At 44.5% G+C, this 104,681-nt stretch overlaps 1 protein-coding gene across 1 annotated transcript; it reads left to right on the forward strand.

The window, feature by feature from the left end:
• Window positions 1-29,055: 29,055 nt before the first annotated feature.
• VAT1 (vesicle amine transport 1) lies at window positions 29,056-99,122 on the forward strand. The gene is made up of 6 exons (XM_077252039.1): window positions 29,056-29,569; window positions 73,674-73,881; window positions 81,850-82,020; window positions 82,410-82,499; window positions 89,191-89,432; window positions 94,725-99,122. The coding sequence occupies exons 1-6, from the start codon at window positions 29,144-29,146 to the stop codon at window positions 94,824-94,826; spliced, it is 1,239 nt and encodes a 412-aa protein (XP_077108154.1). The 5' UTR covers window positions 29,056-29,143; the 3' UTR covers window positions 94,827-99,122.
• The last annotated feature ends 5,559 nt before the right edge of the window (window positions 99,123-104,681 follow it).

The following is a 104,681-nucleotide window of genomic DNA, read 5'->3' on the forward strand; positions in this document are numbered from 1 at the left end:
CTTACACGGTGAGCTATAACTTCAGTATGATTTCAATATCCCTTAACAGGTTGGTGAGACCACAAGGAAAATCAGGCACAATGTTACACACTCTGTTTTCTGTGGCACAAAATCACAGAGATGACACACACGCAGGACTGTCACTCAAGCACTAATGTCAATATTAATCTCCCACCTAATTTTTTTTTTTTTTTTTCTCAGGGAGACTTTAGAAACCAAATAATATTAAAAAAAAAAAAAAAAAAAAAAAAGGCTTTCTATGGCCCACAATTAGAGAGAGAGAGGTGGCACACCCAGGAGTCAAGACTGGCGCACAAGCTGAAAGGGCAATATTACTCTCCCACTGTTTTTTTAAGTTTTTTTTTTATTTCAGGGAGACTTTAGAAACCAAATAATATTAAAAAAAAAAAAAAAAAAAAAAAATAGGCTTTCTATAGCCCACTGAATGAGAGAGAGAGGTGGCACACCCAGGAGTCAAGACTGGCACACAAGCTGAAAGGGCAATATTACTCTCCCACTGTTTTTTTATTTATTTTTTTTTTTTTTTCAGGGAGACTTTAGAAACCAAATAATAAGAAAAAAAATAAATAAATAAATAGGCTTTCTATAGCCCACTGAATGAGAGATAGCACACACAGCAGTGGCACACAAGCCCTGACTGAGGCCAATATTTTTCTCCCACTGATTGATGTAGTGTTTTTGTGTTGAGGTAGATTTTAGAACACAAATCAAGGAAAAAAAAAAAATGCTTTCTATGGCCCACTGAATGAGAGAGAGGTGGCACACCCAGGAGTCAAGACTGGCACACAAGCTGAAAGGGCAATATTACTCTCCCACTGTTTTTTTATGTATTTTTTGTTTTTTAAGGGAGACTTTAGAAACCCAATAATATTTAAAAAAAAAAATAAATAGGCTTTCTATGGCCCACTGAATGAGAGGGAGAGAGGTGGCACACCCAGGAGTCAAGCCTGGCACACAAGCTGAAAGGGCAATATTACTCTCCCACTGTTTTTTTATGTATTTTTTGTTTTTTAAGGGAGACTTTAGAAACCCAATAATATTTAAAAAAATAAATAAATAGGCTTTCTATGGCCCACTGAATGAGAGGGAGAGAGGTGGCACACCCAGGAGTCAAGACTGGCACACAAGCTGAAAGGGCAATATTACTCTCCCACTGTTTTTTTATGTTTTTTTTTTTTTTTCAGGGAGACTTTAGAAACCAAATAATATTAAAAAAAACAAAAAAAAAAATAGCCTTTCTATGGCCCACTGAATGAGAGAGAGAGGTGGCACACCCAGGAGTCAAGACTGGCACACAAGCTGAAAGGGCAATATTACTCTCCCACTGTTTTTTTATGTATTTTTTGTTTTTTAAGGGAGACTTTAGAAACCCAATAATATTTAAAAAAATAAATAAATAGGCTTTCTATGGCCCACTGAATGAGAGGGAGAGAGGTGGCACACCCAGGAGTCAAGACTGGCACACAAGCTGAAAGGGCAATATTACTCTCCCACTGTTTTTTTATGTTTTGTTTTTTTTTCAGGGAGACTTTAGAAACCAAATAATAAGAAAAAAAATAAATAAATAAATAGGCTTTCTATAGCCCACTGAATGAGAGATAGCACACACAGCAGTGGCACACAAGCCCTGACTGAGGCCAATATTTTTCTCCCACTGATTGATGTAGTGTTTTTGTGTTGAGGTAGATTTTAGAACACAAATCAAGGAAAAAAAAAAAAAATGCTTTCTATGGCCCACTGAATGAGAGAGAGGTGGCACACCCAGGAGTCAAGACTGGCACACAAGCTGAAAGGGCAATATTACTCTCCCACTGTTTTTTGTATGTATTTTTTGTTTTTTAAGGGAGACTTTAGAAACCCAATAATATTTAAAAAAAAATAAATAAATAGGCTTTCTATGGCCCACTGAATGAGAGGGAGAGAGGTGGCACACCCAGGAGTCAAGCCTGGCACACAAGCTGAAAGGGCAATATTACTCTCCCACTGTTTTTTTATGTATTTTTTGTTTTTTAAGGGAGACTTTAGAAACCCAATAATATTTAAAAAAATAAATAAATAGGCTTTCTATGGCCCACTGAATGAGAGGGAGAGAGGTGGCACACCCAGGAGTCAAGACTGGCACACAAGCTGAAAGGGCAATATTACTCTCCCACTGTTTTTTTATGTTTTTTTTTTTCTTTTCAGGGAGACTTTAGAAACCAAATAATATTAAAAAAAACAAAAAAAAAATAGCCTTTCTATGGCCCACTGAATGAGAGAGAGAGGTGGCACACCCAGGAGTCAAGACTGGCACACAAGCTGAAAGGGCAATATTACTCTCCCACTGTTTTTTTAGGTATTTTTTTTTTTTCAGGGAGACTTTAGAAACCAAATAATATTAAAAAAAAAAAAAAAAAAAATAGGCTTTCTATAGCCCACTGAATGAGAGATAGCACACACAGCAGTGGCACACAAGCCCTGACTGAGGCCAATATTTTTCTCCCACTGATTGATGTAGTGTTTTTGTGTTGAGGTAGAATTTAGAACACAAATCACGGAAAAAATAAATAGGCTTTCTATGGCCCACTCAGTGAGAGATGGCACACACAGGGATGGCACTGTAGCAGAAATGCCAATCTTAATCTCCCACAAAAAAAACAAAAAAAAAACAGGGACTGTCCTACAATTACTATCTCCCTGCAGTAATCTAAGCCAGGTATGGCAGGCAGCAATAGGAGTGGACTGATGCACAAATTAAATAAAAAGTGTGGACAAACAAAAAAGATAGCTGTGCAGAAAGGAAGGAACAAGAGGATATGTGCTTTGAAAAAAGCAGTTGGTTTCCACAGTGGCGTACACACAGCAATACAGCTATCACGGAGCCTTCTAGGGCAGCCCAATGAGCTACAGCGCTGAGGGGAAAAAAAAAAAATAGCTTCCACAGTCCCTGCACACCGAAGGTGGTGTTGGACAGTGGAAATCCCTGCAGCACAAGCGGTTTGGTGGTTAGTGGACCCTGCCTAACGCTCTCCCTGCTTCTGACGAAGCGGCAGCAACCTGTCCCTAAGCTCAGATCAGCAGCAGTAAGATGGCGGTCGGCGGGAACGCCCCTTTATAGCCCCTGTGACGCCGCAGACAGCAAGCCAATCACTGCAATGCCCTTCTCTAAGATGGTGGGGACCAGGATCTATGTCATCACGCTGCCCACACTCTGCGTTCACCTTCATTGGCTGAGAAATGGCGCTTTTCGCGTCATTGAAACGCGACTTTGGCGCGAAAGTCGCGTACCGCATGGCCGACAAGCACAGGGGTCGGATCGGGTTTCATGAGACGCCGACTTAGCCAAAAGTCGGCGACTTTTGAAAATGATCGACCCGTTTCGCTCAACCCTACTCCTGACCATAGCCCTTCCACTTAACCAAGTACTGAAGCTTTCGTCTCGAAACACGAGAATCCAAGATCCTCTCCACCACATACTCCAATTCTCCCTCGACCAAGACCGGAGCAGGAGGATCAACAGAAGGAACCACAGGCACCACATATCTCCGCAACAATGACCTATGGAACACATTGTGAATGGCAAATGATGCTGGGAGGTCAAAACGAAATGACACAGGGTTGAGGATCTCCAAAATCTTATAAGGACCGATGAAACGAGGCTTGAACTTAGGAGAGGAAGCCTTCATCGGAACATAACGAGAAGACAACCATACCAAATCCCCCACACGAAGTCGGGGACCCACACAGCGCCGGCGGTTAGCAAAGCGCTGAGCCTTCTCTTGTGACAACGTCAAATTGTCCACCACGTGGTTCCAAATCCGCTGCAATCTATCCACCACAGAATCCACCCCAGGACAGTCAGAAGGCTCAACCTGACCTGAGGAAAAACGAGGATGAAAACCAGAATTGCAAAAAAAAGGCGAAACCAAAGTAGCAGAACTAGCCCGATTATTGAGGGCGAACTCAGCCAATGGCAAAAAAGTCACCCAATCATCCTGATCAGCAGAAACAAAACATCTCAGATAAGTCTCCAAGGTCTGATTAGTTCGTTCAGTTTGGCCATTCGTCTGAGGATGGAAGGCTGATGAAAAAGATAATTCAATGCCCATCTTAGCACAAAAGGACCGCCAAAATCTGGACACAGACTGGGATCCTCTGTCAGACACAATATTCTCAGGAATACCATGCAAACGAACCACATTCTGAAAAAACAGTGGAGCCAAATCGGAAGAGGAAGGCAGCTTAGGCAAGGGCACCAAATGGACCATTTTAGAAAAACGATCACAAACCACCCAGATAACAGACATCTTCTGAGAGACTGGAAGATCCAAAATAAAATCCATCCTTCTTGGCCACAAAAAAGAACCCCGCACCCAAAGGGGACGAGGACGGGCGAATATGCCCCTTCTCCAAAGACTCCTTGATATAACTCCGCATAGCGGCATGTTCTGGTACAGACAAATTAAAAAGTCGTCCCTTAGGGAACTTACTACCAGGAATCAAATTTATGGCACAATCACAATCCCTATGAGGGGGTAGGGCACTGGACTTGGGCTCATCAAATACATCCTGGTAGTCCGACAAAAATTCAGGGACTTCAGAAGGAGTAGAGGAAGCAATTGACACCAAAGGAGCATCACCATGAATTCCCTGGCAACCCCAACTTGACACAGACATTGCTTTCCAATCCAGGACTGGATTATGAGCCTGCAGCCATGGCAGACCTAACATGACAACATCATGCAAATTATGTAACACAAGAAAGCGAATCACCTCCTGATGTGCAGGAGTCATGCACATGGTCACTTGAGCCCAGTACTGAGGTTTATTCTTGGCCAATGGTGTGGCATCAATTCCCTTTAGTGGAATAGGGAATTGCAAAGGCTCCAAGATAAAACCACAGCGCCTGGCAAAAGACAAATCCATCAAATTCAGGGCAGCACCTGAATCCACAAAAGCCATAACTGAGTAGGATGACAGAGAGCAAATCAAAGTAACAGACAAAATGAATTTAGGCTGTACAGTACCAATGGTGACAGACTTAGCGAAGTTTTTTGTGCGCTTAGAACAATCTGAGATAACATGAGCAGAATCACCACAGTAAAAGCACAACCCATTCTGACGTCTGTGATTTTGCCGTTCAATTCTGGTCAGAATCCTGTCACATTGCATAGACTCAGGCTTCTGCTCAGAAAATACCGCCAGATGGTGCACTGGTTTGCGCTCCCGCAAACGCCGATCAATCTGAATGGCCAAAGACTGACTCATTCAGACCCGCAGGCGTGGGGAACCCCACCATAACATCCTTAATGGCTTCAGAAAGACCCTTTCTGAAAATCGCTGCCAGGGCACACTCATTCCATTGAGTGAGCACAGACCATTTCCTAAACTTCTGACAATAAACCTCTGCTTCATCCAAACCCTGGGAGAGAGCCAGCAAAACCTTTTCTGCTTGGTCTACCAGATTAGGTTCCTCATAAAGCACTCCAAGCGCCAGAAAAAACGCATCCACATTTTGCAATGCAGGATCTCCTGGCGCCAGAGAGAATGCCCACTCTTGAGGGTCACCACGCAACAAAGAAATAATAATTTTAACTTGCTGAACCGGATCACCAGAGGAACGAGGTCTCAGAGAAAGGAATAATTTGCAATTATTTTTAAAGTTCAAAAACCTAGATCTGTCTCCGGAGAACAGCTCAGGAATAGGTACCTTAGGCTCTGACATAGGACTGTGAACTACATAATCCTGAATGCCTTGTACCCTAGCAGTGAGATGATCCACACTAGAAGACAGACTCTGAAGGTCCATAGCTGCAGATGAATTCTGAACCACCCAGAGATTAAGGGGAGGAGAGAGGCTAGACACACTGCAGAGGAAAATAAAAAAATGAACTCAGGATTTCTCTTATCCCTCTTTTGCGATGCATTAACTCTTTACTGGCCTGCTGTACTGTTATGATCCGGTGGTAGGATCACCAAACTGACCTGATAGGTAAACCTGAATAGTAGGACTAGCTCCGGGAATGTGGGAACTATACCGACCGCAATCCTGAACCTATCCACACACACTAAAGGCAGCCGTGGAGCGTTACCTAAAAACCTAGACGCCTCTTCACAGCCTAAGAAACTGGCTACCCCTAGAGAGAAAGCAAAGCCTCACTTGCCTCAGAGAAATAACCCCAAAGTTTAGACAGCCCCCCACAAATAATGACGGTGAGTTAAGGGGAAAATACAAACGTAGGAATGAAAAACAGGTTTAAGCAAATGAGGCCCGCTAACACTAAATAGACAGAAGAAAGCAAGGGATCTGTGCGGTCGGTACAAAAACTATCAAAAACTATCCACGCAGAAAGTACAAGAACCCCCACACCGACTCACGATGTGAGGGGCGCACTCTGCACCCCAGAGCTTACCAGCAAGCGAAAAATTACATATAAGCAAGCTGGACTGAACACATCATATACTGAGAAACATATTCAAGGAAACAATGAGCAAAAAGAACTAGCAAGACTTAGCTTCTCAGAAAGAGACAGGTCACTGTTGTGGATTCTGTTTGTGGGCTCCCTCTGGTGGTTACTGCTGGTACTGGGTGACTTTGGTGGGTTGCGGCCTTTTGGTTTCCACCTGTCCATCAGAGGCTGGGTGTTTCCTATTTTACCTGGCCTTTCTGTCATTCCCTTGCCGGCTATCAATGTATTCAGATGTGCTCTGTTTGGTTCCTGCCTACCTGCTCCCAGATCTTTCAGGATAAGCTAAGTGCTGATTTTCAGTTGTTGTTTTTTTTGTCCAGCTTGCTTATTATGTCTCTATGCTAGCTGGTAGCTCTAGTGGACTGAGGTTCTCCCCATGTGCCATGAGTTGGCACATGGGTTCTTGTAATCTCAGGATGGTTTTTTGATTAGGGTTTTTTGCTGACCGCTCAGACCCCTTTTGTATCGTTCTGCTTTCTAGTTTACAGCGGGCCTCAATTTGCTGAACCTATATATATCATCTCTATGTGTGTGCCTTCCTCTCATTTCACCGTCAATACATGTGGGGGGCAACTATACCTTTTGGGGTTCATTCCTCTGGAGGCAAGTGAGGTCTTTATTTTCTCTGCAGTACTAGTCAGCTCTTAGGCTGGTGTGTGGCGTCTAGAACCAACGTAGGCACGCTCCCTGGCTATCTCTAGTTGCGTTTGTCAGGCGTAGGGCAGCGGTCAGCCCAGGTTCCATCACCCTAGAGCTCGTCCGATATTTTGTATTACTTTGCTTGTCCCTTGCTATCCCTAGCCATTGGGATTCATGACAGTATAGCCGGCCCACAAAGTGTTAATTGTTTGGGCTGAAGCAGGAGAAAAAGAAGTGTTTAAGGGAAATTTTTTTTTTTTTTTTTTTCCCCTTCAGAGTTTTGCTGCCTAGCCCTTAATTGCTGTCTAGCTGCTTCTTACCTCCTCTTAACCCTTGAATGGCTCTGATATTAGCTGTTTAACATGGATGTCCAGAGTTTGGCTTCCAGCCTGAGTAATCTCGCGGCAAAAGTTCAAAACATACAGGATTTTGTTGTTCACACTCCCATGTCTGAACCTAGAATTCCTATTCCAGAGTTCTTTTCTGGAGATAGATCTACCTTCCTGAATTTCAGGAACAATTGTAAATTGTTTCTTTCTTTAAAATCTCGCTCCTCTGGAGACCCTGCTCAACAGGTCAAGATTGTAATATCTTTCCTGCGAGGCGACCCTCAGAATTGGGCATTTGCATTGGCACCAGGGGATCCTGCATTGCTCAATGTGGATGCTTTTTTCTGGCATTGGGATTGCTCTATGAGGAACCCAACCTGGAGATTCACGCTGAAAAGGCTTTATTAGCCCTCTCTCAGGGGTATGATGAAGCGGAAATATATTGTCAAAAATTTCGGAAATGGTCGGTGCTTACTCAGTGGAATGAGTGCGCCCTGGCTGCAAACTTCAGAAATGGTCTTTCCGAGGCCATTAAGGATATTATGGTGGGGTTCCCTACGCCTACAGGTCTGAATGAGTCGATGGCTATGGCCATTCAGATTGATCGGCGTTTACGGGAGCGCAAACCCGTGCACCAGTTGGCGGTGTCTTTTGAACAGGCACCTGAGACTATGCAATGTGATAGAATTCAGTCCAGAAGTGAACGGCAAAATTATAGGCGGAAAAATGGATTGTGTTTTTATTGCGGTGATTCAGCTCATGTTATATCAGCATGCTCTAAACGCACAAAAAGGGTTGATAAATCTTTTGCCATTGGTACTCTGCAGCCTAAGTTAATTTTGTCTGTGACTCTGATTTTTTCACTGTCTTCCATTTCCGTCGATGCCTATGTGGATTCGGGCGCTGCCCTGAGTCTTATGGATTGGTCATTTGCTAAACGCTGCGGTTTTAGTCTGGAACCTCTGGAAGTTCCTATTCCTCTGAAGGGAATTGACTCTACACCATTGGCTATGAATAAACCGCAGTATTGGACACAAGTGACCATGCGCATGACTCCCGTTCATCAGGAGGTGATTCGCTTCCTTGTACTGTATAATTTACATGATGTACTAGTGCTTGGTCTGCCATGGTTACAAACTCATAATCCTGTCCTGGACTGGAAAACAATGTCTGTGTTAAGCTGGGGATGTCAGGGGGTTCATGATTATGCACCTCCGATTTCAATCGCTTCATCTACTCCTTCTGAGATCCCTGCATTTTTGTCTGACTATAGGGATGTTTTTGAGGAGCCTAAGCTCAATTCGCTCCCTCCGCATAGAGATTGTGACTGTGCTATAGAATTGATTCCTGGCAGTAAGTTCCCTAAGGGTCGTTTATTTAATCTGTCACTGCCAGAGCATACTGCTATGCGGAATTATATTAAGGAGTCCTTGGAAAAGGGACATATTCGTCCATCTTCATCCCCTCTGGGAGCAGGTTTTTTTTTCGTGGCAAAAAAAGATGGTTCCCTGAGGCCTTGTATAGATTATCGCCTTCTGAATAAGATTACAGTCAAGTATCAGTATCCATTGCCATTATTGACTGATTTGTTTGCTCGCATTAAGGGGGCTAGGTGGTTCACTAAGATAGATCTTCGCGGTGCGTATAATCTGGTGCGGATAAAACAGGGTGATGAGTGGAAAACCGCATTTAATACGCCTGAGGGCCATTTTGAGTATTTGGTAATGCCTTTTGGACTCTCCAATGCTCCGTCAGTCTTTCAGTCCTTTATGCACAATATTTTCCGTGAATATCTGGATAAGTTTATGATTGTGTATTTGGATGATATTTTGGTGTTTTCTGATGACTGGGAGTCTCATGTTCTACAGGTCAGGAAGGTGTTTCAGGTTCTGCGGGCCAATTCTCTGTGAAGGGCTCAAAGTGTCTCTTCGGAGTCCAGAAGATTTCTTTTTTGGGGTACATTTTTTCTCCTTCTACTATTGAGATGGATCCCGTCAAGGTTCAGGCGATTTGTGACTGGACACAACCTACATCTGTTAAGAGCCTTCAGAAGTTCTTGGGGTTTGCTAATTTTTATCGTCGGTTCATTGCTAATTTTTCCAGTATTGTTAAACCTTTGACTGATTTGACTAAAAAGGGTGCTGATGTTGCTGATTGGTCTCCTGCGGCCGTGGAGGCCTTTCAGGAACTTAAGCGCCTGTTTTCTTCTGCTCCTGTGTTGTGTCAACCAGATGTTTCACTTCCTTTTCAGGTTGAGGTTGATGCTTCCGAGATTGGAGCGGGGGCGGTTTTGTCACAGAGAAGTTCTAATGGCTCGGTGATGAAGCCATGTGCATTCTTCTCTAGAAAATTCTCGCCCGCCGAGCGCAATTATGATGTGGGTAATCGGGAGCTTTTGGCCATGAAGTGGGCATTTGAGGAGTGGCGTCATTGGCTTGAGGGTGCTAAACATCGTGTGGTGGTCTTGACTGATCACAAGAATCTCATTTACCTTGAGTCTGCCAGGCGTTTGAATCCTAGACAGGCTCGTTGGTCGTTGTTTTTTTCTCGTTTCAATTTCGTGGTTTCATACCTGCCAGGTTCAAAGAATGTGAAGGCAGATGCTCTTTCCAGGAGTTTTGTGCCTGACTCTCCTGGAGACTCTGGGCCTACTGGTATCCTTAGGGATGGGGTAATATTGTCCGCCGTATCCCCAGACTTGCGACGTGCATTGCAGGAGTTTCAGGTGGATAAACCGGATCGTTGTCCACCAGAAAGACTGTTTGTTCCGGATGATTGGACCAGTAGAGTCATCTCCGAGGTCCATTCTTCTGTGTTGGCTGGTCATCCTGGAATATTTGGTACTAGAGACTTGGTGGCCAGGTCTTTTTGGTGGCCTTCCTTGTCTAGGGATGTGCGTACCTTTGTGCAGTCTTGTGAAGTGTGTGCTCGAGCTAAGCCTTGCTGTTCTCGGGCCAGTGGGTTGTTGTTATCCTTGCCCATCCCGAAGAGGCCTTGGACGCACATTTCCATGGATTTTATTTCTGATCTCCCGGTTTCACAGAAAATGTCCGTTATCTGGGTTGTGTGTGACCGCTTTTCTAAGATGGTTCATTTGGTGCCCTTGCCTAAGTTGCCTTCCTCCTCTGAGTTGGTCCCTTTATTTTTTCAGAACGTGGTTCGTTTGCATGGGATTCCGGAGAATATCGTTTCTGACAGGGGATCCCAGTTTGTGTCTAGATTTTGGCGGACGTTTTGTGCCAAGATGGGCATTGATTTGTCTTTCTCGTCTGCATTCCATCCTCAGACGAATGGCCAGACGGAGCGAACTAATCAGACCTTGGAAACTTATTTGAGGTGTTTTGTTTCTGCTGATCAAGATGACTGGGTTGCTTTTTTGCCACTGGCCGAATTTGCTCTTAATAATCGGGCTAGTTCTGCCATGTTGGTCTCTCCTTTTTTTTGTAATTCGGGGTTTCATCCTCGTTTTTCCTCTGGTCAGGTGGAGTCTTCGGATTGTCCTGGAGTGGACGTGGTGGTGGACAGGCTGCATCAGATTTGGAACCAGGTGGTGGACAATTTGAAGTTATCTCAGGAGAAGACTCAGCAGTTTGCTAATCGCCGTCGCCGCGTGGGTCCCCGACTTCTTGTTGGGGATTTGGTGTGGTTGTCTTCTCGTTTTGTCCCTATGAAGGTCTCTTCTCCTAAGTTTAAGCCTCGGTTCATCGGTCCTTATAGGATCTCGGAGATTCTTAACCCTGTATCTTTTCGTTTGGATCTCCCAGCATCGTTTGCTATTCATAATGTGTTCCATCGGTCGTTGTTGCGGAGGTATGAGGTGCCCGTTGTTCCTTCGGTTGAGCCTCCTGCTCCGGTGCTGGTGGAGGGAGAATTGGAGTATGTTGTTGAGAAGATCTTGGATTCTCGGGTTTCCAGACACAAACTCCAGTATTTGGTTAAGTGGAAGGGTTATGGTCAGGAGGATAATTCCTGGGTGGTCGCCTCCGATGTTCATGCGACTGATTTGGTCCGCGCCTTCCATAGAGCTCACCCTGATCGCCCTGGGGGTTCTCGTGAGGGTTCGGTGACCCCTCCTCAAGGGGGGGGTACTGTTGTGGATTCTGTTTGTGGGCTCCCTCTGGTGGTTACTGCTGGTACTGGGTGACTTTGGTGGGTTGCGGCCTTTTGGTTTCCACCTGTCCATCAGAGGCTGGGTGTTTCCTATTTTACCTGGCCTTTCTGTCATTCCCTTGCCGGCTATCAATGTATTCAGATGTGCTCTGTTTGGTTCCTGCCTACCTGCTCCCAGATCTTTCAGGATAAGCTAAGTGCTGATTTTCAGTTGTTGTTTTTTTTGTCCAGCTTGCTTATTATGTCTCTATGCTAGCTGGTAGCTCTAGTGGACTGAGGTTCTCCCCATGTGCCATGAGTTGGCACATGGGTTCTTGTAATCTCAGGATGGTTTTTTGATTAGGGTTTTTTGCTGACCGCTCAGACCCCTTTTGTATCGTTCTGCTTTCTAGTTTACAGCGGGCCTCAATTTGCTGAACCTATATATATCATCTCTATGTGTGTGCCTTCCTCTCATTTCACCGTCAATACATGTGGGGGGCAACTATACCTTTTGGGGTTCATTCCTCTGGAGGCAAGTGAGGTCTTTATTTTCTCTGCAGTACTAGTCAGCTCTTAGGCTGGTGCGTGGCGTCTAGAACCAACGTAGGCACGCTCCCTGGCTATCTCTAGTTGCGTTTGTCAGGCGTAGGGCAGCGGTCAGCCCAGGTTCCATCACCCTAGAGCTCGTCCGATATTTTGTATTACTTTGCTTGTCCCTTGCTATCCCTAGCCATTGGGATTCATGACAGGTCACCAGGGAGATCCAGGAGAGGTCAGAACCAGTACTGAATACAACAACAGCAGGCAACAAGTAAAGGTCCAGGTGGAGTTAAATAGGAACCAGCATAGCAGGAAATGAGGCAGCTGAGCCCAGCTCCAGACCCACAGTATCGCTAAAGGCCACCAGAGGGAGCCCAGACGGAATTCACAACAGTATATAGCACAGCCCATGTAGTATATTGCCCAGCCCATGTAGTATATTGCCCAGCCACGTAGTATATTTCCCAGCCCATGTAGTGTATTGCCCAGCCACGTATATTGCCCAGCGCATGTAGTATATTGCCCAGCCACATAGTATATAGCACAGCCCATGTAATATATTGCCCAGCCACGTAGTATATTGCCCAGCCCATGTAGTATATTGCCCAGCCACATAGTATATAGCACAGCCCATGTAGTATATTGCCCAGCCACGTAGTATATAGCACAGCCCATGTAGTATATTGCCCAGCCACATAGTATATTGCCCACCCACGTAGTATATTGCACAGCCCACGTAGTATATAGCACAGCCCATGTAGTATATTGCCCAGCCCATGTAGTATATTGCCCAGCCACGTAGTATATTGCCCAGCCCATGTAGTATATTGCCCAGCCACGTAGTATATAGCACAGCCCACGTAGTATATTGCCCAGCCCATGTAGTATATTGCCCAGCCACGTAGTATATTGCCCAGCCCATGTAGTATATTGCCCAGCCCACGTAGTATATAGCAATGTGGGCATCATATCCCTGTTAAAAAAAAAGAAATAAAATAAAAAATAGTTATATACTCACCTTCCGGAGCCCCCGGATCCAAGCGAAGCGGTTACCGACGCTGCTCGTGTACTCCGGTCTCAAGAGTGCATGGCGGTCTCGCGAGATGATGACGTAGCGGTCTCGCGAGACCGCTACGTCTTCATCTCGCGAGATCGCAGCATGGACCGGTTACCGGAGCGTCGCGAGCGGGAAAGGCCTGTTGTCGATCCGGGGTTCGACGGACGGTGAGTATATAACGATTTTTTATTTGTTTAATTATTTTTAATATTAGATCGTTTTTCCTATTCATGCTGCATAGGCAGCATGAATAGTAAAAAGTTGGTCACACAGGGTTAATAGCAGCGGTAACGGAGTGCATTACACCACGGCATAACGTGGTCCGTTACCGCTGCGATTAACCCTGTGTGAGGGCAGACTGGAGGGGAGTATGGAGCGGGCACTGACTGCGGGGAGGAAGGAGCGGCCATTTTTCCGCCGGACTGTGCCCGTCGCTGATTGGTCGTGGCTATTTTGCCTGTCATGGCTGCCGCGACCAATCAGCGAATGAATAACCATGACAGAAAGAAGTGACAGAAAAAAGACTGGCACATCCAAACTAGTGTGAATAGGTGCATATCAGGAGCAGCTACCTCCATATATAATATACAAAAAAAGGTTGCACTCTATCGTGCCAAAGCATGTCTAATATGAAATATATGAAATTTGAATAGCAAAATGGCTTTTGAACATTAGAAAAATATTTAAGAGACGCTTTGCACAGAATTTGATTTACGGTAATCAAATAGTGTGAGCCCATCAACCATCGTCAAGGTGGTCTCATTAAACTGATGGGTACCTGACCTCCCTGTCCAAATGTGAACACTTACCGAAGGCTAATGTCTGTATGCTTGGGTGAATATGGACACCTCTCTCAGCAAAGCCTACATATGGGTTGGCCGGAACCAAGTGTGACTAGATGTAATTAAAAACCAGATGGTGAGGGGAGGAGTGCTCAGTCAGTAAGCTAACATAGAAATGACAGAAAAAAGACTGGCACATCCAAACTAGTGTGAATAGGTGCATACCAGGAGCAGCTACCTCCATATATAATATACAAAAAAAGGTTGCACTCTATCGTGCCAAAGCATGTCTAATATGAAATTTATTTTTTTTTGTACATGACAGAAAGAAGGAAAGACAGAAAGACAGACAGAAGGACAGAAAGACGGAAGTGACCCTTAGACAATTATATAGTAGACTAGATGTTTCCAGCCAGCTAACGCTCGGCACGCTCATTGCTATCTAATTAACGCTGCTGGTGATTAAACTAAAGTAAATAATGACAACATTCAATAGCGCTTACGCAGGTGGTAAATTAACTTAAAATGAAGTTAATAACAATAGTGTGGTGATGTGTTGGGGGCGGGATTATGTGTTGTGATGTGGTGGGGGGCGGGATTATGTGTGGTAATGGGGTGGGGGGGAGGGATTATGTGTGGTAATGGGGTGGGGGCGGGATTATGTGTAGTGATGTGTTGGGGGGGAGGGATTATGTGTGGTAATGTGGTGGGGGCGGGATTATGTGTGGTAATATGGTGGGGGGCCTGGATTATGTGTGGTGATGTGGTGGGGGGTGGGATTATATGTGGTAATGTGGTGGGGGGCGGGATTATGTGTGGTAATGTGGTGGGGGGCGGGATTATCTGTAGTAATGTGGTGGGGGGCGGGATTATGTGTGGTAATGTGGTGGGGGGGTGGTATTATCAGTAGTAATGTGGTGGGGGGCAGGATTATGTGTGGTAATGTGGTGGGGGGTTGGATTATGTGTGGTAATGTGGTGGGGGGCGGGATTATGTGTGGTAATGTGGTGGGGGTGGGATTATCTGTGGTAATGTGGTGGGGGGCGGGATTATGTGTGGTAATGTGGTGGGGGGTGGGATTATCTGTAGTAATGTGGTGGGGGGCGGGATTATGTGTGGTAATGTGGGGGGCGGGATTATGTGTGGTAATGCGATAGTGCAACGAACCAATAGGCAACCTTGGCATAACAATCTCACAAAAAAACTTCGACAAGCATCCAGGGTTGCAGAGCGACATTGGAAGAAAACACGCCTGCCAGACGACTTCACTGCTTTCAAATAAGCTACATTTGACTTCAAATTAGCCCTCACCTACGCTAAACAGACCTATTTCACTAACCTTGTATCTTCACTATCCTACAACCCAAAACAACTGTTCAGCACATTTAATTCCCTCCTCCGCCCACCACTGACACCTCCAACTCCCCTCATCTCCTCCGAGGACTTTGCCACCTACTTCAAAAACAAGATCGACCAAACAAGGCAAACCCTAACTGTTCCACCACCCCAACCACTCCATATACCAGACCTCTGCCCTTCCCTAATAACCTCCCTCTCCAACATCACTGAAGGAGAGCTTACTCGCCTCTTTTCCAAATCACACCTCACCACCTGTGCACTTGACCCCATCCCCTCCCACTTGCTCCCCAATCTCACTAACATGCTCATTCCAACCCTAACCCATCTCTCCAACCTATCGCTATCTTCTGGTACCTTCCCCTCTGCCTTCAAACATGCCACCATCACACCCATCCTCAAAAAAACTAACCTTGACCCAACTGCTATGCCCAGCTACCGCCCCATATCACTGCTCCCGTTTGCTTCAAAACTCCTTGAGTAGCATGTCCATGCTCAAATTTCCTCCCACCTCTCATCTAACTCTCTCCTTGACAACCTCCAATCTGGCTTCCGCCTTACTCACAGCCAAAGCTAACAGACAGTTCTCCATCCTCCTCCTTCTTGACCTGTCCTCTGCTTTCGACACAGTCGATCACTGCCTACTGCTACAGATTCTTTCTTCCCTTGGCATCAAAGACCTTGCCCTGTCCTGGATTGCCTCATACCTTTCCGACCACACATTTAGCGTTTCCCACTCCCACACTACCTCTTCATCCCACCCTCTCTCTGTTGGAGTCCCTCAAGGCTCTGTCCTAGGGCCCCTACTTTTTTCCATCTATACCCTTGGCCTAGGGCAACTCATAAAGTCCCATGGCTTCCAGTACCACCTGTATGCGGACGACACTCAGATCTACCTCTCTGGCTCAGATGTCGCCTCTCTTCTGTCCAGAATCCCGGAGTTTCTGTCAGTCATATCCTCCTTCTTCACCTCTCGCTTCCTAAAACTCAATGTAGACAAAACTGAACTCATCATCTTTCCCCCATCTCACGTATCCGCCCTACCTGATCTATCTATCATGGTAAACGGCATCACGTTCTCTCCCGCACCTGAAATCCGCTGCCTCGGGGTAACTCTCGACTCTGCCTTGTCCTTCAAACCGCACGTTGAAACTCTTGCCACCTCCTGTCGCCTCCAACTCAAAAATATTATGTGTGGTAATGTGGTGGGGGCGGGATTGTGTGGTGATGTGTTGGGGGGCAGGATTATGTGTGGTGATGTGTTAAAGGGGCAGGATTATGTGTGGTGATGTGGTGGGGGGCGGGATTATGTGTGGTGATGTGGTGGGGGGCGGGATTTGTGGGGGGCGGGATTGTGTGTAGTGATGTGGTGCGGATTGTGTGTGGTACTGTGGTGGGGGGCAGGATTATGTGTGGTGATGTGGTGGGGGGCGGAGCTACTGTGCAGGGGGCAGGATTAGGGAGTAATCACGATGCCTCATATATATAGATTATTATTATTTATTTATATAGCACCATTGATTCCATGGTGCTGTACATGAGAAGGGGTTACATACAAATTACAGATATCACTTACAGTAAACAAACTAACAATTACAGACTGATACAGAGGGGCGAGGGCCCTGCCCTTGTGGGCTTACATTCTACAGGATGGTGGGGAAGGAGACAGTAGGTTGGGGGGTTGCAGTAGCTCCAATGGTGTTGGTGAGGAGGCAGCAGGGTCAGTGCAGGCTGTAGGCTTTCCTGAAGAGGTGGGTTTTCAGGTTCCGACTGAAGGATCCGAGTGTGGTTGATAGTCGGACGTGTTGGGGCACGACTCTCCAGAAATTTATGGACAGTTGACAACACCAAGGGGCCGATTCACCATTGCTTTTTGTGCATTTCTGCCTAGTTTTGTGTGTTTTGTTTGTATGTTTTTTTATTTGGGCCGTATTCATCTTTTGATCTGCATCTTTTTTAGGGTATGTGCACACATTGCAGATTTGCCTCTAGAATTTTCTGTGCGGATTCTGCATCTCTTGGCAGAAAATGCAGGTGCAGATTTGATATGTTTTTCTTGCAGATTTTGTGCGGTTTTCCTGCGAATTCTGTGCAGATTTCATGCGTTTTTACCCCTGCCGATTTCTATAATGAAATGGGTGTAGAAACGCTGCAGATCTGCACAAAGAAGTGACATGATCCTTTTTTGAATCTGCTGCGTTTTCCGTGCAGATTTTTCCGCACCATTAGCACAGCATTTTTTTGCCATTGATTTACATTGTACTGTAAATCACTTGCAGATCTGCAGCGTTTCTGTGAGGAAAAAAAAGCTGCAGTTCTGCAGGAAACTGCAACGTGTGCACATAGCCTAAAAGCAACTTTTTATTTTTTCGGCTGATTCATCACTTGTGACTTTTTGAAAAGTTGCACAATTTTTGTACAACTGTACTCCACTTACCCCCTGGAATAATTTTATGTACACTGAATTTTATAGCAAAACTTTTGCAAAACGTTCTACTTTTTGTGCTAAAAAGTCACAAAACAGGTGAAAGGCAAAAAATAAAGATGATTTTTTACTTAATTTGAAAATTTTTGCAAGGCAACAAATACAAGCTAAAAAAGAACAGTGCCTAAATGTGATCCATGGGAAGGAGGCATGGAAATAATACACTGTTGTTTTGTATTTAAAAGTATTTTATGAACAGTACTATAATGCTATCCACAGGCAAAAGAGGCAAATGACCCCAGAGGCCTTCAATACATGGGTATTGTCACTGTGCTAAAGGGGTATTCCCATCTCAAAGATCCTATCCCAATATACACTCACCGGCCACTTTATTAGGTACACCTGTCCAACTTCTTGTTAACACTTAATTTCTAATCAGCCAATCACATGGCGGCAACTCAGTGCATTTAGGCATGTAGACATGGTCAAGACAATCTCCTGCAGTTCAAACCGAGCATCAGTATGGGGAAGAAAGGTGATTTGAGTGCCTTTGAACGTGGCATGGTTGTTGGTGCCAGAAGGGCTGGTCTGAGTATTTCAGAAACTGCTGATCTACTGGGATTTTCACGCACAACCATCTCTAGGGTTTACAGAGAATGGTCCGAAAAAGAAAAAAAATCCAGTGAGCGGCAGTTCTGTGGGCGGAAATGCCTTGTTGATGCCAGAGGTCAGAGGAGAATGGGCAGACTGGTTCGAGCTGATAGAAAGGCAACAGTGACTCAAATCGCCACCCGTTACAACCAAGGTAGGCCTAAGAGCATCTCTGAACGCACAGTGCGTCGAACTTTGAGGCAGATGGGCTACAGCAGCAGAAGACCACACCGGGTACCACTCCTTTCAGCTAAGAACAGGAAACTGAGGCTACAATTTGTACAAGCTCATCGAAATTGGACAGTAGAAGATTGGAAAAACGTTGCTTGGTCTGATGAGTCTCGATTTCTGCTGCGACATTCGGATGGTAGGGTCAGAATTTGGCGTAAACAACATGAAAGCATGGATCCATCCTGCCTTGTATGGAGCATCTTTGGGATGTGCAGCCGACAAATCTGCGGCAACTGTGTGATGCCATCATGTCAATATGGACCAAAATCTCTGAGGAATGCTTCCAGCACCTTGTTGAATCTATGCCACGAAGAATTGAGGCAGTTCTGAAGGCAAAAGGGGGTCCAACCCGTTACTAGCATGGTGTACCTAATAAAGTGGCCGGTGAGTGTATATTGGGTGTAATAATAATCATAATATTAACAAATACCTCCAATTAGAAATGTAGTATAGTTCGTCTGATTAGTTTTCTCACTTTCCCTATGTATGGCATTGCAGCAGCTTAGATATCCATGGATACAAAAGGGAAAAGAGGAGGGCACCACCAAAACAAAAATAAAAAATGAAGAAAAATGGAATCTTCTACAACATGCTATTGCATAACATGAACAAAGGACTGAGAAAAAGACACATGCTGAGAAATAGGGATCACCCACTGCAAAAACAAATCTTTATTTGATAATCACACATACAAACACAGGACAATATTAAAAACGTTTAAAAACACAAACATGGTTGATTAACATGTCATGCCTACAATTAGGCCGGTGTCACACTAGGCGTATGAAAATACGGTCCATTTTTTACGGCCGTAATACGCAGAAATGTTCCCAAAATAGTGATCCATATGTCATCCGTAGGCAGGGTGTGGCAGCGTATTTTGCGCATGTCATCCTCCGTATGTAATCCGTATGGCATCCGTACTGCGATATTTTCTCGCAGGCTTGCAAAACCAACATACAATGGATCCATGGGCTCAAATATTCGTTAAAACATATATACAGTGAGACATACTGTATATATATATATATATATATATATATATATATATATATATATATATATATGTATATATATATATATATACTGTATTTATATTTAATTCAGCGCTAGATAGCAGAAAAGCAGGTAATTCAATTGCCGGCTTTTCCTATGTCCTTCACAAACCCGACATGATATGAGACATGGTTTACATACAGTAAACCATCTCATATCCCTTCTTTTATTACATATTCCTCTTTACTAATGTAAGAAGTGTCTTGGTGTCAAATTTGGGGGCTCTAGCTATTAAATTAAAGGGCTAAATCGTGGAAAAAACTGGCATGGGCTCCCGTGCAATTTTCCCTGCCAGAACGGGGAAAGCCAGTGACTGAGGGCAGATATTAATAGCCTAGAGAGGGACCATGGTTATTGCCCCCCCCCCCTAAAAACATCTGCCCCCAGCCACCCCAGAAAAGGCACATCTGTAAGATGTGCTGCTGAGAACAATGATTTTGTTCCGGCAAAAACAATCTGAATATGCAGCATTTTACTTGTTTAGTAAAATACACCCCATTGTCCTCCATATATTATAATGTGCACCACAGTCCTCCATATAGTATAATACACTCCCTATAGTCCTCCATATATTAAAATACACTGCTCAGTCCTCCACAGAGCATAATACACTCCTCATAGTCCTCCATATAGTATAATGCACCGCTATAGTCATCCATGTAGTACAATTCACTTCCCATAATATAATGCACCCCATAGTTCTTCATATAGTATAACATATTCCCCATAGTCCTCGATACAGTATAATGCAGCCCACATACAGTATAATGCAGCCACCACCCTACAGAGTATAATGCAGCCACCCCAGAGTATAATGTAACCCCCCATAGAATATAATGCAGCCCCCCCATAGAGTATGATGAAATCACCCCTCATAGAATATAAATGTAATACAGCCCCCCATAGAATTTAATGTAGCCCCGAATAGAATAGAATACAGCCCACCTCCCCATAGAATATAATGCAGCCCCATCAGAGTATGATGCAATCATCCCTCATAAAATCTAATACAGCCCCCCATAGAATATAATACAGCCCACCTCCCCATAATATATAATGTAGCCCCCCATAGAATATAATGCAGCCCCCCATAGTATATAAGACAGCCTCCCCCATAGAATATAATATACCCCCATAGTATATAACACAGCCTCCCCTACAGAATATAATATACCCCCGCAATAGTATATAACACACCCACATAGTATATAACACGGCCTCCCCATAGAATATAATATACCCCCTATAGTATATAGCAAAGCCCGCATAATATAGCACAGCCCGCGTAGTAGTATACAGCACAGCCCACACAGTGGTATATACAGCACAGCCCACACAGTGCTATATACAGCACAGCCCACACAGTGGTATATACAGCACAGCCCACACAGTGCTATATACAGCACAACCCACACAGTGCTATATACAGCACAGCCCACACAGTGCTATATACAGCACAGCCCACACAGTGCTATATACAGCACAGCCCACACAGTGCTATATACAACACAACTGTTATGATCTGGTGGCCTTGGAGCCGCATCACACTTTCTCTGGAGTTGGTGGAACCTGTACTGACCGCAATCCTGAACTAACACCGCAACTAGAAGTAGCCGTGGGGTGTGCCTAACACTTCCTAGACACCTCGACACAGCCGGAGGACTAAATACCCCTATAGATGGAAATGGGAATGCTATCTTGCCTCAGAGCAGACCCCCAAAGGATAGGCAGCCCCCCACGAATAATGACTGTGAGTAGGAGAAGAATAGACACACGCAGGTAGAAAACAGGATTTAGCAAAAGAGGTCACTCTAGCTAAATAGGAAAGGATAGGACAGATAACTAGGCGGTCAGTATTAAAACCCTTCCAAAAATATCCACAGCAGATAATACAAAAAGTTCCACAATCTAACTAAAGACATGGAATGTATATCTGCCACTCCAGAGAATCCAGCAAGACTGAGAAAATACTGACACAATCTAAGCTGGACAAGAAAACACAAAGAATAGCACTGAATTGTGAAGCACACAACATGTGTGCCACAGGGAAAAAGAACCAGACACTTATCTTTGCTGATTTGGCAGAAAGGCAGGAGGAACCAGGCAGAGGTCCTACACCTCCCAACAACAATTGACAACTGGCAAGGACTAATGAATCCTGCATGCCTAAATACCCCAGTCAGATCTGCAATCAGCAGATACACCTGACCAGGACTGCAACTCAGGGGCAACTGCATTACCACCTACAACCACCGGAGGGAGCCCAAAAGCAGAATTCACAACACACAGCCCACACAGTGCTATATACAGCACAGCCCACACAGTGCTATATACAGCACAGCCCACACAGTGCTTTATACAGCACAGCCCACACAGTGCTATATATAGCACAGCCCACACAGTGCTATATACAGCACAGCCCACACAGTGCTATATACAACACAGCCCACACAGTGCTATATACAGCACAGCTCACACAGTGCTATATACAGAACAGCCCACACAGTGCTATATACAGCACAGCCCACACAGTGCTATATACAGCACAGCCCACACAGGGATATATACAGCACAGCCCACACAGGGGTATATACAGCACAGCCCACACAGGGGTATATACAGCACAGCCCACACAGGGGTATATACAGCCCAGCCCACACAGGGGTATATACAGCACAGCCCACACAGTGGTATATACAGCACAGCACACACAGGGATATATAGAGCACAGCCCACACAGGGGTATATACAGCACAGCCCACATAGGGGTATATACAGCACAGCCCACACAGGGGTATATACAGCACAGCCCACACAGGGATATATAGAGCACAGCCCACACAGGGGTATATACAGCACAGCCCACACAGTGGTATATACAGCACAGCCCACACAGGGATATATAGAGCACAGCCCACACAGGGATATATAGAGCACAGCCCACACAGGGATATATACAGCACAGCCCACATCTCATCTCTCCCCCAGCAACCCCCCCCCCCCCCGATAATGGCCCCACAGTCCAGTTAAAAAACAACAACACACTCCTCACCTTTCCTTTTGCCCGCGCTGCTCCCTGCTCCTGTCTCGAAGGCTGCAGTCTGCCCAGGACACAGCAGGTGCGCAATGATATGACGTCATCGCGCACCCGCAGTGTACTGTCAGAGGCAGAGCGGGGAATGATGGGAGAGGGAGCATCAGGAGACGCTCTCTCCTCCATCATTGCATTGAACTATACCGGCGTCATAGACGCCGGTATAGTTAAATGCGGCGGCGGCACTGGCGGGGGGAGGGGGAGGAACAGTGCAGCGGCCCACTACTGGCACCGGCCCTTCTGGCATTTGCCAGAAGTGCCCGATGGCCAGTCCGGCCCTGCTTGTGGATGTTCTAGATGTTATTTCTTCCTCTCTGTCCCCCAGATGGTGTGGATAGGACAAACCCGTATGACTGATGGCCTGAGACTTGTTTATAGGGACCCTAGAGACGCCCCAACCCCCACAAGTTGCCACTGTGTCTTCTTAGGTGTTAAGGTCGGGCAGCCAACTTGGAATTGACTGTCCTGCCGGTCTCTGAAGTAAAGAGTAGAGTCAATTACTCCCTCGGTGTTCCGGCCACCGGCTACGCACCTCAGAAGGAGGCAGCCTATTTCAGGGCAGAACTCCTCCTGGTGGTTTCTCCTTGTGCTATGACTTCGTTTCTCACTCTCTACAATACACTTCTCTTCGTGGCCGCTCTTAGGATGCTGCCGCACGTGGGGCAGGCGCAGCTCCGTGTCTTTCTGTTCTAGCTAGGCCTCTGTCAGGATCCCACCCCTGACAGGGACCCTCTGTCTGCAGCTCCGATGTTCCTCCTTTCCCCCTGTCTGCCTGACAGGTGTTGCCTGGGCAAAGCCCAGTCAGCTTCTCTCTAACTTTCTATCCAGCCCACCAGTTTTACCCTTCTGTGAGGAGTGCCCTAATAGATAGGAGCATGGCTCCCCCTGGTGGTCTGGAGTGTGAAGTGTGGTGTATGGTTTGTGATACCTGGTAGGAAGATCTCCTTTATTGCCATCAGGCGTAATATCACTCCCCCTGGTGGAAGAATGACATTACTGCAACGACCAGGACTCTGGGGCGCTGCACGTGCAATGCGAGAAACTTGCACGAGTCTCTCGCCTCAATACCCGACATCTCTCCCGACCATCAATAAGTCGGTGCCACCATACACGAGACTGTCAGCCCAACATGTCGATATTGGCGTGACCAGCCAATGTTAGTATAATGTGAATGGGGGTCTTTAGGTATCTGACAGAGAGAGGGACACAATTGTGGTGTGCCAATAAAGGTTTTTTTCAATCAGAAAGCTAACATTAATGTTTTGGATAGCTATCTATACTAACGATCAACAGATTGCTTCTTCAAGTTCCCTAGTGGTAAAAAAAAAAGTGAAATTAGTTGTACTTTTTTTTCTTATAAAAAAAATATTTTTTTCTAAAGTACGTCACTTTAAAAATACATATTTAAAAACACACCACTGCAATCACAATGTCCCCATTAAAAATCACATCACAGAGTTCATGCCGCAAATGAAACACACAAAAAATAAATGGCAGACTTGCTGTATTTTACATTCCTCCACCAAAAAATAATAAAAGCTAATCAATAAATTATATGTAGTTATATATGGAGGCTTTTTTAAGTGAAATTTGGAGCAGAATCTACTCCAAAATCCCAAGGGAAACCCACTTCAAATACTATGTGAATAATCTTCCCTATTAATTTTCATGAGAAAACATGCCTAGGCCACGTGCTTCTTTTCCACATTTCTTCTTGTGTATAAAAGCAGTGAAGTGTTACCACTTGAACAAACTTTATGTCACATCTGCAAAAAGCATGTAAAAAAGCACACCAAAAACACACAAAGAAAACTTAATTTTTAAGTGTTTTTTTTTTACATGGATTTTTCAGCCAAAAAAATTCACTTCTCTTGTGAACAGACCATTAAGGCAATGTGCATACGCTGCGGATTTTGCTGCAGATCCGCAGCGGATTTGACGTTGCGGATCTGCAGCTGTTTTCCATGCGTTATACAATACTATGTAAACCTATGGAAAACAAAATCCGCAGTGCACATGCTGCGGAATAAACCGCACGAAAACGCTGCGTTGTTTATTCCGAAGCATGTCAATTTTACACCTGCTCCATAATAGAAATCTGCAGGTGTAAAAACGCAGGTGGAATCTGCACAAAAACTGTGGAAAAACCGCAGTAAATCCTGCGGATTTGCCAAAATCAGTGTGGAAAAATCTGCACACCATTCCGCAATGTGTGCACATACCCTAAGAATCAAACTAGTGGGATCCCAAGAGGTTAATCTAAGGCCTGCTAGACATCATCATTTGCTCCTTGGTTATTGTTTGGCACTAGTGCATGGCATTTGTGGTAGTAAAAGCTAGCACTTCTGGGAGCTCTTGGCACTAGCTGAAACCTTTAGACCTTTTTGACCACTACTCATGGAAACTCTTTGGCTGGCACTTATTGGGGCAGAGTAGCTGGTATTTGTAGGGACCATAGATGATATGGAAGCCTTCCTCTTTGGGTGGCACAATGGAACAGCCTTAGGCTGCTGTCACACTATCAGTATTTGGTCAGTATTTTACCTCAGTATTTGTAGCCAAAACCAGGAGTGGGTGATAAATACAGAAGTGGTGCATATGTTTCTATTATACTTTTCCTCTGATTGTTCCACTCCTGGTTTTGGCTTACACATACTGAGGTAAAATTCTGACCAAATACTGATAGTGTGACAGCAGCCTAAAGGCCCCGTCTCACATAGCGAGATCGCTAGCGAGATCGCTGCTGAGTCACAAGTTTTGTGACGCAACAGCGACCTCCATAGCGATCTCGCTATGTGTGACACGTACCAGCGATCAGGCCCCTGCTGCGAGATCGCTGGTCGTGTCGGAATGGCCTGGACCTTTTTTTGGTCGTTGAGGCCCCGCTGACATTGCTGAATCGGTGTGTGTGACACCGATCCAGCGATGTCTTCACTGGTAACCAGGGTAAACATCGGGTTACTAAGCGCAAGGCCGCGCTTAGTAACCCGATGTTTACCCTGGTTACCAGCGTAAATGTAAAAAAAAACAAACAGTACATACTCGCCTTCTGATGTCCGTCAGGTCCCTTGCCGTCTGCTTCCTGCTCTCACTGACTGCCGGCCGTACAGTGAGAAGTGAGAGCACAGCAGTGACGTCACCGCTGCGCTCTCAGTGTACGGCGGCTCAGTCAGAGCAGGAAGCAGACGGCAAGGGACCTGGACACCGAAAGGCGAGTATGTAGTGTTTGTTTTTTTTGGTAACCAGGGTAAACATCGGGTTACTAAGCGCGGCCCTGCGCTTAGTAACCCGATGTTTACCCTGGTTACCGGGTGCTGCAGGGGGACTTCGGCATCGTTGATGACAGTTTCAACGATGCCGAAGTCGTTCCCCTGATCGTTGGTCGCTGGGGAGAGCGGTCTGTGTGACAGCTCCCCAGCGACCACACAGCGACTTACCAACGATCACGGCCAGGTCGTATCGCTGGTCGTGATCGTTGGTAAATCGCTTAGTGAGACGGGGCCTTAAGGGTATGTGTCCACGGTCAGTAAACGCTGCGTGTTTGACGCTGCAGCGTCAAACATGCAGCGTCCAGATGTTCCAGCATAGTGGAGGGGATTTTTTGAAATCCCGTGTCCACTATGCGTGGAAACCCGCACGCGGCGGGCCTGCGTCTTTTCAGATCACAGCATGTCCGTACACCTTGCGGGGACGCAGCGTCCCCGCAAGGCATAACACAGGGCCCTATGGGAGGGGGGCGATGATCCCGGATGTGTACAGTTAACACATCCGGCATCATCGCGTCCCAGAAGAGGGCGGGGCTTAGCGCCGAGCGGCTTCGCCGCTCCGGCGATACCGCCGGCCATCCTGAACGTGGACACGCAGCCTTAGGCTACTTTCACACTAGTCCGTCGGTACAGGCCGTCGCAAACCGTCGGCCTGACGGACAGTGTGCTAATTAATCACAACGTGGGCAGCGGATGCAGTCTTACGACACATCCGCTGCCCAGTGTGATGAGCGGGGAGGAGGGGGCGGAGTTTGGCGGACTCGATGCACAAAAAAAGTTACATGGAACTTTTTTTTTACCGACGGTCCGCCAAAACACGACGGATGCGACGTGTGGCCATACGTTGCAATGCGTCGCTAATGTAAGTCTATGGGGAAAAAACGCATCCTGCAGACAACTTTGCAGGATGGGTTTTTTCTCCTAAACGACGCATTGCGACGTATGCAAAACGACGCTAGTGTGAAAGTAGCCTTAGGCTACTTTCACACTAGCGTCGGGCTCGGCCCGTCGCAGTGCGTCGGGCCGAGGTTACCGACGCTAGCGTTGTATACGCCGCACAACGGGGGCAGCGGATGCATTTTTCCAGCGCATCCGCTGCCCCATTGTGAGGTGCGGGGAGGTGGGGGCGGAGTTCCGGCCGCGCATGCGCGGTCGGAAAAAGCGGACCGTCGGCAGCAAAAAACGTTACATGTAGCGTTTTTTTGTGCCGACGGTCCGCCAAAGCACAACGCATCCGTCGCACGACGGATGCGACGTGTGGCAATCCGTCGCAATGCGTCGCGTAATGTTAGTCAATGGAGAAAAAACGCATCCTGCAAGCACTTTTGCAGGATGCGTTTTTTCTGGAAAACAACGCATTGTGACGGACTGCAGTTAACGCTAGTGTGAAAGTAGCCTTAGGCTTTGGTGTTTTCGAGGCAGTCAAAAAGTACGAGTTTTACTAGCAGAAACCCGCCTCAGGAAACTCTACTATTTGGGAAGGGTTTGTTTAGGTCCTTTTATCTTCACCAATTGCTTTTTGAAGAGGATCTGAAGAATTTTTTTTACATTTTTACTCTGAAGTGTTTTCTGAAGCCTTCTGACTTGGCATGTCACGTTTGGAGCAGATTCCGGGGAATTTTTCAAAGCCACTACAGGAAAAAAAATGCTCCTCATAGGAACAGTAATAGGCCATGGTCACAAATTCAGTATTTGGTCAGTATTTTACCTCAGTATTTGGTCAGTTTTTTACCTCAGTATCTGTAAGCCAAAACCAGGAGTGGGTGATAAATACAGAAGTGGTGCATATGTTTCTATTAGGCTGGCGTCACACTGGCATATTGCATCTGATGCGAGAGCATCGGATGCGATATGCTAATGACACTCGGCTCCTGCTCGCAGCAGAGCAGGAGCCGAGTGTCATGCGTCTGTGCTCCGATTCTCTCGCACAGGGAGGATCGGAGCACAGCTGCGGAGGAGGCGGAGAAATGAATTTCTCCATCTCCTCCATTGCTGGGGTCCGCTTATAACGGACAGCACTCGGATGATATCCAAGTGATGTGCGCTGTCTCACTCGCACCCATAGGCTTATATGGGTGCGAGTGAGCCGAGAGTTTTCCTCGGTCCGAGACAATCGCAGCATGCTGCGATTGTCTCGGACCGAGGAAAACGGCCGACAAAAAGTCGGCTGGTGGGAGCTGCCCCATAGCTGAACATTGGTCCGAGTGCAATGCGATTTTTTATTGCATTGCACTCAGCCGTTTAAAACGCCAGTGTGACGCCGGCCTTATACTTTTTTTCTGATTGTTCCTCTCCTGGTTTTGGCTTACAAATACTGAGGTATAAACTTACCAAATACTGAGGTAAAATACTGACCAAATACTGAGGTAAAATACTGATCAAATACTGAATGTGTGAATGTGGCCTATTACTGTTCCCATGAGGAACTTTTTTTTAAATTAAATAAAATGAAATAGGAAAAGTCTATTGAGATTTTTGGAGCCATTCTTGATGCGCTTATTTGAAACAAATATGCTGAAAAAAAATCCTGAAAACCTCTCTGTGTCAACATTGCCTTATGTGATCCCTGTGTCTATATTTACTATGGAGGAAAGGTGTGGGAACGCAAGAAAGGTAAATGGCCTCATGCCAGTCTGCCGGCCACGGATTGGTGACCTCAGCACAAGGCGGGGGTGTAACTACAACAGGTGCAGGGGTTGGAATCGCACTCGGACCCTGGAACCTTGGGGGCCCTAAAAGTCCCTTTGGCCTATAGAAAAAGACTATTGCTATTAAAGATGTAAAATATTTGGGGCCCCGTTGGAGCTTTCCCATTGGGGCCCATGAGTTTCAAGTTCAGCCACTGGCACAAGCCATAATAGCAAATGAAAAACATATTTTATCATTGTGCAGGGCAGAAAACAAGGGACGCAGCTGCCCATAGCAATCTATCACATCACGGCTTTCATTTGTCAACTTGCCTTAGACAGATGAGAGCTGCAATTGGATTGGTTGCTCTGGGTAACTGCAGCGCTCTTGTACCCTGTCTCTTTAACCGGGCGGTATAAAGCGCGGTGAGCCGGGCCCCTCCTCTCCTCAGCTGAGAGCCGGACACTCCCCGCCGCTGGAGCATTGTGCTGTGCCTGTCTCCGGGATAACACTGCGAGCCACCGACCATGTCTGCGGGAGAAGAAGCTGCCCCTGCCCAGCCCCAGAAGCCTGAGGAGAACCCGGCGGCCGAGGAGCAGGTCCAGGAGGCTCCAGCTGCTGAGGCTCCAGCTGCTGAGGCTCCGGAGGAGAAGCCGGCGGAGGAGGAGGCGGCAGCGGCCCCGGCAGAGCCCCCGCAGCCCGAAGTCACCTACAAGTCCCTGGTCCTGTCCGCACACGGCGGCTATGATAAAGTGAAGCTGCAGACCAAGAAGGGGCAGCCCAAGCCCAAGGCCGGGGAGCTGCTCCTCAGGGTCAGGGCCTGCGGACTGAACTTTTCCGACCTCCTGGCCAGACAAGGGGTGTGCGACCGCCTGCCATCTATGCCGCTGTCCCTGGGCATGGAGTGCGCGGGCACCGTGGAGGAGCTGGGAGAGGGGGTGACTGACCGGCAGGTGAGTTACACGAGCTGCTGCTGCTACTAGCATCTCGCTTCCATATGCTAATGAGGCGGGCTGTGATTGGCACCGGTAGGAGCTGGCACAGCACCGGCAGACATGTGGCTCCTAGGTGAAGCCTCCCTGGTACATGAGTGTGCCCTGCTGTCTGATCACTCCTGGCCAGGACCAGTGCCCATCCACTGTGCCACCATTGTTTGGGGTGATACATTTGTCTTTAACCCTTAACTTGCTGTCTGGAGATGGGTGTGGCCATGGCTGGCTCCTCTGCTCTCAGTGCAGCTGTTTTACGTTTTCTTATTTCCAAGCCATTAAATTAAAATTATTGCCTTCTGCTCCCGGATGATCATTAAGTTCCCTCTTAACCCTCCACTTGCTGATGCTGCATGGGTGTGACCCTTTAAAAGTGGCTGTAGGGTGTGGCTCATGTAGTGGGGTAATAAGGTGTTATTATGCCTCGTTGGGTGAACTGGTCAAAATCTTCACATTAGATCGTGCCAAGCCTTGAGTTAACCCTTCACTTTCTGACTGGGTCCATTCTGTGTATGACTCCTTAACAGCTGTTATGGGGCTATTAAAATATTGGGTGAGTGTCCTTCTTGGAAGGATGGTAATGGGTCCTTCTGTAGACTATAGATGAGTGATTGTCTTATACACAGCTATTGGCTATTTATTTTTGCCTGTGTGGGCCTTTGTCTTCCAGCAGAGGACGCTCTTGTAAGTTGTCTATGGCTAATTGGCCATAAATGCATTGTCCAATTGCCTGTTGGTGAGTGTGAAGTGGCTCGGTGATTGGGGCTGGAAGAGCTTGTACATGGGGCTGACGAGGCTCACTTTATGGCTGCTCTCCCCTCCGAGCTGCGCTTTGTCTGAGGACCACACCCTGGACTCTGCATTGTCCTGGCCATGTAGGATGAGTTTGGTCGGGATGATCTTGGCCTGGTTTACATCACTTTATACCTGTCTCCAGATCAGAAACCCCCCAGATCTTGCTGTGGTGCCAGTCGCATCATTCTTGAGATGCCTTACAGCAGCTGTAAACTGTCAATCCTGTGAACTTTCTTCAGTCTGTGCCGCTTTCAGTAATTTGGTAGGAATACCCTGCAGCATTCTAGGAAACTGTGATCCTACAAGGCAAGATACTACGATCAAGCAAATAAATGGGGAGTCCTCAATTTGGGACCCACTTATTAATCTAGGTTTCACCTGGGTTTTTGATGGTCATCATGTTGCCTTGGTTAGTCAGTTTTGTGAACCAGGCTGTCTGGTACTGAATGCCTGTTTCATCTTGCCCCAATCAGATGCAGTACATTAGTTTATGGGAGCTTTTTTGGCCACTTAAAACTAGTGTCTGCAAAGTGGTGTAGTTACCAATTATATTTAAAGGGGTCACTAACCTGGGTTTAATTAGTTTTCATCGTTATCAACCCCATTGTGTTCTTTACATATTGTCGTATGCTCTTGGACATAGCCCCCCTGCTCTGAGCAAGGGTCATAGTTGGTCTTCTGTCCTTATTAATTAGGTAGACCCTATAATGTCCACACCCAGCTGATCGGATTATTTTAGGGCTGTCTCACTCACCCACTCACTCACCCACTCACCCACCCACTCTATTTTGTGGCTTGCAAGACTGACCCTACAATGTTGAAGGCTGTAGTTGACACCCAGGAGCCACAGGTTGCAGATCACTGTTCTTACTTGACATCTGGCAATAGTGCATGGCACTTGGATATGAGGATATCGGATATGGGATTATCATCCCCATGTAAGAACTTGAAATCTCTAATTTTTGCAATGATGCTGTGGTCACTGTTCTATACTAGATCCCTGCTGCCACACCCAGCTGGGCTGTGTAATATGGACCCTAGTGTAAAAGCCTGATGTGAAATCACCGGAGGTACATAAATGGGTTATGCCAGTCTCCCAAGACATGAAATAAGCCGCTTTGTAGCCAATTGCTGCCAACAATACAATGCCTGTGTGCTGGCAGTGTTAATAACCTCATTCTCTGCATTGGGCACTACTAGGGTTTATTAATCTGTCAATACTTTACTAATTATTTAATTAGTCACTAATAGTCACTTTAACTGTTTTAATCCATAACGTAAATAGATGAATATCCACTTATTATTCTCGTGTCTTTTTTAGAATATAAAATAGATTATGGGTCTCTGAATGAGAGAATTACAAAAAATGAAAGGGCTCCCCCATGTAAAAAGCATCCAGAGCTTTTGCCAGTGCTATACTTGTGCCTTTAACGTTCCATCCCCTGTAGTAGTGTTCCCCAAGTCCGGTCCTCAAGAGCCACCAACAGGTCATGTTTTCAGGATTTCCTTAGTATTGCACAGGTGATAATTACATCACCTGGACAGGCAAGCATTCAATGACCTGTGCAATACTAAGGAAATCCTCAAAACATGACCTGTTGGTGGCTCTTGAGGACTCGAGTTGGGGAACACTGCCCTATAGCCTCATACTTTGGCACACAAGAGGTCATAAATGGCTGTTCTGTGGGGATAGTTCATAACCATCATTTACCAATGCAAAGCAGATGGTACATGCACATTTTACCAGTCTCTCCATTGAAGTCAGTTATATGCTTTTTACAACATTAGACTTTAAGTGTAGGCTATAAATATCTTGAATATGGTAATATTTTGCCTGTAACCTACCCATGAGAACCCAGTGATGATCCTCTTGTAAATGGAGGTGGCGGCAGAATCCATGCTCTTCTCGCTTATGCATGAGATCTGAAGACTGCCAACTGGAGCTCTGTATCCTGCGCTCCCCTGAACACAGTAGAGGCAGAGCTGCCTTTGCTTGGGGAGCGCACAGTTCAGGCCAGTGGTGCAGCCATGCTGCTAGTTAGAAGTGTGAATTTGGGGTGCTTCCACCCAACTTGCAGGGAGGCTGCAGAGCAGTAAGCACCTGCCTGAAGTGTTACGTTAAACCATTTAAGGAAAGGGTGCTGCTTGCTCCTCTCCCCTCTAGACTTCTAAGGAGAGGTGTACAAAGAGGTACTTTAGACCAGGAAATGGGGACCCCCTGTCCTTGATAGGTGGGGTCCTCCATATCAAACATGCGTGGCGTGGTGCATTATGTAACTGACCTAAGTGTTGGAGGTATTCCAACCCCAAAGTCAGATATGATGCTCAACTCCTAATTTTTTTTTTTATTTTTTGTGAGCTGCACATATATTGTGCAGATTGACGAAGCCTCAATTTCTGCACTGATGAAGGACCATGCCTGACTAGCTCCTAAAACACATCTTTAATGTTCCTCGCTCTATGTACTACAAAGACTTTCCCTCCTAAAGCTTTGGCTGCTGTCATGTTTGTTCTACAAGAGCAGGGCAATTATATTGAGCACTGCCACTCCGTGCTGCCATCTCCCTGCAGGTGTACTAACCCAGATTCCTGTTTCATGTTTCTCTGCTTCTAGTCGGTGCTCATTAGATCGGCTGGCCTGTTCACGGCTTTCTGTGTAATACTGGGGTTTTTGCTGCTTCAAGTGCCACAAATAAAAAATCTTAATCTTCCTCACATCTGAAAAGTCTAATCCTGTAAGAAGCACCTTGCCCTGCCAATATACAATCCTGCCTCTCACTTGCCATACATCATAATGGGCTCCAGTTGAGAGAATGTGAGTGGGAGGACTTTGTTTTGACTAATTTCCATCTTGGAGCAGTGTGATCTGGTCATTGTGTGGATCTGGCCTACAGAGCTGATTATACCCAGCATCCAGCCATACTGAAACTTCAGATGCTTATCTGCCAGCCAACTATACAACACGCACATGTTAATGCCGTGAATGGTGCAGCAAGAACACTTGGGACGTGTAGGAGACAACTGTGAAACCGACGTCTTACAGATGGTGCTTGGACTGTCCCTATAGACAGGCTTGTGTAACTGCCCCATACAGATCAGGATTGGCCAAGCATCTGTGGATCTGCCTCTGAACTGTCCTGACAATTGTCTGGAGTTAATGAGCAAGTAGTTTGAATTCAATCCCCCCAGGTGCATGTTGGCTCAATGGTTAGCAGTTCAGCCTTGCAGTGCTGAGTCCTTGATTCAAATCCCATTAAGAACAACATCTGCAAGGAGTTTGTATGTTCTCCCCATGTTTGCCTGGGTTTCCTCCCAGTTCTCCTGTTTCCTCACATATTCCAAAGACATACTGATAGGGAATTTAGACTGAGCTCCATTGGGGACAGTGATGTATGTAAAGCTCTGTGCACTATATAAGCAAATCATAATAAATATTAATACTTCTATTCAGCTGGGAGCCCAAGTACTCTTAAGACAACACAGGAAGAGTCACTCCTTGAGGGAAGTGATGGATGAGCCAGCAACATGGACGTGAATATCCCACTACAACAGATGACTTCAGTGGTGGGAGCAGAGTGGGGAAAGCTTCAACTTTCTTTAATGTAAATGTTTAGCTAACTGATCACTGACTTCAAAGTAATACGTTTTCTACTTAAGACCTCCACTAGCAAGCCTAGAGTTGCTGTCTAATCATGTGCCTGATTAGATCCTTTTTTATTTTTAACAGGATTCCCTTCTGACTCTTCATCCACATGCATCCTTGTATATCTGAAGCCCAATCCTGGCCTCAGATAAAGGCTGAATGGGTTGTCCCATGAAGAAAACCTCTAGTAATATACCCACTTAAGATGTACTTATCACTTATAGGGGGTCCTCTTTACTGGAGCCACTCATGTTCTGGTGGTATTGGGCAATCCTTCCACTACATCAACTGCCATATACAACGGTTTCAGTCACTGTTGTGGGATAAACTGGTGGTTTGTCAGGAGTGGGTCCCAGGCCAGTCAGCTGTTGTCTGAGATTATCCATTTTAACAAGTCCAAGTAGAGTGCTACTGTACTCTGAGGAGCTGCTAGCTTTGTTCATGTATCCAAATATAGTAACCTAAAATCTTAATTCAATCATCCTAGAACACCTGATGCCTGCTGTAGTTCAGAATAATCCACAGGGACCTAGATCAGGTATTAATCAGAGGCTGGAGCAGCACTAGGAGGAGTTGGCTGTTGCCCTCGTAGACTTTGATATAGATGTGTTCTGATAGAGGTTGCTGATGGGTCTCCATTTTCAGGTATTATTGCTCCATGCTAAGAATTAAATTTCTGCTTGATTGCTTTAGACTTGATACTGCCTCGATTCTATTCTCCATCATTCACCCTTCATCTTGATGCAATGTCAGGTCTATCTGCAGCTGCTTCTAGTAGAGCCCTGAGCAAGTTTCTTCAGCTTTCTAGTTGGCATTCAGAGCCCTGTCATTACACTATACAGAGCACTTAAAGGAAATGTCTATAGACTTTTACTATGTAATCTGACAGCAGCATGTAGGGACGACCCTGATTCCAGCAATGTATCACTTGGTATACCACAGCAGCTGTGATAGAATGTTTTCTTTACTGCAGATGTAGCAGTGCACTTGAATGATGAGCCCTGTGTAACCCTGCCCACAATACAGATTAGCGGCTGTCAATATAGATTGTAGTGGGGGCAGGGCTAAACACAAATTGACCAGTAGACACACCTATTCCTGTGGTGGTCTTCTGGTAAAAAAAAAACAGCCTGGTAAGTGACACTTTGCTGCAATTGGGGTCTCTGTTCCTAAATCATGCTTTCAAATTGCATAGCAAAAACCTGACAGATTCCCTTTAACACCTCTTAACCCCTTAATGACTGCCAATATGTCTTTTTGCTGACCTGATATAAGTGAATAGCTTCCCCATACAGGTGACAATCCAGCAGCTGTCTGCTGTACACTATAGCTGACAACTTGCTGTACTGGCCACGATCTGTTTTGGCACCATCCATCTGTTTACCCCTTAGGTGCTGCTGTCAATTAGTGAGGATATCATATAAACAGTGTGGGGGCTTTCTATTTATCCCCATTAGCACCCTGAGATCATGATTGTGTGGTCCTGATTGCCATGGCTATTCGAAACCAAATGGCGGCCTTAAGGTACCTTCACACTGAACAACATGATAACGATAGCGATCCGTGACGTTGCAGCGTCCTGGATAGCGATCTCGTTGTGTTTGACACGCAGCAGCGATCTGGATCCCGCTGTGATGTCGCTGGTTGTAGCTAGAAGTCCAGCACTTTATTTCGTCGCTGGATCTCCCGCTGTCATCACTGGATCGGCGTGTGTGACGCCGATCCAGCGATGTGTTCACTGGTTACCAGGGTAAATATCGGGTTACTAAGTGCAGGGCCGTGCTTAGTAACCCAATGTTTACCCTGGTTACCATTGTAAATGTAAAAAAAACAAACACTACATACACTTACATTCCGGTGTCTGTCGGGTCCCCCGGCGTCCGCTTCCCTGCACTCCTCCTGCATCCTGTGTCAGTGCCGAACATCTCCGGCATCTCCCACAGAGCACAGCGGTGACGTCACCGCTCTGCTTTACGGCCGGCACTTACACAGGATGCAGGAGGAGTGCAGGGAAGCGGACGCCGGGCACCGGAATGTGAGTATGTGGTTTTTGTTGTTTTTTTTTTTTACATTTACAATGGTAACCAGGGTAAACATCGGGTTACTAAGCGCGGCCCTGCGCTTAGTAACCTGATGTTTACCCTGGTTACCTGGGGACTTCGGCATCGTTGGTCGCTGGAGAGCTGTCTGTGTGACAGCTCCCCAGCGACCACACAACGACTAAACAGCGACGCTGCAGCAATCGGCATCGTTGTCTATATCGCTGCAGCGTCGCTTAATGTGACGGTACCTTAAGTCTGCCAGCTGTAGTAACCATTCTGAAGGTGGTGACATTTAGGTGTTAAATACACTTTTTCATTCCGGTCATGTCACTTTGCATTAATCCCTGAAAAATCACCTGAAGGGTAACTAAACTACCTGACAGCAGTTTTCAATATGTCAGGGGTGCTGTTTTTAAATGGTATCACTTTTGGGGTTTTTCCAATATCTAGGACCCCAAAAGTCACTTCAAGCATGGATAGTTCCCTAAAAAAATTCTTTTTCAATGAAACTTAAAAAATGTACCTGCCGCTACACTTCTAAACCTCCTCAAATGCTAAAAAAAGTAACATTTTACAAATGGTGCTGATGTAAAGCAGACATGAGGGAAATGTTTGTTAATGTGTTTGTATGGTATGACTATCTGGATTAAAGGAATAATCATTCAAAGATTGAAAATTGCTAGTTTTTTTTACAATTTTAGGCAAACTCCTGTTTTTTTTTTTCTTGGTTTTTTTTTTTTTTGTTTTAGAAGGACAAAATATTTACCTAAATTTACCATAATCATAAATTATAATGTGCTACAAAAAAAAATCTCAATCACTGAGATTTGTTGAAGCGTTCCAGAGTTACCACAAAGTGACACTGATCAAATTTTAAAACTTTGGCCTGATTACTAAGGGTGTTTCCAGTCAGGAACCGGGAGCGCTTTGGATGCAGCACATGTTCGCTGCGTCCAAGTGCTGCCAGCTTCTGAACGCAGGTGATTCCTCTGTGTTCATTGAACTGTGCGGTATCCCTGCATCCTATACATTGGATGGTGATATTTGTCTTGTGGAGACTGAGCATCTCTGCAAGATAAATTGCCATGCTGTGGTCTGGAAAGAAGCGCTGCATGTCCATTTACGCATGGAAGCCGGAGGTGTCCCTGCACGCATAGTGGAGATGGGATTTCATGAAAACCCATCTCCACTATGCTGTAACATCTGAACACTGCAGCTGTACGCAGCGTCCAACCTGCAGTGTTTACGGACCGTGAAAACATACCCTAAGAGGGGTTAGAGGTTGTCTGACCCTGAAATCCTTCCCCCCCCCCCATTGTAAGTTAACTTTGTAATTAGATATTAGAAAACCTTTTGACAGGGTGATCAATGAGTGGAACAGTCTGCCAGGTGGTGAGTTCTCCTCCAATAGAAGTTTTCAAACGGGCTGGACAGACATCTGTCTGAGGTGGTTTAGGGAATCCTGCATTGAGCTGGGGGGCTGAACACAACCCTTGAGGTCCCTTAACATTCTATGGTATCATTAAATTGAATTTTTTTTCTTCACACTGAACCATTACATGGTGATCTGGAGATTGCAGTATGTAATGGGTGACTGAGGCTTTTCCAATGTCGCTTAAACTGAACCTGTCACCAGGTTTGGCCGATACAAGTTACGGCCACTGCCTTTCAGGGCTTATCTACAGCATTGTATAATGCTGATGGCAGATTCCTACAGCATGACCCTGGGCCCATGAATCACATTGCTTCTGTAACTGCAGCTGTGTTCTCTTCCAATGCTGCCTCATTTCAGGTAACTTGCATTTAATATGTACCTCTGTTTGTAATAATACAAGTTGACACTGACTTGAGTCCTAAAGGTGTGTAATATGCTGACTGGACTTGCTGAATCAAGTGGTCATCTTGTAATTGCTTAGGTTGTGTAATAAGGAAGAATTTGGGGAACTTTTTTCCTAACTTGCTAAGACCCTACACTCAAGTGTACAGAATAATTGAAATGACTTTGCAACCTGCTAAAATATCTATTTGCATCACACTGTGTAGGTGCCTTGAAATCAATTTTTTCTATGCAAAGTCTGTTAAAGGATCCTCTGGGCAAATCAGCCAAACTTGTGACTGCCATGATTTTACCACATGACAGTTATGCAGTCTCCCCACACAAAGGGTATTGTCAGTGAAGAACCCCTGGGGTTTGGTAGCAAAGGTCTGTCATCTGCTCCAGCTTGGGTTTTGCTCTGCACCTGCAGGTCAGCTAGTCTGTTGAGCAGTAACCTGCTGTGTCTTGAGGCATACATTGTGATGTGCAAATCATGTAACACTTTCAGCTGATGTGGCTTTATTCACGTAGTCAGTGGCAAGTGATCATTCTAGAAAACATAAAAGGATAGTCCCATCTTGTAAAATTTTAACTTATTGCTAAGATATGCTGTCACTATGATTGCTGTGCGGATCTAACCTTTGAAACACCCACTAATCCTGAAAGTGGAGGGGCCTCAGCCTTGCACTTAGAATATCCGTAACTTGCTAAGGTTACCCAGTTATGCTTGTACTGCAAACATGGCCCCCGTGTGAAGAGTTGTTCTCCACTTGTAACCACCAGCACAGTCCCCTCTGTTTCCCCAACTGCTTATTCTTGTGCATACTTGCATATGGGAGTGTTCCTTGCTTTTTTTTTTTAATTGGATAAATGGAGAAATTAAAATCTTGCACAATTTGCCAATAACAAATTATATAGTATTATATGGGTTGTTAAAATTATAGGAATATTAAACAATATTTTATTACAATATTTTTGGTATTGCACTAAAAAGAACTGTTGGTAGAAATAACTTTTCATTATGTAAAAAATCAATATAATTTTAACTCTCCAAAATGTAATGGTGTAGATCAATGTAACAGTGCAATGCTTGTAAAGGGAAAATTCTCCTACACACAACAATGCAGCCTGTGGCTCACTGTTAATGTTTCTGCTTTGTGTACTAAAGTAGTAGTTTCAAAGGATGCTCCATCCTCTCCCCAACATGCTGGTGTCAGGTTTACATCTGGGAGATCCTAACACAAAGCAGTATAGTAAGGCACACTGGGCCTGTGCAATGCAGATCACTTTCTGCAGGGGAGGAGAGCTTCAGTGAGGACCCAGTACAGCTGCCATCTAGTTATTACTATTCATGGGATGGGTGATAAGTAGTCCTCTCATAGCACACGACAGAATACTAGAAATATTGACTGTTATCCAGAATGTCTATGAATTGTACTCATCGATAAACTCTAAACAATCTGAAGTATGACTTGCAATCAATGAAGAGTTGCACCCACTAGAGACTTGCGCACAAAATCCTTCCCACAGCAAAGCCATGGAATGACTGAAGCAGAGTGCTTCCCCTGCACTTACTAGCATGTCTACAGGTATATAGTATATAGTGGCTCTCCTTATACATTATACTGGGTCAAACAGATTAGTGGTTTTAACATGGGTGTTATTTTTATTCCTTTCTGTAATATGCCTTACTGTCACACTTTACTAACACCATCCTATTCTTTTATTTAAATGTTCATATGTCCAAAAAAAGTAGAGGGGCCTCTGAGTGAACCTCTAGTGGGGTTGTTGTGCATATGGCAGGGCCTTAGAGGGTTTTATGTGCCATACCTGACTGAGGTCCTGCAGATGTGGCTAACTTTTACATGTCTTATTCCTGGATTTGAGGACTTTATTATTCTTATTCTTATTATTATTCTTACAAATGGATGCACATTAATTTCTGTACGTCTAGATAGTTGCCAGCTGACTGGATGTTCTAGCATGCTGTATAAATTCCTTTTTTGACCTAGTTTGCTGATGTCTTGGTAAGGCCTGACCTTTATGCAAGTCATAAATGGATAGTATTAGGGTATGTTTCCACGTTCAGGAAACACTGCGTGTTTGATGCTGCGTAGAGCGGCAGTGTCAAACACGCAGCATCCAGATGTTACAGCGTAGTGGAGGGGATTTCAGGAGATCCCGTCTCCACTATGCGGTAAAATGCGGAGGCGGCACACCGGCGTAAACTGACATGCGGTGCATCTTTTCAGAACGCAGCATGTTTGTTCACAAAGCGGCGATGCTACGTCGCACCGTATATTTACCATAGACTATCATTAGATACGATAACATCGCATCTAATGATTAGTCACATGTGTAGAAACTGCGTACGCGCAGCTTACTACGCATGTCCATGCCGGCTCACCTGTCCCGCCGCCGGAAGTCCCTTGTCCACTGCAGTTCTCGCGCTAACTTATGTTATCGCGAGAACTGCCGTGCACGTGACCGGGACTTATCTCCGGTCACTAGTCTGGTTCTCGCAAACAGCTGATCAGCTGTTTGCAAGAACGCTGTAGTGTAGGTGATCGCTAGAGTTATCTCCGGTGATCATCTACCAGCTCTGCTACATCTAGATGTCAGGCATCCAGATGTAGCAGAGCTGGACTCGTCTAGACTGTGTGCTGCGACATGCTGCGACATGCTGCGACATGCTGCGACATGCTGCGACATGCTGCGACATGCTGCGACATGCTGCGACATGCTGCGACATGCTGCGACATGCTGCGACATGCTGCGACATGCTGCGACATGCTGCGACATGCTGCGACATGCTGCGACATGCTGCGACATGCTGCGACATGCTGCGACATGCTGCGACATGCTGCGACATGCTGCGACATGCTGCGACATGCTGCGACATGCTGCGACATGCTGCGACATGCTGCGACATGCTGCGACATGCTGCGACATGCTGCGACATGCTGCGACATGCTGCGACATGCAACTCATACATAGACATACAGTACATACTCGCCATCACTTGTCACTTTGATCCCCGAAGCCATTGTCACCTGTAAAAAATATTAAAATAATAAACAAACAATATACTCCCTGATCCACAGAAATCCAATTAAAACGAGTGTCCCATGATGATCTCCTGTGGCGAGCAGGAGCATCAGCTGATGCGACCGCTCTCCAGGGGCTCCAGGAATACAATGATGGAAGGTATCCTTCCACAATGTATTCCTCAGAATGTATTCCTATGTCCCTGTGAGAAAATAGTCCCTAGTCTCACTTTTGGCATTGCTGTGTGAGAAAGTTCCCACACAGCAATTGCCATAAAGTGAGACCAGTGAACTACAGTAACCTCAGTGCTGCACTGCAGGAGCCATTGTCTCCTGTCAGTGTGTCACTGGAGGTCCTATAGAGCAGTGACATCACCCGATGTCACTTCTATAGGGGAGATCGTCGTGGGACACTCGTTATTAATTGGACTGCCTCGGACAGGGAGTATACGGTTTATTTTACGTTTTTTGCAGGCTATTAAGTATGGTGAAATTAAAAATATACTTTTTTCTGGCTGTCTATTTCTTTTTTAACTCTTTCAATACTCTAGGATTAATAATGGATAGGCGTCTTATTGACGCCTCTCCATTATTAACCCGGCGTAATGTCACCTTACAATAGCAAGGTGACGTTAACCCCTTATTACCCCATATCCCACCGCTACACAGGAGTGGGAAGAGAAGGGGCTAAGTACCGGAATTGGTGCATCTTACAGATGCGCCATTTCTGGGGCAGCTGTGGGCTGGCATTTGTAGCCGGGGGGGGGGGGGGGCCTGGCAATATCTATGGCCCCTCTGTAGGCTATGAATATCATCCCACAGCTGTCTGCGTAGCCTTTCTGGCTATAAATTATAGGGGGACCCCACATCAATTTTTTTTGGGGGGGGTCCCCCTATTTTAATAGCCAGTAAAGGCTACGCAGACAGCTGCGAGCTGATATTCATAGCCTGGGGGGGCCATGGGTATTACCCCCTTCCCAGGCTACAAATATTGGCCGTCGGCTTTCCCCCTCTGGCGCAGAGAAGTGCGCGGGAGCCCACGCCATTTTTTTCCTTTTTTTTTTTTTCAATTAAACGTTCATTCATAAACATCGGCCTTGCTATTATATATCTACTAGATGGTGGCCCGATTCTAACACATCGGGTATTCTAGAATATGTATGTAGTTTATTTATGAATTTAGAATAATACATTGAATACACTGGATTCGGCCAACCGTGACCAATTGGCGAAGCGTGGTTCAAATCCCACACCAATTCGCAGCCGGACTGCGCCTGTCGCTGATTGTTCGTGGCTGGCCACGGAGTATATGGCACAGCCCACACAGTAGATATAGCAGCCACATAGTATATAGCAATGTGGACACCATATCCCTGTTAAGGAAAAAAAAAATTAAAATAAAAGTTCTATACTCACCCTCCGTTGGCCCCCGGATCCAGGTGAGGCGTTTACTGATGCTCCTTGCGACGCTCCGGTCCCAAGAGCGCAATGCATGGACCGGTCACCGGAGCGTCGCGAGGAGCTGGAAAGGCCTCAGCTGGGTCCAGGGGCCAACGGAGGGTGAGTATATGGGTTTTTTAAAATTATTTTTAACATTAGATCTTTTTACTATTGATGCTGCATAGGCAGCATCAATAGTAAAAGTTGGTCACACAGGGTTAATAGCAGCGTTAACGGAGTGTTACACCGTGGCATAGCGTGGTCCGTTAACGCTGCCATTAACCCTGTGAGCGCTGACTGGAGGGGGCACTGACTGCAGGGGAGTAGGGAGCGGCCATTTCACCGCCAGACTGCCCGTCGCTGATTGGTCATGGCTGTTTTGCAGCGACCAATCAGTGACTTGGGATTTCCATGACAGGCAGACAAACAGAATAAAGATACAGATAAATACCAAGCATGATGTTTAGTATATCTATATCATTTATCTATCTATTATCTACCTATTGATATATCTATAGATATATCTATCGAAAGATATATTTATAGATAATAGATAGATCTATTGTATTTATCGTATCTATTATCTATCGATCTATCTGATATCTATCATCTGTCTGTGTAAACATTCTTCAATGGAGTATGTAAATAAGAAGGTTATACAAGAAATGACATCACCCTTTTTTTTTTTTTTTTGGTATATCTTTATTGAGCTGACAAACACACAAATCCACATGAGAGCGCACCAAAAACACAGGTGACCTGCCAGCGACCTCAGGTGCAGATTTGGTCAGGATTTTACCTGCATAAAATCCTGACTAAATCCTGATGCAATCCTGAACGTGGACACATACCATTAAAGGAATACCTGAGTGTTTACAGTATGAGCTAAGTGTCATACTGGAGGATGTGAATACGGATATTGATGTCAATCGGCAGTACGCATACACAAGGGGAATGTTCCATTTTTGCAAAGGTCCTGTAAGTGTGTTGTCAGGGCTGTGCTAGAGCTACACCAAAGGCTGTGGGTGCCTTATGGCATGGTAGGGCTGGGGGACAGACTTGCATATTGGTGATTACACTTGGTTAATTATTGCACTATATTTTAGTCAGAAATCTTCCTTTATCTTCACATCCCTATGTAGTTTGTAGCTGTAATATAGGCTAGCCGGTGTGCCACTGGGGGACAGACAAAAAGCACACCTGTGCCTGAATATAGGGCCCTTTACAGTCTAATGGCTTGTGATGCTGCACATTTCCACCTGTTTGTGATAGAAAGGAGCCCCTTGCCTCTTCCTGTGTTCTTGCACTAATGTTTGCCCCTGATGTGTTGTCCTGGGTGCTCCTGTCTTCTATTGCTTTTATCTATCAGCCCAGAACAATGTGTCTTGCTCTGACTTAATTCTTGCTTTTGTAGCCTGACCACTCCAGATGTGGACAACCCCATTCCTCCTATCTGAGTGGGGAACATGTCAGTTGCTTCCCTAATACAGAACGCTTTGCAAAGGCACTCGGCTACATTATTTTACAGGCACTCCTCAGTATTAAAATGGTGGTTTAGGAAGTTAGTGTTGCTCAAAAGCAATCATTTGCTTCTGAAAAGCAAAGGTGGCCATTGGACAAGACCTCTGTGGAAAGTGTTGGAGGTTCTGTGGCGTGTGATCTTCCCACATCCTGATCTCATGCACGGCTCGTGCTGCAGGTTTTCTGCTATGAACTATATCTGAATATCCTCCCTTTATCTCCAGGCTGCTCTCCTGCAGTTTGGAGGAAGCTGGCGAGGACATTACATCTGCACGCAAATTAAGAGCCTGTCCAAGCTTCTGTGCCATCTGCAGGCACCCTTGAGTACGCAGATGTTTGCAGTTCACAAGTGCACATTTCTTAACTACTTTCAAAACTAAAATATAGATGTTGCTAAAGGGCATGTCCAGGTAAGAAACTTTTAGGGTTCTTACACATTTTTAGACTGTCTTGACTCTGACCAGTTTGACTCTTTTTTAGAATGAGTTTAAGGCTGCAGTAGGTTGAGCGTGGCACACATATTTGCATCTGGTGTACCTTGGTGCCCAAGACAATGCATTGAGTAGAAGTGAGAAGTGTGTAACTGATTCCTGGAGTTGTTACATGGTGTAATCTCTGGACAAGGCTACAAAATTTAGATTAGTATCTGTCCGTGAGGCATACTTGGGATCTGCCTTCATGAAATGAGACTCTTCAGACTTCAATGCGCTCGTCTTTACAAGCGTTTCCATTACTTTTCCTTTGCTCTGCCCATAACTGTAACTCTGCCCCTATTATCCAATGCACTGCTTACATTGGCAGCAGGGCATTCTGGGAAAATAACCTTGTTTCCATGGCAACCAAAACCAATTACCTTGGCAAACTGTCATCTTGGCAGCAAACATAAAGGTAATTTTAGACTGGGTGATGAAATGAGATTTATTTAGTGAGAAGTCTGCACCGTGTGGATCAGATGAGTGATCTTTACAGTGGCAAAATCTCATTGAATTGAAGTCTGTAGTAAGTGTGCCATTATAAGAAAAGGCTTGTATAAACGTTTGGCTGTAGAATGGTTGAGTTTTTACAGCAGGTTTGGCCGGTGTGTGACAGGCATGGCGGTGTAGAGATCGGCTTAAACTTGTAATATAGGTGCACTCCTCCAGAATGGATGCTGAGCCACCTGGTGTGGTACAGCCACAGGTCACGTTCTCTGTGTTTGGTCATGCACAAGGCATAACTTGGGTATCCTGAAATCTAAGCGAGACATAATTTTGCTGAAGTATAGAATCCCACATTTTCCTGGTGCAGCAGGACATATTTGCAAAAAATGAAGCATGTTCACTAGTTAAATGTGTACAGGACTTCCTGCAGGAAATGCAACTGGTTTCTGAGGATTTGTTTGTCTTTTTTACAAGCTGGATGTATGAAACGGGTTTATCAGGAAAAGGCTTCCCAACTTGAGTTCGCAGGAGCTTCTTGGTTTTCTGCTGTAACTCTGATCCTTCATCCCACTTTAGTCCATAGATTCTCTAGCTCATCCTGTAGTCGCTCCTGAATAGGTCATGCTCCCACAGGACAGATATAATGTGCCATTGTCTCCAAGTTTACAACTGGCCGCAGCTGTAGTCTTGGCACTGCCCAGATTCCAGAAGTCTACCACATGACCACCGCTTTATCCTGCCCAGCCTTAGTTATCCCAGTCACCGTAAATACATGGTGCATAGCCTGCAGTATTTGGCCACAATATACATTATATTACTGTTCATTTATGGTTTATTTGGTCTTGGCTCAAACATTCTATATGGCTTGTTCATAGTAACTGTTCTCCACCTAAAACATAACATTGATATATACTAAATAAAGGTTGTAACCCTTATAAGGCCCATTGCTGTGGTGATCCATAAATCCGCAATGGCTTGCAACCTGTATTTGACTAAGGCTGTTTACATGCATAGTTTGTGCTGTGCTTTTTCTGTAGCCAGAACCTGCTCTCTTGGCAGGAAAAACACTATTTAAAACACCCATTTTTCATCTTCATGACATTTTTATAAATCTTTTTGGGTGCAAATGTCTACAGTGTATTTTCAATGTTTCATTCATCAAAATGCAGACCTGCTTCATATTTAAACTTTTGCGTGTGGTTTTTTTTTTTGTTTTTTTTTTACTAAATTGGAAAGTTAGGCATATATGAGGTTCTTAAATCTCAGCTTACGATGCTTCTGTAAAAAGCAGCATTTAACCTGCATAAAAATACAGCAATAGCACAAGTGATCAAACCTCTGCATGACCAGCTCTATCCTCACCTACTGTATTCTCACCCATCCCTTATAGATTTGAGCCCTCGCGGGCAGGGTCCTCACTCCTCCTGTACCAGTTGTGACTTGTACTGTTTAAGATTATTGTACTTGTTTTTATTATGTATACCCCTCCTCACATGTAAAGCGCCATGGAATAAATGGCGCTATAACAATAAATGACGACGACCCTACTTGGGAAGTTCACTGCTCTGCAGTCACTTAATAAAATGGAGTCACTACTTGGAGACCATTCTGCTAGATGTCTTAAAATCCTGCAGTTAGGAAACCTTAGGGAGGGTATCATTTGCTAGAAAGAATAACCTATGGGATTTTGGCTTTTAGTGGGGCCATTTTCTTACCAGGGGTACACAAAAAGTCCATCCAGTGGGTATTCTCTCCAAATTGTTCGTTTTTTTTTTTTTTTTTTATAGAATGAATTCTTCAGTCACTGAGGTTTCAGCAATTACACAGGGCACTTCTCCCAAATGGCAGTTGCCAATTTAGATGCTACCCACTGTTGGCGGACATCTTGATTTAACATGATGTGGGGAGGTAGCTGTGGATGAGAAACCTATCTTCAGCACCCCAGCATGTTACATGAGTGTGGGCCCTGGCTGGGTGTGTGGACCTGTGCTGTGAGGGCATTATGCCCAATCATGTAGCTGGGGTTGTGGGCTTGCCAGGACCAGATGTTGCACAGGTCAGACCACCTTTCCAAAATTCTTTATTGAACCGTAACTTGGTAAGAAATTGTGGGTACAAAGTCTTATGGACATTTCCTGTACAGTATGAATGATTTTCCACTCCACATCCTTCCTCTGTATTATTCTCCAGGGCTTTCTATATCCGTTCTCCCTGCTTTACCACAGCCCAACTTTAGCTCTACAGTCCTGATTCACAAGTCTCTTCTACTTGTCCAGCAGTTGACCCATTTCTTCCACTACTGGTGCCTGAGAGCTACAGCTCTGGATCCTTCACTAGTCCAAGTCACTCAGTGCTGCTAAGGCCTATTACCTTGTGATACCAGCTCTAGGAACTGCCTCTGGAAAGCCATTCATTGGTCACTTTCCTCGGGATAACTTTCACTGTAGCACAGCTCACTTCACTCCAAACCCCTCTTCCTAGCAGGAACTGTCACTTTCCTTAACACTAACCCATCCCACTATGGGCTTGTCCCAAACTTTAACTCTTAACTTTTAGTTAGTCAACTACAGTTGTGCTCAAAAATTTACATACCTCAGCAGAATTTTTTTCTTTCTTGGCCTTTTTTTCAGAATATGAATAACACCAAAACCTTATTTCCACTCATGGTTAGTGGTTGGGTGAAGCAATTTCTCAAAGTACTGTCTTTTAAAATCCGAATGACAACGCAAAACATCCAAATGACTCTGATCAAAAGTTGACATACCCTGGTGATTTTGGCCTGTTAACATGCACAGAAGTTTACACTAATGTGTTTGAATGCCTACTAAAGGTAGCATCCTCACCTGTGACCTGTTTGCTTGTAATCAGTGTGTGCATAAAAGCTGAGTGAGTTTCTGGGATCCAGACAGACTCTTGTATCTTTCATCCAGCCACTGACATTTCTGACTGAGTCATGGGGAAAGCAAAAAATTGTCATGTATCTATGGGAAAAGGTAGTTGAACTGTGTAAAATAGGAAAGTGATACAAAAAGATATCCAAGGAATTGATGTCAGTCGGCAGCGTTCAAACTGTGATTAACAAAAATCAGGGGCTCTGTAAACAAAACAATGACTAGGTGGCCCAACAAATTTTGTCTACAGCTGCCAGGAAAACTGTTCACGATGCAAAGAAAAACCCACAAATAACATCAGCTGAAATACTGGACTCTCTGAAAACTAGCCGTGTGGCTGTTTCAAGATGCACAATAAGGAGGCGCTTGAAGAAAAATGGGCTGCATGGTTGAGTTGCTAGAAGAGAGCCATTATTGTGCAAATGCCACAAAGTATCTCGCCTACAATACACAAAACATCAGAGACAAGCCTCAACTTCTGGAACAAGGTAATTTGGAGTGATGAGACCAAACTGAACTTTTTGGCCACAACCATAAATGTTACATTTGGAGAGGGGTCAACAAGTCCTATGATGAAAGGAACACCATTCCTACTGTAAAGCATGGAGGTGGATTGCTGATGTTTTGGGAATGTGAGCTACAAAGGCACAGGAAACTTGGTCAAAGTTGAAGGAAAGATGAATGCAGCATATATCGGCAAATTTGCAATCAGCCTGGAAGCTGCACATGGGCCATACTTGGCTGTCCAACATAACGATCCAAAACCAGGCCAGGTTTACCTCTCATTGGCTACAGCTGAACAAAGGTAAGGTTCTGGAGTGGCCATCTGTCTCCTGATCTCAATATCACTGAGCCACTCTGGGGAGATCTCAAGCGTGCACATCATGCTAGACAACCCAAGAATTTACAGGAACTGGAGGCTTTTTGCCAAGAAGAGTGGGGGCAGCTTTACCATCTGAGAAAATAAAGAACCTCATCCACAGCTACCACAAAACTTCAAGCTGTCAGTTAGAGGGAGCAATACTGTATTAAGAAATGGGGTATGTAAACTTTTGATCAGGGTCATTTGGATGTTTTGGGTTATGATTTAAAGAGAAAACAGTCTGACAATAAATGACTTCACCCAACCACTAACCATGAATGGAGGAAAAGTTTTGGTGTTCATATTCTCTGAAAAATAGCCAAAAAAGTAAGAATTCTGCCAGGGTATGTAAACTTTGTGCTCAATTTATCTACATTCCTATAAATTACCTTTTACAACACTATACCCTACACTATGCATTACGACGGCGAATAAGCCTCCTTACCTTGACAAGCCAGCTGGTATGTCACTCTCCATAAGGAGAAACATTACCCCTTAGACCCCAGTCCAGAGCCTCTCGCCTAGCCAAATCAGTTCTCATGCTTCGCACTGACGAGGGCCAACAGCCCGAAACACCGTGTCTGCGAATTGAGATACTGATTTGGCTTTTATCCGAAGTCATATTGCACGACTCGTTAAAGGGTTGATTGTGACTTGTAGGATCGCTACTTCCAACAGGTGGCGCTATAGTGAAGTCCTCTTTTTTTTTTTTTTTTTTTTTTTTTTTTTTTTCAGCAGAGGCAATTTGCAGATGAAGACTTATGACACACTATTCACATGGTATTTATAGAAGACGCAAGACATTATTTACAATACAACACTGGTGTCTTCAGGGGTAACAAATGTATTGAAACAACTTGAAAGTGTACAATTTCTTGCTTCTAAAACATTGGCTGTGGCTGTACTACAGTTAATCTGAAGTTTATTAAATTGACTGTGTACAGAAACTCCGAAAACCACACTTTGGTTTGTTTTGGAGTAGAACGCTAGTCAAACAAAATGCAACATTCCCTTAAAGGCATTAACACTGAAACTTTATGCAGCTACTTGTCATCTTGGGTTTTGGTCCTGGAGCATGTATATAAAACGTGATTCAAATTTGCTGATTTAAGTCCCTTTTCTAAGGGTACCGTCTCACTATACGATTTACCAACGATCACGACCAGCGGTACGACCTGGCCGTGATCGTTGGTAAGTCGTTGTGTGGTCGCTGGGGAGCTGTCACACAGACCGCTCTCCAGCGACCAACGATGCCGAGGTTCGCTGGTAACCAGGGTAAACATTGGGTTACTAAGCGCAGGGCCGCGCTTAGTAACCCGATGTTTACCGTGGTTACCAGCGTAAAAGTAAAAAAAAAAAACCGTACATACTCGCCATCTGATGTCCGTCAGGTCCCTTGCCGTCTGCTTCCTGCTCTGACTGAGTGCCGCCGTACAGTGAGAGCAGAGCGCAGCGGTGACGTCACCGCTGTGATCTGCTCTCACTTTCCGGCCGGCAGACAGTCAGAGCGGGAAGCGGACGGCAAGGGACCTGACGGACATCAGATGGTGAGTGTGTACGGTTTGTTTTTTTACTTTTACGCTGGTAACCACAGTAAACATCGGGTTACTAAGCGCGGCCCTGCGCTTAGTAACCCGATGTTTACCCTGGTTACAAGCGAACGCATCGCTGGATCGCTGTCACACACAACAATCCAGCGATGACAGCGGGAGATCCAGCGACGAAAGTTTCAAACAATTTGCTACGACGTACGATTCTCAGCAGGGTCCCTGATCGCTGCTGCGTGTCAGACACTGCGAGATCGTAACTACATCGCTAGAACGTCACGAATCGTGCCGTCGTAGCGATAAAAATGCCACTGTGTGACGGTACCCTAACTTGTGTTTAATTTTTGTGTGAACTTGGTCAGTACATGCAATTCACAAATTGTGTAAAGGCACAAATTATATTCTCAACCACCCCATCCCCCACCACTTGACCTATTTTGCTAAATGTTGCAAAAGCGCCAAAACTACTATACTGATGTACATAAACTCACTCAAGGGCCTGGAGTGTAGTTGTACCAAATTCTGCAAGTTTTTTTTTTTTTTTTTTTTTTTTTTTAACCTGGAAAAGACAGACTTAAAATCAGAAAACTAAAACTACTTGAAGGTGCAACTAATCTGTTAAATTGAAGTAAAACTGGAATTCACACCAAAAAACTGTTGGCAATGCTGAATCTGAATACTTTACACAAACTCCAATGCACGACAGCTTCTTGCGTAGAGCTGACATAGGTTGTTTTCTCTAAACATCAGTGTGTTGTGATCTGCTAATCTAAGTGTTTGAATACAGAATGAGGAATTGTGCACAGATACATGGTCCACTGGGCCCTATATATTGCTGGGTAAGTGTTGGCCAATTAAATATTAATGAAGTTGAGCTAGTGGAACACATTCATGCATAAACAGGCCCTCTGATACTTCACATTAAGAAGCTTTAGGGTATGTGCACACTTTCAGTTTTTTTGCGTTCTTTTTGCGATAGGATGGATAATGTATGAGTTTTTATCATTTAGAATGCATTCTGCATGTTTTGTGCACATGGTGTTTTTTTTCGGCGAAAAAAACGCATCGCGGTAAAAGCGGCATGTTCATTAATTTTGCGGATTTTCCGCAATTCTATGCATTTGGAAAAAATGCACAACGCGTCAAAAGTGAAAAAGCATGTGGATTTCTGGCAGAAATGTCCGGGTTTTTGTCAGGAAAATTTCTGCAAGAAATCCTGACGCGTGCACATACCCTTAGAATGTTGTCTGGGCTTATAAGAGTCATTTTAACTGCAGGGGGTGCAAATGCTGCAGGTTCCTTTTCCAGAGAAGGGCACACCAGCAGCATAAATGGCATATAATTTGGAAAGGTCCTTAACAACCCAGCATCTACAAGTTTCCCTTTACATGAAGTAGATGTGATAGTAAAATTCAGAATGTCTCCTGCTGGAATTGGTAGAACCCAAGTCCTTGATTATTGATTGGAAACCCATGGAAAAACATTGAGATGATGCCTGGTTTACTAAATGAGTGGCTTCATGAACACGCATGTTATCACTGACTTCAGTCTCCTGTCATTGGACAGCCATGTTCTCGCAACAATCATACAAGCATGTAGTACTTTACATAGTGTTTCAGTTTCACAAACACCTATGGGGTCCAGCTTTTTATTAAGATTTTCAATACTTTTCTAACTTGGGTGCCACCCAGTTCTGTTGCAGCTCAACTATAATCAGGCTAGTGATCCTCAGGTGCTTATGGAGTGACAAGTATGCAGACAAAAGATGGCAGTTGGCATGCATCAGGTTAGTTACTATAATCCTTGTTTCTATTGCTGATAACCCAACATTTTATTCTTGTATGGTGAGAGGCGGCTATGATGATCAGCTCTACAATAGGGGCCTGTCTGGTTCCTGTGGTCTCTGGATGGCTGAAAGAATGTGAAGAATTGAGCAGCAAAGGAAGAGGTGAGGGGGCGGGCGGTGAGGAGCTCTCGTCAGTGTTATGGCTGGCCAAGAGCATTTCAACACTTATAGGCTTATAATTAGGAAGGTTTCCTAATACTTTGCACCTAGCCTGTTCTCTACCCTGAGACCACATGTCATAGTTGCTTATTGGACATGGGTCCACAAACACATGTTTTTAGTTTTTGCATGTGCTGCAAGCTAAAATACAGCCAGAATGTCCATTCTACTATCCAGGACATTGGTAAAATGTACATTAAGGGCTCATACCAATTTTGCATAAAAAAATGGACACGTGCAATGCAACAAAAAATCTGATTGCACGCTAATTTTCTGAGTCGCTGCGCAACTGCATTTTTTTTTTTTATAAAGTAAAATGGGTGTGATAAAAAAAAATCTTATGGCACTCGGACCATGCTAGTGCTGTCTGATATTACACACCCATGACCGTAAACCTGGCACTTCATATGCTGCATACAGTAAAATCAGTGACAAGTCAAAATGGATGTATACATAAAATAGATATTAAGAGGTCAGTGACATATATTATAGTGCATGTGTAGCTTACTCTACATGTGTTTAATTAATCAAAATTCTGAAATGGGATCCCCCAATTTTCATAACCAGCAGAGGGAAAGCTGATAACTGGGGGATGTTTATAGCCTGGGAAGTGCTGATGTAGCTTCCCAGTCTATCAGCTCACAGCTGCACAGTTGGTGTTTACTTGTTAAATTGGGGAGCCCCAAAAAAGTGTAGTCCCCCCCATAATCCGCAAAGGCTAAACAGACCGCTGCAGCCTAATAGGCTACGAAGGGGCCATGGCTTATTGGCCCCCTCTGACTAACAAAAATCAGCTCTGCCACCCTAAAAAGAACACATCCTTAAGATATGCCAAATCTGGCACTTGGCTTCCCTCTTCCCACTTGCCTTTGTTTGATGGGTTAATGGGGTTCATGTAAGTTTTGTATTGGCATCTGACATCAAGCCCACGGGTTTGTAATGGAGAAGTGTCTATAAGACACCCCCATTATTAATTGATAGCCAAATTGTTAAAAAGCAAGGCTAAGGGTGAGTGTCCACGGTAAGTAAACGCTGCGTGATTGACGCTGCAGCGTCAAACACGCAGCGTCCAGATGTTCCAGCATAGTGGAGGGGATTTTGTGAAATCCCGTGTCCACTATGCGTGGAAACCCACACACGGCGGCCCTGCGACTCCGGACATGCTGCGCGTCTTTTCAGATCGCAGCATGTCCGTGCTACCTGCGGCGACGCTGCGTCGCCGCAGGTAATATCACAGGGCCCTATGGCGAGGGGTGCGATGATCCCGGATGTGTACAGTACACATCCGGCATGATCGCGTCCCAGAAAGGGGGTGGGGCTTAGCGCCGAGCGGCTTTGCCGCTGCGGCGATACCGCCGGCCATCCTGAGCGTGGACACGCAGCCTAAGTGCCAGATTTTGGCGGATCTTATGGATGTACCTTTTCTGGGTTGAGAGCGGTTTTTAGTCTGGGAGGGGGTCCAATATCCATGGCCCCCTTCCTAGACTTTTTGCCTGCAGCTGTCTGCCTAGCCTTTGCTAGTTATTCCAATGTTTTGTTTTATCTTTTTCTCAGGGTCCCTATTTTAATAACCAGTAAAGGTTACGTATACAGCTGTGAGCTGATATTAATAACCTGTGAAGCTACATGGGTATTACCCCCTTCCCAGGCTATAAACATCAGCCCTAGCTGTCTTGTTTTCCCTTTGCTGGTTAATAAAGTTTCAGGGAGTTCCCTGAGATATATATTTACTAAATTACACGTAGAGTAAGCCTACTAAAAGCACTGAGATATATAATATTTTCCTAAAATATATGTTTTTATAATTTCCTTGGGAGAACTTCACAATGCTCCTCTGGGAAGTATGCAAACTGTTTCTTCAGAAAGGAAGAGGACTAGAACTCTAGTTCCACCTATAAGTAGCAATCCTAAGTCGAGGTTGACGCTTTAACGAGCCTTGTCACATTACTAGGGATAAAAGCCAAACCAGAATCTCAATTTGCAGACACTGTTTCGGGGTGCTGGTTTAGCTTTTATCCCATGTCATGTGACAAGGCTTGTTGGAGTCTACCTTAACTTTCAGGATTGTGACTTCTTATAGGTGGCACTAAAGTTCTAGTCCTCTTCCTGTCTGACAACTTGAAAAACTTCAATGTATATTAATTATACTTATAATAGTGCCATTTATATCATGGTGCGTTACATGTGAAAAGGGGTATACATGATAAACAAGTACAATAATCCTGACCAATACAAGACAGGACTGGTACAGGAGGAGGGGGACCCTGCTTGTGAGGGCTCACAATCTACAGATCTTTAAATGACATGGAGAATTTCTCTATGTAAATGCTAATGTTACAATCTGATCTATTACCTAGCACCTGAATGCAATCTCAAATTATATGCCACTTAAACTTTTCAGGAACAATATTGCTTTTTTTTTTTTTCTTTTTATGGTGATGGGGTATGGGCCTTAAGAGTACATCTCTGCATTCTACTGTAGTCTACCACACAACATGCTCGATACCTATGTTGTCCTTCTGTTGTAGGGTCTCCTCTCCGTTCAGCAGTAACTTAATTTGGCATTGGATGTTAGTACCAGGACAAGAATTATCAGACTAAATGACTGACTAGAGAAAATAGATGTTGCAGTTGAGCCTGTTCTGTTAATCCCTGTCATTCCAAAAGATCAAAAATTGGTTCAATGAGGGGGAACAATGACTGTCTTGTATATTGTATTAAGGCCATAACTTCAGCTATAATAGAACTAATCTGTGGACCCAACAGATCATGAGTGGCCTGTGAAGGGTTTTTTTTTTTTTTCTTGGTTAGTCAGATTTGTAGTGGGTAATCAGGTAATCATGGAATCCCTTTGTAGACTAACGCACACCACTTGAAACACTGAGATGTCTGTCACCACTCTGATGGCTTTTTAAAGGGCCACTGTCACCCCCTCCAGCCATTATAAACTAAAAGCCACCTTGTGCAGCAGTAATGCTGCAGTCTAACATGGTGGCTCTTTTAGTTTTTGCTTGTTATTCCCTCAAAGCGTTTTATAATTTTCCCCAAATACCTGTCTTTGTACCTGGAGGCAGGTCTGAAGCCTCCTCTGTGAAGCGCCCAACTGCCGTCACTCATCTCTTCTGGGGCGATGGTTGCCGCCCCCTGCGTGCTGTTCTTCTTAAATCCGGCGCCTGCGCTGTGCGTGCCTGCCTGGGTCAGGTGCAGTGTTCATTGGCCGTCATAGCTCAGATGCCGGGTGCCTGACTGCGCCTGTGCCGGCAGTGCGGCCACCCTGTTGCTGAATCCCCGCCCTGCACTGTTATGCATTATGCACAGTGCGGGCTGGGATTCCTGGGCAGATTCCTGGGCAGATTCCTGCACAGACCGACGCTGGAAGGCGGGGAACCTGGGGGAGCGTCTGACAAGCGCAGTGTGCATGCCCAGGAATCCCAGCCCCGCACTGTGCACAATGCATAACACAGTGCGGGGATTCATTAACAGGGTGGCCGCACAGGCGCAGTCAGGCACCCGGCATCTGAGCTATGACTGCCAATGAACACTGCGCCTGCCCCAGGCAGGCACGCACCGCGCAGGCTCCAGATTTAAGAACAGCGTGCAGGGGGCGGCGACCATCACCCCAGAAGAGATGAGTGACGGCAGTTGGGCGCTTCAGAGGAGGCTTCAGACCCGCCTCCAGGTACAAAGACAGGTATTTGGGGAAAATTATAAAACGCTTTATTGAGGGAATAACAGAAGCAAAAACTAAAAGAGCCACCTTGTTAGACTGCAGCATTACTGCTGCACAAGGTGGCTTTTAGTTTATAACAGCTGGAGGGGGTGACAGTGGCCCTTTAAGTTTGAATCAAATGATTTCATTAAATTCATGTTTTCCCCTCCATAGTAGAGTTCCTACCAGAATACAATATTGGCACTATATCACATTGCACTAATTAGGTAGTCTGTGTGTGATTGCTTCCTATTGCAGTCTCTCTAATCAGATTTCCAGAAGCCAGTTGCCCACCTCCTCCTATTTGCTTTATTAAGGCAGATTCCATCTGTTGAGCTGTGCTGTGCATGTCAAAGGGTCTGTGTTTAATGGTTGCTGCTCGATAACATGGCTTCGCCTGAAATGGTGGAATTCAAATTGAGGCCCACCTCAACAGCAGAACGGCTTGCTATGCTTGTAGGTCAAATTTTATTTATTTTTTGTAGGCTTCAAAATTGTGTACTTATGTATGCAAATTGCTTCAGAGAGCGGATTAGAACTCTATATAGGGCCATCTGTTGGAAGTAGCAATCCTACAAGTCACAAACAACCCTTTAACAAGCCTTGCAATATGACTTTGGCTATTCCCAGATCACTATCCTGACAGTGTGTGCATGTAAATTGTAGGGGAACTTCTAGGTCTTCCCTGCTACTTCATAACTGGATAAGTTGAAACCCTGTTTCATTTTTCCACTGCACACTGAGCTCTTCACAATGAACTCTTGCCAATGAAATAATCTAAAAAAAACCCCAACAAACTAGTGGATTTGACTTCAGTTTAGAAAAATGATCTGAACTGCCAAATTCATACAGGAAGTGTAAGTTGGCAAAAGCTTGATTTCTGAACTTGTGCAGATGCAATGAGGGTGCCTGAAGCACAAAACTTAAAGGGAACCTGTCAGCAGATTTTGCAGCTAGAAGATGCGGCCACGGCTTTCAAGACATATCTACAGAATTCTATAATGCTGTAGAGAAGCCCCCGGTCCAGCCTGCAGGAGAAGAAAAATAAATTGTACTCCCCCGTGGGACGGTCCTGTCTGATCTGATGGGCGTTACAGGTCTGGGTCCGGCACCTCCCATCTTGCGACACTGCTCTCCTGCTTCATCACTCGCCAGCATTGTGCTCCTGTGCAAGCGTACTTCTCAACCCTGTTGAGGGCAGAGCAAAGTACTGCAGTGCGCAGGTGTCGGGAAAGGTCAGAGGCCCTGACGCCTGTTCACTGCAGTACTTTGCTCTGCCCTCAACAGGACAGAAGTACACTTGCACAGAAGCACAATGCTGGGGAGTGATGAAGCAGGAGGGCGGTGTTGCAAGATGGGAAGTGCTGAACCCAGACCTGCAACACCCATTGGACCGCCCCCGGGTGAGTATGTTGTTTTCCAGTCCACCACCTGACAGCACCATTGGAGGACGTCCTTCTTATCCGTAGTGGGACAGGAACCACAAGTTAAAAGGACCCTCCCCACTCCACCCATCAGTGTTTTTCCTGTCCCACTGCGGATAGGAACTGCAAGACGCCCTCCGATGGTGCTGTGCAGATGGTGGGGATCGGGGGGCCCAGCCTTTCCCTTCCCCGCCGCAAGATATCTGCGGCTGATACCTGCCATGGGGGGTCCCTCAGCCTCCCCAGTGTAGCGCTGCTCCTGGGGTCCGGTCCGCTTCCTCCTCGGGGGGCTCTCGGCCCGGGTGCCTGCATGCCGGGAGGTGTATGCGGCGACCGCTTCCAGCAGCGGCCGGCTCCAGCGTGCGGCCGCGGTTTCCGGGTCCAGCGGCCGTGTCACTTCCGGTCGCGACGACCGCGTCACTTTCGGTGCGACCAGCATGGAGGATGACGCCGGCAGCAGCGCCGGCCTCGGTGAGGGGCTCAGCGCGGTCACCGCAGCGGCGGTAAGGAGGGCAGGATCAACCAGGTAAAACCTATATAATCTCACCAGGGGGGGTCTGTATACCGCCGGCCATCCTGACAAAGGGAGCACTCGGCTATACGTAGAATTGTCACTAATGGAGGAGACTGCCAGACCTGAGGGGACTGACCAGCTTCAGGGGCACGTGAGTGGGCTATGCAAAGCCATACCACAAAGCTCACCCCTCCCCCTGCTTCCTACTTACGGTGCCACGTGTCTCTATTTTACCCTAGGCTGAGCCTTCCATCCCCACAGCCGAATGAAAAAAATCGGGGAAAAATAAATGCCCGATATGTTCCACTAAGTTTCCGGAAAACTGGCGGAAACCATTGTGCAAATCATGCACATCCAAAATTGTGGGTGATGAGCAGACAGCGCTGCTATCCAGTATGAGGACCATGATACGACAGGAGGTTCAGGCTTCTATCTCAAGCTTGAATCTTCCCCAGGCTACTCAGTCAGAACCGCAGACTTCACGGAAGAGGCCGAGGGAATCTAGCCCCTCTTCCGAGGGTGAGGTTTCGGGGGATTCTGACCAGGAAGAAAGACGGATCTGTGGGCAGAGGGAAGAGATATCTCTTCTCCGCAACAGACACGGATGAGCTTCTTTATGCTGTGCGTAACACCATGCAGCTACAAGATACACCAGAGGAGACCTCGATCCAGGACGAGATGTTTGGCGGATTACATGCCCAAGTGACAAAAGTCTTCCCCGTCAACAACCACATTCGTTCCATGATCCTGGAAGAGTGGCAGGAAGCGGAGAAGAAGCTAGTGATTCCCAGGGACTTTAGACTTCGTCTGCCCTACAACCCTGAGGACATTAAAGTGTGGGATGAAGTACCCAAGATCGATGTCCCACTAGCAAAGGTGGCGAAGAAGACCTCAATCCCATTTGAGGACTCTTCCGCATTAAAAGATCCTATGGATCGTAAAGCAGACGGTTTGCTAAGGAGAACTTCGGAGTCCTCTGCGGCAATAATACGGGCCAATATAGCGGCAACCTCCGTAGCCCGGTCAATGCACTTATGGATTGACGATTTAGAGGATCACCTCAAAGCCAAAACTTCCAGAGAGGTTATCCTTAAATCATTGCCATTGCTCAAACTCGCAACAGGCTTTATGGCAGACGCTTCTGCCGAATCTGTAAGGTTCGCAGCTAGAAGCGAATCCCTGTCTAATGCGGCCAGAAGAGCCATATGGCTTAAAACCTGGTCGGGGGATCTCCAGTCAAAAAATAAATTGTGTGGAATCCCATTCTCGGGAAATAAAGTATTTGGGCCAATTCTAGACGATATTCTAGAAAAGGCCTCAGATAAAAAGAAAGGTTTCCCTGAGGAGAATACCAAAAAATATCAGCCCTTTCGTAGGTCCCGACCTGGTCAGAGGACAGACTACAAGGGGAAAGGGAAGACTGGGAGGTGGTCTTATCCCAAGGGTGGAAAAGGTAGAGATTCCATCTTCCCTAGTACAGGTACACCAAAGTCAAATAAATGACATAAAGGTGGGAGGTCGATTACAGAAATTTCTAGGGGGTTGGCAGAAGGTGTCCCAGAATCCTTGGATTCTACAAGTAATTGCACAGGGATACAAATTAGAATTCTCTGGCAGTCCCCCAGAAAGATTTGTAGTAACCCGACCTTGCCCGCTCTCCGACTCCTCCATGTGGACAAACATCCAGGAGCTGTTAGAATTAGAAGCAATTGTGCCAGTTCCCATCTCAGAAAGAGGCGAAGGCCATTATTCTCATTTATTTTCAATAAAGAAACCGTCCGGGGACTCCCGGACGATTATAAACTTAAAACCATTAAACAAATGGGTACGGTACAAAAGATTCCGGATGGAATCTATAAGATCCACGACGCCTCTAATAGACAAAGACATGGTAATGTGTACCCTAGATCTGAGCAATGCATACTATCATGTCCCGATACACCTCTCCTACCAAAAATTCCTGAGGTTTGCCATAATGAACAGGGGGATTGTACATCACTTTCAGTTCAGATGTCTCCCCTTCGGGCTTGCTTCAGCGCCCAGGATCTTTACCAAGCTGATGTCGGAAGTGGTGGCCTATCTGAGGAATCAGAATGTGACCATAGTCCCATACCTGGACGACTTCCTGATAATGGCGAAATCACAGAAACTCCTCAAGATAGACTGCACTTTCACCCTTTCCATCCTACAAGAGCTGGGGTGGATTGTGAACTGGAAAAAGTCCTGCCTGGTCCCAAATTCCAGAATAAAATTTTTGGGGGTGATCTTGGATTCCAACCTAAGAACATCTTTCTTGCCAGAAGACAGACAAGAGGCCTTGATCAGACACATCCATCAATTCAGAAGAAGTACCCCCTCCATAAGAGATGCAATGAGGATACTTGGCTTCATGACAGCATGCATACCCTGTGTGAAATGGAGCCAATTCCACTCACGGGAGTTGCAAAGAGAAGTCCTAGGATCCTGGAACAGGAAACAGAGCTCCCTAGACAGGAAGATGTTTGTGTCTCCGTCAGTGAAGAGATCCCTAACCTGGTGGACCAGACCGAGGAATCTGAGAGAGGGAGTACCGTGGGTACTCGATCCCTGTGTTACGGTTACCACAGACGCCAGTCAATACGGATGGGGCGGTCATATAGGAAGAACATATTACCAGGGAGAATGGACTCCTCAGATTGCGGCAAGATCATCGAATTTCAGAGAGCTGTATGCGATCTGGAAAGTGTTGAGCCAAGCCCAGTCATTGGTCCGAGACAGACACGTGAGAATACTGTCCGACAATGTCACAGCAGTGGCATTTCTGAGACACCAGGGAGGTCCGAGACATCCACCACTGCAACACTTAGCAGACCAGATTTTCAGGTGGGCAGAAAGATCTGTCAAATCCATCTCGGCAGTTCACCTGGAAGGTACCAAGAATCAACTAGCAGATTTCTTGAGCCGAAAGTCGGTACATCCCGGAGAGTGGGAACTGAACCCGGAAGTATTCAGCTGTCTATGCCAGAAATGGGGCACACCTCAGGTGGACCTCTTTGCCGCCAGGTCAAACGCAAAGGTCAGAGCATTTTTTTCTCTGAATCCTCTAGATGGAGCCACAGCAGTAGACGCCTTGTCTCAGTATTGGGGAGAAGGCCTCCTGTACGCCTTTCCGCCTCTTCCTCTGATATCGAAGACACTCAGGAAGATACGAGATGAGAGAGCAACTGTAATCCTGGTGGTTCCCTTCTGGCCAAAAAGAAGCTGGTTTTCTCTACTGTCCAGGATGTCAACAGAAGAACCAGTCTTTCTACCGAACAGGCAGGACCTTCTGCTTCAGGGTCCGGTGTTCCACAAGAATCCAGACTCTCTGCACCTATCTGCTTGGATCCTGAACGGCAAACCTTAAGATCCAGAGGCCTGTCAGAAGAGGTCATTACCACTCTCCAGGCAAGCAGAAAGCCGGTGACTTCGGCGATTTACAACAAGATCTGGAAGCGGTATTGTTCCTTTCTGGGAGAAGGTCATGTGGATACTTCAAAACCAGATATCCCCAAGATCCTCGATTTCCTGCAACTCGGATTTGACAAGGGCCTTCGGCCTAGTACTCTAAAAGTACAGATTGCAGCACTTAGTGTATTTTTTGATACATCACTAGCCTCCCATCCCTGGATAGCAAGATTTTCCAGGGCCACACAGAGAATGAGGCCACTTGTGAGGAAATCAACTCCTCCTTGGGACCTAAACCTGGTCCTTAACACTTTGTGTAAAACCCCTTACTGTCAGAAGATATGGACATAGCCAATCTCTCCTTTAAAACCGCCTTCCTAATTGCCATCACATCGGCTAAAAGGCTAGGGGAGATGCAGGCTCTTTCTATCCAGAACCCATATCTTCAAATCTTTGACGACACAATAGTCTTCAAACATAACCCAGCTTTCCTCCCCAAAGTAGTATCATCTACCAATATAAATCAGGAAATAATCCTTCCTTCTTTCTGCCAACACCCTAAAAACGCAAAAGGGGTCTACCATAACCTTGACGTTAGGGAGACTGTTCTAAAATACCTGGGGGCGACAGAAAGCTGGAGACGGGACACTAACTTATTTATTCAATACGGTGGTCCAAATAGGGGTTGCAAGGCAGCAAAATCAACCATTGCTAGGTGGATTAAAAACATGATTAGCCTAGCATATACAAACCAAGGGAAAGATCCCCCGGATACTCTTAGGGCCCACTCAACACGAGCTATCTCTACATCATGGGCAGAGAAGGGGGGAGCCTCAGCTGAGCAAATCTGTAGGGCGGCGACTTGGACTAGTCTTTCTACCTTTGCTAGACACTATAAAATAGATGTCGTATCAGACCAATTAGCCTTTGGTAGGAAAGTCTTACATGCAGTAGTCCCACCCTAGTTAACATCCTTTGGTATTCTCCAATGGTGCTGTCAGGTGGTGGACTGGAAAACGGTAATTAGTTCTTACCGGTAATTGTATTTCCAGGAATCCACCTGACAGCACTACTAGTTCCCTCCCACTGCAAACTTTTACTACTGACTAATGTGATGTAACATTGGTGTGTAATTGTAAATAAACTCTTTTTTGCATCCATCCAGATGTGGTACTTAGAAAATCACTGATGGGTGGAGTGGGGAGGGTCCTTTTAACTTGTGGTTCCTGTCCCACTACGGATAAGAAGGACGTTCTCCAATGGTGCTGTCAGGTGGATTCCTGGAAATACAATTACCGGTAAGAACTAATTACCGTTTTTCTTCTCTTGCAGGTCAGACTGGGGGCTTATCTACAGCATTATAGAATTCTGTACATAAGCCCTGAAAGAGGGTGGCTGCATCTTATAGCAGCAAAATCTGCTGACAAGTTCCCTTTAAAGGGAATCTGTCACCCCTGGGACGTATGACCTAGTAATTTGGGCATACAGATAATAAAAATGTTACACTAATCCTACCTGTGCCTCATATTAACCTCTTACTGACATCGGACATATTAGTACGCTGAAATCGGTATCCCCAGCTTTGATGTGGGCTCTGGTGCAGAGCCCACATCTTTCTGGGGCCATGTCGGCTGTTTTGAACAGCTGACATATCCCCGCAATAGCCACGGGTGGAAACTCGATCCACCTGCAGTTAGCTAGTTAAATGCCGCTGTCAAACTGAGAGCAGCATTAAAATTGCGCTTCCAGCCATCGGGCCAGAAATTCACACACCGGTGACTCCTGTCACATGATCGGGGATCATCGGTTCTTGGCATGACAATCTGAGGTCTCCATGACCTCTATGGTTGTCCATGTCAGATTGCTGTGAGCGCCACCCTATGGAGGCTATTGAAGCATGCCACAAGTAAAAGCATTTAGTGAAGCTAGCAAAAAAGCCAAACAAAACAAGTGTTCAATTGCACTTTTTTGCAATTTCAAGGCACTTGGAATTTTTCCTGTTTTCTAGTAAATGACATGGTAAAACCAATGGTGTTGTTCAAAAGTACAACTCGTCCCCCAAAAAACAAGCCCTCACATGGCCATATTGACGGAACATTTTTCGGTTTTGCGTTTTAGTTTCCCTCATTCCCAGAGCTTTAATTTTTTTCGTCATGAAGGGGTTAATGGTCTTGAGACGTTTTCTTATTGTATGTTAATTTCTTCCAGGCTCCAGGGCGTGCAGTGCCTGTAAGAAATCCCTGCCTCCGGTCTTCATTGTAATACCAACCTCATTCTCCCTTCTATTGGCGCTGCATTCAGGGATCTTCTGCATAGGCAAATCACTGTAACCTCTGGCGTGCGTGCTGATAAAGTGCTCTACCCACTTCCTGCCTGCATTGCTAGGAACCATGTGTGCTTGGCTATGACTGTGCAGGGAGGAAGTGGGGAGAGCACCTTAGGCTGCTTTTACACTAGCGTCGGTACGGGCCCGTCACAGTGTCGGGCTGATGTACCAACGTATGCTGTGAAATAAATGCCCGACGTGGGCAGCGGAAGCAGTCTTACGACGCATCCGCTGCCCCATTGAGGTCCAGGGAGGAGGGGGCGGAGTTTCGGCCGCACATGTGCGGTCGAATGGTGGACACGACGCCCAAAAAAAGTTACATGTAACTTTTTTTGTGCTGACTGTCTGCCAAAACGACGCAACCGTCGCACGACTGTTGTGACGTGTGGCGATACGTCGCAATGCGTCGGTAATGTAAGTCTATGGGGAAAAACGCATCCTGCAGACGACTTTGCAGGATGTGTTTTTTTTTTTTCTTCTCCTGAACGACTCATTGTGATGTATTGCAAACGAGACTAGTGTGAAAGTAGCCTTACTGGTGCGCATGCCTGAGTACACAGGAGCATAAATATGCAAATTGCCTCTTCTGAGAAAAAGAGGACTTAAACTCTACAGCGCCACCTATTGGAAGTAGCGATCCTACAAGTCACAATCAACCCTTTAACGAGTCGTGCAATATGACTTGGGATAAAAGCCAAATCAGTATCTCAATTCGCAGACACGGTGTTTCGGGCTGTTGGCCCTCGTCAGTGCGAAGCATGAGAACTGATTTGGCTAGGTGAGAGGCTCTGGACATGGGGTCTAAGGGGTAACGTTTCTCCTTATGGAGAGTGACATACCATCTCTGGCTTGTCAAGGTAAGGAGGCTTATTTGCCGTACAATGCTCCTCTGGGAATTTAAATATGCAAATTGCCTCTTCTGAGAAAAAGAGGACTTAAACTCTACAGCGCCACCTATTGGAAGTAGCGATCCTACAAGTCACAATCAACCCTTTAACGAGTCGTGCAATATGACTTAGCACAGGAGCAGAAAGCTTCTGTGCAGAAGATCCTGGAGTGCAGTGCTCACAGAAAAGGTGTGTATATATTGTGGAGGGAGTGCAGGCATGGAATTCCAATGCCACAACGGATGTGCAATGGAGGGGGCAATATAAGGAGGACATTTCTTCCATGCCCTGCATGCCCTAGAGCCAGGAAGAAATTAGCATAAAGACAGAATATAAGATCTCTAAAGACTAGTAAGGTATACAGGTAGGACTAGTGTAACATTTCTATTACCTGTATGCCCATATTAATAGGTCGTGTATGTCCTGGGGGGTGACAGATTCTCTTAAACACGTTATGAACTTTGATTGTGTATGTGTAAATAAATTCAAAAGGCTCACAATAAAATTGACATTAAAATGTATATAGAAGTACTACCCAAACCTTCCTAGTGTTGCATCCAGTTCTCTTCACAATTCATTTTTTTTTTTTTTTACTAAACTACACAATGCTCTTCCATGGTGTCTAGCACTGTGGCTCCTTCTAATGACTGGACACAGACATCTGGTGTGCCAGTTCGTCCATTGTGTAGACATGTCCAGAGGATCCTTAACAATAACCTAATGGGCTGCAAAAGTTCAGTGAGACTTCCTGAACCATGGCAAAGGACTTTATCAGCTTATTTATACTCATCAAGGGCACACCAGTTTACAAAAGAGCAGGCCTGCAGTTAGTATAGATTTAGATGCTACGGTGCTAGCTCGAGCCTCATGACCTGTAACCAACCCTGACCAAAAGATATGACAGTAGCCACAAGCATTTTTGGCCAAATTGAAAAATGAGCTGGTTTCATAACACCCTCCAAAAAAATCTGGCCTGTAAGGCTATGTGCACACGTTCTGGATTTTTAGCGTATTTGCGGTGGTTTTCTGCTGAAAAAAAGCTTAACAAATGCTTACGTTAAGCAATAGTGATGAGCGAATATACTCGTTACTCGAGATTTCTCAAGCACCCTCGGAGGTCCTCCGAGTATTTGGGCGCTGTGCACACATCGCATTTTTTTTTTCATGTTTTTTTCGCTACAAAAACGTTCACAATAAGCATCCTATTTAATAAAATGCAATCTGCATTTTTTGTGCACATGATGCGTTGTTTTCCTGAGCGGAAACACTTTCCAGAATAAAACACAGCATGTTCATTAAATTTGCGGAATCACGGGGATTCCGCACACCTAGGAATGCATTGATCCGCTTGCTTCCCGCATGGGGCTATGCCCACCATGCGGGAAGTAAGCAGATCATGTGCGGTTGGTACCCAGGGTGGAGGAAAGACTTTCCTCCACCGTCTGGGCACCATATAATTGGTAAAAAAAATTAAAATAAATAGTGATATACTCCTCTTCTGATGGCCCCCGGAGTCTTCCCGCCTCTCAGCGGTGCATGCGGCTGCTTCCGTTCCCATGGATGCTTTGTGTGAAGGACCTGCGATGACGTTGCGGTCACGTGACCAGACGCCATCGCAGGTCCTGAACACAAAGCCTCTATAGTAACAGAAGCGGCCGCGTGCACTGCTGAGGAGCGGGGGCCATCAGATGGTGAGTATAACCTTTTATTATATTTTTAACAATATATCTTTTTACTATTGATGCTGCATAGGCAGCATCAATAGTAAAAAGTTGGTCACACTTGTCAAACACTATGTTTGACAAGTGTGACCAACCTGTCAGTTTTCCAAGCGATGCTACAGATCGCTTGCAAAACGCTAGGAATATGCATGCCAATTCCACATGCGATATACCCACGGTAGGAGTTGCAGAATTGCCGTGGAAATTACCGTGACAATTCTGCAACGAGTGCACTTGGCCTTAGTGCTCGGAGATTTAGTTTTCATCGCCGCAGCTGAATGATTTACATCTGTTAGCCAGCATAAGTACATGTGGGGGTTGCCTGGTTGCTAGGGAACCCCCACATTGCTGCAGCAATAAAAACTAAATCTCCGAGCACTAAAAAAAATACTCGGAGGACCCCCCCCGAGCATGCTCGAGTAACTAGTATATTTGCTCAGTCATCACTATTAAGCATCCCATCTTAATGCATTCTGCAATTTTTGTGCCCATGCTGCATTTTTTTTTTTCTTCCAAAAAAAACCACATTGTGTTCATTAACTTTGCGGAAAATCTGCAGATTTGCCACTATATTGTATTGGGACGCTCTGGGGAAAAAACGCAAGAGCCACAAACACGCTAAACGCAAGCTGACTTCCTGCGAAGGGAGTCCGGATTTCTTCAGGAAAACTCTGCATACTTTCAGCTACGTGGGCACATAGCCTAAATCTTCCTGTGTTGTAGGCTCCGGCTGAGGGCAGATCTCCAGCTTTTGTCTCAAGGTTGCTGATAGATCTTGTAAACTCTATCCTGGAATAAATCCAAGCACTGAGCTGTTTGAAGTCTTGTTCATTTACAGATTAGACTGATTTTATTTTGCCCTGTTGCCAGATATTAATTAAAAGCTGCAGTTCTTGTTCTCTAACTAGCTTGTATTGGAAAATGTTTGCCTGATATACTGGCAGTGCATTTTCCTAGTAACTGGTATTAAATAAGAAGCTTGCGCACACACCTGAGATCTTTCAGGAGACTGTCTCTTTAAGGGCTGTCCCACACGTCCAGATAATTCCGGTACCGGAGTTATCCGTGTCCGTGTGCCTGGGAACTCACGTAGGCCATACGTGCGGCACACTATTCATGATTGTAAATGAGCGGCCCCACGTGACCGCATACAGTAGGAGGCGCGGGGCAGAGAGGAAGGAGTGACAGCCAACGTGTGAGCGGGTGAGTATTTTCAGGTAAAAGCTGTGACAAAGACCGTATGGTCGAAACGCGTAGCTTTCTTCACTTGTGATATGGCATTGTCCCAGGAGTGTCCTCTACTATTTTATATGATGGATTAAAGTTTTACATTTTATCAAAGAAGCTGGAACATTTTTCTTTTACTTGGATTTGCATCACGTCGAGTCAGGACGAAGTTCCGTGCTTCTTGCATATATCGGTGAGCTGGCTTTTTTTTCTTTGTACTGAGTATTTTCAGGACAGCGGGGGGGCGCACAGAGGGTGGGAGGGCGGCGGACACATAGATCTTTATTTTAAACACTATTATTCATATTTTCTCTGCAGCAAACGCTGCTGCAGGGAACATATGAATCGCGGCTTCAGCACCATGTGGGGGGGACAGCGCTTACTGTAGCGCTGTCTCCTGCACGCACACGGACCCCAGACGGAGAACGTCCGTGTGAGGTCCGTGTTTTACACGGACCCATTGACTTTAATGGGTCCGTGTAATACGTGCGCTCCGACGAACACTGACATGTCTCCGTGTTTGGCACATGGAGACACGGTCCGCAAAAAATCAATGACATCTGCACAGATGCATTGATTTTTATGGGTCTACGTGTGTCAGTGTCTCCGGTACGTGAGGAAACTGTCACCTCACGTACCGGAGCCACTGACGTGTGAAACCGGCCTAAGAGTCAATGTTCTTATTACCTCCATTCTAAAACTGATTATAGTCAGCTGAAAATAGGTCTAGCTGCATCATGTTTGGTGTCAGGTTTTAGTAAAATTTTAGTAAATGGGACAAATGTCAAGTGTTGTATAATGGATACACACTGGTGGTATAATGAGGCTTATTTTGATCCGCTTTAGTGTGGAGAGGCGTCACCTTGGGAAAGGCAGTTAACCCTTTCATTACACAATGGCAGGATAACTTTTTTATTATATAGAAAGGCTTTTGAAGGTCTTGCCCACAAATGACAGATGTGAAGTGTTGTAGCCTAGGAAAGATTTCCTCCACTACGGAGTGGTCTTTGAACCAGTGTATAAACCCGACATAAGACCTGGTCACTCATCAGTCATTGGTGTTGTGCCTACTGACCAGTTTTAAGGGCCTTGTGTTGTACAGTATTTCATCTACTAATATATCTGGAGTAATTACTGTACTTTAGTGAAACTTTAAAGCATGAAGATTCATTGTGTAGAGAGAAATGGCCATTTGACCATGAAAATGAACTGGTTGCTGTCAGTTTAGTGGTTTCCAAGGAGGATAACTGGATTAGCCAAATTCTGTACATGGCCTTCATGGTTTTTACTGTAATGGCAGGAGCACAAAACTTTTTGAAGTGCTGGTAGATGCATGGCATGGTTTGTGATGTCTTCCTAACATGAACGCTAGTAACCCAAACATTATACTCAAACCTCAGTCGTAAATTCCAGTTTCCTTGCTCTGTTTACATGGGAGGTGGAATGTTTCATCAGGATTTGGCTTCATGGCTATTCTGCAGATGGAAAATGCTCACCCTCTGCGTTTATTGCTGTTGGAATTAATGTGGCCATACAAAGTCTTTAAAACATCCATGTAGCTACAAGATCTGAGTTTCGTAAGTGAGCCTTCATTAAACACTAAAGTAGAACTGGAATATACTGTCCCAGCTACTCTGCCAAGAGTCAAATGGTCCATGCGGTGTTCCGAGGATCTGTCCAATTTGGTGGAAAGCTGCAGTGAGATGTGATGTATTCATGTACATAATGTAATCCATGTATATGGTAAGTTTTCTAGCTCCAAAATTCCTCACATAGCCTTAAAGCCTTAAACCTGCTTTCATTTAAATCACTGCTGGTAGGTGTCTGAATCTTTCTGGCCATCCTTGATGCTGCCCCCCTCACTCAACTTCATTCTTTCAATGCTGGATAAATATGGACTACATGCAGTTCTGACGTTCCTCCAAGTTAAGGCTGGAAGCCTAAAACATCCATTGTGCCCAACAGCATACTGGGGGCGGGTGTAAGGAAGATAATGGAAAGGTTAATCTGTAATTTATTGGAAATGTAAAAAAAAAAAAAGCAAGAGTGGCCACATCCCTTTAGGAATGCCAAAGGAAAAAACAAAGTATGCAATACCAAATCACCTATAAAAATGTTGAGCAATTTAACAAAGACAGAAGCTAAAAAAAAAATTAAAAGCCCTAAGGCTTTGACATAATGACCACCCACAATAGTGGTGGTCTACTCTAACCAATCAAAGCAGGATAGTAGATGATACAAGAAACATGAGAATATAAAAATATAAACATGCCCAAATATTCATGAGATGAAACAATTGGACAGTGAAGAATGGCCCTGGCAATTAGATTAAAGGGAACCTGTCACCCCCAAAATCAAGTGTGATCTGAGCCCACCAACATCAGGGGCTTATCTACAGCATTCTGGAATGGTGTAGATAAGTCCCCCGATGTATCCTAAAAGATAAGAGGTTAGATTATACTCGCCCAGGGGCGGGTCCGGTCTGATGGGTGTCACGGTCCGGGGCCTCCCATCTTCATAGGATGACGTCCTCTTCTGGTCTTCACGCTGCGGCTCCGGCACAGACGTAGTTTGCCCTGTTGAGGGCAGAGCAAAGTACTACAGTGCGCGGGCGCCGGGCCTCTCTGACCTTTCCCAGCACCGGCACACTGCAGTACTTTTCTCTGCCCTCAACAGTGCAGACAAAGTATGCCGGAGCCGCAGCATGAAGACAATAAGAGGACATCATTGTAAGATGGGAGGCCCCAGACCGGAAAGACTACCAGATTACTGGACTGCAGAGGGACCACCCCTGGATGAGTATAATCTAACCTTTTTTTTTTTTTTGTAAGGACACATCGGGGGTTTATCTACAGCATTACAGAATGCTGTAGATAAGCCCCTGATGCCGGTGGGCTTAGCTCACCCTCGATTTCGGGGGTGACAAGTTTCCTTTAAAGCAGTTCTATAAAGCAAACGTGTAAATGGTTACTGTACATGGTATACTGCCAAAGGCTAATGTAGCTGTATAAATGACATAAGCCAAGGCATGGTCCTGAAACCCTGTATGTGAAGTAATGAGGATAGGGGGATATCACCCCATGTGTATTGCCACTCTAAGGGCTTGTTTCCATTTGCGAGAAACACGTCCGTGTCTCGCATGTGGAAACCAAGCTCTGGTGCCGGCACTCCAGAGCGGAGCGTGCGGCTCCATGTGTTCTATGCGGCCGCACGCTCAGCTCCCAAGTGCTGGCACCAGAGCTTGGTTTCCACATGCAAGACACGGACGTGTTTCTCGCAAATGGAAACAAGCCCTAATTGGCTTCCTCAGGGGCAGAATATTTATACTTTTTCATGTTTATTGTTTGATCAATTGTTTTAATTGGGTAGGTTAGACCACAGCTCTATTTTGGGTCGGTTGGTTAGCATGTAATGGCCTTACACAATTCAAGCAAGCCAAAAGTTAATTTAGAAGTGCCAACTTCAGAAGTGATTCCTGTGTAGGCATACATTTTTTTTATTTTTTTTAATCAAATGTTATGGGCACATGAGACTAGCCTCTTAATAGCACAATAAAGCATCATGTTAATTGCATCCTATGCATGAAAATGTTTTCATCCTTTGGTCAGTATCATTTTTACCATCAGCAATTTGTGAATATATATTCCCTTAAACTATAAGGGTATGTTCTCGGTCAGTAATCGGCAGCACTTTGGACGCAGCACATGTCCACTCCGTCCAAAGTGCTGGCAGCTTCTGAACGCAGGTAATTCTGCAGGTGTTTATTGAACTGTGCGGAATCACCGCGTCCAATACATTGGACTGGTGATATTTATCTTGGAGACTGAGCGTATCTGCAAGATAGACATGCTGCGGTCTGGACAGACGCGCATGTCCGTCTCCGCAGGGAAGCCGTGGGCATCTGTGGACATGGGATTTCTTAAAATCCCATCCACTGTGCTGTAACATCTAGCTGCTGTGGGTTGGATGAATGTGCACAGCATCCAACCTACAGCGTTTCCTGATGTGGGAACATACCCTAATTACGTCTGGTTTATGTGAAAAACTGATGTCTGAATCAGGCCTAGTGTAGTACTTGAATCAGGAGCTGAAGTTTAAAAAGAAAAAAAAAAAAAGCAAGCCCTGGGAACAGTAAAAATGCAGTGGGGGACCAGTGTGTTTTAGACCGGTTTATAAAGCCGTATATAATGTAATATAAAAATCACTTAACCTAAAAGTGTATGTACTGTATGTAGTTTGTTTAAAGGTGACTAGGATTAGAAAAGTGCTCTTGCTAAAATCTCCAGACTGGTATAGCCCCGTTCTGTTCAGTTGGGCTGAGATGTAGCTGTAGATATTCAGGCTTCAGTTCTAACCATATGACTTTTCACGTTATGTTTCACACTTTTCAGATGTGGCAATTCAGTCATTCTGCCTGCACATGATCTGTTAGTTTCCGGGCGAAACCTCCTGACGCTGACTGACTTGGAACAATGTTCCACGTTAACCCTTGTGACCTATCCAAGTGTATCTTCTGCACCATTGGCCGCACTTTCTTCATGTGATCTATTGTAACACTTCCAGGCAGATTACATCATTTTGTGGGTTTTTAAATCCTTATTTTGGCAACAATCTAAAATGAAACTTGCACAGCATAGTGGTTGGGGAAATGCTGAGCCTGGACTTCTGCATTCTGCAATACTAAACCTTGTGGTTCCACATAGAAGTAGAATGAGTAGTGGCAAGTGATTGCCACACTTCTGATGCACAGATTAAGGAAATCTTTAGTGTCAATGTTTGGTATAAAAGCCAAAAACCCACCTAAATGACTGCTTGAGGATATGTACACACGTCTGGAAAGTATGCAGATATTTCCTGAGAATCCTGAGATTTTTCCGCAGGAATTCTGCATGCATTTTTATCGCGTATTTTGTGTGGGTTGTCTTTGTGCAGATTTTTTGCTTTTTCCGGAGGTTCCCCATGCAATAATATAGTGGGAAATCTGCTTAAAATCTGCAAAATTAATGAACATGCTGTGTATTTTTCTGCATGCATTGCTTTTTTTCCCTAAAGTGCACAAAAATTGCAGATTCATTAAAAATGATGGGATGCTTAATGTATGCATTTTTTAAGCGTTTTTGCCACAAATAATCCAGAACGTGTGCACATACCCTTACTGTTTTACTAAGTCCTTGTTGCAAAAGGCATCCAAAATGTTTAATAAATATATGTGAAGACATCTGATCCATGGCGCCACAACTTCACAGGCTGATCTTCAATTGCTTATATATAAAAAAAAAAATAAAAAAAAATAAATAATAAAATAAAATCTTGGTAGGGAGAAACCCAGAAGGTGAAGATACAAGCTCTAGGTGCTATGTGTATTCTGTACTGAATTACCATTCATGGATCTCATCATGGCTAGGCCACATCTGTAAGTAAAGGGGATTTGGATGGTTCGCCCACTGCACATTTTGTGCCCCCGCATTAAATGCTGGGGGCGAAATGTACCTAATGGGCAAAACCTCCTATAACCAAGTAAAGGTGTAGTAAAGACCAAATGGTAAACCACATGTAAATTTTAAAGGTACAGTATGTGTTTGAAAACTCTCCTGCTCCCTACTGATCTGCTCACTTTAAATCTATCCCTGTCACTCAATTGTAGTGTGCTGAAGAAGCTGCCAGTCTGGCCTGGAGGACTAGCCACCAAGCTGCATGGTCCCCAGCCAGTGCTTTAGACACTATCACCATCCGAATCGGGGCTGACAATCCAATTTCCCTATCAGTACATCTTTGGAGTGTGAGGGAAACCCTCAAACACAGTGAAAACCTACAAACTTCTTGGGTTCCCTTTTAGTGAACCAAAACTATAATTCTGAAGCCAATTTCCAAGAAAATGTAACCTTGCTATTCATTTGTCCTGGATCTGGGCTGGCCAAAGTCTGGAAAATCTGTAAAGCTAGATGCCCAAATCTCCTCCATTTTGGCCTATAGTATTGTTTCCAGGGTGATTCAATCTGCACACACTTAAACTTTCAGACATCTAGGACCATCATGTTTCCTGAAAAACTGACATTTGTTCTTTAAAGGTTAAGAGGAGAAAATCTGTTAACATGTTTGTACCCAAACAGTTTATCCTTACTTGAGTATCATAAGCAATGCTCGGATCACCCAACATAATAGTTATAGGGTCGTCACTGTATGATGGTGCGGTTATGGTATATGGTAATGCAGGCTACAGTGTGGGAATGTGTAGTGCTGGGCGTGCACTGCACCAGCTTTACTTGGATAATAAGCCTTTTTTGTTTTGTTTTTTTCCCCCTTAGGTTGGAGATAAGGTCATGGTCCTCAATCGATATGGCTTGTGGCAAGAACTGGTGACTGTGCCAGCTAATCATACCTTCATTATGCCTGAAGGAATGAGCTTCGAAGAAGGTGCTGCCTTTCTGATAAACTACATCACTGCTTATATGATTATTTTCCACTTTGGGAACCTAAGACCAAAACAGAGCATCCTCATTCATATGGCAGCAGGTATGTCTTGAGTATCGGGACTGGAAAATGGATTACGAAGGTCCATCTACATTAGTCTGGCTAAGAGCTAGTGTTTGAAATGTACTTTCTTCCAGATAATCACACACTTCTACTTTGTAGTATTCTGTTTTTAAACCCACAGCCTTTATCCAATTTCCTACTGACACAAATGCCAACCAGGGACATGTGATTCTCATGGACCTGGGTACCATTTCCCTGAACTCTAACATCCTTTTAATAGTAGATAAAGATTACAAAAATTAAATCCTACTTTTTTTTTTTTTGACAAGCAGTGAACTTCCTTTCTATTTCCTGCTTGTAATGATAGCTCTTCCTGTCCCGTTATGGTATTTCCTGTTTAAGTTCATGTATTGTACAGGAAAAGAAAATAAATCTGGCTACAAAGAAAGCTAGACAAAAGTGAAGGGACAATTGCTTAGTTCTTAATCAGGGAAACTTGGCAAAAAATTGCAATGTGGTAATGTACCCTTTTTTAGTCAGGTTGCTAGTTGCCTTAAAGAATAATTATCTAAAAATTAGTACATGTTAAAACACTTAATATAATAGATATTTTCGTTTGCAGTCATTCTTCTCCATTTCTGGTGAAATTTTTTTCATTACTAAGTGGTGGTCATAATGTTCTATGGAGAAACTTCATCCTTTTTTCACAGAATACAGACTCTACAAATGGAGTTAGATTAATCCAAAGTGAAAATGTCTGAGATGTTTTAATTTCTAAAAATAGTACACATGAAAATTTAACTTAATACAAGTTTTTAAATCTGTACAGGCTTTATGCCAGAAATCAGTCTGGTGTAATTGTAGAGTTTATTGTAAACCTGCAGATGAACCTCAGCAGGATTGTGCTCAGTAACCTACAGTGTCAGGTCGGCGCTGTTATACTGATTACAATGATACCTTGGTTAATGAAACATCTTGTGGTTTAATCTTTTTATAGTTTTCAGTTAATGAGGTTCTTGTGGTGCTCTTACATATGCATCCTTATGGCAGGTCACCGATCCCTCAGTGACCTACCCCCTCTTTTACATGCAATATGGCTTGAAAAAATCATTCATCAGGCAGGCACGGGCAGCAGCGTCTGCGCTGTAGCATGATGCGGTGGATAATATGCCGGTTTACGCTTTATTTACTTTTACAATCATTTGAATCAAAATGCTGGAGGCTGCACCTGCACAGTAGCGTTTATCACATTCTGATAGATTCTACTGTGCAGGTGCCATCTTGATGGAGCCAGTTTTTACTCTACAAAAATGGCGCCGGTGGTGACACCTGCACAGTAGCATCTATCAGTATGTGATAAAAGCTGCTGTGCAGGTGCAGCCGCCAGCGCCGTTTTGATTGAGAAAAAATAATTTTTAATCAAAACTGTAACTACGTATATACTCAAGTATAAGCTGACCTGAGTATAAGCCAAGACCCCTAACTTTGCAACAAAACTGGAAAAACATATTGACTCGAGTATAAGCCTAGGGTGGAAAATGCAGCAGCTACCGGTAAATGTCAAAAATAGATACCAATAAAAGTAAAATTAAGTGAGACATCAGTAGGTTAAGTGTTTTTGAATATCCATATTGAATCAGGAGCCCCATATAATGCTCCATACAGTTCATGATGGGCCCCATAATATTCTCCATAATAAAATATGCCCCATATAATGCTGCACAAATGTTGATTATGACCCATAAGATGCTCCATAGACTACTATGCCCCATATAATGCTGCACAAATGCTGATTATGGCCCAATAAGATTCTCCATATAACAATGTGCCACATAAAATGCTCCATACAGTTCATTATGGCCCCATAAGATGCTCCATATAACAATGTGCCACATATAATGCTGCTTCAATTAAAAAAACTCACCTTTCCTCACTGCCCACTGTTCCTCAGCGTCCTGTCTCTCCGCAGTGACTATTCAGGCAGAGAGTGGCATGCACACTAAGTCATCGTGCCCTCTGACCTGAACAGTCACTGCAGAGGATGCGGAAGATGGAGCGGCGGTGGAACGAGGAAAGGTGAATATGAAATACTCACCTGCTCCCGCTGCGGTCCCTGGCAGCTTCTACCGGACAGATGGTCTCTGGAGCCCGCAGCTTCTTCTGTTCAGCGGTCACTGGTACCGCTCATTACAGTAATGAGTATGCGGCTACACCCCTATGAGAGTGAAGTCCATATTCATTACTTTGATGAGCGGTACCACATGACCGCTGAACAGGGGAAAAAGGTGACTGAGACCATGGGACGTGCAGGGACCATGTCAGGAGCAGGTATGACAGTCATAGCCCCCCCACAGCCATGACTTGAGTAAAAGCTGAGAGGGGCGCTTTCAGCCCAAAAAAATGGGCTGAAAGTCTTGGCTTATACTCAAGTATATACGGTAAATAAAACTGACATCCACCGTATCATGCTACAGTGCAGGTGCTAGAGTGATGTATTAAAAAAAAATTTTTTAAACCATATGTGCAGCATGTGAAATAAAGGGCTGGTCACGAAGGTCACTGATCTCTGCCATATGGATGCATATGGAAGCAGAGCATCACATAAAGATCCCACCCAAAGACCCACCCCAGAGCATGAGAATCTCTAAATCTTGTGGTTGTTTGTTTTTTATTTGTAGTTTTCAGTTAATCACCCCAGATATCACTTTAACCCCTTCTTAACATGCACCGTACATGTACTGCTCTGTGGGAGCTGACTTCTCGCAAAAAGCAGATGTACGGCGGCATGATCACACTGAGCGCAGCAGCAATCGGGTGTGTGTGCCGGCTCTGTGTGAGCTGACACCCTGCAGCAATGCCCAATCAGTGCTGGCACTGATCGCTTGCATTTAACCCCTCTGATGCTGTCAGTAGTGGCATAGAGGAGCATCCCGACAACTTAATGCAATTGCATTGTCCTGTTGGTCTCCATGGAGACCCCTGGCCAAAAGATGGCCACAGGGTCCTTCGGGGTCCTGCAGGGAAGGTGGCTTGTGAATGCCTGAGAGACGCTGACATGCTGCCTTCCCTGCCTGTCAGATGCTAATGTGATGCTCTGCATCAGATTAGCAATCTGACACTACATTGTCCCATCGTGGGCCATCACTGTATAAAATGAAGAAAGTGTAAAAATATTAACAATCACCAAATGTTTCCAATAAATATTTATGTAAAAAAATACAAATATCTGGTATTGCTGCATCCATAACATGCTCTATAAAACTGTCCCACTAGTTAACCCCTCCAGTGAACACTGTCAAAATGAGAAAATGAGGCAAACTATGCTTAATTTATCATGCCACCAAAGTGCAATAAAATGCGATCAAAGACTAATGTAAATATAGTACCACTGAAAACATCTTGTCCTGCAAAAAACAAGCCATTGTACAGATCAATCAGCAGAAAAATAAGTTATAGCTATCAAAATAGATGCAAAAATATTTTTTTTTTTTCTATAAAAGTTTGTGTAAAAGCACCAAAGCATAAGATTTAAATTGGGTATCACCGTAATGGTACTGGCCCGAAGAATAAAGCTGCTTTGTCTATTTTGCCACATGTGGAACTGTAGAATAACCCCAAGAAGTCATTCCTCAATTGCTGGTTTTTGTTCATTCTGGCTCTCCAAAATCTGAACAGAAAGTGATCAAAAACTGTCGTGTCCAAAAATGGTACCAATAAAAACGTTGGCTCTTCCCACAAAAAAAACAAGCCCTCACATGACTTAACAGAAATATAGAAAAATTATACCTCTCAAAACATGGTGATGCAAAAGCTAGTTTTTGCAATAAAAAGTCTTGGTGTGACAGCAGCCAAATGATAAAACCAAATATAAATCGGGTATAGCTGTAATCGCACCAACCCGAAGAATAGTTGCCATATCACTTATACCGCACGAGGAACAGGGTAAAAAATAAAACATTCTTCACTTTTTTTTTTTTCTCTTCCACTCTGCCTCAAAGATCAGTAAGGCTCGGCGCACATTTAGGGTGCGTGTCCACGTTCAGGATGGCCGGCGGTATCGTCGGAGCGGCAAAGCCGCTCGGCGCTAAGCCCCGCCCCCTTCTGGGACTCGATGATGCCGGATGTGTTCATTGTACATATCCGGCATCATCACACCCCTCGCATAGGGCCCTGTGTTATTCCTTGCGGCGACGCAGCGTCGCCGCAAGGAACACGGACATGCTGCGATCTGAAAAGACTCGCAGCATTTCCGTAGTCGCAGGGCCGCTGCGTGCGTGTTTCCACGCATAGTGGACACGTGATTTCAAAAAATCCCCTCCACTATGCTGGAACATCTGGACGCTGCGTGTTTGACGCTGCGGCCCCACGCAGCGTCAAACACGCAGCGTTTCCTGACAGTGGACACGTACCCTTATCCTGCACTCTACTCTTAGCGCTTACACCGGGGTTTCCGTGTAAATCTTTGAAATACAGGATTCAGACAGAACCCCCAGTGTAAGATTCCCTATGAGGCAGGTGGAGGCACTGTGGACGCCATAGGACCTGTGACCCGGCAGTGTCCGTCTTTTTAGGATTGCATAAAAGCGCCGTCAGCTTTGTGCACTTCTGAAATAAACACTGCTGAACAGAGGCCAGACTGAGTCCAGAGTAACTCTGCTGCCTCATTATAGTGAGGGGCTCCATCGGGGGTTTTGTCACATCACTTGGAGATTTAGATGGAAACCCCAAAGCGCTCAGCATAGAGCGCCGTATAAATGCGATCCCAAACGTTATGTAAAATGTTCCCAATAAAAGCTTCAAATCAATCCACAAGAAAATCAAGCCCTCCCTCTGGTCTGTCATCTGTTAATGGAAATATAGGGAGCTTCCACATTACTGGTACCGCAAAGGCTCTGGAAAAGCAAAATGGCTCCTCACCCCCAAAAGAATTTCAGCTAATTCTCCTCTCCCAAATCCAAATGACTCCTCCCTTCTGAGCCCCAGTGTGCCTAACTACATTTAGCACCCACATGTTTGGCATTTCTGTAGTGATGAGAGCCTGCCTAATTTACAGGTGCGTGTCAACAGAACCATGAGCACTTAGGGGCTCTTTATATGGAATCAGCAAACTAGTCCAGGAAAATCTGCGCTACAGGAGGCAAATAGCCCTCCGTCCCTCCCGAGTCACTCCATATGGCAAAGTAGTACTGCACAGCTACATATGGAGTATTGCCAAGTTCAGTAGAAATAGTGGGACACATGTAAGTAAAACTTGGGGCTAACACACAATCTTGGTGGTAAAAATATAAATTTAATCTTCACTGCTCAATGGTATAAGTCTGACACACCTGTGGTGTCAATATAATCACTAAACCACTCAATGAATTCATCTAGGGGTGCAGCTTGTAAAATGGGCTCACTAATGGGGGCTTCTGCTGTTCTGGCACCTCAGGGGCTCTTCCAATGTGACATGACACCCCCCAAAGACATGCGGCAAGATCTGCACTGTAATATGGTGCTGCTTCCCTTCCAAGCCCTTGAGGGGTGCAGTTTTTAGAATGGTGTCACTTTTGGGTATTTTTTGTCATATAGGCCCCTCAATCACTTCAAATGTGAGGTGGTCCCTAAAAAATGGTTTTGCAAACTTGGTTGTAAAAATGAAAAATTGCTGGTCAACTTTTAACCCTTAACTTCATAATTTTTTCAAAATTGTGCTGATGTAAAGTAGACATGTGGGAAGTGTGTTCAACTATTTTTGTGCAATAGGACTCTGATTTAGGGGCATAAAAATGAAGTTTGAAAATTGAAAAACTTAAGTTTTCACCAAAGTTCATATCCAAGAAATTGGCACGATCGTGAAGTACAATGTCATGAGAGAAAACAATCTCAGAATTGGTGGGATTCCTTGAAGTGTTCCAGAGTTATGACTTCTAAAGTGAGTGGTCATAATTGTAAAAATTGGCTTGGTCAGGAAGGTGAAAACAGGGTTTGGGGTGAAGGGGTTAATCAGTAACGGCACCCCAACTTGTCTGTAGGTTACTCGGCACAATCCTGCTAACAGGTTCCCTTTAACAAAACTCTGTAGCCCTGTCTTGATCAGACCAGACGTGCAGGTGCACAACCTCCATGTCAGTCCAACTGACATACTGAAGCACTTTACTCCACTCCATTCAATTTCCCATGGAACTGCTGAACATGGAGGCTTACTTCCCCAAGGAGAGAATTTGAGGAAACAACTTTTTAAGAATGTTCCTGATGAGCTGAATGTTAAACCTTATTAATAGTAATCTGTGTACTGTTCATGTGGCACATTGGCTACAACTTCTGCCAGTTCTTCCAGATCTGTGGTGTGCTCTCCATTCATGGGACTGGTCAGCTGAGCGGACTATCTGTACTCCAGGAATGCACTGGTCACCTCCCTGGAAGCCAGCAGGTTAATGTAGTTGCCTCCAAGAATAAAACAAAGTACTGTATATACTCGAGCATAAGCCGACCAGAGTGTAAGCTGACCCCCCCCTAATTTTGCCACAAAACTGGGAAAACTTAATGACTCTAGTATAAGCCTAGGGTGGGAAATGCAGCAGCTACTGGTAATTTTACTTTTATTGGTATCTATTTTTATTTTTGAAAATTAATTGACATCAGTAGGTTGTGTTTTTGAATATCCATATTGAATCAGGAGCCCCATATAATGCAGATACAGTTCGTGATGGGCCCCATAAGATGCTCCATATAACAATGCCACATGTAATGCTCCATACGTTCTTTATGGCCCCATAGACGCTCCATGTAACAATGTGCCACATATAATGCTGCTGCAATACAAAAGACTCGCCTCTCGTCGCTGCTCCTCAGCGTCCCATCTCTCCGCAGTGACACTTCAGGCAGAGGGTGGCGCAAACACTAATACGTCATCGCGCGCTCTGACATGAACAGTCATTGCAGAGGATGCGTGGACGACTGAGCGGTGCCGACGCTGGAACGAGGGACAGGTGAATATGAAATACTCACCTGCTCCCGGCGCGGTCCCTGGCAGCTTCTCCTGGACAGATGGTCTCCAGGCGCAGCAGCTTCCTCTGTCAGCGTTCACTTGAACCTCTCATTACAGGAATGAATATGTGGCTCCACCCCTATGGGAGTCGAGTCCATATTCATTACTTTGTTCAGCGGTCACATGGTACCGCTCATTAGAGGAAGGTGCCAGAGACCATGGGACACACAGGGACCGCACCAGGAGCAGGTGATTGTGACAGTCGTCGCTCCCCCCTCACCTGCTGTACCCCCCCCCCCCCCCCCCGCCGACCATGACTCGTATTATAAGCCGAGAGGGGCACTTTCAGCCCATTTTTTGGGGGGCTGAAAATCTCTGCTTATACTCGAGTATATACGGGTATCTTAATATTGATTGTGAACTGGTTTAGATACCACTAGTTGGGGTTCAGCTTTTAATCTCCAGTTCCCAGTGTACATAGAATTTTAACTACAAACCCACTCACTCTGCAGCTTCTGTGCAAACATGACATAAGTTCCCCACATCGCTATTACTTCACCTCACATCTGTGCCTTTTCCATAGTACAGCACTTGTGAGAAGCCCGTGATAAAAGTACTGGCTAAGCACGGTCCTCACAATGTATGTATTTTCCACCCACCCTTACACGGGAATATGTGAATGCCAGGAATTTATAGAACAGATGACATGAATCCGATTCTTGTGCAGAAAGTACAACAACCGCCTTTATGCGAGAGCTGACCTCCTCTGTGACAGCGATGCTATTGAAAATGGGTTTAATGTGGAACAATAATCCTTCACTGTCAGATAACATGATTATAAGAATCCAGGGGTTGTGGTGACCGTATCCCACTTCATTCAAGTTGGGTTTATTGCCTAGTTTATAGACCTGCCTTTAGGCACATGCTGAACATCTAACAGCTTTGTACACAAGCACATCTGGTTAATCTGTCTAGGTGCCATTAATGGCATTGGACAGAGCGCTATACAAATATAAAAATATATATTCTCTCAACAGGTGGAGTTGGTACTGCAGCCATTCAGCTCTGTAAAACCGTGAAAGATGTCACAATATTCGGGACTGCATCTGCTTCCAAGCATGAAGCGCTTAAAGAAAATGGCGTTACTCACCCGATTGACTATAGGACAAGTGACTATGTCGATGAAATTCGGAAAATCTCCCCTAAAGGTAAACGCCTTAGCACATTTGTCAGCTGTCCAGGGCAGGTTACATACTGTAAAGTTGTCAAAGGAGTAACTGTCTGGGCACTCGTGGCAAGATTAATTGGGTAAACCTACATGGGTCACCTTTTTAGATTTGCAACAAGGGGACTACATGCAAAAAGGCACTACACTGCTAAATCTTCCTGCAAACCTAGTGGGGTGCCTTGTGAAGGAAAATGACTTCAGAAAGCTAGACTAATCTTCTGATCTCCCCTACATTGCTGCAGTAGACTGTACCATGAAGTGTAGTCTTGGCTGAAAATGACACCATAAGTAGTAATTGTCCATGTTTTATCCGATCTGACTTAAATGTGGTCTTCCCACACCTTTATTTTATTTATTCATCCTCTTTAGGTGTAGACATTGTCTTGGACCCCTTGGGAGGATCTGACACTAGTAAAGGATACAACTTATTGAAGCCCATGGGAAAACTGGTCATCTTTGGTGAGTTTGTGCTTTCCTGATTGTACGAAATAAACTTCTTCAAAAGTCATTATTTCTGGTTCAGATTGCCAGAACAAACCAAATCTTATGTATGGTTAGTCCCTTTGGTTTGTTACAACATAACCTGTATGTACAGGGCAGGCTATTTTAACATTCTGTAAAGTCCTGCGCTTCATCTAAAAGTTCAGCTCTCGAACCTCACATGGGTAGTACAGGACCTGAGCTGACAACTGTGGCCTAGCTCAAAGGTGACTTTCACTGTAAAGCGGTCAAGTTAAACCTTGAGGCAGAGCTAGACATGCAAACCTTCCCACCATTACTGCTCACCATCGGAACGTGCTATACAATATCTATTGTGGCATCCTGCTCTGGCATTTAGCCTTATATGAGGTTTTGTTCATAACTTGGGATTGGATGCTTGAGGGGGATACAGGCTTCACACTTTTCTGAACTACGGTAGTTATGCATTGGAACCCTTGGTGGCATGTTAATCCCTTAAACTTTCATAGGGTTTTGATGAAGAAAAATAAATGTAATGTATAAATCTCATACGCAATGCCCCCCCCCCCCCCCCGTTGTACTTAATGACTTATCCTCATAGACTAACAACTCGTCAAGACTTGCATTGGGCAGACCAGTGCTGCTTCGGCACATTGTACTACAGGAACCCCTCAAGAGGCATACTACTTAATGAAGTTGGCACGTGCTTTGCCAGAAATGCATATCTGGTGTAGGATGCCTGCACTGGATGCATTTGGGTGGGTTTAATTACACAAGTTCAAAATTAATGTTTTTGGCACTTCAACACTATACATACTACACTTTGAACCAAATAATGGGTTGAATACTGAAGAGATCCACAATAAAAATGACTTATTTATAATCAATTAAAACATGATAAAATAAGCAGAGATGTCACAATAGGGGATGCTTAGCGGTGGCACTGAGAAAAATCAAATCAAAATAAAATGTATAATGGCTTCATGATACCATAAGGAGCCAAGGATAATTAGAATTAATAAGGTGATATGTACTTACATAAACTGTACCACTCGGCAAACAAACGTGCAATAATTTAGACCATGAAAATACAGCTATACAAATTCTAAGGGTATGTGCACACGTTGCAGATATGCCTGCAGAATTTTCTGCACAGAATCTGCACCTCTTGGCAGAAAACGCTGGTAAAAATCAGCGCGTTTTTGATGCCCTTTTTGTATGCGTTTTGGCAACCTAAATAAAATCTATTTAAAAAAAAAAAATTGTCACTAATTTGTCCAATCTCTTAAGAGAGACACAATATCTTCAAGTGTGGGCTCCCCTGCAAATTTCTGTGCCAGAGAGGGAAAGCCGGGGGCCAATATTTCTAGCCTGGGAAGGGGTTAATACACAGCTTCCCAGGCTATGGATATCTGCCCTCACCTGTAGATTTAGCCTTTACTGGCTATTAAAATAGAGGGACCCCCCAAAAAATGACCCCCCCTATTATAACCAGAAAGGCTGTGCAGACAGCTGCGGGCTGATATTCATAGCCTAGAGAGGGTCCATGGATATTGGAGGCCCCTGGCTAAATACCAGCCCCCAGTCACCCCAGAATTGGCACATCTGTACAATGCGCCAATTCAGGCACTTAGCCTCTCTTCCCACTGCCTTGTAGCGATGGCATATGGGGTAATAAGGGGTTAATGTCACCGTTGACTGTAAGGTGACATTAAGCCTGGTTAATAATGGAGAGGCATCAAGACACATATCCATTATTAATCCTATAGTTATTAATGGGTTAAAGACATGGCCAGACAAGTATTTTAATTAAACAAAACATTACATTTTTTTTATTCCACGCCTAATCCAATCAAAGCCATCGATCACCTGCAAAAATTTAAAAGAACAAACACAAATACTCCCTGTTCCAACACAGTCCCTCCTTTATAGGGGAGATCATCGTGGGACACTTAGAGTAGTCACATCAGCAGATGTGACCGGTCTATAGGGCATCCGATGACACACTGACTGGAGATAACCCTCCTGCAGTGTATCATCGGAGTTCACTTTACAGCACTACAGCCGTGAGAAAATTGTCACGCTGTAGTGTCGCAAGTGACAGGTGATCTTAGGTTACCGGAGCCACTGGAGAGCAGTTGCATCAGCTGATGTGACAGCTGTCCACAGGAGATCGTCATGGGACAATTGTTAGTTGGATTACGTCTGACACGGGGAGTGGATTACGTCTGACACGGGGAGTATATTTAATTTTATTTGCAGATCGATGGCTTCGGGGATTAGGTGTATATGGTATGTACTGTTTTTTTTTTTTTGTTTTTTTTTAACCCCTTTATCCCATATGACATACTATCCCGTCGAGGTGACCTGGGACTTAATTTCCAGTGACGGGATAGTGCGTCATAGTGGATCAGCTGCGCTCACGGGGGGAGCGCGGCCAATTGCCCGGATGTCAGCTATGTGCCAGGAGCGGTCACTGACTGCTCCTGGCACATTAACCCCTGGCAAACTGCAATCAAAGATGATCGCAGTGTTCCGGCAGTATAGTGAAGCATTGCGCAGGGAGGGATCTTCCTGCGTGCTTCCCTGAGACTCTCGGAGCAACACGATGTGATCGTGTTGCTCCGAGGGTCTCCTACCTCCTCCCTGCAGGCCCGGATCCAAAATGGCTGCAGGGGGCCTTCCAGGTACTGCAGGGAGGTGGCTTTCAAGCGCCAGCTCAGAGCAGGCGCCGGGAAGCCTCCCTAGACTGCCTGTTGGATCGCTGATCTGACACAGTGCATTGCAAAGTGTCAGATCAGCGATCAGATAATAGTGATCTCCCCCCTGGGGCAATGTAAAAAGTGAAAAAAATATATAAAAAAAACCTAAATAAAGAAAAATAAATATTGTTCCAATAAATACATTTCTTTATCTAAATAAAAAAAACAACCATAAAAGTACACATTTAGTATCGCTGCGTCCATAACGACCGCCCTATAAAACTGTCCCACTAGTTAACCCCTTCAGTGAACACCGTAAAAAAACAAAGCAAAAACATTCCAAAAATTCCTGTGAAACACCTGAAGGGTTAATAAACTTCTTGAATGTGGTTTTGAGCACCTTGAGATGTGCAGTTTTTAGAATGCTGTTACATTTGGGTATTTTTCTATCATATAGACACCTCAAAGTGACTTCAAATGTGATATAGTACCTAAAAGTGTTGTAAAAATGAGAAATTGCTGCTCACCTTTTAACCCTTATAACTCCCTAACAAAAAATTTTTGGTTCCAAAATTGTGCTGATGTAAAGTAGACATGTGGGAAATGTTACTTTGTATTTAAAATCAGAGATGTCACAAAATACATAAGTTGGAAAATGGCGAAAATTTTGAAAATTTTCCGTTTTTTTCAGAAATAAACGCAGGTAATATCAAAGAAATTTTTTACCACTATCATGAAGTACAATGTCACGAGAAAACAAAACAATGTCAGAATCATCAGGATCCGTTGAAGCGTTCCAGAGTTATATAAAGGGACAGTGGTCAGAATTGTAAAAATTGGCGAGGTCACTTAATGTGCAAACCACCCTTGGGGGTTAAGGGGTTAGCCGGATGGTGGGACTACTTTCCCATCATTGGCTAATAGTGTCACTGTAGCAGTCATAGCCGATGGGAGCAGTAGTGCCATTGGACGATGCCTGCCTACAGACACAGATGCATGCACAGATTCATGCAGGCACCGGCACACGCAGATTCCCACACATAGCTCCGCCCACAAACTTCCTTCCTCCCGATCTGCAGCACTTCTAGCACACATCCACAGCAAATCCGCAGACCTTTTTTATATCTGCGGATGTGCCTGACTCAATAAAAGTCAGAGTGCAGAAACGCTGCAGATCCGCAAAAAGAATTGACATGCTGCAGAAAAACGCTGCATTTCTGCGCAGATTTTTCCACAGCATGTGCACTACAAATCTCCATTTCCCATAGATCAATATTGGCTGGCCACTACACTGCGGACTTGATGCAAATCGATGCAGCCAAAAACGCTGCGGATCCTCATCTAAGGGTATGTGCACATGCTGCGGATTTTGCTGCAGATCTGTGGCGGTTTTGACGCTGCAGATCTGTGGCGGTTTTGACGCTGCAGATCTGCGGCGGTTTTGACGCTGCAGATCTGCGGCGGTTTTGACGCTGCAGATCTGCGGCGGTTTTGACGCTGCAGATCTGCGGCGGTTTTGACGCTGCAGATCTGCGGCGGTTTTGACGCTGCAGATCTGCGGCGGTTTTGACGCTGCAGATCTGCGGCGGTTTTGACGCTGCAGATCTGCGGCGGTTTTCCATAAGTTTACAGTACCATGTAAACCTATGGAAAACAAAATCCGCCATGCACATGCTGTGGAAAAAAAACACACGGAAACGCAGCGGTTTACATTCCGCAGCATGTCAATTCTTTGTGCGGATTCCGCTGCGGTTTACCCCTCCTCCATAATGGGAATCCACAGGTGTAAAACCACAGGTGGAATCCACACAAAATCTGCAGTGAATCCGCAGTGCGGTTTACCAGCGGATTTACAATAACAGGTGCAGAAAAATCCGCAGACATCCTGCCTATGTGTGCACATACCCTAAATCTGCAACGTGTGCACATAGCCTAAGTTAAGCAAGTTTGGTGCTGTCCTCAAGAATTACTATTTGCCACTGTTTATACATCAGCTGAGACTGCAACTCCTAACGTTATGTGAAATTACCACTGGCACCTAGGAGACACAAAGTGCTTGGTGCTCCATTCTTATTCCTATTACTATTTACCTGGTTGAAGTCAACCTGTATGGGCTCTACTACCTGAGGTCACCTCGACATCCCCTCACCCTGACGTGCGTTTCACTGCCAGCTTCTTCCAATGGAGCTTTTAAATGCAATGGTAGTACTTTAAAAGGTGCTGTGGTACATGCTGTGCAAATGCGCAATAGAAAAGTAATAGTGCTTGCTCCTAGGCTATAACTCACTTGGTATTGAAGTAGATGTCTGTAACCTCTACGCGCGTTTTGCTGGTCTTTGTCAGGATTCCCATCTCATTTGAGCATGACCTTAAATGGAACAATTGGAACGTAAATTCAATTGTGATCTTTCTATGGATTGTTTAATTATACATAGGGTGCCCTATGCATAATTATAGCATGATCCCCTCCCAGTTTTTTGTGCATGATTGCCTTTGAATTATACCTTAGCTCATTATTCCTCAATTGTTCCTGCTTTCAGTGCTACTCTGAATTGATGACATTTTTTTTTTTTTTTTTAATAAACTGGATGTTTGTTTAACCCCTTTCTGCCATCAGATGGAATAGTGCGTTCAATGGCAGAACCCCACATTGATGCAGGCTCTAGCGGTGAGCCTGCATCAAAGCGGGACCTGTTAGCTGTTTTGAACAGCTGATATGTGCCCGCAGTAGGCGCAGGTAGATCGTGATTCTGCCAACTAGTTAAATGCCGCTGTCAACTGACAGTGGCATTTAACAAGCACTTCCAGCCATCCGGCTGGAAATGTGTGCACTGGTGACCCCGTTACATGATCAGGGGTCATCGGTGTCTGCATAGCAACCAGAGGTCACCTGCAGACCTCTATGGTTGTTGATGCCGGATTGCTATGAGCGCCACCCTGAGCATTGCCTCTATGTAGCAGAGGCAAAAGAGTTATGGCAGCTTCTAGCCTCCCATGGAGGCTATTTAAGCATAAAAAAATAAAATGAAATTTTTTAACTCCCCCTTTTGCCCCAAAATAAAACAATAAAAAAATCAAACCTACACATATTTGGTATCGCCACATTCAGAATTGCCATATTAATCAAAATAAATTGATCGCTAAACGGCGTAGCGATAGTCAAAACCACAGAATTACCTTTTTTTGGTCACCACGATATTGCATTAAAATACAAAAACAGGCAATCAAAACATATCTGCACCAAAATTGTATCATAAACCTCAGCTTGGCACACAAAAAATAAGCCCTCACCCAACCAGAGATCTCGAAAAATGGAGACGCTATGGGTCTCAAAATTGCAAAAAAATTTTTTTTAGCAGTTTGTTTGTTTTTTTTTTTTTTCCACCACCTTGGATAAAAACCTAGGCATGTTTGGGGTCTATGAACTTGTAATGTCCTGGAGAATCATAATGGCAAGTCGGTTTCAGCATTTGGTTTTTGTTTGGCTTGTTTGCTAGGTTTACCAAGTGTGGGATTGCACTTTTTATGCAATTTCACTGCACTTGGAATTTTTTTTCCCGTTTTCTAATACACGACATGGTAAAACCAATGGTGTCGTTCAAAAATACAATATGTCCTGCAAAAAATAAGCCCACACATGACCATATTGATGGAAAAATAAGTTATGTCTCTGGGAAGGAGGGGAGCAAAAAACGAAAATGCAAAACAAGCTAGTCATTAAGAGGTTAAATATACTTTAACCACTTCCTGTGGTTCTACACTGAGCGTGTTTTTTTTTGTTTGTTTTGTTTGTGATATTAGGGTATGTGCACACATTATTTGCTTGCAGAAATTTCTAAGTGTTCCAGTTTTCTGGCAATCACCCAGTGTGTTTTCTATGTACCTTTTCTTCCTGTCAGGTGCATGGCAATGGCCTATTCGTCTTTAGACATGTGTTGTCACTATTGTAATTAGACTCAAGTACTCTAACAGGCTTTTTTAATATATAGGGGCTGCCAACTTATTGACTGGACAAAAGAAAAACCTAATGGCGCTTGCAAAGTCTTGGTGGAACCAGTTCAGCATAACTGCGATGCAGCTCATTTCATCCAACAAGTCTGTGAGTGGCTATCTTCTGGGCCGTCTGGATGAGGAAACCGAACTGATCACAGATGTTGTAGCTACATTGCTTGATCTTTATAAGCAGGGCCAGATCAAGCCTAAAATTGACAGTGTATATCCCTTTGAGCAGGTAAGTTGTAAATCCTCCTAATTTTAAAGTATATGACTGGATTTCTACCATGGCAATGTTCTAAATATCCAGAAAAAATGTCTTTAGGAACCTCCAGTTGAACCTAACTGTGGAAACAGATGTGTATGTGCTACTATATTTCACTTTTCTGGCATTGAGGAACAAAGTAAAAGTTTACCTGAACGCTGTGCCACACTTCCTGCCATTGAAACTCCTCAGCTTCTTAAAGTGGCTGTTTCCATGTACACTACAGCTGAGGCCTTTAAACAATGATTACGACTAAACACCCGAAAGGACAAGCTAGAACAGAGAATCTGTCAGTATCAAGTACATGGGCGCGATGCACCTTTGGCATGGTCAAATATTTTAAGAGCACCTAACCACCTACTTGTCTTTTCTGCCCTTCTCTGACTCTAAAGCCAGAACTCTGTAACGTGAGTGGGGGCTGGAGGTGAAGGAAAGACTGTAAGGTGCCATACCAAGGTGGCATACAGTGCCTGTACTTGTTTTGGGATTAAGGAGACTCGCACAGCTTGCTTTGAACTGTCATTCTGTCAATTGTGGACCCAATGCTTACACTTCCCTAAATGTGAGTGGAATTCAATAACTGAACTCGTGTCACTCCATTCCATAGGCAAAACGGGAGCAATTTAAAAAACATTTTGGCAGCCTATAACCTGTGAAGGGGTTAAAGTGCTATATCCTTTTATACAACTTTTGATGTATCCCTGACTGAGCATGCATCTGTCCCTGCACATAATGGCCAATCTAGTTAGCCATAATATGCCTCACTCAGTTGGCCATTAACAGCCACAGGTGGAGCAGAGTACTGCCCACATGTGCATTAAATACTACTTAAAAAGATTGTGTATATACTCAAGTATATACTGGTACGCGCTGGGTAATGGCAAGAGTAAAGCAGAACAAAACACGAGCACAAGCTCCCACGGGTAAAAAACTAACAATATGACCCAGGAGGGTTAACAATTAAGATATCTTAAAACTCCGTTATCCCTACCTTAACTGGTAGATTCGCATGAACAGGAGAACTGTAGTAATAAAATCCACCAAATGAGGAGGCTGAAGCGATGTATGCGTTCTTCTCCAAATAGTCGTACGTGTGTCCAAGCTTGTGGCTGCCCCGGCCGGTAGCAGCCACCTGGAACTGACCTTCTGTGAAGAGCGGGGGTCTGGCGTTACCGGTGCCGCGTGTGGTGTAAGCGGAGATCCGGATAGTGCGCAGGACATTGGGATTTATCACAGATCGGCAGGAGGGTGCATCGTTCCTCTCCTGTTGGCACACCGGTGATGTGATTGCGGGGTGCCGATGGGTTATGCTGATAACCCCTGTGCCTGGCCTTAAAATCATCTTGTGAAAGGCAGCCTGTGGCTGGTCTTCATAGAGATCATGAGTTGGGCTATACATAGTAGTGCATCAGCACTGCCATGTATAGCAGAAGTGATGGGACGATCACAGCTTCAAGTCTATTAAACATAGTAATTGGTGAAAAACTTTAAAATGTAAAATAAAGTTCAAATTACCCCCTTTTGCTCCATTAAAAAACTTAAAAAAATACATTTGGTATTGCCACATGAAGAAAACTGATCTAAAATGTAAAGTTTTGTTATGCAGTTTACTAATTGGATTAAACTGTAGAACTTCATTTTTGGCTGCCACAAAGTGATGAAAACATATGTACCCACATTGAATAATTAAAAAAGCTCAGTGTAAAAAAAAAAAAAAAAAAAAAAAAAAAGAAAAAAAACCCCTACATAGCATGAGATGAGGTCTTGGAAAAAATACATTAAATAAAAAAAAAAATTGTAAGCCTGAAGGTTTTACTTTTTAGTTGTTACTATTACTCGTACTGACCTGGAGAAGTATATCGCCAGCTCAGTTTTACCATATATTGAAAGTGAGAAATTTGTGGAATTGCACATTCACTGCACTGAAGTTTTTTATTCCCCACTTTCCAGTAGTTTGGTATTTCCAGATGTGGTCACCTGACTCGTCAATTGCAACTTTTTAAAAACCTCCCCTGGTGCCATACTTTTTTCTGCAACTTTTGGTGGCAAAATTGGCAATTCAAGACAGGGGGAAACTTTTTTTTTTTCTGTGCCAAATTCATGAATCATGTGCATGCATGTAACACCAAAAAATGATCAACAGTGATTTAAAAACAAGCATGATGAACTGAGGCCTATTTATAGTCTCTATTAACCCTAAATGCTGGCCTAATGTGACCCAGTGGCAGTAAGGCTCATGTACTGGGAGTAGTCAGTGTTAACTCTAACTTCCCATCTTAGTATTGTTTTAATGAAAAATCCCATATTGGTCACTTGAGGGTAATCTTTCTGTAGACCAGAAAAGCTTGGTATTATGGTACATGGTGAGAGGCTTCTAAAAGTGATGGAAGCCATTGACTGTTTTTTGTAATACTTACTCATATAAACTTTGCAGAAGGTCTACCTATAATGGTCTGACCGTGATTTCTGGACACAGGATATTGGAGATCGGAATACCCCTTACATTGTTGTACTATCACAATATGTAGTAGGTGTAATATTACATTTCTAATTAGAGGTATTTGCTATTACACCTACGACATATTGGGATTGGTCATGTTCCTTGAATGGATATTCCAATCTCCAAGATCCTGACACTTGGTCTACACATTGTAGACTCTACACTGTGGTGCTCTTGGCAACTTACAATGAGAACTTCATGTGGATGTCACTATTGCAATTCTTTTGTAAAACCTCAAAGTAAAAGTTTATCGTGCTCTTCTGCACTCCCATTTTTAAGCAGTTTATCTCTATTGCTTCCCTTCATGCTGACATCTGGCAGCTGTTTCAGGAAACTAAAGCCAATATCCAGATGTCTTTACTATGGGGACGCTTTCCTCCTATTATGAGAACTTGGCAGATTCCACCCAGTCTTCCACAAGCGGTTTAAAACTTTTTTTTTTGGGGGGTGGGGTAGCCTGATGTCAAATGACTGATTTCCATCTCCACTACAAGTCCCTTAATCTTTCCTGGGTTTACACTTTGGAGTGAATTTAATACTGGGTATTTTACAATGCTGTAATCTTAACATGCCAGACAAGTGCAGAAGGCTCTTCTGCCTATGAAGATCGGTAACTTGGTATTCTGCCCTGGAAAATGTTTTCTGGTGAGGATAACATCTACATGGTGGAAATCTGAATCAGAAAGCAGCTTGTACACTACTACAAACAATATAAACATATCCATATGGGTTATTCACTGGTGAGGGTCCAATATATGGCCATTTTTAGTTTTGACACATTTCATTTACCACCCCCTGTAGAGTACTTTTATAATCCAACAATTGGTGTACATAATTGGCTGATCTTTGGGTCTCACTGGAATGATGTAATGAAGTCTATACATGTTGATGCTACAAACCATAGCATTTGTACAGGAGGTCCTCCTGTAAAGTCTGACATTGAAATAGACCCAATTATATTGTAATGTCAGACTACAAAGAGAACATTTCCACTATTGGAAACTTCATGTGGCGAGGCTGTAACCATTTCATGGCATGTCCATTCTTGGCTTTTATGAACATCACTAAATCAAAATTAAATGGTCAGATCTTTACGACTCTCTCAATGCACAAGACTATGACCAAGCAAGCCAATGGACTTGCAGTAGAATGCTGAGAAGTTGCTTTAGAAGCTGGTTTACTAATGCTGCATGCATTAATGTGGCACCACTGACCTTTAATGTTGACCATGCTGCTTCTGTAGATGGACTACTTCAACCTGCATAAAATAAAGCATTGGGATTTCTAGGAACATACAAGGTCATTTTGATTCTACAATTATAACCTGCATATAGTGGTCAAAGGCTAAAGGCTTTAACAGGAGTGGGCAGTATTATAAATGTATCCTGGAGGGAGCACAAATCTAAAAAGAACAGTCAACATCTCTCAACCACATAGTATTGTGTATACAGTGAAGGCTTATTCAGGAACGTCGGGCTAGATTTTGCTACACCCTTATTGGCCTTGTCCCGTATTCCATTCTAACCTAGATGATTTTAGCATTCCTGATATCCCTGCTTATCAATTGGACCTTGACCATGGAAGGTTGCAATATTGTCTATGTAAGAATAGATGCTCAATTGGGTCTTGCACAAAAGCTAGCTTTGCAGAACTATTTTTAAAAATGGAAATCTGGTAAATGGCCTATAATTGGCAAACTGCATATTTGTCTGGGAAGGTAATTGCTTTAGTTCATCAAAATAACAAACATCTTGAACTTGTACTTATGAGAATGGGGTATATTTGCACCCTTCTTGTGTAGGTGTTCCCAGTGGATAACACTTTCAATACCGGGGGAGCTGAGGTAAGCTCACATGGCTGGCATGTCAACCATGGTTTGAGCAGCCTTTTTAGCCTGGCACACCTGTTCTCTCCAGTATTAAAAGCTGCTCACACTGATGTCCACACTGTATCTGATCTTCAGCACCCATGGTATCACCAGTATTGGATCAGAATATCCACTGCCTCATCTTCCTACACATGGGCAAATCAGGTGTCGGAGAGTGGAGCTTCCTCCTGCACATGCTCAAACATTCCAGGATCTGTTTTGGTGCAAGAAGGAAGCTGCCATTTTAGAGTAACCATGGTTCTTAACTTTAATATCTTATCATGGAGATTTGCTGGGCAATCCCAGAAGCGCCTGCATTTTATGGTACAGCTTCTTTTTAGGGCTAAAGCCTGTCTTCAGCAAGTAGACTTCTCATGAGAGCACAGTTGGTGCTTTTCTTACATTTCTCTAGCTGTTCCTTCTCCACACATTCTGCGGCAAGTTCTCCTGAAACAAATTAGTTCTTTATGACTAAAATGACAGTCGGTGCTCAAAGTTCTATAAGTGTGTACTTTAAGTACTGACTTTTCTAACATTAAAATCCTCAAAGATGCAGTTGATTGTGCTCTTGATTTGAGAAATGAAAACTAGTTTAAGGGCTTACATTGCAAAAATTATTTTGGACTTGCACACATTGGCTATAAAGTTTCCATTCTTGTCATTTCTACAAGTGGATTGCATTTACATCTTGGCTTCTAGTACATGCTACAGTTTGGCAGCAGAGCAAAGCCTGATTGATAGCCGGATGCTGGTTATGAAAGAATGTGGCTTCTACCAAATACAATGAAGTGGTAACAAATATCTCCAACTACTAGGGAGCATCTCCAATTTACACTTGATTCTTCAAAGTAACATCTAGCCATCCAGTGATAATACTCCTATTTTCCCTCCCCTACAGGTGGGTGATGCGATGAGGCAAATGCAAGAAAAGAAAAATGTTGGTAAAGTAATTTTGGTCCCAGAAGTGCCAAAAGAAGAAGCAAAGAAAGAGGAGAATTAAAGGGATGAGCTGCAGAAAAGCATCAAACCCTGCAGATTGTGAAAACTGTGTCCTACTAATGTATGTGTGTTTGGGGGTTGAGTGTCTGACTGAGCCCTATTGTAAGATGACATATAACCACTCGCTTGCCATGAGATGCTGTTGCTGCATTGGCAGTGAGCAGGTTACAACTTGATGCCTGTAGAATATGTTGGGGTCTGCATTCTGAGAAATATCACTGACAAAATTTGTAAACTGCACAAGATTTAGCAAAGGGAATCCTGAGCACAGCTGCAGGGACTTCCTGCTTTGATTTAATCTGCTGCAGTTAAAATTTTCTGAGTTTTTTTTTTTCACTGACTCTTCAGATCTTTAGAATATAACATTCCAGATATAGGGTTGCAGTCTTGCTGAGAGGCGTTTAGTTTTCTATTTTGGTTCCACCGTCCATTATTTTGTCACTCCATATTGTAACTTGCTTAACTCTTCAACCTGTGGTCGCTATGTTTTCATTTGATAAATAAATATAATGCTTTTGTTCTGCCATTACCACTATATATATTTTTTTTTTCTCCTGCAACAGAAGTCAAAGGATCTCTAAAATGGTGACTAAATCATGATCTGTTCAATCAGTCACATGATGCCAGTGAAGGCTTAAAAACAAGAACCTGACTTTTCCTTTTTTAATGGGATTCCGAAGTGAACAGATGTGTAAAATTTGCTTACATTGTCTATAGGCTGGCATGTCAGGTCGAGCACAACCTGGATCCAGTCTCAGACTAGATTCTAGCACAAACTGTAGCAGCCTCCATGTATTGGCTTATGACCCCTTTGCCAACAAAGCCTACCAATCTAATGCTAAAGACTAGATTCTTTGATAAGGTGTTAAGGTGCTTGGATAATGTGTTATCTGAGCATGCTTGTGTGCATGCTCGAAAGGTTTCAGTGCAGCTGCAACACATGAGGATTGGCTAATAGCCATGAGACATGCAGGAACTTTAGCATATTCAAACATGTTGAAGACACTCGGCACACAAGCATGCTTGGATAATGCCTTATCTGAGCACGTTCACTAATCTCTATTGCTGAGCTTTATTGCCTATGTGGCGGTCTACTCAAACTTGAGTGGGTTGAGCTTCTATAGACATAATTTTCAAGTACAGGTTGGTAAGTGATGTAGTCATTGGTCTTATTAGGTTTCCTTCATGGTGCCAATATACCATGCTGAGCAGGAAAGGTAAATATTAAAGTATGTTCAGTGCCAATGTCAATAATCTTAATCCGTGTTTAATATGTGCAAGCAATTGCTTAAGAGGAGTCAAACTTGAAATGGGTGACTACTTGTACAGAAGATCCAATCTTTAAGTATTAAACCACTACTTGCAATGTGGGGTGGTTTAACTGGAGTGGAGACAATTTTATATTTGAGCCTGCCCTCAAAGCAGCAGCTTTAAAAGATAAGTTTGCAGGAATCTGCTACCTCGGGTGTCAAAAGCCTCTCAAATCTCTTTAGCACATCCCTGTCCATTAAGCACCATTTACCCTACTATAGTTGTACTGGGTTTTGCCCAAAAATAAAATTGGCTGATTAAACTCTAAATAAACATTAGGTTTTTTCCTACCATGGATACCCCAAAATTAAAGCTCCTTGAATCTGGCAGACTTCCAAGTAGGTCTGTTTGAAACCTAGCTATTAAGTTACCCTAGACCTCATTATCACTTCTGTGCCAAACCCAGAAAGCCTTTGCAAGCAATCTGTACTTCCTGCTGCTGGTATTTAAGGAACTCTTCCCAGAAACTCACTGGTTGCCTTATTTCTGAGTGCTTATTTCTGAGTGCATTCATTAACACCATGGTTTACAAGCATAGATCTTTAGCTGGAGCACTGCCAATTGTTTACCAACATGCCAATGTGCCAACCTACCACTATGGTGCCAATAAAAGTAACTTTAGTATATTGTGAACTTGTAAAAAATAAAAATTTAAATAAAATCACGTTCTGTTTGTAAACTCTGAATGTGGGCTAACGATACTGAAGTGTGCATGTTCCACTGTATCCTTGACTTTCAGCTTTATTAAAGAACTTGTGTTGCATGGTTTTCTTTTTCTTAACTGCAATACTTCTGGAACTCTGGCTGTTGACTTCAATGACCAGACACTCAGTGCTAAGTTTTTAGGTTCATATTAAAGGAGTATGACTTTAGAATGATTCCACACAAATGCTAGATTGTGGTCATTGGCAGTCAACAAAGTAGCTGCAGTACCACAGTTCTGAGGTCTCCAACTTATCCTTTTAGCTGCAAAACAAAAAACCTGAAGGTCTCCCACCTATCCTTACCATAGGGTCTATCAGTTTTAGATATTTTAATTTAGTCAAAGCAATCTGCAATTTGTGATGCGACTTGCAACTAGACATGTAGCAATTCCTAACATTTTGCAGCAAAGCTATGACTCTTTGCTCAAGTTGTGCGTATATAGTAGTCTGCTTTACATGGAGGAACACTCTAGTTACAAGGCATATGCCTTGAAGTCTAGCAGAACAAGTTCTTGTACATTATGTGGTCTTTAAGTTGTCTGTGAATTGTGAGACCTTAAAAGGAGCGGAGTGTCTTTGTGCCCTTTGGCAAAAAGGTCAACTATAACCCTTTCCTATTTCTGTAATTGGGGTGAATATCGCTGTAATCTGTGAAACATAAACACACCATAAAATGTATTATACTATCTAGACTATGGCCTTGGTGGCAAGTACTAAATTAGTTGGATCAAGACTGTCCATGACCTTAGTTTTTCTTCCAACTTAGCAAAAATCATAACTGATTTGTGCTGACTTTAGTTTTTTACACAACAGACACAAACAGGTTATCGTTTTAATTTGATATCTATTGGGCAACCATAATCCCAGCTAAGGATTGATAAAAGTAGAGTATTCAAGGAAGGATACCACCAGGCATAGAGCCAAATAAACAACCCAGAGCTACTCATGCACATAATTTAGTAATGCCTCTGCCCAAACATGAATTTGCAGTTACCTGTACAAAATGCATAAGACCGTTAGCTTTTTGCCTAAAACTAAACCTGGCTATGGCATTTATAGTGGCTATAGAGTCACTAATGCATTAATTAAATTAGCTAATGTTAACAGACTTGATGGCTCTACATGGTTTGAAGTTAATGTTCCTTTCTAAGTTTTGGCCAGGACTAATTACATTAAGGATCCATTTCCCTTTATGCATTGCACGTGGAAGGAACCAGATTGAAATTATCTAGCTGTGTAAATATCTCTTTAATGCATATAAAATACACAAGTTTAATAGCTTTGCATTCATCTCATTAACTTTATCAACGTCAGTAAGGTGTAAGCAAAGGTTGTGTGAACATAATACATAAGCTGCTGTTCGTTTGTTGCGATGCTTCTAATTTCTGGCCCAAAAAACAGGCAAAAATCTTTAATGCGAGGGCATAAAATGGGAGAAGTTACTGTGAATTAGGTTTGTATTGGCCTAGCCCATATTTCAGACCTATTACTATGGTTTAGTCCTCCTCAGAACCTACAGTTTGTTACTGGCTTCGCAGTAGGTGATATGATGAACCCTGGATCTAAATTCAAAGAACACACAATACCAATGAATTATCATCCAATATGCCCAGTTTTTTAGTAGAATACATGAACAGCCATGCTGTAGTCTACATCATATGTTTAGCTGATTTAGCAGGGACCTGTTCTGTTCACCTGTTGTGAATTTGACTTGGGTTTTGCTGCACCCATATAAAGCTTCTATGGTCTCTTGCAACTGTATTAATCACCTTGTGGAATACTTCAGCAAGCTGGAACTAAAGGACTCCCAAACTCATGGGGGACCTTTAATGCCAACTGCCTCATGCATTGGAATTTTGAGCAGTCTTGTAGTCTAAGGCCCTGCCAGGGACTTGTATCCTTGCTGACCAAAAAGACCTGCCTTCCAATGGCTGGATCAGTCGTTCCCCCTACCCTTTTATATCTTTAGCCTCTGTATAGGGACCTCCTCACTCTAAAATTTGTTCAAAGTTGCACTCCCACCTCAACAGACTAATCTTTATAGTGGCCTATGTTCTGGATTGTCTTAATATTTGCTGTCTAGCCTTTGTGTGCTTTGTATCACACTACAATGTAAATTGACAGACTTAACAAAAGTGGCCAGAGATGTCAAGGCACAGGCCTGTGATGCACATGTAAATCTACTCCACTGTAAATTAAGACCCATTCAGGTGTTTTGTGGGGTTTTTTTTTACTGAGACAACACATACCTGTCATGGTATATGGGGTACTTCACACTTAACCCCCCCCCCCCCCCCACATCTCCCAATTCTGAATTTCATTGATTTTTTTTTTCAGTGCTTTTGGATCAGATGCCTGAGGCCTAAATATGGTTACATTCCAACACTCAATACATGCACTGATTTTCTTGCATATCTAATGGTTTTTCCACTTGCATTGCCTTGACTGGTTAGTGCTTGCGGTTTGCAAGCAGGAAGTGATGTCACAACTGGACTACATTTCAGAAGGGTGCCAAGTTTTCTCTCCCTCCCACCGTGTCCTGAATAAATGAGAATCTAAGAATCTCCCTTAATGCCCTTTTGATGAGGTGTCCTGTTTTCTGGTGTCTTTTTACAGAACCCCTGCTTAATAAGTGTAAAAGTTGAACAAAATGAGTTTTGTGCCAATGCTGTTTACATGAAATGTAATGCTTTTCTGCCTAACTTTGCCATATGCCTTACATGTTTCAAATGTTAATTAAAAGCATAACAAAAATCTTACAGGCTTCCCAGGGTGTGGTTATTGTATCTTCATCTAGAAGCTGCATGGCCAGGAATAAGCCTTTAGCTCTTGCCTTGAAACTCCAATCTATGAAAAAATGCAAAATAAAACAAATGGGAATGTGCATGTTACTGTATGGGGCATTGGCAAAGTCCCACACTTGGCAGCGTGATGACCTCATTCAGGCAGTAAGTGCGGTCTTGGCAATTAGACAAATCAGTAGACTAAAGTCTACTAGAAGGCGTGCCCCTTGACTGAAACACTCATCCACAATCACATTTTCTTTTGGATTTGGCATTGAATGAAAAAAATAAAAAAATATATATACACCCCCCTCATTTGCATATGTTTGTAAAGATTTTTGTTTTCCAATTATAAACCAAATATAGGCCCAAATTTATTTAAGCAGTTTAATCTTTTTGGCATTTCTGTGTTGGGGTTATGACTGCACAGCTTGTCCAAATTTATGATCAGCTGTGGTGTATAACAAACCTTAGTCCAGGGCTGGCGTAAGATTTCTGGTTTGTGGAGTATGCCAGTTTGTCAGATGCTCCTGATCCAATAAGGCTACTTTCACACTAGCGTCGGGCCGACGTAGCGACGCTAGCAGTGAATGTGCCGCACAATGGGGGCAGCGGATGCTGTTTCTCCACGCATCCGCTGCCCCATTGTGAGGTACGGGGAGGTGGGGGCGGAGTTCCAGCCGCGCATGCGCAGTCGGAAGCATTCTGGAATGCTGTAGATAAGCCCCTGATGTATCCTAAAAGATGTTAATTATACTCACCCGGGGGTGGTCCCAGTCCGGTCCGATGGGTGTCGCAGTCTGGTCTGGCGTCTCCCATCTTCATCAGATGACTTCCTCTTCTGGTCTTCACGCTGTGGCTCTGGCACAGGCGTACTTTGCCCTGTTAAGGGCAGAGTAAAGTACTGCAGTGCGCAGGTGCCGGGCCTCTCTGACCTTTCCCAGCGCCTGCGCACTGCAGTACTTCGATCTGCCCTTAACAGGGCAGACAAAATACGCCTGCACCGGAGCCGCAGCGTGATGACCAGCAGAGGACATCATCCTATGAAGATGGGAGGCCCTGGACCGGACCACCCAGATGAGTATAATATAACTTTTTTCTCATCTTTCAGGATACATTGGGGGCTTATCTACAGCATTCTGTAATGCTGTAGATAAGCCCCTGATGCCGGTGGGCTTAGCTCGCCCTTAATTTTGGGGGGGTGACAGGTTCCCTTTAACTTGTTTTCACCAGACAACCCCTCTTATCACCTCTCCTCCAAAGATGATCACAAGTGACCCACAATGACTAACAGATACAAAAGTTTCCCTGTTCAGTTACGGTAAATTGGAGCAATTAGTGCAGCTCTAGTCATTCCCTATGGGGCTGTCTGGGCTTTTCCCTGCAGCCCCATGGAAAATGATTGGTGTTTGGGTATCTGATCTACTCCCTTTTGGTAGAACGGGGAATTTTTATCGTTTACAATATGGTCCCAGCTGATCACCGATCAATCAGCAAGTTGCCCTCTAACGGGTAACTTGTTTTTAACTGGACTACCCCTTTTTATGAGAAGATGCCTTTGCAACTTGTCACACTCAAAAATGCACTCCGATCTGCAGGCATCATGATTAGGCCCCTTTCACACATCACTCTTTTGCCGTCAGTCTCAATCTGGCGAATTTTGAAAATAAAAAACAAAACTGATCCGGCGAATGTTGCTGCCGGGTTTTTCTCAGACTTGTATTAGCGACGGATGGCCTCACTTTTCATCTGTCGTTTGCCAGATCCATCAAATTGTTCCGGGGGCCGTAGAAAATGTACATGGTAACGTTTTTGGTGTATGTTGAAAAAAACAGACAGCGACAGATGTCGCCGCCTGTCGTTTGCTAGAATGGAAGCCTATGGCGCTGGATTTTTTTTTTTTTTTTTAAGGACACAATTAGCTGGTCAGATCCAGCAAAAAAAGTTTTTGTTTTTTTTTTCTTCAAGATTCGCCAGATTGTGACTGATGGCAAATAACTGATGTGTGAAAGTAGCCATAGAGATGAGCGAATTTGATCAGGTCAGGGCTTAGGCTACTTTCACACATCAGTTTTTTTGCCATCAGTCACAATCTGGCGAATCTTGAAGAAATGTACAGAATCCTGTACATTTTTGAAAAAATGGTACCATCGCAAATAGTGAAACTAATGTGACAGATCTGTTTTTCTGCTGGATCTGGCTTTTGTTTTTTAACCTGGGGATAACTTCCTGTTCTGAGAGAGAGCCCCAGAATGGAAATTGTGCATGATTGCATGGAGAATGCATGTAAAACAGGACTTGGAGGCTGGATTCTTCATTTCACATGTAAGTTTCATCCGTTCATCGCTGGAACAGTCGCTTGGTATTTTTTTGCCGGAAAACATTTTCTCCGGCTGCTGGAAAACTAATTTTAAACGGATCCTGCAAAAATGGATGAAACGTGTGGCCCTCAGGCGCCATCCGGCGCTAATACAACTCTGAGAAAAAAAACGGATCCGGTGGAAAAAGGATTTTTTTTTTTTTTTTCCCCTTCAAAACTTGCCGGATTGTGCCCGACGGCAAAAACCTGATGTGTGAAAGTAGCCTTATTCAGGGCAAGCTATAGCACTTACCGAATAAGCTGTATCGGGAACCCGGGTTCCTGGATCGCTCCAGCTGATCGGCGCTGCATGTGTCGCTGCACATGCATGGAGAGCCTGTTTGTGACTATCACACAGCTGCGGCACATGCAGCTGCGGAACTGATCAGCCAGAGTGCTCCAGGTATCCGAGGTTCCCGCTGCAGCTTATTAGGTAAGCGCTATAGCTTGCCGAATAAGTCCTGACCTGATCAAATTCGCTCCTCTCTAATCATGATCTAGAGCTGAGCAAATGGACATGGATTTGTAGGAAAAGATTCCATATAACCTGTTTTTATTTAAAGGGACTGTCGGCACAGAATGACTGTTCAAACAAAGTCCTGCCGCTCGCTGCTTCACAGTGGGTCAATCGGTTAAATACACACTCACCTGCTTGGTTTCCTTAAGGGTACCGTCTCACAGTGGCACTTTGATCGCTACGACGGTACGATCCGTGACGTTCCAGCGATATAGTTACGATATCGCTGTGTCTGACACGCTACTGCGATCAGGGACCCCGCTGAGAATCGTACGTCGTAGCAGATCGTTTGAAACTTTCTTTCGTCATCAAGTGTCCCGCTGTGGCGGCATGATCGCATCGTGTAACAGGTTGTATACGATGTGCGCACAGTAACCAACAGCTTCTACATCGCAAATACATCATGAAATTATCGCTCCAGCGCCGTGCATTGCGAAGTGTGACCGCAGTCTACGACGCTGGAGCGATATTGGAGCGACGCTGGAGCGTCACGGATCGTGCCGTCGTAGCGACCAAAGTGTCACTGTGAGACGGTACCCTAAGTCTCCACCCCCTCACCTGTGATTGACAGCTCTGGCTTCATAGGGCCAGAGGGTGTAGAGATGCAAACGGCAATGCGTATATAAATGATTGATAATGCCATGAAGTACTGAGTGCCTGTACTTAGCACAGAATGACTGTTCAAACAGACAGTGTCTTAAGTCTTTGTATATGGATTACAACCACCCATTGGATGAAAGAGCCAGAATGAACAAATTGACAGTAAATCACTAATGAAAGGAAGACTTTCAATGCTTGGTTACGATCACCCACTTGACTAAAAAGGCCAGAATGCGAAGAAGTTAACCAATATGTTTAACTTGTCCTGTTATGAGAAAGGTGAGCATGCACGTCTCAAAATACCACCTTTGAGAAGCTCAAACCCAAATTTGGCAAATATGACTAGTATGTATAAGTACAGAGGTGTATCTAGCCTTTCCTGCACCCGGGGCAAAGGATCAGTTTGGCGCCCCCCCTCCCCCTTTTGAACCTTAACTCTATTGAAACTGTATGACTAAGCCAAGGTACATTCCTGAATCCCCATAATGTTAAAATAGATACCAATAAAAGTAAAATTAATTGAGACATCAGTAGGTTGTTTTTGAATATCCAAATTGAATCAGGAGCCCCATATAATCCTGCATAATGGTTAATAATGGCCCCATAAGATGCTCCATAGACACACTTGCCCAATATAGTGCTGCAGAAACGTTGATTATGGCCCCATAAGATGCTCCATAAAGATATTTGCGCCATATAGTGCTGCAGAAACATTGATTATGGCCCCATAAGATGCTCCATAAAGATATTTGCGCCATATAGTGCTGCAGAAACGTTGATTATGGCCCCATAAGATGCTCCATAAAGATATTTGCGCCATATAGTGCTGCAGAAACGTTGATTATGGCCCCATAAGATGCTCCATACAGACACTTGCCCCATATAGTGCTGCACAAACGTTATGGCCCCATAAGATGCTCCATACAGACACTTGCCCCATATAGTGCTGCACAAATGTTATGGCCCCATAAGATGCTCCATACAGACACTTGCCCCATATAGTGCTGCACAAACGTAATGGCCCCCTAAGATGCCCCATACAGACACTTGCCCCATTTGCTGTTGCTGCGATAAATAAAATAAAAAATCACATACTCACCTCTCCGTCGCTCAGGCCCCCGGCACTTTCAATATTCACCTGATCCTCGTTCCAGCCGCCGCTCCATCTTCAGCACTGACATTCAGGCAGAGGGCGCGCACTAACTACGTCATCGCGCCCTCTGACCTCAGCGTCACTGCTGAAGACGGAGCGGCGCCGGAACGAGCAGGTGAATATCGCGCTGCGCTCCCCTCCCCGTTATACTCACCTGCTCCTGGCGCGGTACCGTCCCTGCTTCCCCGGCAGCTTCTTCCTGTACTGAGCAGTCACAGTTACCGCTCATTACAGTAATGAATATGCGGCTCCACCCCTATGGGAGGTGGAGCTGCATATTCATTACTGTAATGAGCGGTACCATGTGACCGCTCAGTACAGGAGGAGGAGCTTCCTTGGACCGCCGCATCATCAGGCGGCCCGCTGGCGCCCCGTCGGCTGCGCCCGGGGCACATGCCCCGGCTGCCCCCCCTGGATACGCCACTGTAT

Source organism: Ranitomeya variabilis, chromosome 4 (genome assembly GCF_051348905.1).
Source record: "Ranitomeya variabilis isolate aRanVar5 chromosome 4, aRanVar5.hap1, whole genome shotgun sequence".
Classification (NCBI taxonomy): domain Eukaryota; kingdom Metazoa; phylum Chordata; class Amphibia; order Anura; family Dendrobatidae; genus Ranitomeya; species Ranitomeya variabilis.

Coding starts and splice junctions, on each gene's coding strand:
- VAT1 (XM_077252039.1), top strand. CDS start 29,144: ATGTCTGCGGGAGAAGAAGCTGCCCCTGCCCAGCCCCAGAAGCCTGAG. Junction 29,570..73,673: donor AGGGGGTGACTGACCGGCAG/GTGAGTTACACG, acceptor TTTCCCCCTTAG/GTTGGAGATAAGGTCATGGT. Junction 73,882..81,849: donor CCTCATTCATATGGCAGCAG/GTATGTCTTGAG, acceptor TTCTCTCAACAG/GTGGAGTTGGTACTGCAGCC.